The following is a 114,159-nucleotide window of genomic DNA, read 5'->3' as shown; positions in this document are numbered from 1 at the left end:
ATCTTTATATAAAAACATTACTTTGTGCCTAATCGTAAACTTGTTATTTCAAATTATATAGATAAATTAGTATTTGATGTTATTGATAATCCTCTCACCAGGCAATTTTTTCGTATGGATCTGTCTTGTTAGGAATAATGCATTGAGATGCTGCCAGAAAGTTTAGTGCCGATGCAAACAGCTGTGGAGCAGCCCCCGTTGTAGTAAAAACATGATGATCCACTAGAAAGCATTAATTATGATTTATTTTAGAAAGAAAGAATGTTTATTTGACACACACAACAATACACAAAAGACACTTAAAAAAGTAATTAAAATAAAGTAACGAAAATGAATGATGCGTGTGGTACCAAAATGTTTATCACGCTAGCTAGTACAATTTTGTTTTTTTTTTTACCCGACTGCAAGAAGGGTTATGTTTTTCGCGCGTATCTTGTATGTATGTATATATGTAATATTCTTTATTACCTCATATCTTCCAAACCGCTGTACGGATTTACGTAATTAAGATATCGTTAGATTTGCCTTAATAACCCAAGGGTTCTTAGATAGGTAACTATAAGCCAGTACTTATAGTTATATTTTATATCTTTGCTTAAGTCAAATATAGATATAATATAAGATATGGTCTCGCTCATACACACTGGATATATATATATATATATATATATATATATATATATATATATATATACTTAATTTTATTTATATTTATTAATTTTAATACACTGGCTTACCTTGACATTATAGCGCTATATCAGCTGCACCAAGATATAGAGAAACATCTTGAAAATAATCCCCTTTTATACCAGTTATCAGTGATCTATATTGACTTTCTTAATATTAAAAAAAATATTTAAATAATGCATTTTTATCACTGAACAAACACAAAATCTACTTCGACGGTGGAATAACAAAAGCTAACAAGCAACCGAAATCTTTAAGTATGTTAATTTTATATATTAGAAAAAAATAGTATATATATTGTTTTAGATAGAGGATGATATATATGGATATGTTTGTTTACATCGAATCGCCTATGAAACTTCTTAACCGATTTAAAAAATTCTTTCACAGTGTAAGTAAGGTTCCGCAGATTAAGTTGGCATATTATGTATTATAGCTTAAGGCTTAAAAAATGCACAAAAATATCGATAACGAAACGTGGTGTATCGTTATCGGTATTTTTGTACCATGGGATAGAATTTTAAAAAATCCTCACTTTCATGTATGGAAGGAACCATAAAACCTATTTATTTTTTATTTTATTTGTACCACTTTATAGACGTAACTAGCGGACGCCCGCGTCTTCGTCCGCATTAAAGTCGATATAAACTTTCAACTACCCCTACCCTAGCCCCACCCTACCCTACCCTACCCCTATCCTAGCCCTACTCTACCCCTAATTTTCTTTGCTATAAACCTCCCGGAGCCCGAGACCTTTCCAACGAATGCAAAACCGTGGAAATCGGTTTGTGCGTTCTGGAGTTACACGTGATATTTAATTTCTTAAAATGCACACAACTGAAAAATTAGAGGTGCATGCCCCGGACCGGATTCAAACCGGAATCGGAGGCAGAGGTCATATCCACTGGGCTATCACGGCTCGGCCCTAAATCGAAAAATATAACACCTCATAACTTTCAATGATTTATCTATCAAACGATACCCCACACTATAAAATGAACGAGTCAAAAAATTATCCCCACTTTACATGTAGGGTAAGACCTACCCTAAAAAAATATTTATTAAGATTTTATATTACGACTTACGACTGTCTAAAATTTGTAGTATACATAGTTATGCTAATTTATAGCTTTCTAGTAAATTAGCCTTAGCGCTAAACCGCGGACGACATGGCGAAATTAAGCCTCAATAGCTCAACGGTAAGAGCGATTGGACTCATCACCGAGGGGTGGTGGTTCAATCGTCACCCCGTTGGTCTATTATCGTACCCACTCCTAGCACAGTCTTTGCCGACTAGTTAGAGGGAAATAGGAATATTGGTCATATTATAAAAAATATGGCAAATATTCTTTTAAAAAAAATACAAGTACGACGTGATGTTACTGGATAGCAATAGGGTGAATGACAATGTTTAGGGTTCCGTACTCAAAGGGTAAAACGGTACCGGGTTCAGTAAAATTAATATTTAAGGGGTGTACCCCATTTACATTGTTACATATTATACATTTCTACTGTTGTATTTATACAATAAATGTTTTTCCGTTTTATACATAACTAGCTGACGCCGCGCGGTTTCACCCGCGTGGTTCCAGTTCCCGTAGCAATACGGGGATAATATATATCCTTTAGCCTTCCTCGGTAAATGGCCTATCTAACACTGAAAGAATTTTTCAAATCGGACCAGTAGTTCCTGAGATAAGCGCGTTCAATGAAACGAACAAACAAACAAACAAACTTTTCAGCTTTATAATATTAGTATAGATGGTGGTGCCGAACTCTTCGTGCGCGAGTCCGTCTCCTTCTTGGCTGGTTGTTTTTTATTGTACTCGTAATACAAATAAATGCAAATAAATTAAATGCCATCATAAATGTGAATGTGCTCGTTATCTTTACTTTTATGAAGATCACCTCTCAGATAATACTTACTGACAGTAGTAGGTATGTGACCAATCTTACTTAGTTACTGATTACAGAACACACACATCACGTTATAACCACTATACTAACTTATTACGCCTATGTTAAGCGCTTAGTACGCTTAATAGTAGATTTTATCAAATATATAATACTAGCGGACGCCTGCGACTTCGTCCGCGTAAAATTCGATGTCAACTTTACTACTACCCCTACCCTACCCTTCCCTACCCCTATCCTACCACTACCCCAACCCTACCACTACCCCAACCCTACCCCTACCCTACCCAACTCTTACCTCTACCCTAATTATAGGATTAAAGTTTAGTAGTATAAATAATGACGTAAACCTAAGTATATAAAATTAATAATTTTTGAAACACAAAAGGTATCTGCTAATATATAGAAGATAGATATATAGTGTCGCGGACTTTTTTGTAGAACTTTTAAAGATACATAAAGTCTCTATACATTAACTTAAATTTTACACAATAGTTAAGGCAGCGCATGCGAAAAAGTCTGTTTAAGAGGATTTTCAGTCCTACCTGTATGACAAAAACTGTGATAACTCGGCTAATATATATGATACCTTTATAAAATATAGCACTCCCCGATAATGTAGCATTCTACTGGTAAAAGAATTTTTGAAATCGGACCAGTAGTCCCGAAGATTACCCCAATTAAAGAATGTTACAAACTTACAAACTTTACCTCTTTATAATATTAGTAAAGATTATATTTTATACATAAATATATAATATTATATAGTTAGGAAATCTTTGTAAATCTCTATATTATACACTACATTTACATTCTTATATAATGTATAAATAAACATATACATTAGAAAACACCTATCCATGCTCATCACACAAATATTTTCCAGTAGTGAAATCGAACCCACAATCGTGGATGCAGAAAGGAGGGTCACACACTACCCACTGCGCCAAGTGGCTTTCAAAATACGTGCTTATAAAGGTAAAATAAGTTTATATTTTCATGTACACTAGTACACTAACATTAATTTAACAAAACGGTATTTTCTAAAGCATTGAATGAAGTCATGATAAAATTCTATTTACATTTCAAAAACACAAGTCACAAGGTTTCATGTCAAATATGAACAAGAAATTCACAAAGATCTTTTGTTCTCTTTCATGTTATAACATAAACAAATTTCTTTTGTTAAATCTGGATGCAACGTTTATCAGATGGGGATGAAAAAATACGGCAATCTGTATAAGTCTTCTCAGAATGCGTAACCTACTTTCGTGATATAACCGCGATATTTGTGAGATTTGTTGACCTTTTATTCTGTTAAAATGTAACTTCCTTCTTGTTTAGGAATTTAGATGGAAAGCAATGATTATTCCATACTATAGATATGTTAGGTGCCCACAAAATCACTACAAAAAGTGATCGGGATTTAGCAACTCCACTGAGCACATGCACAAGTCTAAATTTACATTAAAAATGTATTGAGCCGATTTCTCTATTTATATTTTTTTTTTATATTTTTTAACTAGTTATAAGTTTTAATATAGCTCTGAATATGGGTTTACGTTGCCTGTTTTGGTGGCACTTGGAACTGGGTACTAGCTGAAAATCAGCACTGTATGTTCTTTGTTTATGGGGAGCATATAGCAATATGCTGAGCTGGGACCTTTTTCTAGGTTATGCCACATATCGCAGGGTATTACTCTTAAATAATTGTGATGTGTGGCATAATGTAGTAATAAATATATTTTCTTTCATTCTTTCAACTTTGTGCATGTATGCGCTAATGCATGTGCGTACAGTAGTGTATTTTACTTTTAATATCCAAAAAAAAAAATGGCGTTTATTGCCCACATTTATTAGCAGTAAGCACCCTTAATTTGTTTTGCGGTTCCCAGTAAAACGTTTTACGATGGGCAACGCGATTACGACGTGAGGTTAACGATACGTTCGGGATCGGAAAGTGATACGCGGTCCGGCTTTTGTTTATCTCTCACCCACTGGCATGAAAGCGTGCCAGTTTTGTAAACCTAATATGGCCGAGATTCGTTTTTATGAAGACTAAAATAAAAAAAATATCTCCTCCATATTTTCCTCCATACCTTCCTCCATACTTACCTTCATCCATTTTAGCCTTATGCTGCTTTATTATTATCCTATAGGCCTTTGTGATATTAGAGTTATCCTACGTTAGTAATTATGTCTTTCTGGTGTTTCTAGGGTGAACCCTGTAATTGGAGTCAAATAATACATAAAGTAAGCGAGCTCAGAAACAGCTCCGATTTTGACTATTATTTTTAAATCATGTTTTTTTATGTTATTTAAAATCAGAAATGTTTTGGTGCGGGGACGAAATTATTTATATTGTTAAAAAATATCTATGCTATTTATATAAAAAATAATTAAAAATACTACCCACTGCAAAAATACAAATGTATGCAGAAAGTAAATATTATAATATTTTCTATCTATTGATCACTTGCGCCACTATGCCAGTCCGTATTCAGGATCAGACTACGAGGCCTATCCAGTTGTAGCGAGGAGTGCGTCAGGGAGATGTGATCTCTCCGAAGCTATTTACCGCCGCATTGGAAGACTAAGCTTCTGGACTGGGGCGGACTTGGCATCAACGTCTATGGCGAGTACATCACTCAACTGCGGTTCGCGGACGATGTAGTCATCATGGCACAGACTCTGGATGACCTTAGTACCATGCTCAATGACCTCAGTAGCATTTCGGAGACAGTGCTAGATCGATTAGCGTTATGGCTTAAGATACAGTCCATTGAGGCAAACCAGCACTGTTTCGTTGATAGTTTTCTTAATTTATTATTTACTCGTACCTCACTACTTACTGAGAAACTCGGATACAAATTTTAACAGCCCCTCATAAGATAAGGACAATTTCTCCTGATATTATGATTACTAAGATTAATAAAAAAATCCATTTTCATGTATGCTTAGTAAGTATCAACACTATAGAAGGATGTTCAGATGCCTAACTTCTAAAGTGATGCATTCAAATATGCATCCATCTAATAATGGACACTCTAATTTTGTTTTTAAATTAAGCCTGTATTTTCATTTACAGTTCAATAAATTCAAATAACACACAAATCATTTCGTACTACCGATTTTATTTATCACGGTATTATTATTAAGTAAATAAAATTAACAAAAAATAACAATTTTATATGTAATCGTTCTTAATCATATCAGCGCCCATTTCTCCAACCATGATGGTAGGTGCCATAGTGTTACCACTAGTCTGAGTTGGCATTATACTAGCATCTATAACACGTAAATATTTAATGCCATGAACTTGTAAGTAGTTATTTACCACTGAATTTCTTGGATTTGGACCCATTTTCGCTGTTCCTAAAGGATGAAAAACAGTGTGTGTCATATGTATTGAATAACATTCCCAGTACCGATAGCTTGGGAATTTGTATTTATTGCATGGTGGCACATTTATTCTGGGGATAAAAGCATTAATTGATTTAAAATATGGAGTATCCAATAATTTTGTAATTATTTTTATACCGTCGACTGATGCTCGAACGTCTCTGTAGTCGCCCAAATAATTGGGTTCAATAATTGGATGATCGTGTGGATCTGATGATCGTAAATAAATCGAGCCGCTGGACTCTGGATGTAATAGATGCAGCGGTATAATATACATTGTTTTATTTTCATGATATCGTGTCATAGAATCTACTACACTATCTTTGAAAATGTTAAGATACGCTCGAGCTGTATTCACAGAAGATTTTTTTGGAAAAATTATAAGGTGGCTTTGGTATTCAGGGTAAGACATATATTGATATCGAGAATAGAAAGCAACCATATTCGCTAAATTTCCCTGGGCCAACAATCCCTTTTTATTGTAAAGATATTTCAGTACCTCAAAAGTTCGGTCGTTTTCGTCTGGCCCTGGTTCATCACCGTAAATAATAACAGGAACGTACGGATGGTCTATCAAATTTTGACCAACAGGCAAATCAGCTTTACATATTATATTTTTAGACCTCAAGTGCCTTTTAGGGCCAATTCCAGACAACATTAATAGTTGAGGAGTATTCACAGCTCCAGCACTAACGATTACTTCATTGTTTGCGAATAGTGTTTTTTTTGTACCATTTATTTCAACCTCGACACCATAGGCTTGTGCGTAATCATCAATTAATATTTTGGTCACATAAGCATTTGTAACAATTTTCAAATTACTTCTGTCAGTAGCTGTAGTCAAATAAGCTTTATAAGTACTTTGTCTTTGTCCATTTGCCGCAATCGCTCTGGATACGGCACATAAACCACGTCCATGATACTTGACAGCATTATTATCGAGTACTTTTTTAACTCCAATGTGATTCCAAGAATCTAATACGTTTTGTACAGTTTTTGAGTATGATGAATTAAAGGTATTAACTACAAGCGGTCCATTATGACCATATGTTGAGCAAACTGAGGGATCTTCGTTGAGTTTCATATCTTGCAAGTTTTCTGCTTTCCTAAAATAATAGTTAACATTTTCCGGTGTCCAGCTTGGATTTCCTTGTTTACTCCAAGTATCAAATTCATAATCGTTTCCTCTTACGTAATACATCGCATTTATGGAACTACATCCACCAAGCATTTTTCCTCGAGGCCACCGTACTTGGTCATTTCGCAATCCTTGATGTCTTTTACTGTCTTTTTTTGTTACGTATTGCCAGTCATATTTACTTAAATAAAGCGTACTATGTAGGTATGGAATCTGTAAACAAATTCTTAATGTAATTATTATTTTCATTCTAACTTCAAGACGAATGCAATTTTATCTTTTTCATATGATAATAAAATATACATTAGTGTTTGGTACTTCTTTATAACTAGCGTGTTAAGTTTTGATATTGAACGTAATGTCTTAAAGCTCCTTGTGATGTTGTTTTAGATTTTTCAGTCTAGAACGTTTAATAAAAAAATACTATCAAATTTATTTATTTTATTTAGTACATACATCAGATTCAATAGGTGGCTCGGGTCCAGCTTCAAGAAGCAACACATTCCAGTCATTTATTTCGCTCAGTCGATTTGCTACAACACTACCAGCCGTACCTCCTCCCACAATAATGAAATCAAAAGTGTTTTGATCTAAAAATTTACATAATGTTAAGGTAACGTTAGTTAAAAAATAGATTTATATATGGTACATTTTTGGGTCTTTTTTGTAAGTAAGCCAAATTAAAATACATAACAAAAAACATATCGTTTTAACCATACACAAACTGGCATAAAAGTTGTGAGAAAGAGGTTTCTGAAGATACGAGTAGGTTCATTTCAGATATTAAATTGATTTCTAAAAAGGATCTTAAATCATATCCTTTGATATGAAGACAAAAACAAAGCCTAAGTAATCTAAAACTTGAAGAAGGTAAATAAAAAATACGAAGTAATGCAATTCAATGAAAAAGATACGGCATATAAACCACAATGTTTATATAGATCAAAAATTTTTCATATAGCTAAATTAATTTATATTAAAATATTTACCTTTACCTTTATTTGTACCTTTAAAAATTATTTATTGTATATTTATGTATTAAAGCATTTTTTGTGATCTTAGAATGCAAAGAGATATAGTCAACCTCTCCTCACCTGGTAAAGTGTTATATTGACTCTGCATGTCAGGCACGATGCATTGTGCTGCAGTCAGGATGTTCAGTGCTGAGGCAAAGAGTTCTGATGCTGTACCGGTGGAGGCAAAGCATGTTGCTTGGCTGGAAATGTACTTTTGGTAAATAATTAGCTCAATTGCTCTAGTTTTAAAGATTATAATATAAAAAGGTATCTATGACCAGCTGGCATATTAATTTTGGTCTTTATTATCAACCTATATAACATGATATGACGTCGCTCGATCTCGTGTTGGCTCGTGCCGACGCTAGGTGGCGCGACTTATTTCCGTAAAGAATAGGGATTTAGAGAGGTGTAGCAATCGGTTGGCGGGAATGACTTGCGTTAGAAGGCACTCGTCGTACGGTCGGCTTTAGAATGCTCGTAGTTTTCGAGCCGTCTACGTTTCTTGTTGTGTAATTCTTTAAGGGTTACTCGGGATAAGCGGGAAAAATGACTTGAGTGGATTGTTTTTAACTGTCAATGACGTCTTAAACCCTACACACAGCGTGGACAAGTGCGTGACTCCACTCAAGGTCATTCTCTTCCATTCTTGGTTTTCTTATTTTTTAAATCCACTTATGAAGCTTCTGCTAAAATCACAAGCGGGATAAGGATCTCATTACCCACATGAAAGTGAACAATTACCAAAATGAAATAGTTTTTACAGAAATCACATAGAATTGTTAGTTGAAGTCGAATTGACCGAGCACTAATTATTGATGGAGTCAAGTTCAACGTCTTGCCACTTTACTCTAATGGGCTTACGAGTCAATTTCAACTTCTTACCATTGACTCTAGGGGTTTGCAAGTCAAGTTCAACATCTTACCACTGACTCTAGGAGTTTGCGAGTCAAGTTCAACGACTTACCACTGACTCTAGCGGCTTAAGAGTTAAGTTCAACGTCTTACCACTGACTCTAGGGGCTAAAGAGTTAAGTTCAACGTCTTACCACTGATTCGAGGGGGATGCCTGTGACTCAGGAGTTATGCAAGTTATTTTACAGGTCACTGCTTGATTAGGAGAAACAGAGAAATCAGGGGAGTCCAAGGAAGTCCTCGTACTCGTATGAGGAGAGGCCGTGTAGGAAATAGTACTCTGAGACGGATATGACGTCATTTGATCTCGTGTTGGTTTGTGCCGACGCTAGGTGGCGCGACTTGTTTCCGTAAATAGTAGGGATTTAGAGTGATCGGAATGACTTGCGATATGAGGCGGTCGTCGTACGGTCGGCTTTAGTATGGTCGAGCTGTCCACACTTCTTGTTGTGTTATTATTTATGGGTTACTTGGGATAGGCGGGGTGATTTGAGTGGAAAAGGGGAGTGTTTATTAACTATCAAAGACATCTTTAATACACAGCGTTCACAAGTGTGAGAAGTTTTTACTGAAGAAAAAACCTTTTTTAGGCTGATAATATGAAAGAACGAGACACACCGCATCCCGTCGAGCATCCTTGTCAGGTCGGATTTACCTCTCTTTAAATTCCAAAGGAAATTAGATTTAATAGACTTATTAATAGAGTTTAATTTCTATTCACACATTTTTCCAGTACGCTATACAGTTTGTTGATAAAATCCTTTGTATAAATATATTATAAAACTTTTAGAACATAGATAATAATACATGTATTTAATGTTAAAAGAATAATAATTGCAAGAGTAAAGGTGCAACTTTATAGGTGTGAGCAGGACGAGACTTAAGTGTTTTGTCTCCATTGGCATATGGGTTTTTTTTCTGCTCCCAATGATATTGGTGTCAGACAATTATTTCTTGTTTCCAGTTTTTCTTGAGAAAAATTAAAGTTTTGAGAGTTTTGCTCTACAACGTTACAGTTTCAAACAATATTATTTAGTTAAAAAAAACAGTGGAGTCACGTTGAAATTTTGAGAGTAATGGAAAACTGTATTATGAAACAGTCGTTTTTCTGATAAAGTTTATATTAATAAAATATAATTATTTATAACCTATTCGGACTTCTGAGGTGGTGAGATAACTCTGAACGTATTAATCAAATAATTAAATAAATACATAAGCTATCTACATAAAGTAACGTGATAAGTAAACGTGATAAGTACTTCTTAGTTCATTTTACTTTCAGATTGCAATCAGATTTTTTGTTTTTTATAAAAATATATATATTTTTTACTTTAACTATATATTATAATCTTACACCTCACATGGATGGATGTACAGTGTGTACTGCTTACCGGCGTGTTATAAATACGTATGCATTTAGTTTTTACGCGCTATCATTTCATACCTAATCGCTAAATCATTAAGTACATCTTAGTAGTGTGGCGATATAGCCTGCTCAATAAAATATATTTGAAAATTTGTGGCTATATCATCATTAAATCATGAGTGGAAAAAATATAGAAGAACACAACATAAGAAAAGAGCATTCCTCATGCATGCTCCTTGCAGTACTCCAAAAAAAAAAGAACAGTAAAATTTTAAAAAGTTGTACTTACCCCGCCATTTCTTCTTACGGTTTGGCCGTTGCAATGAGGTCATCTCAACTTCACTCCTATTTATATAGTTATGCAAATTATGTATATTTTTCAAAAACAAAAAGATATGTGTTTACTGAGCGACTGCTTTGTTATAATGTTTTTTTGTATTACACTGAACCACGTTTTAGGTAGGTAATGTGTGTTACTATGTTGTTTTAATAATGAAACAGTTTATGAGGCACCTTATTTATTTATTTATTTATTCATTTATTCATTTAAGTTACATTTCCATTATAATATTTAACACATGTCATAGATAAAATGTCATAATTATTACAAATGGAACCCTGTGAGGGTGTTGTAACTACAAAGTAAAACTTAACTTAACTTAACATAACATAACATAAGATAAGATAAGTAGAGAGGCGGATTTATTGTTTTCGGTCAAAATACCATTTATTTTATAATGTACTTTTTCAAGTAAAAAGCTTTTTAATGTTAATAAAAACTCATTAAATGTTTTCCTTTTCCTTAATGTTTCTTATTTTATACCTAATTGACATGTCGCGGGTTCCATTCAGTGATCACCATCACTATCAGGCGATGGAAGTCCACTGCTGGACTTAGACTCTGCTCTCCCTTTGAACATACGGCAAACAAAGTCACTGGACATTTTTAAAAATGCCGTAAAGAGTCACTATCTGGTGCAGTAAGGACGATCTGTATAAATTTTTTCTCTTCAATATGATTTTATAATGTATTTATTACTATATCATGATATGTATTTCATTTATATATTGTAGGTATTTGTGTAATTTTGTTTATGTATTAGTTTGTATATTATTTGTATGTATGTATATTACTAATACTATGGTTATTTTTGTTTTACGTCACCTGCTGTTGTCCTTAAGTTTTCCTAAATCGAAGGTTGCCTGGAAGAAATCGCTACTTAGCGATAAGGCCGCCTTTTGTATGCTGATCACTTCTTAATATGTTTTTATTTTATTTGCGGTGTGCAAATAAAGAATATCTATCTATCTATGTATAGACTACTTTTACGGATTACCAAACACCATGGTTTTGAGGTCGAGTCGCTAGAAACAAGCGGCTCCTTGTAACTTAGTGGGGGGCTGATCAACACTACGCTTTTTAGTGCGAGGTCGCCGTCGTCCATCGGACTACTTGCCTTGCTCTTTACTACTTCATCCACGAGACTCTATGAGATATGACGGTGATTTTGATTCTACTGCGGCTCTCCTATATTCTGATTCATTCACACGGAGATATTCTAAGTGAGCTTTGTCGCCCGCTGAGTTTCCCGTCTTAGTAATAATTCAAATTCAAAATTCATTTATTTCAAGTAGGCTTAGTTTGCATCCTCCAACTTTTCAGTTGTGTGCATTTTAAGAAATTAAATATCACGTGTCTCAATCGGTGAAGGGAAACATCGTGAGGAAACCTGCATACCAGAGAATGTTCTTAATTGTCTGCGTGTGTGAAGTCTGCCAATTCGCATTGGGCCAGCGTGGTGGACTATTGGCCTAACCCCTCTCATTCTGAGAGGAGACTCGAGCTGAGCAGTGAGCCGAATATGGGTCGATGACGTAAGGCTTAGTTTACAAGCACTTTTGAAACGTCAAGTTTGAATATTTGTACCTAAAGACTCTACCATCAGTTCGGAAGGCAGGTTCTGCTAAGAAGAGCCGGCAAGAAACACAACAGTTGCTTTTTTGAAAAATAAATCATACAACATTTGAATAATTTAATATCATTAAAATTTATTTTAGTTTTACTTCCTGTGTGGAGGTAGAAGCTGATCCAATGGCCTCCAAGCATCTTTATCATTAAAAAACTCATAAATTGTGTAGTAACCTCGACAAAGTTTCTAACACATTGCTTAAGCTTATGCATTAGCAGGACTGTCTTGGGATCTTGTTATAGAAGAGTACACCCAAACCTACGAAAGATTTTTTAGTTTTTGAAGACGATCAGCGAATATAATTTACTTATGCCCGTGTCTAGAAAAACGGGGGTTTAGATCTAGTTTTTGTTTGTACATATTGTTGTTTTTCTTACAAGGAAAATATTGTTATATATTTATTGACAGGCTACTAAGTACACCTATTTCTTTAAACTTTTCACCAAGGAATTCTAGTGATTTTAGTTTATATATTGCTCGGATTACTCTTTTCTGAACTATAAAAATAGAATTTATATCAACAACTTTGCCCCACAATAGTATACCGTAAGACATCACACTGTGAAAGTAGGCAAAATAAACGAGCCTAGCTGTATCCTCATCAGTAAACTCTTAATTCACTACAGTCAATTAACTACAGTCTTAATTTTCTCACTGCAAAAGCTGCTGTGCTAAATTTACCCGACAGTTTCTCGAAATGAGTACCCCACTGAAGTTTACAATCCAAGATCACTCCTAGGAAAACTGGATTTCTCTATTTTCAGTGTTTTATCATTGATTATTATGGACTTATGTAATTTTATAACATATAGTATTCATTACTATTATGTTTACTCTACACAATTAGTTTTTTGCATTTAAAAGTAAGTTGTTTGCAGTGAACCAATGTGACATGCGATATGGCACGGTTTGCATCATCGGTGTTATCTGTCAGTCTTGAAAATTAAGGATGTCAATATTTTCAGCAGAAGTTCAAAAGTTCCCGCCAACCGATCGCTACCCCTCTCTAACACCCAACTTTTTACGGAAACAAGTTGCGCCACCTAGCGTCGACACGAGCCAACACGTGATCGAGCGACATCACATTCGTCTCAGATTGCTATTTACTTCAATTTTATATTACCTCACCACTTATCTTACGAAGACACTCGGATACAAATTTTAATAGCTCCTGACCCCAATTGTTTTTGCTGTACGTTTATAAATATATTTGCCAATGAACCCATGGCCTTTAAGATAATAAATGACAGAAATAATCATTAGGATCCTAAGTAAGTCTATACTAAATTTGGGAGGTCCAATTTCAAGAAAATTTTGGCGGCCTCCGTGGCGCACTGATATGCGCGGTGTATTTACAAAACGGAGGTCCTGGGTTCGATCCCCGGCTGGGCAGATTGAGATTTTCTTAATTAGTCCAGGTCTGGCTGGTAGGAGGTTTCGGCCGTGGGTAGTTACCACCCTACTGGCAAAGACGTATCGCCAAGCGATTTAGCGTTCCGGTACAATGACGTGTTGAAACCGAAAGGGGTGTGGATTTTCATTCTCCTCCTAACAAGTTAGCCCGCTTCCATCTTAGACTGCATCACTTACCATCAGGTGAAATTGTAGTCAAGGGCTAACTTGTAAAGAATAAAAAAAGGGTCTCTCTGGATTATACAGGAAATGAAAGCGTTCTTCTTAGTTCGCTGTATCACATCTTAGACTGCATAATTTAAGAGGATAAGTGACGATCTCATGATCTCACCTGATGATATGATTTCGTAGTCTAGGATTAATGTATTTATAATAACATCTATCACGCGTACTTACTCATAATAAGTATCAATATTCTCAGAGGATGGTCAGAGTATGTATAATTATGGTGGTGATATATATGTTTATAATGATAGAAGTTAAGCATTTCTTACATAATGCTTCCTTCGAATAATGCACACTAATTTTCTTATTAATTATCGCCGGTTTTCGTTCATTTTAATTTCTATTTATTTAAATAAAACTCAAATTTTTTGTAATGTAGATTTTATTTATCCTGGAATTTTTAAATAAGTTAGATTCATAAGTAATATCAGTTATCTACTGCACAAAATAGTCGTTCTTGACCATGTCAGCGCCCATTTCTCCAACCATGATGGTAGGTGCCATAGTGTTACCACTAGTCTGAGTCGGCATTATACTAGCATCTATAACACGTAAAAAGTCAATGCCATGAACTTGTAAGTAGTTATTTACGACTGAATCTCTTGGATTTGGACCCATTTTTGCTGTTCTTAAAGGATGGAAGACAGTGTGTGTCATATGTCTTGAATAACATTCCCAGTACTGATCACTTGGGTATTCGTATTTACTACATGGTGGCACATTAATTCTAGGAATAAAAGCGTTAATTGATTTAAAATATGGAGTATCTAATAATTTTGTAATGATTTTTATACCGTCGACTGATGCTCGAACGTCTCTGTAATCGCCCAAATAATTGGGTTCAATAATTGGATGATCGTGTGGATCTGATGATCGTAAATATATGGAGCCACTGGACTCTGGATGTAATACATGCATGGTGCAAATGTACATTGTTTTATTTTCATGATATCGTGTCATAGAATCTACTACACTGTCTTTGAAAACATTAAGATACGCGCGAGCGGCATCCACAGAAGATTTTTGTGGAAATATTATAAGGTGGCTTTGGAACTCAGGGTAACTCAGACTTTCATTTCTAGAGTAAAAAGCACCCATATTTGCTATATTTCCCTGTGCTAACAATCCGGTTTTATCATATAGGTATTTCATTGCCTCGTACGTTCGGTCAAATTTGTCTGGCCCTGGTTTATCACCGTAAAATATAACAGGAATGTATGAGTGGTCTATCAAATTCTTACCAACAGGCAAATCAGCTTTACAGAATATATTTTTCGATAACAGGTGATTTTTAGGGCCAACTCCCGACAACATTAATAGTTGGGGAGTATTTACAGCTCCACAACTAACAATAACTTCCTTACCAGCATAAACCGTTTCTTGTTTACCATTTTTTTCAAACTCGACACCGTAGGCTTGCCCGTTATCATCAATTAATATTTTGGTTACAAAAGCATTTGTAACAATTTTCAGATTACTTCTGTCGGTAGCTGTAGACAAGTAAGCTTTATAAGTGCTTTGTCTTACTCCATTCGCAGCAATTGCTCTAGCTACGGCACATAAACCACGTCCCTGATATTTGGCAGCATTAATATCAAGTACTTTTTTAACTCCAATGTGATTCCATGAATCTAATACGTTTTGTACAGTTTCTGAATACGATGAATTAAAGGTATTAACCACAAGCGGTCCATCATGACCATATGCTGAGCAAACCGAGGGATCTTCGTTAAGTTTCATATCTTGTAAGTTTTCAGCTTTTCTAAAATAGTAGTTTGCATTTTCCGACGTCCAGCTTGGATTTCCTTGTTTACCCCAAGTATCAAATTCATAATCGTTTCCTCTTACGTAAAACATCGCATTTATGGAACTGCACCCACCAAGCATTTTTCCTCGAGGCCATCGTACTTGATTATTTCGTAATCCTTGAAGTCTTTTACTGTCCTTTTTTGTTACGTATTGCCAGTCATATTTACTTAAATAAAGCGCACCCTCTAGGTTTGGTATCTACAACAATAGACATATTATCAATATAAGATCCTCCTCATTTCAAGACGAAAGCATAATTTGAGTTATATACCCCAATTAATTAATAATAAATATGCTTTTTATTATTAACTAATTTTTTATATTATAAACTAAACTCAAAATTGTCGTTTCTTTTTAATGTCCAATTTTTTCTGTGCTTTAAAATTCAGAGAACAGTTTAATAACAAAAGTGTTTTTATTATCTAATAGTACATTATGATTTAAATGCGGTAAGTTGGAAATTACAGCAGAGGCGATGTTGCAAGCTCGAACCTTGGCGAGAGCTATAGTAAGCAGAGGCTGTAATTATCAAAGCGCACGTATGTCATACGACGTTTTATAACACGTTTGCGAGGAAACACACTTTTTGAACACACTTTCTAAAAATAAATTTGCATCTTTGCCAGTTTTCCATAAGATGACATTTTGATGTCATTGGAAAACATGACATTGTAACTTTTGCACAGATAGTAACTTTTTTTACGACGGAACTTTTTTTTTAGAGGACGGAACGGCTCTCTAAGGGCGTCTCCTATGAGACTCGGACCTCGGCTTAGAAGGCCATTCTGGAGGAGGTAACCGTGACCTGAGTGAATCAGTCCGGACGCCCCCAAGATCGTGAGTTAGAAAACCCACGTCCGGGTGACGTTAGATATCGGGGACCTCGTCTTCGCCGGCGAAGACGCTGTGTAGCTTGTGATTGTGTTACCTGGGAAGCATTGTCGGTTGTTATGTCATCGTCTGGATCGTAAAGGACGTTCTTGGGACGCCTCTGCTTGCAGTTAGCGTTTAGGTTGGGAGTGTAATTGCAGGCCTCAACCACTAGTTGGTTGGGATGGATGGCAGCTCTGTCAAAATAGTTTTGAGAGAGCTGTTTCATGTACTTAGCTATTGTCGGTAATTCTAGATCTCTATGGAGGTCATTATTGCGTAAAAACCACGGCGCGCCCGTGATTTGACGCAGAAAACGATTCTGTAGGGTTTGAAGCGGCCTAAGGGTCGCTTTGGGACGGTGGGCAAACACTACACTAGCGTAGGTTAAGATCGGACGGATCGTAGTTTTATAAAGCGTTAGCTTTGAGCGGAGGGAGAATTTACTTTTCTTATTTATCATAGCGTAAAGGCGGTGCATTACGTATGCGGCCTTTTTTCTCGCTTTGTTAACGTGCATGGAGAAGCTCATGCGGTTATCGAACGTAACGCCTAGGTACTTGGCAGTACGTTGCCAGGGGATGGAGATAGTAACGTGCGTGCGTTTTTTTTCGGCAAATGCACCAAAAAAAAAAGCCAGTATTACAAATAAAGTAAATTAATATTTTGTGTTTCTGTTACAGATTTATTGTTGTAATTTTTTGTCAAAATTATTAAAATTAAAGAAATAAATGTTTATTTATTATATTTTATCTCACAAAGTTAATTTTATTCATAAAATGTTGAGCACTTTTTCTGACATAAAAACTCTTTGGTAAGATTTAAAAAAGTACTGTTCGTTTTTAGACGGATGACAAAGGTTTAATATTACATTACGGCACATGTGCATAATGTAATATTAAACATTACGATATTGAAATTGGTGAAATAAGCGATATTTCACGAGCAAATGTGTTTTAAAATTATTTAATTTATGTTATTTAATACGTACACCAGATTCAATAGGTGGCTCGGGTCCAGCTTCAAGCACCAACACATTCCAGTCATTTACTTCGCTCAGTCGACTTGCTACAACACTACCAGCCGTACCTCCTCCCACAATGATGAAGTCGTATGTGTCTTGATCTGCAAAGTTAAACATCGGTAAAAATTTGTTAAAAGAAGAATATTAATATTATTAGGCTTATATTTTTGAGTCTTTTCTGAAAGTTGCGGCAAACACTTAATGATACGTATCGTTCAAACCAGGCATTTGGGGCAATCATCACTATGGATTTACTTCTAAGTTTTACTTTTTTTTTTTCAACTAGTCGGAAAAGACTGTATTAGGAGTGGGTACGACAATAGACCAACGAGGCGGGGATCGAACCACCACCCTTCGGCGGTGAGTCCGCCCGCTCTTGCCGTTGAGCTATTGAGGCTTTACTTACATGTAAAATAATCAGAATAATTTGTTACTTAAATATTGTAAGTTTCTATCCATTTTTGAATATTTTCCATAATATTAAATGAAATCTTGGAATGAACAGAGTAGTGGTCAATTTTTCACCTGGTAAAGCGTTATATTGACTCTGCATGTCAGGCACGATGCATTGTGCTGCAGTCAGGATGTTCAGTGCTGAGGCAAAGAGTTCTGCTGCTGTGCCGGTGGAGGCAAAGCATGTTCCTTGGCTGGAAAGATTATTTTTCTTAAATTCACACTTTATTAAAAAAAAAAACTATGTATTTGAACTCGGACGAATTAGATAGTGACCTGGCTCGCTAGACGTCACCCTTTGCTCTTTGTCAAAGTATAAGATCAACGATCTAACGCGTTTATAAAAATCTATCCACTATTATAGTATAGATGTTTCATAGTTGTTATCGTTTTCGTCTTTTAAAGAGCTCCCTAAAATGCTGGTTTGTGTAGTTCAATGGTAATCTCTAATTTACTAAAAGATGGAGTCAAGTTTAATTTATTTGTATTTTCTGACTTATTTATATTAAATTTCTATTAAAAACAATCGATTCATCAGCCAGAACTGCAAAAAAGCGTTCAAGTAATACACTGTAACGAGACTAAACGATGTGTTTGTTGAAGTTGTTTTAGTGTGTCTAAAAATTACACGTGTGTATATTCAAATTTATAGGTGTGTGTAGTATAAGGACACAAAATATATTTAATGGTGTTAAATTTTTACGAGTTTATCTCCTCTTAAAATGACAGATATTTTTTTTTGGTGAATTTGGATGCGATGCAACTTCATAGTTAATTACTCTATGTGATTGAATAATATGTCTCACTTGTGAGGATTAATAAGGATAGGAAGAAGCAAGGGAGATATGCAAAGATCGTAGTAAAAGGAAGGACGTGGTCTCTGCTTTCCGATATAGGAATCAGGCGTGATGATAATACTAGCTTTTTACGCGTTATTATACCGAAACTCTAAATCGCTTGTTACATCTTAGCCGCTAAGGTGGTACTACTTACGTACCAGACTAGGTAGATAGGTACTCTCGTTAGAAAATAGATGATTCTTAAATTATTTCTCAATTAAAAAAAATCTAAATTAACTTGATCTGGGAATTACAAGTAAAGCTGCGTTCATTTGGTAAGAAAACAAAGATTTTTCAAAATATTTTCTCTTTTAGAGTTTGGCTAATGAAATAAAGACTGAAATCGACCTGCAAATTTAAAAAAAAATCGAAGGGCCTTCATAAAATTATAGTACATATATTGGAATTAATGTTTTCAAAAAGTAAAGTAAAGTGAAAGACGGAGGAAAAATAACAAAGAGGTTGAAATGAAACAGGGCAGGACACATAACAAGAAAATCAAATGACAATAGGAGTAATTATAACAACATCGTGGTGCCCAAGGGGTGAAAAAAGAAAAAGAGACGATCTGATTGCCTTTGAAGGAACATACTGGACCCGATCAGCTATGGAAAGGACACAATGGAAGAGGAAGGGCGAGGCCTTTGCCCAGCAGTGGGATGAAATTTTACTATAAATCATGTAATAAATATTATGTAATTTAGATTGTGAAGGCTTTTTTTTTTTTTTTTTTTTTTTTTTTTTTATTCTTTACAAGATAGCCCTTGACTACAATCTCACCGGATGGTAAGTGATGATGCAGTCTAAGATGGAAGCGGGCTAACTTGTTAGGAGGAGGATGAAAATCCACACCCCTTTCGGTTTCTACACGGCATCGTACCGGAACGCTAAATCGCTTGGCGGTACGTCTTTGCCGGTAGGGTGGTAACTAGCCACGGCCAAAGCCTCCCACCAGCCAGACCTGGACAAATTAAGAAAATCTCAATCTGCCTAGCCGGGGATCGAACCCAGGACCTCCGTCTTGTAAGTCCACCGCGCATACCACTGCGCCACGGAGGCCGTCAAAATTCCAATAAATAAATGAATAAAATAATTAATGTTTTCACACAATAGACTATGCGTTTTTAACAAACATAAGCAGATTTTTTTTACAGGGCGATTTCAGCTGCTATTTGCAGTTGCTAAACTACACAGTTCTTTAAAATTTTTGGATTTTTTTTAATTAAATACATTTGAATTTTTTTGGATAAATCATTATCAGTATTTCTTGAGTGGAGAAGAAACCTCATTTTTTAAAAGAAATTAATAATAGTAAATAAATTAGATAAGGCGTGCTCCTTGTAGTAGGTACACCAATAACAAAATAAAAGTAAAATTTTCAAAAGTTGTACTTACCTCGCCATTTCTACTTACGATTTGGCCGTTGCAATGAGGACATCTTAATTTTACTCCTATTTATATCGTTATGCTAATTATGTATATTTTTCAAAAACAAAAAGATATGTGTTTGCCGAACGACTGCATTGTTTAATTTTTTTCTATTATATTTAAACACGTTTTTCTTCTTTGACGCCTCCGTGGCGCAGTGGTATGCGCGGTGGATTTACAAAACGGAGGTCCTGGGTTCGATCCCCGGCTGGGCAGATTGAGATTTTCTTAATTTGTCCAGGTTTGGCTGGTGGGAGGCTTCGGCCGCGGCTAGTTACCACCCTACTAGCAAAGACGTACCGCCAAGCGATTTAGCGTTCCGGTACGTTGCCGTGTAGAAACCGAAAGAGGTGTGGATTTTCATCCTCCTCCTAACAAGTTAGCCCGCTTCCATCTTAGACTGCATCATCACTTACCATTAGGTGAGATTGTAGTCAAGGGCTAATTTGTAAAGAATAAAAAAAAAACGTTTTTCTCTCGGTGTGTTACTATATTGATGATATGGGACAGTTAATGGGGCGCCTTGTTTAAGAATTAATAGGTATGTCCAGGGTTCACTGCAGTCATCATCAATATCAGTCAATGGACGTTTAAAGATGGACATCAGCCTCTTTTATGGACCTCCAAATACTACGGTTTCAAGCCGTCAGAATAAAGCAGCTCCCTGCAAGATGTCATCAGTTCACCTAGTCCAGATCGATCAACACTGCGCTTTTCAATATATAGATATGTCGGAGGATTAGATAGTAGCGCCATCTTACATTTATTAGGTGGCGATATCTGTTAGAAACATCAAGGAGTACGTTCCAGGCCTGGAAAGGAGTACGTGTCGTTTATCTGTTAGTTGTTTGCCTGTGGACATCTGTTAGTTTACGATCTCTGAGAGAGCTCGCGGTAGATTTCAAGTGTATTCAGTTGAACGCTTTAGCTGGATCTAGTCAGTTCAGTAAGAAGGAATTGGGTGAGTCAGTTATCCGTATAGTGAGGCCATTATAATAATGACATTCCATTGTTAGTTACTTAGCTGAAAGGCAACACGAGCAAGGAAGGAGAGCATTAACCGGTTATAAAAGACGTCTTTAATCCTGCTACTAGCAGTTGCCAGTCCGTAATCTCGCTCGTGCTTGACTATCTGTCCTATGATAGTTAATCCGGCTATACATCTGATATATATTGACTTCAACCTCACTAGATGGTATGATGCATGATGCATGATGGAAGTGGGCTAACTTGTTAGGAGTAGAAAGAAAATCCATACCCCTTTCGGTTTCTACACGACATCATACCGGAACGCTAAATCACTTGGAGGTACGTTTTTTCCAGTAGAGTAATAACTAGTCACGGCCACAGCCTCCCACCAGCTAGACCTGGACCAATTAAGAAAACCTGGCCTTTTTTGGTTGTATGTTTGTTTCAATGAAAATATCAAAATGAAAATTCGAATAAAACTCTTTAAAAATGTAAAGGCCAAAATTGTATAAAGCTCAGGCCAGGGGTGTAACCATGTGGCACGTCGGCTTGCAATGGAAATGGAATGAAATGAGATGTTGGTGGTGTTACTCCCGTGCTTCGGAGAGCATGTTAATCTCCCCTACAAGGAGGGAGATTTATAGAGGCCGTAAAAATAGGCTGATATTAATGATAATGGTTCTGAGGAATCAACCTTAACTGCTGGATTGATTTGATAAAGGTTAATTTTTTTACTGGAAAACCTTTTCAGTTCGCTCGTATCTATATTAATCTATACTAATATTATAAAGCTGAAGAGTTTGTTTTTTTGTTTGTTTGATTGAACGCGCTAATCTCAGGAACTACTAGTCCGATATAAATAATTCTTTACTGTATTAGATAGCCCATTTATCGAGGAAGGCTATAGGCTATATATTATCTCCATAGTTTTACTAGAACGGGAACCACGCGGGTGAAACCGCGTGGCGTCTGCTAGTGTGTTATATAAAGAATAAAAAAGTTACAAGTTATGAAATAATTAAATTGTCTTTAGTTTTTCAATTAAATTTATTGACTTATACATAATTATGTTTGTACAGCTGTAGGTATACTATTAACAATACCATGACTCGATCTCTTATATTTGTTGAGTTGTGCTCGGTTTCACACAAGTAAAATTATCAAGTGTGTAGCCTAATCTTACTAATGTTATAAACTCGAAAGTTTGTATGGATGTTTGGATGTATGTTTGTTTGGATGTTTGTTACTATTTAACGCAAAAAATACAGAACCGATTTGGCTGAAATTTGGAATGGAAATAGATTTAACTCTGGATTAACACAAAGACTACTTTTTATCCCGAAAAAATCCATAGTTTCCCGAGATTGCAAAAACTGATGATTTTGATGATATGAATGTTTGTTACTCTTTCACGCCTTGACTACTGAACCGAATTAGCTGAAATTTGGTACTGAGATATATTATAGCATAGATTAATCCCGAAAACATTCATGGATGGATCCCGAGGGATTTGTGAAAAATTTAATTTTACGCGGACGAAGTCACGGGCGTCCGCTATTGTAGTCTATCAACGCCATCATCACTATCAGCTAGACATAGGCCTCTTGCATGGACCTCCAAACAAACTCGAGCCGCCAGCATCCTGTGGGTTCCTGCAACCCTCTTGCTGTCCACGGTCCTCTTAACGGGGGTCTATCGACACTGCGCTGTACGTATATAAATATAACATCATTACCCTACCATTGACAAGAGGGAGGGAGAGGGATTAGACCAATAGTCCACCAGTTCCACCACGCTGACCCAATGCAGATTGGCAGACTTCACACACAAAGAATTAAGAAAATTTTCAGGTATGCAAGTTTCCTCACTATGTTTTCCTTCACCATTTGAGACACGTGATATTTTAATTTCTTAAAATGCACATAACTGAAAAGCTGGAAGTGCATGACCAGGACCGGATTTGAACCCACACCCTCCGAATCGAAGGCAGAGGTCATGACAACTCTACCCTATAGTTTTCCTCAATCATTAAACAAAACACTTATGTCAACGCTTTTTCCAATCTTCAAAGCACTTCTCAAATGTTCTTTTGGCCTTGCTTTGAGCTCCTCTGGCGATGCAGTTTTTTTTGGGTCGTGGCTCTCCTGGGTGCGTCCATTGGGATGATTGGGCTTTTGTTTTGTCATTTGACGTCGTTCGAGTTCGAGTTCGAGTTGACGTCATAGTCATATGACGTCATACCTACACATAACACGTCACCAGTTATGACCCTTTTGAATAAAGGAAGATCATCACTGATGTCTTTTAAGAGCTCTTGAATGACATCAGTGATGATCGAAGTTTTGGAACAAACTTTGCTGTCACACGTCTCATGCCCAAAAAATCCGAAAAAATTGCATGACATGAACCGATTGACATGCCAACATCTTCAGCGACTTCCCTTAAGGTAATTCGACGATTTTCAAAAACAATTTTCTTCACAACTTCGACGATATCTTTTGTTGTTGATGTGCTAGGTGCGTCCAGAGGGAGGTTCGTCGTTGGTAGTTTCTTGGCCATTTTGGAAACAACATTTAACATTTGTTTTACATAAAGCAGACTTACCATATGCCATTGTCAACATTTAAAAAGTTTTAGAGTACTTGATTCCATTTTTCGTATATAAATATGATTGAAATTCTTTGCTCCACTTTTTCACTATAATAGAAAATCGCCGAGCACAACAGAATACCGCTTACCTTTTTATCTGTCAAAAACAAACTAAGTATGCTATATATTTGAAACTCTGAACATAAGTTTGGGAGATGTGTAGCAACACAACAACAACAGAAAATCGATAATCGAATGTACGTTGCCCGTGAAAATTGAAAACTCATCTTACTTTTTGAACACCCCTAGTTTAAACTGTAGGTATATTTTGAGAGCCGAGATAGCCTAGTTGATATGACCTCTGCTTCCGATTCCGGAGATTATGGGTTCGAATCCGGTCCGGGGTATACACATTCAACTTTTCAGTTGTGTGCATTTTAAGAAATTAAATATTACGTGTTTCAAACGGCGGAAAAACATCGTGAGGAATCCTGCATGCCAGAGAAATTTATTAATTCTCTACGTGTGTGAATTCTGGCAATCCGCTGGTGGACTATGCCTAACCCCTCTCATTCTGAGAGTAGACTCGAGCTCAGCAGTAAGCCGAATATGGGTTGATAATGATGACTGTATATTTTACTTAAAAAACTTCTACTTTCAAACGCATCAGCATAGGTCTATTCATTAATCATCATAGACCTATTGCTTGGCAACTTCGTTTGTAACACTTCCGATGGTCCGCGCGGGCCGGGGGACTTGTAGCAGTCTTTCCCCCGTCGCCCGCATATCATGGGAGTTTCATCAACGAACTTGCCAGGCTATACATACACACACGCACACACAGATACACTGACTTAACTGACAACACCCCTATTTTGGCGTCGGGTAACACAATGGCTAATTTTCTTCTTTTTAAAAATACCTACGATGCTATAAGACAACGCTGCACATACATTGTTCTCAAATAAAATAAATCAATGATTGACTGATTTTGAACTCTTTGTATAAAAGATATAAAGCTGCATTTTACAATATTAATAGCAATTGCAGCTGTTAATACTTCTCAGTATCGGCTGATTAAATTGGCAAATATTAAAACTGTAACTCACTATTTAAATATGACTTCCGAAACGTGATCCGATGGCACGTTGCTTATTGCACGTGTACTTGTTACTATGGCAGTTTTCGTTTCATGTAAGACTAGCTGACACCGCGCGGTTTCACCCGCGTGGTTCCCGTTCCCGTAAGAATATGGCGATTATATGTAGCCTAGAGCCTTCCTCGATAAATGGGCTATCTAACACTGAAAGAGATTTTCAAATTGGACCAGTAGTTCCTGATTTATTGATCCTGATCCTGATCTTGATCCTGATTAGCGCGTTCAATCAAACAAACAAACAAACTCAAAGCTTTATAATATTAGAATAGATGGTGAGGGTGACAGTTCGTTTCACTCTTGAAAGTATGCAGCGATTCACGATAAAAGTTCGTATTATTAACATCATACAGGCGATTGTCACCTTACCCATGATATCTGAAAAACACTTTAAGTACATATTTTATAATATTTTTCATTGTTTCTCTCATTACCAAAGCAGGTAGAAAAAGAGAAATTGATACATTTTTTTAAATTTTTGTTTTATACCTTTTATTATAGTGTATTCGGCGTTTATTACAACAAGCCTATAGAAATCGTAAAATCATTTCTCGTGAATATAATCATCAGTTGGTATGGTATTACCACATTATTGTGTAGGGTTTTTTTTTTCCTATCCCTTTTTGAAGGCGTTATATTTTTTTTATTACTTTTTTTAGGGCAGATATTAATTTATTCTTTGCAGAAAGTTGCACTGTCCCTGTTGAAGTATTAGTCCAATTAAAAAATACTCATAAGCCAACATAGACCATCCGAGAGTTTTATGCCTGCGTAGATATACGCGAACAAAGTCAAAAGTCAGATTCAAAGTTAAAATAATAATATTTAGAAGCCGTACAACAAAAAGTAGTGCAATTCTGGAATTGTAACCTACATACGGGTCGATAATCTACATATTTTAAGAAGTCGGTTAATGAAGTCAGTTAAAAACCCATTATAATTTGATAGCTATTTAATCCGTTGTCAAGGTCACTTTAGTTAGATAGACATCTAATAATCTCCTTTTTGATGCTGACGTCGTATTCCTGTTATTTGAGTTTTTTGGATAGAAACAGAGTGTAAGCGAATACTCCTACCAGGGGCGCAGCCTATATCAGAAATGATACGGGGCCCCCGGAATATACGGGCCCCTTACGTGTAAAAGCAAAAATTAGTAAAATATCCACAAGTGCGCCCAAAAGTTAGAAACACATAGGTTAAGATTGTCATATTTACATTGTCATATTTATTGAGCATTTTGTTTTTTCTGTGAGAAATCTTTACCCTTAATTAATTGGGCCTCCCAACTAGTTTTGATAAGAGGCAACTCATAGGCACGCTACGCCACTGACTACTACCCTGGTTTTTATAATAACTACCAGCTATGTCCCGATTTAATCGTTTAATGGTTTTTTTTTTTTTTTTAATGAAATATAGGCTAGCGCGCTACTACAATAAAGCCTGATGGGAAGTATTAATGCGGTCTAAGTTGGAGCGCGCTTACCTAAAAGATGAGTATTCAATCTTGCTTTGAAGGTGTATAAATTTTAAGTGTCTGGACAACACACAAACACAAACGCCGGAAGGGCATTCCAAATTTATATTATTTATTTCTATTTATTATTTATTGTAAATCAGCTAGTTTATAATGTTAGAAAACTCATAATATACTAAATTATTAATCCACTATTGTTAGAATCTCTTCACAGAAAAAAAATGAAGTACTACTCGTGTGTGAAGTCTGCCAATCCTCATTGGGCCAGCGTGGTGGACTATTGGCCTAACTCCTCTCATTCTGAGTGGAGACTCGAGCTCAGCAGTGAGCCGAATGTGGGTAGATAACGACCTCGTATTTCCCCACAGAAAATATATATTACAGTAAATTTAATATACCTACTTATTACTTATCTATTTACTACATGATGTAGAGCTTTTATTTTATTCAGATCTTCAAAATTAGGTAGAGAAATTACCCCAACCCTATCTACTATACAATTCAGACCAAACATTTCGACTCTAACGACATGAGAGTTTTCGATTGGCAAAAAATACTGAACTTCAAAGAGGCGGATTCGACTGAAGTAATTTGGTGAGAGCGAAATGAATACATGATGAAACGATATGTGCCTTTCGCTTTATTTGAATATAAAAGCTCTCCTTTGTAACGTGACCTGCTACTCGTTTATTGGTTTACTAGCTTTTTTATTTTAATGAGCTTTATCAAGGAATCTAAAGGATGTTTGACTGTTGACTTCGTCCGCCCTCAGACCTCCTTCATCCGGTCCTTTCACAAAATCCGTTCTTAGTGGACAAATAGTCAATTAAAAATTAATCTATTACCTAATGAACTACCTCCCTGCTAAATTTAAACTTAACGTCAAGCGGTTTTCGAGATATCGTCGTGACATAAATATTAAGAACTAGCGGACGCCCGCGACTTTGTCCGCGTGAAAGTCGATGTAAATTTTCAACTTCCCCTATCCTACCCCTACCTTACCCTACCCCTACCCCTACCCAACTCCTACCCTACCCAATAAGGCTGCACACGCGATGGAGCCTTAAAAAATGGAGTAACTTCTCCCGTTTACCCAACATTTCTCTTCACTGTTCTGCTCCTATTAAACGTAGCCTGATGAAAACTATACTATAACCTGCCCAGGAGTATAAAGAACAATTGTACCAAGTTTCGGTAAAATCCGTCGAGTAGTTTTTGTTTCTATAACGAACATACAGACAGACAGACAAACAAAAATTTTACTGATTGCATTTTTGGCATCAGTATCGATCACTAATCACTGAATTCAATCATCATCATCATTTGGAAATATATTTCATGTACAGAATTGACCTCTCTACAGATTTTTATTTCGGACTCTTATTCCATGTACTTACTACACGAAATTAATATTATTTGATATGAGTCAACTATCTAATTTATTAGTTTTGGTGAGAAAGTATAACAAACATACAAACTAACACCTCTATGCTTAATAATATTGCGTTAAGTAGGTAAAGTTAACAAAACTGTGAAATATTTCAAACGCAAACGCCATATTTTGCAGCAGGTGTACCAAACCTTTTATTTCTTTAACAAAGTTGTGAGTAAAACCAACACCTCTAATGTTGAGTTACCTACTTCTGAATTTTTGATCACTAATCACCCCCTGATAGTTATTTTGGAATTATATTTCATGTACATATTTTTATTTAGGGCTCTTATTCCATATACCTACTACACGAAATTGATATTATTTGATATGAATCAACTATCTAATTTATTAGTTTTGGTGTGAAAGTCTAACAAACATACAAACTAACACCTCTATGCTTAATAATATTGCGTTAAGTAGGTAAAGTTAACAAAACTGCAAAATATATCGCAAACGCCTTTTTCAGCAGGTGTACCAAACCTTTTATTTCTTTAAACAAAGTTGTGAGTAAAACCAACACCTCTAATGTTGAGTTACCTACTTCTGAATTTTTGCTACAATTTTTTACTTGACTTTGCGCGGGAACTCGTTAACACTAATGACAACGCCGCGTTTGAAGTGTTAGTGCAATGGAGACTTTAAATGAACACATAAATTGGTTCCTCTTACTAAAGCGCGCTTCAAAAAAGTTCTAATTTTATTTTCCAACAATATCGAATAAAAACTTGCAGCAGTTTACAAAGTTTAAAATCAAACTGCTCCGTTAATTATTTTGCTTGGGTCCATGTTCGGGTTGGATGAAATAAAAACAGCAAATACCAATTAAACAAGTACAATGAAACCTCGGTATTCCGGCATGTCTTACTCAACATGTTGGATTGTTGATTTGAAATCAGTGGTTCATATTATAATTTTATTCATAGTTTCTGATTATATTTATAATTTTATATCAAAGTTCTTGATTGTATTTTTTTTTAGGATGGTTCCGTACGTCGTATTGACGGCCTCCGTGGCGCAGTGGTATGCACGGTGGATTTACAAAACGGAGGTCCTGGGTTCGATCCCCGGCTGAATCGATTGAGGCATTTTAATTTGGTCCAGGTCTGGCTAGAGAGAGGTTTCGACGTGGCTAGTTAGGTACCACCCTATCGACAAAGACGTACCGATAAGCGATTTAGCGTTCCGGTATGATGTCGTATAGAAACCGAAAAGGGGTGTGGATTTTCATCCTCCTCCTAACAAGTTAGCCCGCTTCCATCTTAAACTGCATCATCACTTACATATAAATAGTCCAGGAATTTCGCAGTTCTTGCAGAGTTTATCCCAAATTTCTGACCCCTGTTTTTTTTTTTAATTCAACTACAAATGTATTGTTTTGAGATTGTTTCTTGTACTTGAGTATATTTAACCTTATGCCATTGATATAAAGTAACATTTACAGTTATTTATCAGTTGTGTAACGATTATTTTTAGATGAATACCCGCCAATGTTTCGAGCACATTAAAGTAAATTTGTATGGCTTCAAAGTATGGCATCTAAGTGAATTTTGATTGCCTCAGTTTAATTTCGACTTGTATTGCCTATTACGTTGTTTTGTTGGTTTTTGTGTGCGTTAATGGTATCGTTGGCTTGAACTGGAAATATCATGTTGATTTACAGTACAAAGTCAAAGTCAAAGTCAAAATTAATTTATTTCAATTAGGCTTACTTTACAAGCACTTTTGAAAGGTCAAGATTACGTCATTATTTAATTTAATTTAATGGTGGTAATAATAGTCGAAAACTTAAAACTAACGTTACGAGGGTTCCAAACGCGCTTTGGTCCGAGAAGAGCCCACAACAAACTCAGCCAAGGTTTTTTTTTTGTTTACCACCATTTTACAAACTTATTTAAAACAAAGCACACAGTCGTATATTACAGTTTAACGCCTAGCTTTTTTATCATTAATATAATCATTAACACTATAATAACCTTTCCCAAAAGCTTGCAATATGTGTATACCACGATAAAAAGACGAGATTTTTAATGTCGATATTTCGACCCAGTTACATGGATCGTGGTCACGACGGGAGTCCCGGGAGCAGTCCCGTCGTGACCACGATCCATGCTACTGGGTCGAAATATCGACATTAAAAATCTCGTCTTTTTATCGTGGTATGTACCCGTTTAAATAACATTCATAATGAACAACCACGAAATAAGTTTAAAATATGTGTGCTTCGGGCAGCGCATTGTAAGAAAATTTCAATCGCTCCAACCAGGATCGCACACAGGACCTCCGTCTTGTAAATTAACCGCGCATACTACTAAGTCACGGAGGCTTAAAAGTTCTTAGCGAACGTCTACCTACTAACTTTGTAAATTTTCTACTTTGTGTGTCAAGGTTTTCGAGATTTCATGATGATCTTTCGCTTTTATAAACGTACGTACTAGCCCGCGCTTAGTCCACCCTTAGACCTCTTTAATCCGGCCCTATCGCAAAATCCGTTCTTAGTGGATACCTACTAACTATAAACTTCGATGAAAGATTTCGTGATTTCGACCTTTCGCATTTATATAATTTACTAGCGGACGCCCGCGATTTCGTCCGCGTGGAATTTAGTTTTTCACAAATCCCTCGGAAACCATGGATTTTTCGGGATAAAAAGTAGCCTATATGTTAATCCAGGCTGTAATATAATTATCTCAATACCAAATTTCAGCTAATTCGGTTCAGTAGTCGAGGCGTGAAAGAGTAACAAACATTCTTATCATAAAATCATCAGTTTTTGCAAATCTCGGGAAACCATGGATTCTTTCGGGATAAAAAATCTAAGCCAAATCGCTTCAGTAGTAGCGGCGTTAAAGAGTAATACACATCCAAACAAACATACATACAAACATCCATACAAACTTTCGCGTTTATAATATTAGTAGGATTAAGATGAGAAGATACGTAGTATGATTTTAAATGAGCAGATGTATTTATGTGCTAGATTTCTTTAAATACTTCCAAGAGGCTGTTATTTGGCTCGTGTTAATATGAGTCAAGGTCTTAACACAAATAGTTTCCGGTCAGAGGCTCCATTATCCAGTCCTGGCAGAACGCCGAGTTACGTCTATATGATCATGCGATGTCCATTTATCTTGTGTCGATAGTTCATGCCTCATAAAACCTTAACTTTAGGGTGCTGTATCAGATAGATCTCATGATGCGAGTGTAATATTTTTAGTTTTTATGTATTATGGTAATAAAATATAATTAACAAATATTATGTTTAGATACTTCGTTTTTTACGTGGGATAATTTTATTTATTTATACTTTACATTTACATTTTTTTGACGGCCTCCGTGGCGCAGTGGTATGCGCGGTGGATTTACAAAACGTAGGTCCTGGGTTCGATCCCCGGCTGGGCAGATTGAGATTTTCTTAATTGGTCCAGGTCTGGCTGGTGGGAGGCTTCGGCCGTGGCTAGTTACCACCCTACCGGCAAAGACGTACCGCCAAGCGATTTAGCGTTCCGGTACGATGCCGTGTAGAAACCGAAAGGGGTGTGGATTTTCATCCTCCTCCTTACGAGTTAGCCCGCTTCCATCTAAGACTACATCATCGCTTACCATCAGGTGAGATTGTAGTCAAGGGCTAACTTGTAAACAATAAAAAAAAAAAAAAAAAAAACATCGATAAATAAAAAATTATAAAGATATATTTCATAATAAACTAATATATACTACAGTATACTATGATAGTAAATATATATTTATACTTTAAAAGTTATTGAGAATGACAATAACTTTTAAAGTATTATGTTTGTAATATGACAACTTTTTTTTAATATATCCAGTGATTTAGATTATTGAATAATTCGGGCGCAGGTCCTTTTACAATAGTTGGTGGTTGGTACGCTGGATTATTGTCGTAACCACTCAGAACAGAGTATTTTTAATTAACAACATGCTTCTAAAAATAATCATGCACCGATTGCAAAGATTGCTCAAAATTCATTATGTAATTACATAAAGACGTTTCAATTTTATTTACAAAAACGTGCTGTACTGTGGACTTAAAGCAAGCGATAGCCTATACCTACCTCATTTTATTAAGTTTACGTTTAGAGCGGTTTCAGACTAGCGTTTTATACGCGGGTATGAGCTCGTTTTTGGAAGCGCATGTAGGTGCATATAGGCGCCCTTTTAGCACACGATCAACTCGTACGAGCTTTGACGCGCTTCTAAGCTCGTATATGTTATATTGCCCATCGGAAAAAATATACGCAAAAAATACGCTAGTCTGAAATAACTCATAATAAGCAGCTTAAATTTTTTTTGCTAATTATAATGCTAATGTATTTTTTTATTTTATTAGAATATTTATCTTATGACATAATGATATATTATATTTATTAGTTTATTTTATGTTGTTTATAATTATTATATAATTTGTGTAACATGGTTTATGTGTTAGTTTGTAGTTATTTGTATGTATGTGTAATGTATATTATTATTACGTACACACCACCTACAGTTGTCCTAATAAGTTCCTAAGCCTAAGGTTGCCTGGAAGAGATCGCTATTATGCGATAGGCCGCCTTTGGTATTCTACTTCTTCTTATGTTTCTGTTTTGCTTGTTTTTTTTAATTATTGTGGTGTACAAATAAAGAGTATTAAATAAATAAATGCTAATAAGAAAGAAAGAAAAACGTTTATTCTAAAATTATGCCACACACTAAGTACAATGCCTATTCACTATTGTAGCGTCCGATGCCTCGACCACCTGAGCAAGTTTTGATAACTTAACAGTAAGTTTTTGCCGCTGCGTGACTGAAGGAGTACATCCGTGGTGTCACCTGGAACAGGGTGTTGAAGCATTACTCTGTGTTTTTTCATTGCTCTGTGATACATACGTTAAAAGAAAAACTTTATGTCAATGTAACTTCAACTTCAATAACTAACTTCCTAACTTCACTATGTAATGCTATTAGAAATTAATCGCAAATATAAATGTAGTATACGATAAATTCTGGTCTTTGTCCTCAAAGGCCACGGCCGGAACTTAGGGTAACAGCTGAAAATCAGCGCTGTATCAGCATTTTAGTCAATGCAGCACAATGCAGCGCTGAGCTGGTACCTATTTCAAGGTTGTTCCAATCATGACAATGTGAGAATTCCAGCCGAGGCGATATTGCAAGATCGGGCCTTGGCGAGAGCTATAGTAAGGAAGCAGATGCTGTAATTATCAAACCGCAAGTATGTCATATGACGTCTTATATTACATTTGCGAGGACACACACTTTGAAAATGAATTTGCATCTTTGTCTGTTTTCCTTATGATCACACTTTGATACGCTTGTCATATTTACACAGATAACGAAGTGCGCACACCAGCGTTTGTTTTTTTTTTGACAAATGCACCAAAAACATCCAGTATTACTAATAAAGTAAATTAATATTTTTGTATTTCTGATACAGATAATGGTTGACATTTATTGTCAAAATTATTAAAATTAAACAATGAAATGTTTTTGGAGTTTTGGAGTTTACTCCTTAAGAATCGATTTTTTATATATAAGGCGCCCGGTATGAGAAAAATCCGAGGGGTAAAACCAACTGAACTAACGAAAAAGTGTCACGTTTTTGGTGCGCACCTTTAGTGCGCAACTTTCTAATTTAGCTGTGAGTGTATTGAGACGGACATAGGGTATGCTGTATAGGCGACTATACCTATATACTATATGTTATTGGGCTTGTTTGTTTAATGATTATATCATTGTAAGAGTAAAATATATAATGTGAAGTATATTATAAAGTCTATTAGTTATTTTACAATTCTATACATTTAGTCTTCTTTAACATAAGTATTACTAAAGCCCTACTCGATGTGCACTGTTTACCAACAAAAAAAAGTGTGTATGTTAAAAAAAACAAAAAGTTAGCTCGAAGCACGTCTAAATACTCGCGCCTTATAAGTGAAAGGTGCGCAACCGAGGTGCAGCAGGCCGCGGTGTGCGCACCCGCCTACAGCGTGCACATGGGTGCGATGTGCAAGTTGTTGGCGGCACAGCGCACGGTGAAAGGTGCGCAGAATACGTTGCGCACAAAAAACGTAACGCATGTCATTTCATAACTTATTGGAGTTTACTCCTTAACAATCGATTTTTCATTTATACCCCTCGGTACGTTTTTTGTGCGCAACCTATTCTGCGCACCTTTCACCGTACGTAGCCGCCATAGCGTGCACATGCCTAGCGCGTCCGCACGCACGTGCACGCTGTTGGCGGGCGCGCACGCAGCGCTGCACCTCGGTTGCGCACCTTTCACTTTTCAGGCGTTGCTATTGAAAAGAGTAAACTCCATTCGTGCGTCGGAGCTGACACACTTTTTTTTATTATATTTTATCTCACAAAGTTAATTTTATTTAGAAAATGTTGAGCACTTTTCTGATTATTTGCCAAGATTTAAAAAAGTATTGTTCGTTATTATACGGATGATAAAGGTTTTATAGAGAAACATTACTATATTGAAATTGGTGAAATAAGCGATACTTTACGAGCAAATGTGTTATAAAGGTTATTTTTCTTTCTAAATTTGTCAAAGTATGCTTCTTCTTTAGATATGTACCCAATTATGGAGTTTGAACCGTGCTGGCCTTGGAAGGTAGGTTTCAAGGTTCTGGCTTTGGAAGGTAGGTTTCAAGACCTTCAACCGTCCAGACATAAAGCGATTTCTTTTTATGAGATGAGTATGTCTGGCTATGCAGTCTCTCGTTCTACTGGTTTATAATTATATTACATTTTTTTTAGCTTAACAAGCAAAAACTTGAGGAAGTACTAAGAAATAATTTTAATAGCATCCAGTGGCGAATCTTTTCTTAAATTAAATATTATAATATACCATGTTCTTAATATTTTAGAAAGATTACTAATAAAATAAAATAAATAAAAAATAAAACGCAGAACCTTTTTATTTATTTATTTGCATTTTATTTATATCTTAGACAGGTACTCAGTTTTAATCATATCGGATCCCATTTCTCCAATCATTATAGCGGGTGCATTAGTATTGCCACTTGTTTGTAATGGCATTATGCTGGCGTCTATTACACGTAGTTTTTCAACACCATGCACCTTTAGGAAATTGTTTACAACTGAATCTCTAGCATCTGGACCCATTTTTGCTGTACCTATTGGGTGGAACACTGTCTGAGTCATATGTGTCGCGCAACATTCCCAATAAAGATTACTTAAGAATTCATATTCATTACATTGTGGCAAATTCAATCGAGGAATAAAAGCGTTAATAGATTTAAAAAAGGGAGTGTTCACTAAACTACTTAATATCTTAATTCCATCAACTGATATCTTAAGATCTCTGTAGTCGCCATAATAATTGGCATCTATGATTGGATGATCGTATGGATCTGACGTATTTAAATATATTACGCCTCTCGATAAAGGATGTAACAAATGAAATGCAAAGATGTAGAGTGCTTTGTCCGAATGATATCGTATTAAAGAGTTTACTATATCATCCTTAAAAATAGATAAATATTGTTTCGCAGTAGATGAATTTGCCCTGAATATTAAAAGGTGGCTTTGAAATTCAGGATAACTCATGTCTTCGTGTCGAGAAAAAAAGGCGCTTAAATTTATTACACTGGAATGAGCTAAGTATCCAGTTTTATTATTTAAGTATTTCAAAACATCGAACATTTGGTTTGGTATGTATTCTGGACCTGGTTTATCACCAAAAATCGGAATAGGAACAAAAAGGTGATCTTGTAAGTTATGGCCAACATACGGCAAATTTACTTTACAGGGGATATTCTTGGATAATAAGTGATCTGCAGGGCCAATTCCAGATAACATTAGTAGTTGGGGAGTATTTATAGATCCAGCACTAAGAATTACTTCAATATTAGCAATAAACGCTTTTCGTTGTCCATTTACGTCAACTTCTACACCGTAGGCTTGTGCGACATCATCAACTAAAATTTTTGTAACAAAAGCGTTTGTTAAAACTTTTAGATTATGTCGGTTGGTTGCAGGTTTTAAATAAGCTCTGTAAGTACTTTGTCTTTGTCCGTTAGCTGCAGTTGCCCTTGATATTGAACAAAATCCATAACCTTGATACTTGGCTGCGTTTATATCAGGTACTTTCGTAATACCAATATCATCCCACGAGTTTAAAATATTTTCAGCTAGTTCTGCATACGATGTATTAAATGTATTTATTACCTGTGGCCCATCATGCCCATAGGTATTATATATATTAAAATCTTGGTTAAGTTCCATGTCTTGAAAACCTTCCGCTTTTCTAAAAAAATTATTCACGTTTTCCGGTGACCAGCTTGGGTTTCCTTCATCAACCCAAGCCTGAAAGTCATGATCGTTTCCTCTAACGTAGAACATTGCATTTATAGAACTACAACCACCGAGCATTTTGCCTCTAGGCCACTTGACTGCACCACCTTTTAAGCCCTGATGTCTGATACCATCACATTTTGTTACATACTGCCAGTCGTACTTGCTTTCGTACAATGCACCGTCCATATGTGGAATCTGCAATCAATATTATATAATATCGATTGTAGAATATTGTTTTTATTCTATAATCTAAGTTTAACTAATTATATATGATCAATATTGAACGTGGTATTTCCGTGTATTATACTTTTCATTTTGTTACAATTTTCATACTGCCGATATTATTAAAAGTAGACAAAAAATTTATATTTATTTATACATACATCTGATTCCATGGGTGGCTCGGGTCCGGCTTCAAGAAGTAATACATTCCAATGACTTATTTCACTGAGTCTGTTTGCCACAACACTGCCAGCAGAGCCTCCTCCGATAATTATGAAATCAAATGAATCTAGACCTAGAATGAAAAAGTTACAAAATATAATGTAAATAATAATTGAACGCTTTACGTTATATAGATAAAGCAGTTTCAGTATTTTGTTAAAAAATAGATGCACTGGTCTTCTAGGGGCCGTTCGAATTGGGCCGATTAATTATGACTATAACAAATTGCAACATTTTAAGTCCTCTTACTTGATGCTGCTTCGTTTGGATAATTTGAGTCTGGCACATAACACTGTGTTGCTGCCAGGAAGTTTAAAGCTGTCGTGAAGAGTTGAGGCGCTGCTCCCGTTGTAGTGATACAAACATTATGATTCCTGCAATTATAGTTATCTTATTTATCTGTCAATGTTTGTTTGATGAAATGATCAATAGATCATAAAGGTAAAGATTAATCGGGTTAAAACCGCTATCTCAGTAGGTAAAACATAATAATATGATGTTATTTTTCACTTTTTAGTTTAGTCGGTAACTTTTATGTTTTTTAAGTCGATTGAATTTTTTATATATTTATTTAATAGTCATTTACTTAAATTTCTACTATCACTAATCAATTACGACATATACAGTCATAAACATTTAATTTTCAAATTCAAATTCACTGAAAATATATGAATAAAATTGAAAATCAAAACCATCTAACACTGTAAGATCAATCAAGTAAAACATTTTTTTAAATATGTTATCAAACATTTAAATCTACTATCACTAATCATTTGCGTAACACATATATATTTCAAATTTAAATTCACTCAAAATATTTAAATAAACTTTTCACTTCACTCACCAGTCCATTTTAGATTTTCTAACACGACGGTTTCACGTGTACCGAACGACTGAATCTTAGTTTCTTAGTACATACAACGATTTATGATATTCTGAGACGATTATAAACTTTGAAATAGGAAAAACAAAACTTGGTTTTATTATGCTAATGTCTTTCAAGATGTAATTATATTTAAATTAACAAAATTTTGGAATTTGACTGACTGAAGTCACTGTCTACATGTTTATGTATAGCAAAAAGAAATTTACTTATTTCTAAAAACAACAAATTGCGGGTTTTTTTTTAACACACGAAGGGAAGTTCTTGTAATTTGGTTTTAAAAAAGGAATATATCTTATTCGAAAGTAGTATGTTGTATACATCCGACTCCTACGGCTTATAAACTAAACAAGATATGAAATAATGTTATATAAGTTACGCCAGGGACATTTTTGATAACCTTTTAATGCAAGATCCCGATCTACAATGACCTTCTCTTATCGATTTTTTTAATGAATCTCATAATCACAGTTTATAGTATTTAAAAATAAACAAACTGCATGAGGGTTTTGAGGGGTAAGAGCAGTGATAGCCTAGTGGATATGACCTCTGCCTCCGATTCCGGAGGGTGTGGGTTCGAATCCGGTCCCGGGCATGCACCTCCAACTTTTTCAGTTGTGTGCATTTTAAGAAATTAAATATCACGTGTCTCAATCGGTGAAGGAAAACATCGTGAGGAAACCTGCATACCAGAGAATTATCTTCATTCTCTGCGTGTGTGAAGTCTGCCAATCCGCATTGGGCCAGCGTGGTGGACTATTGGCCTAACCCCTCTCATTCTGAGAGGAGACTCGAGCTCAGCAGTGAGCCGAATATGGGTTGATGACGACGATGAGGGTTTCCGCTGTACCTATAGGATGCGAAATCAAGTGTGCCCAAATGCTGATCGGGTAAGTTCGGGTAACATCGGCCAATAATAATTTCTTCTATGTAATATTAGAGAGCCGTGATAGCCCAGTGGATATGACCTCTGCCTCAGATTCCGGAGGGTGTCGGTTCAAATCCGGTCCGGGGCACCTAAATATCGTCCACAATGTCGAGTTGTATGTTCAAGAAGTGTAAAAACTATATATACATAAATATACAATGGAATTATTCTGATCACTTTTAGCGGTGATTTTGTAGGGCCGTAACCGATCTATAGCATAAAAATATCATTGCTCGTAACATACTTGTAACTTACAAATTTTGCAACAAAGTAATACTAAGTTAATAGTTATTTAGTTTAACAAAAAGTTAAATACTTTACAAAATGTTAAAAACAAACCACAAAAATAAAAAAAAACACAATCATCGTGAGTGGTAAAAAATAATACACAAATATTTTAAGTTATTCATTTTATTTTCATAACTTAAAAATTAATTTCTAAACTCTTTGCTCAATTTTATTTTTGTTGAATCCAACCCATTATCACATTTCTTTTAATTTTCAACCGACGAAAACCAAAGAGATGGTTAACAATTCGACGTAATATTTTTTATGTATGAAAACGTGTAACTTTTTACTGAGTCCGATTTAGTTTTTTTTTTAATTTTATAGGGTGTATTTCGAATTAGGTCCCATATTAATATGAAATAAAAAATTCAAACTTTAGGGTAGGGAAACGGGAGATGATTCATTCATCATCATCCATCATTATCATCAACACCATCATCATATTAAAACATATTATTAGTTTATGTTTAAGTTTAATAGTTTATTTTAACAAGTAAAAAGTTGGAACTTCACGCCTTAAAATGTTTTTCTTGTATTGAAAATTCAGCACCTCCCATACATATTTACCAGCAACATTGTAACTACAAAGAGTAGACACAAGTTCTATACTAATTTATAAACCTCGATAAGTGTACAAGTTTTGGAAATGATGGTATACTTCAGCTCTGTACATTTTTTTACAGGACAATTTTTTTTAATCGGGTCATCTTAATGAAAGAAAAATAATAATTACTTTCGAAGCTTTTGTACAAAACAAATACAAAAGTAGTATTATTGTACATTGGAAATTTAATCCGTAATGTTTTAAAAAAAATCAGATCTTTAAAATCCTAATTCCAGCAGCTACAGCATTGAAAAAACTGATTCAAGATAGAAAACTTTGAAAGATCCGAATAAAATTTATATTGATGGTCACCCTTTGGACACCCTAGGGATTATTATTGGAAAACTATTCAAATTAGTTTTAGATAAATAGGTGGTGTATCTACCATTTGCGTTTTATCCATTAATTACGGGACATTCGGTATATTTAAACATACCTATTTATGGGTATACGTTGAATTAATAGATCACTGGCTTGACACCTTCAAAGTGACAAGTAAAAGTAGGTAGAAAATATTGTAACGTTATTTTTCTCTTTTTAGTTTTGTGGGTACGTTAATGTTTTGAAGTTGGTTGAATTTTTTTTAAATAATTATTTTATGTCATCTTGTGATTTAGAGGTATCTCTAAAATTTATTAAGCACCATAACTTTATCATACTTCACATGATACCTACCTTATCCTTTCTTACCTTACGGCTTATAGCAAAGCGATGGTAGGATCAAAAATTGAATAGTCTTTATACAAATTATACAAAATAAGAATAACAAATTAAAACTCTTAAATAAAATATTATAAGTGTATTTTTTTTATTACTTAGAAAAGTACTCAGTCTTAATCATATCGGATCCCATTTCTCCAATCATTATAGCGGGTGCATTAGTATTGCCACTTGTTTGTAATGGCATTATGCTGGCGTCTATTACACGTAGTTTTTCAACACCATGCACCTTTAGAAAATTATTTACAACAGAGTCTTTAGGATCTGGACCCATTTTGGCTGTGCTTATTGGATGGAACACTGTGTGAGTCATATGTGTTGCGTAACATTCCCAATAAAGATCACTCAAGAATTCAGAATCATTGCATTGTGACAAATTTACTCTAGGAATAAAAGCGTTAATAGATTTGAAAAAGGGAGTGTTCACTAAACTACTTAACATCTTAATTCCATCAACTGATCTTTTAAGATCTCTGTAGTCACCATAATAATTGGCATCTATGATTGGATGATCGTAAGGATCTGAAGTATTTAAATATATTATGCCTCTTGATAAGGGATGTAACAAATGAAATGCAAAAATGTAAAGTGCTTTGTCCGAATGATATCGTATTAAAGAATTTAGTACATAGTCTTTAAAAATAGATAGATATGGTTTCGCAGTAGATGAATTTGCGCTAAATATTAAAAGATGACTTTGAAATTCAGGATAACTCAAATCTTCGTGTCCAGAAAAAAAGGCACTTAAATTTATTACACTGGAATGAGCTAAATATCCAGTTTTATTATGTAAGTAATTCAAAACGTCGAACATTTGCTTCTGTATGTCTTCCGGGCCTGGTTCATCACCGTAAATTAGAATAGGAACATATGGGTGATCCTGTAAGTTATGTCCGACATATGGTAAATTAACCTTACAAGAAATATTCTTGGATAATAGATGATCAGCAGGGCCGATTCCTGATAACATTAATAGTTGGGGAGTATTTATAGATCCAGCACTAAGGATTACTTCAATAGTAGCAATAAACGATTTTCGTTTTCCATTTACGTCAACCTCTACACCGTAGGCTTGTGCATCATCATCAATTAAAATCCTTGTAACAAAAGCGTTCGTTAAAACTTTCAGATTATGTCGGTTGGTTGCAGTTTTTAAATAAGCTCTGTAAGTACTTTGTCTTTGTCCATTAGCCGCAGTTGCCCTTGATATTGAACAAAATCCATAACCTTGATATTTGGCTGCGTTTATATCAGGTACTTTTGTAACGCCAATATCATTCCATGAGTCTAAAATGTTTTCAGCTAGTTCTGTATACGATGTATTAAATGTATTTATTACCAGTGGTCCATCATGTCCATAAGTGTTATATATATCAAAATCTTGGCTAAGTTCCATATCTTGAAAATTTTCAGCTTTTCTGAAATATGAATTCACATTTTCCGGTGACCAGCTAGGGTTTCCTTCATCAACCCAAGCCTGAAAATCATGATCGTTTCCTCTAACGTAGAACATTGCATTTATAGAACTACAACCACCGAGCATTTTGCCTCTAGGCCATTTGACTGCACCACCTTTTAAGCCCTGATGTCTGATACCATCACATTTTGTTACATACTGCCAGTCGTACTTGCTTTCGTACAATGCACCGTCCATGTGTGGAATCTGCAATCAATTATTTTAATTTTCTACCAATATTTTGATTCTTATGTTAATCTCGAGGATAAGTTACTTTATATAATAAATTATATATCGTACGTGTTGTCTAAGTATTAATTATTATTAACATATTTACAATTTTCATACTGCAGATAATAGATAAAATATGGCAAATTATGACTATATCATACATCAGATTCCAAGGGTGGCTCGGGTCCAGCTTCAAGAAGCAATACATTCCAATGACTTATTTCACTGAGTCTGTTTGCCACAACACTACCAGCGGAGCCTCCTCCTATAACTATGAAATCAAATGAATCTAGACCTGGAATAATAAAGTTAAAAAATTATGTAAATAATAATTATGTTAAGCATTTCTTTTCATTTTCTGATTTCTGATTATTTAAATATAAAAGTGATAAATGTAAAGTCAAAACCTGTTAAATATCTCGCGGGGACAAGGATAAGGCCCGTGGCTGTACAGCTTAATCTGTTATTTGCGGTAAAAAGTAGGTCCTGGCCTTCTGATAATAATCATGTTGATAACCATAATATAAATTCATCATCATCATTATTATTAACAGCTGATGGACGTTCACTGCTGGACATTAACCTCTTGCATGGACTTCCAAACGAAATCGCCTCGAGCCGCCAGCATCCAGCGGCTTCCTGTAACCTGCTTGATATCCTCAGGCCAAATAGTGGGGGGCGATCAACACTAGGCTTTCCTAGGCTAGGCTAATGTACTATGTGCCCTGCCCACTTCAGCTTCACAACTCCCCGAGGTATGTCAGTGACTTTGGTTATTCTGCGGATGTCTTCATTTCTGATTCGATCAGGCAGAGAAACATAAGTCGCTCCATCGCCCGCTTAGTGACTTTAAGCCTTTTTATGAGGGCTACAGCTAGCGACAATAACTGGGTGGAGTGGTACATGAGCGTTACACATGATCTTTGTCTTACCCATGTTCATTTTAAGGTCTACCTATTGAGACACTCTGCTGAGGCAATATAAATTAAATTAAAATGTCTTTTCTTACTTGATTCTACTTCGTTTGGATAGTTTGAGTCTGGCACATAGCACTGTGTTGCTGCCAGGAAGTTCAAAGCTGTCGTAAAAAGTTGAGGCGCTGCTCCCGTTGTAGTGGTACAATCATTATGATTCCTGCAATTATAGTTACCTAATTGACCTGTCAATGTGTTTTTCATGATAATAGTAACATGATCAAATGCAATATTAATAATACTGTTAGTCCCAGCTAAACTTTTGTTTTACTTTTTGCTTTGTGGCATTATTATGGCATTACTTAAAATATTGCCGGCTTACATGTGCAGTAGTAACATGAAGCACCTAAGCTGGGTATTAAATTATAGATTTTGTAATATCGCTCTGTTTGATTTAACTACACTTTAGTTAAAAAACCTGTTTTAATTAAAAAAACTTCAAGACCTTTTTGTTTTAAATCTCATATTAAAATTCGTTGTACACCACTAACGTTGTTGTTATTAAACATTGGGTTACTGTTGTATTAAAAATGTGTCAAATAATAAGTATGACCAGAAAAATTACAATTTTGGGAGTTTACTCCTTAAGAATTGATTTTTCCTATATAGCTCCCGTTGTGAAAAAAATATGGACAGTAAACTCCATTCGTGCGTCGGAGCTGACACACACTTTTTTTTTACTGCGACGAATCCAAAGGAAAGGGAATACGTTTCTTCTTTGATTCAAAAACATCTAACACTGTAAGATCAATAACGTTTGACGCGTGACGATGGTAAGAGACCAGACGGCATGTCTTTGATGCCATGGAAGATGGGTAGGCCTTTGGTGTGGGACGCGACTTGCGGTGACAACCTTGCGCCTTTACATCTTCCTGGCACGATGGGATGTGCGGGCGCTGCTGCTGCATCAGCAGAGACCCTCAAGCGGCGCAAATATAGCAATCTCGTCGGAGATTACATATTTGAGCCGTTTGCGGTCGAAACACTAGGACCGTGGGGTCCGAGTACACGCTTTCTTTACAAAGAAATTGCAAAGCGTTTAATCGACACCTCCCGTGACCAGAAGGCTGGCCTGTATTTAGGCCAAAGAATTAGTATTGCCATACAACGTGACAATACTGCCAGCCTTCTGGGCACTTTACCAATGATCGTCGATTTGGACGAATTCTACGACGCCTGAGCTTTTAGATATAATTTAAATTTAGTATATTTCATTTTTAATTTTTATAATATGTAGTTATAGATATGTAGGTACGTAATTTAATATTATTGTAATACTTTATAATATTTAATAAATGGCTTAGTTTTGATTTACCTTAAGCGAAACTAAAAAAAATATTTGTCACTCAATAACATAAAAGATTTTTTTAAATATGTAATCAGTCATTTAAATCGCTATCACTAATCATTTGCGTAACACATATATATTTCAAATTTAAATTCACTCAAAATATATGAATAAACTGTTCACTTCACTCACCAGTCCATTTTAAATTTTCTAACAAGACGGTTTCACGTGTACCTAACGACTGAATCTTAGTTTTTTATTACAACAACGATATGATAAAGACTATTATAAATTTTAAAAGAGGAAAAATATAACTTGGTTTTTATGCTAATGCTGATGTGTTTCAATAGACGTATTATGGTTTTAAAGTTAACTTAAACAATGAAATTTGACTGTAATCACTGTTAACATAATAAGTGTGTAACAAAAAATTGAGAAATTATTTTGATATAAAAAAAAACCAAAGCAAGATTTATGTAGGTAAATTTAGTTTGATACACACGAGGAAGAGTTATTTTAATTTGATTTTCAAAAGGGAGCTATTTTCAAGTAAGTTAAATTTAATTAATTAATGAATACGTTTATATTCCGTACTTAATTAATAAAAGCAACTAAAAATTAAAAAAAAAACAGTATGTTGTGTATATCCATCTGGTACGAGTACAACATAAATACTGAAGAAGTTATATAAATTTAAATGAATATTTTGATAACGTTTTAAAGCATGATCCCGATTTACAATGACCTCCTCTAATCGATTTTTAATGAATATTTCGTAATTACTGATAGATTATCTATACTAATCTACACTAATATATAAAGCTGATCAAACAAACAAACAAACTGTATGTTTCATTGAACGCGCTAATCTCAGGAACTACTGGTCCGAATTGAAAAATTCTTTCAGTGTTAGATAGCCCATTTATCGAGGAAGGCTTATCGAGGAATGTATATTATCCCCGTATTCCTACGGGCACGAGAACCACACGGGTGAAACCGCGCGGCATCAGCTAGTTTAAAATAAATCAACTGCATTAAGGTTGCCACTGTGTAGAATGCTAAGTCGCCTGTACCCAAATACTGTGGATACTGTGGCTACAATTATTACGATAGAGTCTGGCAACATCTGCTCGATAGGCCAGTGGTTCACCGAAGGGGCCGAAACTTCAGTTCAAAGGCTTTTGGACATAGGAGATTATGCATGTGTTGGTTACGGAAATAAATTTATTTTACATCTTATCAGACATTAATTTCAACTAAGTTCTACATAGTCATATGGACTTGTAGTGTACCATGGTACGGTATTATAATCCTGAGTTCGATCCCGGGTAATATATTAGAAACATTATATGTCTTTTTTTTCTCAATTGTTTTCTTCAATTATTTTAATAGTAAATGTTTTAGTTAAACCTCGATGATAAAAAAAAATTAAACAAAAACCTCCATTTATGCTGCTATGTCCTGCTATGTCCAACGTTTTCTCGTATGTAGATTCACTTCTTCTCCTTGGAGTATATATTCTTTGGGTTCAGCTATGTGACTTAGGATCACGAGGTCCTAGGCCATGGTATACCTACTGAGCTTTATTTTCGTCTAAGAAATTTTCAGTAAAATTATTAGCTCGGAGTCGGGAAGTTGGTGGTGTAATACCATCGTGCCTACGGAATTATGACTTATTTGAAATAGTTATAGATACTGTAACTGTTTCAAAAATGTTTCATATAAATATAAGTGCATAAAACATACATTTTATCAAGTGTTGATCTTCCAAAGGTTAAAATATTTTAATTGGCATGTGATGGTCTATTGATTAGAACCCGTTAATCAACCTTATGTCCATAATAACACAAAATATACTTTTAAAGTGTCGGAGGTAACAGTTCTCGTATTACGGATTCCCTAATATGTAATTGATACACGAACTCTTCGTGGTTTATCAATTAATCCACGAACTCTGAGTATGTTGATAATGTCGCTTAAATAGTTACGCCTTCGTGAATCATATAAGTCCACATTGACAGCGAGTGGCAACACAACATTCAGGTTTACCCTGCACGTCAGTATTACTCCTCATTGCTGTTTCTGTAGTTCTAACAAACTCACAGAAGGTAATAGTGCTTTGGGTAATCGAGTGAGACTGGGTGAGCGAGTGAGATTAGGTGTTTTGGGTACATAAGTGTGTATGGGTGAGTTCCACACAGTAGAACTAATTGTCAGACAACAAGTAGAGTAAAGCACATGCCTAGCTTCCAATATCATCTTTATGTCAAGCAGAACAAGGCATCACTGTAATATAGGCCTAGCCTCTTGCTGGCAGTCTTAACTTTCAGAGTATCCTTTACTCTCAAGAGAGTGTAATGCGTTCGAAAGAAATCTAAAAGATTTCATACCATCGGCCGCTCGGCCCTGTGTTAGATTTATATGTCATCAGAACTCAATGACTATGTAAAGGTTCACATATAATATGCTCCTAAGCATGAAGGAGTTCCCACTTTCAGAATATTTATTACTCTCAAGAGAGTGTAATGCATACGAAAGAAATCTAACAGATTTCACACCATAGGCCGCTCGGCTCCGTGTATATTTAATATGCCATCAGAACTCAATAACTATGTAAAGGTTCACATATATGCTCTTAAGCATCAAGGAGTTCCCTCATGAGAAGACACTTCTGGCTGCATCATCATTTTGCTTTGTAAGTCAATAATTTTCGCCCAAACGACCGACTTCGTACTATGCTTCCATCATACGATGGAAAAGCACGGGTAGAATACATCAAGCATTCAGTCAGCTGCTCGAGCTACCGCATGCTCCCAGTAAAGTAGTAAACATGCTCGCGACGTCATCTGCTAAGAAAATTTAATATTTCCAAATAATATTTTTCCAGTGAATCTCATGTACTGAGCTTATTTTGATAAATATCTTTTTATCTGTTTTACTAAGCACCTTTTAGATTATTATTTAACAGTTTACGGCAGCTACCTTGTGTTTGAGTTTGATTAATTCGTATTGCTGAGAATCTTAATGATAATTCTCCTAATGAATATTAATTTAAGAATTTGTATTATACCTATATAGTATTTATTTAAGACTTAGAGTCATCACAATACTCGTATTTAAAATCTTAATATATAAATGCGAAAGGTTATTCATCACGAAATCTCGAAAGCCGCTTGATGACAAAGCTGAAATTTGGCAGGGAGGTAGTTTATAGTTAGTAGGTATCCACTAAGAATGAATTTTGGGGTAGGGCTTGATGAAAAAGGTCTAAGGGCGGATAAAGTCGCGGGCGTCCGCTAGTACAAGTATAAAATACAAAATCCGTATTTTATATTGCGCACGTAACCTTTTTAACCGACTTCAAAAAAAGGAGGAGGTTATCAATTCGTCGGATTTTTTTATGTATGTTCACCAATTACTCGAAGACGCCTAATTTTTTCATTGAGTATTTTAAAGCACTACAATTCAATCAAGGTCTGGTGTCAATCTGATGATAGAGACGAAGCGCAGGCGAGGAAACTCCTCATCGATTTACAGCAGTTACCTTGTGTTTGGACTTAATTCATTTATATCAATGAGAACTTTACATCTAGGTAAGTTGTGACTGTCATTAGGGGTGATGGAGACGAGTCACATCGGTCCAGGCGTCTTCGAGTAATCAGATAGCATACAGACAAAAGAAACATAGATTCGAATTGAGAACCTCCTTCTTTTTTTGAAGTCGGTTAAAAACCGCAATAATAGGAAAACTTGCAGTCTCAACTATGCACACAATAAAAAAAAAATATTCGATGAATAGGTAGCCTTAAGTAAGAAAAATAATACACAAATACTTTTTAAATATTCATTTTATTTTCTTATCTTAAATGAACAATCTTCGCTTGGTTTTATTTTTGATGAATTCATTAGCGCATTGCTTGGAATTTTGTTGCGCCATCTTTAAGTTAGAGGTATCACTAATATCAATGAAACACATTATTAACCCTACCAAACCTTAACATGATACTTAAGAGTAACGTGATTGTATAGCGATGAGTCAAAATTTTAAAATATTTTTCTATAAATTAATTTTATTAAAAAATCTATTCAATAAAATTTGATTATTGTATTTTTTATTTCTTAGATAGGTACTCAGTCTTAATCATATCAGATCCCATTTCTCCAATCATAATAGTGGGTGCATTAGTATTGCCACTTGTTTGTAATGGCATTATGCTGGCATCTATTACACGTAGTTTTTCAACACCATGCACCTTTAGGAAATTGTTTACAACTGAATCTCTAGCATCTGGACCCATTTTTGCTGTACTTATGGGATGGAACACTGTGTGAGTCATATGTGTCACATAACATTCCCAATAAAGGTCACTCAAGAATTCAGAATCATTGCATTGTGGCAAGTTTACTCTAGGAATAAAAGCGTTAATAGATTTAAAATAGGTGGTGTTCACTAAACTGCTTAATATTTTAATTCCATCAACGGATCTTTTAAGATCTCTGTAGTCGCCATAATAATTGGCATCAATAATTGGATGATCGTATGGATCTGACGTATTTAAATATATTACGCCTCTTGATAAAGGATGTAGCAAGTGGAACGAAAAAATGTATAATGCTTTGTCCGAATGATATCGTGTTAAGGAATTTACTACATCATCTTTAAAAATTGAGAGATATGGTCGCGCTGTTGATGAGTTTGCCCTAAATATTAAAGCAAAACTTTGAAACTCAGGATAATTCATGTCTTTATTCCGAGAAAAAAAAGCACTTAAATTTAATACTCTAGAATTAGCTAAATATCCAGTTTTATTGTGTAAGTATTTCAAAACATCGAACATTTGCTTTGGTATGTTTTCTGGACCTGGTTCATCACCATAAATCGGAATAGGAACATAAGTGTGATCTTGCAAGTTATGTCCAACATACGGCAAATTAACTTTACAAGGGATATTCTTGGATAATAAGTGATCTGCAGGGCCAATTCCTGATAACATTAATAATTGGGGAGTATTTATAGATCCAGCACTAAGTATTACTTCAATATTAGCAATAAACGATTTTCGTTTTCCGTTTACGTTAACCTCTACCCCGTAGGCTTGTGCATCATCATCAATTAAAATTTTGGTAACAAAAGCGTTCGTTAAAATTTTAAGATTATGTCTGTTTGTTGCAGGTTTTAAATAAGTTTTGTAAGTACTTTGTCTTTGTCCGTTAGCCGCAGTAGCCCTTGATGTTGAACATAATCCATAACCTTGATACTTTGCTGCGTGAATATCAGGTACTTTCGTAATACCAATATCATCCCATGAGTCTAAAATGTTTTCAGGTAGTTCTCCATACGATGTATTAAATGTATTTATTACCTGTGGCCCATCGTGTCCATATGTATTATATATATCGAAATCTTGGTTACTTTCCATATCTTGAAAACTTTCAGCTTTTCTGAAATATGAGTTCACATTTTGCGGTGACCAGCTTGGATTTCCTTCATCAACCCATGCCTGAAAGTCATGATCGTTTCCTCTAACGTATATCATTGCATTTATAGAACTACAGCCCCCAAGCATCTTGCCCCTAGGCCATTGGACTGCACCATCTTTTAAACCCTGATGTCTGATACCGTCACCTTTTGTTACATATAGCCAATCATATTGGCTTTGGTACAATTCGCCGTCCATGTATGGTATCTGTAATAAATTATATAATTGTTTTTTTCATTTTATAATATTTTACCACAACTGATATATTTAATTCTATCTTTGTTATTTAAACTACTCAATCTCTATCTAAACTAAAAAAAATCTCTATTGAACGACGCCTCTTCACAATTATTGTCATGTCACAATAATTGTCTCAATTGGATCTCAATACTTATAAAATATCGCTCATGGATACTTACATCAGATTCCATGGGTGGCTCGGGTCCGGCTTCAAGAAGCAATACATTCCAATGACTTATTTCACTGAGTCTGTTTGCCACAACACTACCAGCGGAGCCTCCTCCGATAATTATGAAATCAAATGAATCTAGACCTGGAATGATAAAGTTGATATTTTTTAGTGTGTGCTGTAGTAAGCGGACTGGTTTGTATTAGTGCAGTAGTATTAGTATACAATACTACTGAATTAATACAGAACATCCTTGCAAAGCAGCCATTTTTCATCTGATAGTGAAGTAATAGTTAAAGAGTATAGTAATAGTCTCTGCGCTATGCCGCAGACAGACGGCCGGACATGGCGAAACTATAAGGGATATCCTTGTGGACTACGGAACCATAAAAAGGTAGCTATTAAAAATAGGCTGATAATGATGATGATTAAAGTATAAACTAATAAATTTTTAACTTAATTATATCTTACTTTAATTAATAATAACAGGCATCACTGACGGGAAAAGACCGAGGGACCACTCACCAACACGATGGGCTGACCAGCTGAAGGAGGATAAAGGGACGAAGTTCTACACTATAGCAGCGATGGCCACCAACAGAAGCCGATGGAAGGCGTGGACCCGCAGGAGGCTGGGATCTTACCAGGACCACGATCTTCAGTAATGAAGCAACGACTATAGAGAGAGATATCTTACTTGATGCTGCTTCGTTTGAATAGTTTGAGTCTGGCACATAGCACTGTGTTGCTGCCAGGAAGTTTAAAGCCGTCGTGAAGAGTTGAGGCGCTGCTCCCGTTGTAGTGGTACAAACATTATGATTCCTGCAATTATAGTTACCTAATTTATCTGTCAATGTTGATTTGATGATATGCTGACACGAAAACGATTGATGGCCCCAATTAAATCATCTTATTTTGTTGGTTCCTTTTGTGTTATACATCAAATAAAGTTATCAAAGTAAGTATATTTCGATAAAAATTGATGCTGTTTTATGCTAATCAGTTGCGTAACAAAAATTAATACACAGTACCGTTCTTCGTTTCAACTCGGTTAATAATATTATAATTATTTAAAATCACCCAAAAATATATAAATAAACTTTAATGTACTCACCAGTCCATTATGGGCTTGTTTTAATAAAACTGTATAACTAAAAAAATATAACTTCGTTACTAAACTAATGTTAATGTCTTACAAAAAAAAACGTAATGATATTTAAATTATCAAAAACAATGGAATTGGACAGACTGCTATCACTGTCAACATAATTACTAAGTATGTTTTACTTAAATTGAAATCGAATAGCAATTTTTATGTAACACACACAAAAGAAAGTTATTTTGATTTTTTGAGAAGGGAGAACTTAACAAATTCGTAAAAGTAGTATGTTGTTTAAATCAGTCAGGCAGTACTTATAAACTGAAGAAGTTAAGAAGTAATGTCGAAGTTCAAAAGTAATGTCTTATTATGAGTTACGTTAGGGATATTTTTGATAACCTTTTGATGTAAGATCCCGATCTACAATGACCTTCTCTTTTGGCGATTTTTGTGAATATTTCATAATTATAGTATATTAATGTAAAATAAACAAACTTCGGAAGTATTGCCGCTGCACAAGTCAAGTAATCTTCATTTGAATTTGGGGGGTAGTTACATGTTACACTTGGACGGTGCACCTTTGTAATATCGGCCAATAGTTATAATTTATTTATCCTATGAGAAAAGTGTAATATCACATAGTTTAAGTGCTTTATGTTCTGTGGTTCCAATTCATCATCATCATCATCATAATATCAACCGATGGACGTCCACTGCAGGACAGTCTTTTTGTAGGGACACCGAAGCGGAGCGAGGCAGCGGAGCCGAGAAACGGAGAATTATTAACCAATAGGATTGCACAAACTCTCCGCTCCTCTTAAGTGGACCGGGACTTGTGAGCTAGTTTAAAAATTCATATAAAACCGGTAAGCGGAGCGGGGAATCACGTCTGCAACTCGGTTCCGCATTAGTCCGTTTCTCCACTACGCTTGCTCCGCTTTGGTGGAGTGGTAGCTAAATGTAATCTCTCTGATAATACAGACGCCCTCTATGCCCAGCTTTGCGAAATAGTTACTCTCATAATAAAGCTAATGGTGATAAAAAATATATGAGCTTGGACCATACGCAAATCATTATGATTCTATTATTTCGTGAGATTTCGAGAGAAGGTTCAATGAAAATGTAATTTTGACATTTTCCGTAATTAGATGTGACCTTAGCTGTGGTTGCATCTTATTACTTACTCATTAGGCAGATAGTTGTTAAGAGATAATCTTTTAACAAACCATGAACCGGTAAGAACCAGACTTATCTAATTTTATGGCTAGCGGGCGTCCGCGACTTCGTCCGCGTGGAATTCAGTTTTTCACAAATCCCGCAGTAACCATGGATTTTTTCGGGATGAAAAGTAGCCTATGATGTGTTAATCCAGAGTAAAATCTATTTTAATTCCAAATTTCAGCCAAATCGCCGCAATATCTACAAAGTTTCATACAAACTTTCATCCCCTATTTTATCCCCTGGGGGATAAGACTGATCAAAATCCTTTCTTAGCGGACGCCTACGTCATAACAGCTACCTGCATGCCAAATTTCAGCCCGATCCATTTAGTGGTTTGGGCTGTGCGTTGATAGATCATTTTGTCAGTCAGTCATCTCTTTGAGTTATATATATTTAGAAGGAAGTGCATCAGCCTATGCTCAGTAGAGGATTTACCTTTCTCCGCTCTAGGCCTGGGCCGATTTTTCATAAAATTTTAATATAAAAAAAGAAGGACAAACAAATAAATGAGCAACGAGAACATTTAGATTATTTTTATTTATTTTTATTGATGATTCAATGAAATAACTCATTTTATGGTGAGTCATTGAGTTGGACCAGTAATATAAGGAATATATCACAATGCATTTTGTGTATTCATCAGATGCGTCTGTGTTGAGCCTTATATGCCTGTAATTATAATAATCTTTAGACAATGCTGATTGGCGGCAGAAATAACATAGCGTCAGTACTTCTGTAATTCCTGGATGAGATATCACAAAAAGCTCTTAAAAAAATTAATTATTTTTAGGATTAGGAAAGATATTCTTCCTTAATCATATCGGAGCCCATTTCTCCGATCATAACAACTGGTGCATGAGTATTGCCACTAATTTCAGATGGCATTATACTGGCATCTATAACACGTAACTTTTTAACACCATGCACTTTTAAGAAATTATTTACTACTGAATTTCTTGGATCTAGACCCATTTTTGCTGTACCTACTGGATGAAAGATCGTTTGGGTCATATGTATTGCGTAGCATTCCCAATAAGTATCGCTCATAAATTCATAATCATCACATTGTGGCAAATTGATTCTGGGAATAAATGCGTTCATAGATTTAAAAATTGGAGTGTCCAATAGTTTACTTAATACCTTCACCCCATATACTGACGATACAAGATCTCTGTAGTCGCCATAATAGTTGGCATCAATAATTGGATGATGATATGGGTTTGACGTATTTAAATATATTGCACCTGTTGAAAATGGATGTAACACGTGAAACGAGTTTATATTTAATGCTTTTCTTGAATTATATCGTATAATGGAATCCCTTACATCGTCTTTAAAAGTAGAAAGATATATTTTTGCTGTGGTTGTATTGGGCCTAAATACTACACTTTGGCTTTGAAATTCCGGATAATTTATGTCTTTATATTGAGAATAGAAAATGCCTATATTTAATACACTCGAATGTGCTAAGTATCCAGTTTTATTGTATAGGTATTTTATAACATCAAACATTCGTTCTGATGTATTTTCTGGCCCTGGTTCGTCCGTATAAATTGGAATAAGTATATAAGAATGATCTTGTAGGTTTTGTCCGACGTATGGTAAATTAACTTTACAAGGGATATTCTTTGACAACAAATGTTCTTCAGGGCCTATTCCTGATAACATTAATAGTTGGGGAGTGTTTACAGTTCCAGTACATATTATTACTTCAAGATTTGCAAAATATATTTTCTGTTTCCCATTTACATCAACTTCGACGCCATAAGCTTGCGCATTATCGTTTATTAGTATTTTTGTAACGAAAGCTTTCGTTAAAACTTTTAGATTACTTCTACGAATTGCTGGTTTTAAATAAGCTTTGTAAGTACTTTGTCTTATACCATTTGCAGCATTCGCTCTTGATATGGCACATAATCCATAACCTTCGAATTCGGCTGCGTTTATATCAGGTACTCTTTTCATTCCGAGATGCTCCCATGAATCTAAAAGTCTTTCAGCTAGTTCTGCATCTGTTGAATTAAAAGTATTTATTATCAGTGGACCCTCATGTCCATAGGTTTTATATATGTCATATTTTTTGTTGAGTTTCATGTCTTGAAAATTTTCTGCCTTCCTGAAATATGTCTTTACGTTCTCCGGTGACCAGCTCGGATTTCCTTCATCATACCAAGTTTGGTAGTCCTGATCGTTTCCTCTTACATAAAACATGGAATTAATAGAGCTACATCCACCGAGCATTTTTCCTCTAGTCCATTGCACTACACCATCCTTTAATCCTTGATGTCTAAAACCGTCATTTATTGTGACATACTGCCAGTCGTATTTGGTTCTATGCATAGCAAACTCCATATCTGGTATCTAAAAAAAAGTGATTTTTATTCAATTTTACTGGAATCTAATTATAATTTAACGTTTTTTTAATGTAGAACTTAATATAGGTTCACATACATCAGATTCAATCGGTGGCTCAAGTCCAGCTTCAAGAACCAATACATTCCAACCTCGTATTTCGCTGAGTCTGTTTGCTACTACACAGCCAGCAGTACCTCCACCAACAATTATAAAGTCAAATGTGTCCCGATCTGGAAATAATTAATATTGAATTTTAAGCCTGAAGACTACGACTATATTCATAGTGTTTATTTTTTGGGATCAATAAAATAAACAAAATAAGAATTTATAACAAAGTATCGATAACACATTAAATCCTTAACCAGCATCTTTATCTTTTGTTCTTGTATAAGGTAAGTAAGGGCTAATTTAAGTTTATGTTAGATTAATTAAATTATTTTCTACCTACTCGTAAAGATCTAAAATGATCATTATCATCATTAATGGCCGATGGGTGTACATAGCTGGATTTAGGTCTCTTGCATGGGTTTCCAAACACAGGTTTTGAGCCAACAAAATCCAGCGGCTCCCTCCCTCTTAACCAGGTAGGAGCGCTTTCCGGTGAAAGATCGTCATTTCAGTACCTTGGGACCCCAACGTCCATCAACTTGTCGAAGTTTATGCCCTGCCCATTCCCACATCAGTTTCACGACTTGCTGAGTTATATGAGACTTTAGTTCTTCTGGGGATCTCCTCATTTCTGATTCGATCACGCAGAGCAACTTCAAGCATAGCTCGCTCCATCGTCCGCTGAGTGACTTTAAGTCTTCTTATTATACCTAATCTAAATATCCTAATACTGGTAAATAGTCTTCAGTATCAAATAGTCAATCAGATGTTTGTTCATGAAAAATGAATCTTACTTGATGAACCTTTGTTTTTATTATAGTTAGTATCTCCGACAAAACACTGTGTCGCTGCGAAAAAGTTCAAAGCTGTTGAAAAGAGTTGCGGCGCAGCTCCCGTTGTAGTACTGCATGCACTATGATTCCTAGAATTATGATTAAAAATTGTTGATATGTTATTAATTCGTTTTAGCAGACTCAGAAGTGATTACAAAAATAAGAAAACTAATGTCGAACAAAGGTTATGATTTACAACTTTTGTCAGGACAACTTAATTAACAAAGCTAACTGTAACGAACAATGTGAACGTTGTGTGTAGGGTTAAAGGTACCTTTGACTATTAACAGACATTCCCCTTTTCCACTCAAGTCACTCTCCCCGCCTATCCGAAGTAACCTATAAGAATTACACAACAAGAGATGTGGACGGCTCGAACGCCACGAGCACATTGAAGCCGTCCGTACCGCAAGTCGTTGCAACGCGGCAATAACATTTGCTAGCCAGGCTTTGCTCGTGTTAAACAATTATTTGGTTCATCACCATTTAAACGTCCACTGTAGAAAATAGTCACATCCTAAGACGTGCTTGATGTTGGCAGTCCATCTAGTTGATAGTCGACCAAAACTGCGTTGTTCCAGTCCTTGGAACCCTATTAGCTGTCGACTTTTATTTGTGCTCCGCATAATGCTGCTTCGGTTACATTTAGTTTAGTATTTTACGGATCTGCTCATTTATGATCGATCACGTAATACTCCATAAGATATTCCAAGCATTGGTTTAAACTTTTAAAATCCTTCATTATAGCTAGCTTAGTATTTAAATTTTCATCAAAGTCATTATCATCATCATTGATTGTAATCATACAGATTGAAACTTGATTACCATAGCTCCAATCAGCATTGAACCTACGCGTTGGATTTCTTCCTATACAAAAAAGACCATTTTAATGGTCTAACATGATGATATTTAAGTTTATAGTCAAAACCAGAATGATAAACGTTATAAAACACCGTGAGGAAACCTGCATACCAGAGAGTTTTTCCAATTCTCTGCGTGTGTGAAGTCTGCCAATCCGCATTGGGTAGCGTGGTGGACTATTGGCCTAACCCCTCTCATTCTAAGAGGACACTCAAGCTCCGCAGTGAGCCGAATATGGGTAAAAAATTATAATTTATTTTTCACTTACCAAACCATTTTGAATTGTCTGGCAGCACGCTAAGACTGAAACGCTCTGCTTACATAGAAACGATAAATAAATAATTTATACACTAATAAGGTTAGATTATACCTGAACAGTGAACAAATGTAAATATTTTGAGCTACCGACCTTCAATAATGAACTAGATATGTTACACTCAATAACACTAAATTAACAAAAACGTCAAATTATCACTAATAAATATTAAATTCATCAACATAATTTACAAGGTACATTTACTACTATACAGAGCTAATGTAAATATGTCGTTAGGGTTCCGTAGTCCACAAAGAACCCTTATAGTTTCGACAGGTCTGGCTGTCTATTCACGGTATAGTGCAGATAGTATACTATTACTAAGTCGTAAAATATATGTAAAATATATGTAATATATAAAATGGGAATATTGGTCATATTATAAAAAGATATGACAAATATTCTTTTTAAAAAAAAGAAGAAGATTTCTATATAAAGAGTTCTAGGCGACCAACTTAAAAAATGTGATTGGTAGTCAAAAATTGGAAACTAATTCCGTTGTTAATTAAATAGCAAAAAGTATTTAGTAAGATAACTTCTAGTCTGTTAAAACTAGAAAGTTGATATTTGGCATGGATATATAAATAAATCAAGTCTTCAAAATAGTAAAAAGAAAACTTGGAAAAATAATGGGGTTCCTTCCATACATGTAAAGTGAGGCGATTTTTTTCTTATCTATCTCTTAGTGCGTGTATGGTAATACTGTGTATCGTTATCAGTATTTTTGCAATTTCAGGGTTTAAAATGTTCATTTAATCTATGGCTTAGAATACATTGTCTACGAAACCATACACTGTACGTGGCCCGACACGCACTTGGCCGGTTACTCAGCTGTTGTCCTAGGTATATATGGTAGGTACTCGTCTACAATGACGATGATGATGATGATAATGATGATGATGATGATGATGATGATGATGATGTTGATGATGATGATGAGATGATGATGATGAAAAAGATGTTGATGATGATGATGATGATGATGATGATGTTGATGATGATGATGATGATGATGATGATGATGATGATGATGATGGTGATGATGATGATGATGATGATGATGATGATGATGATGATGATGATGATGATGATGATGATGATGATGATGATGATAATGAGGATGAGGATGACAAAACCCGGGCAAGCTAATCCACGGCCGCAGGAAAGTAAAAGGCGCGGCCATGTATTTAGGTACACTAGCGGATACAAGCGGTACTGTTTTCAAATTAAGTTTTTAAATAGCATTATTTGTTAACGTGACAAATCTAAACTTCGTTCAGTAGCTTGAACTGCTGACTAGAATAGACTCTGCAGCATCTTGCCGTGCGTGAGACAGATTATTACCTGTTTTCGGCTGTATGTTCAACCCTCTGGGATTTCTAAAATATTGGTCCAAAATTTTGAGCTTTTTGTTACAGAATTTTGTCTTCTTTTTTAAAACCTCCCTCCCCAAACCAAAATCCTGGATCTGCCACGGTTTAGGTATATGCCCAACCAAAACCACAGCTGGAAGCCTGAACCCAAGTCACGCGCACGGCTGGAGACTGCGCGTATGTACTTAGATAAAGTAGCCGGCCGAAGCCCGGGCACGTGAATACACGGCCGGGGGACCGATAAGAACACGGCCGGAGGCCGCGCGTCTTATATCTTTAGGTGAAATGCCCGGCTGAAGCCCAGATCAGAGACCAGACCATTAAACCGAGCCATTTTCAACAACAGTGATTCTGACGACATGTGTAGTAGTATTCATGAACTTTGAATACTTACCTATTTATCGCACTATATTTGCCGTCGGCAAATTTAGAAAAACGGATTGTATTTATGTAGACCTGAATATATAAAATCTTTATTTTTTATGATTTTCTCGCAATTTACGTACCTTTAGCAAACTCCTCAAGGAAACATTAACAAGGTATGGTATAAGTAACGCTAGGTTAAGGGTAGGCAAAGAAATTTTGAATTTAAGTTAACAAAATGCAGACACTGTCAAATTAAAGAAGATTTATTTCATTTTTACTTAAGATAATAATTTAACCATTTTGAGTTATGTTACTTAGCTGATAAATGGAAAACTATTGCCTATGCTTCTAAACAGCAACACTTTGCATGGCGTGCAATGAATACAATATACAACGTGCCGCTGTTTGTCTATCAATTAAAGGTTTTTATGCCTCAATTGTCTGTAATTACAACAGCAACCCCTATCTTCAGATTGAAACAGAGCTTTGTGGAAGAAATAAACATGACAGTAGTGCTGTAGTTTCTGGATGAGCTATCACAAAAAACTCAAGTAATATTTCATTACAATTAGGAAAGATATTCTGCCTTAATCATATCGGAGCCCATTTCTCCGACCATAACAACTGGTCCATTAGTATTGCCACTAGTTTCGTATGGCATTATACTGGCATCTATAACGCGTAACTTTTTAACACCATGCACTTTTAAGAAATTATTTACAACTGAATTTCTTGGATCTAGACCCATTTTTGCTGTACCTACTGGATGAAACACCGTTTGGGTCATTTGTATTGCGTAACATTCCCAATAAGCGTCGCTCAAAAAATCATAATTATCACATTGTGGCAAATAAATTCTGGGAATAAAGGCGTTCATAGATTTAAAAATTGGAGTGTTTACTAATTTACTTATTACCTTTACTCCATATACTGATGATACGAGATCTCTGTAATCACCATAATAGTTTGCATCAATAATTGGATGATCGTATGGATTTGACGTATTTAAAAATATTACACCTCTTGAAAACGGGTGTAACACGTATAACGAGATCATATATAATGCTTTTTTCGAATTATATCGTAAAATAGAATCCCTTACATCGTCTTTAAAAGTAGAAAGATACGTTTTCGCGGTAGTTGTATTTGGCCTAAATACTATAGTTTGGCTTTGAAACTCAGGATAATTAATGTCTCTATACCGAGAAAAGAATGCACCTAAGTTTAATACACTCGAATGTGCTAAATATCCGGTTTTATTATATAGGTATTTTATAACATCAAACATGCGTTCGGATTTATTTTCTGGCCCTGGTTTATCCGCATAAATTGGAATTAGTATCGCAAGGTGATCTTGCAGGTTATGTCCAACATGGGGTAAATTGATTTTACAAGGGATATTCTTTGACAACAAATGTTCTTCAGGACCTATTCCTGATAACATTAATAGTTGGGGAGTGTTTACAGTTCCAGTGCTTATAATTACTTCGATTGTTGATAAAAATATTTTCCGTTTCCCATTTACGTCAACTTCGACACCCTAGGCTTGTGTATTATCGTTTATTAGAATTTTTGTGACGAAAGCGTTCGTCAAAACTTTTAGATTACGTCTATGGATTGCTGGTTTTAAATAAGCTTTGTAAGTACTCTGTCTTGTTCCATTTGCAGCATTCGCTCTTGATATGGCACATAGTCCATAACCTTTGAATTCGGCCGCGTTTATATCAGGTACTCTTTTCATTCCGAGATGCTCCCATGAATCTAAAACTCTTTCAGTTAGTTTTGCATCTGTTGAATTAAAAGTATTTATTATCAGTGGACCGTCATGTCCATAGGTTTCGTATATATGAGATTTTTTATTGAGTCTCATGTCTTGAAAATTTTCTGCCTTCCTGAAATATGCATTTACGTTTTCCGGTGACCAGCTTGGATTTCGTTCATCATACCAAGTTTGGTAGTCCTGATCCTTTCCTCTGTAATAAAACATGGAATTAATAGAGCTTCCTCCACCGAGCATTTTTCCTCTAGTCCATTGCACTACACCATCTTGTAATCCTTGATGTCTGATACCGTCATTTATTGTAACATACTGCCAGTCGTATTTAGTTTTATACATATTAAACTCCATTTCTGGAATCTACAAAAAAGAGCTCATTTCTTGATTTATTAAAACACAAAAGGTACATTTTAACTGTTATAATAGGCATAAATTAAAATAAATTGACGAGAACAATAACATTTAAATAATTAATTTTGTAACAAAAAAATATTGTGTTACAAAATATATCTATTTCATCATCATCATCATCATCTTTTCACCACAACACCACACAATTTCACCGAAATGTAATTGTAGTTATACGTTTTTTTAATATAGAACTATATACAATCCATACATCAAGTACATACATACAATACATACATCAGATTCAATGGGTGGCTCGAGTCCAGCTTCAAGAACCAGTACATTCCAATGCCGTATTTCGCTGAGTCTGTTTGCTACTACACAGCCAGCAGTACCTCCACCAACAATTATAAAGTCAAATGTTTCCTGATCTGGAAATAAATAATGTTTTGAATTCTTAGCCTTGAGTTGATCTCCTAAGACTACGACCCTATTTATTATTTTATAAAGAATAAGAATTAATATCAAAAATATCAATTACTAAATCATTAACCAGCACCGTTAATTCTTTGTTCTCGTACTCGTATAATTCGTTTTCCAAACTAGATCGACTTAAGTCCTTATTATAAGAAGAATAACTACAGTTTTAGGGAACCAAATAAATAGTATAGGCATATTTTTGTTTGGCTATACAGAGAACAAGGAATAACCAAAAAAATAACCATTTTGTGTGGTTTCAGCCAGTGGTACTTTAGTTTTAAAAATCGCGTTAGAATAATTAAACTGTTTGCTTGCCAAATATCTGAATACTGATATAATTATAGTTTGTTCATAATGTCTAATTTCAATATGTATTTTGTAGAATTATAAATAAACAAATAATCAAGTATAATTAGATTTTTGTCCGTCTAAAATTATCTTACTTGATGCAGCTTTGCTTTTGTAGGTCGAATCTCCTACAAAACACTGTGTCGCTGCGAAAAAGTTCAAAGCTGTTGAAAAGAGTTGTGGCGCAGCTCCCGTTGTAGTACTACATGCACTATGATTCCTATAGAAATATAATTAATAAATATAATAATTAAAAGAAATAAAAAACCCAACTATTAAAATATAATACTGAAAAAAAATTATAAATATAATATTTCACTTACCAAACCATTTTAAATTGGCTGACAGCACGCTAAGACTGAAACGCTCTTTTTACATAGAAACGATTAATTAATTATTTATATACTAATAAGATTAGATTAGACCAAAACAGAGAATAAATGTAAATTATTTCAGCCGTACGTAAGCCGTTCAGCCTTCAATAATGAATTAGGTACGTTAAACTAAATTACTAAATTAACTAAATTGTCAAATTATCACTATTAACCTTTGCTATTAATTATCAAATGCATTGACACAATTACTAGGTATACGAGTAACTCGTGTTTATCACAGAGCTATTGTAATAATGGCGTTTTAGATACATTTATTAAAGCAATAAAAACTAATTTTTATTTACAAAAATGGTTTACAATCCAAAAAAGTCGTTAGCCTGTGTTTCACCTGGACCTGTATCGCGAAGACCAGGTATGATTTCTAATTGACTAGTATGGTTTCTTTAATTTAAAAATAGTATGATAAAGAAAGGTAATATTAAGCTATGGATAAAGTCTTAATTGAATATATCATTTCATTTCCTCATTTATTTTCCTCATTTGTCCCATTCACGTCATTTCATTCAAAACGTGGTTAAAACTTTATAAAAAAAATTAACCCTATCGCTGTGGGACCGGGGTGCCCAAGCAACCGATGGCCAGGGTTCCAGGGTGAGGAAGCTCCTCTCCTCACAACACGCGCTATCTCAAGAATCACTGCCTTCTGTATCCGATCCTAAATCCAAGCTTCAAGCTTCTTAGGGTGTCGGTCGAAGCTTTTCGCTATAAAACCATTGACTAAAACGGCTATTGGAACAATAATATACAATTGTGTGTGTAGTGTGTGTGAGTTCGTAAATAAGTAGATGTACTTTATATATTTTGTGTACTAAACATATAGTTATCAGAGGTATGTCATCTCGTCTACAATTTTGGGCTCGAGACTGTGGTGCTTGGAAGTACACAAAGGAATACTAGGGACCCAAATGTTCTGCCCCTTTGTTCATCAATCAGATGCGTAGATGTTATGCCTCATGTGCCTCTGATTACAATACTCTACAAACAATGCTGATTGGTGGCAGAAATAAGCATGACGGTAATACTGCTGTAGTTTTTGGATGATCTATCACAAAAAAACTGAAGTCATGTTTCATTACAATTACTAAAGATATTCTGCCTTAATCATATCGGAAGCCATTTCTCCGATCATGATAACTGGTGCATGAGTATTGCCACTAGTTTCGTATGGCATTATACTGGCATCTATAACACGTAACTTTTTAACACCATGCACTTTTAAGAAATTATTTACAACTGAATTTCTAGGATCTAGACCCATTTTTGCTGTACCTACTGGATGATACAACGTTTGAGTCAAATGTATTGCGTAGCATTCCCAAAAAGTATCGCTCAAAAATTCATAATCATTACATTGTGGCAAATAAATTCTGGGAATAAAAGCATTCAGCGATTTAAAAATTGGAGTGTTTACTAATTTACTTATTTCCTTTACTCCATATACTGACGATACGAGATCTCTGTAGTCACCATAATAGTTGGCATCAATAATTGGATGATCGTATGGATTTGATGTATTTAAATATATTACACCTCTTGAAAATGGATGTAATACGTGAAATGAGATCATATATAATGCTTTTTTCGAATTATATCGTAAAATAGAATTTTTTACATTGTCTTTGATAGTGGAAAGATATGTTTGCGCGGTAGTTGTATTTGGTCTAAATACTATAGCTGCGCTTTGAAATTCAGGATAATTCATGTCTTTATGCTGAGAATAGAAAATGCCTAAGTTCAATACTTTCGAATGTGCTAAATATCCGGTTTTATTATAAAGGTATTTTATAACATCGAACATTCGTTCTGATGATTTTTCTGGCCCTGGTTCATCCGTATAAATCGGAATAAGTATATAAGAATGATCTTGTAGGTTTTGTCCGACGTATGGTAAATTAACTTTACAAGGGATATTCTTTGACAACAAATGTTCTTCAGGGCCAATTCCTGATAACATTAATAGTTGAGGCGTGTTTATGGTTCCAGTGCTTATAATAACTTCAAGATTTGCGAAAAATATTTTCTGTTTTCCATTTACATCAACCTCGACACCATAGGCTTGTGCGTTATCGTTTATTAGAATTTTTGTGACGAAAGCGTTCGTTAAAACTTTAACATTTCGTCTACGGAGTGCTGGTTTTAAATAGGTTTTGTAAGTACTTTGTCTTGAACCATTTGCAGCATTCGCTCTTGATATGGCACATAATCCATAACCTTTGAATTCGGCTACGTTTATATCAGGCACTCTTTTCATTCCAAGATGCTCCCATGAATCTAAAACTCTTTCAGCTAGTTCTGCATCTGTTGAATTAAAAGTATTTATAATCAGTGGACCGTCATGTCCGTAGGTTTCATGTATGTCGAATTTTCTGTTGAGTTTCATGTCTTGAAAGTTTTCTGCCTTTCTGAAATATGCATTTACGTTCTCCGGTGTCCAGCTTGGATTACCTTCATCATACCAAGTTTGAAAGTCCTGATCTTGTCCTCTAACATAAAACATGTTATTAATGGAGCTACATCCACCGAGCATTTTTCCTCTAGTCCACTGCACTACACCATCTTTTAACCCTTGATGTTTGATACCGTCATTTTTTGTAACATACTGCCAATCGTATTTAGTTTTATACATGTCGTTTTCCATGGATGGAATCTACAAAAAAATTAATATGTTTTTTACACGCTTTATATTAGCTTCACTTGTAACTATGAATATGTAAGAAAATCTTAGAATCTTAATTTGACCCACTTTGATTAGGATGAAATTTTGCACACGCTTCGAGTTCTGATGACAATACATGATTAGCTAAGAAACGTTACTACAAATCCAATATGGCGGCCTTCCCAATTACTTTAACTATGTAGGAAAGACAAATCTTGGAATCTTAATTTGCCCCACTTTCCGATCTTCGTATAGGATGAAATTTTGCACACGCTCTGAGCTCTGATGACGTCATTACAAATCCAATATGGCGACCTCCCCAAGCTTGTAAATATGTATATAAGAAAATGTTTGAGTCTCAATTTGACCCGCTTTCCGGTCTTTGTGTAGGATTAAATTTTGCACACGCTCTGAGTTCTGATGACAATGTATGACTAGATAAGAAACTTTATTACAAATCCAATATGACAGCTTACCCAAGATGGCGGTCTGGCTGTTTAAAATCCACCCCCATCATATGGATATCAAATGAAAGGGTTTGCCGTTAGAAATACGAAAAAATAGTCACTTGACTTAAATCTAATATTTGTAATTTTAGTGCAAGTTTGCGTGTTTTTATATTCTTTCCAGATATATTTTTATTTACATTTTCAAGTTAAACAGGTTTGAAGATATGTAATTTAATCTATTTTATACTAACATCAGATTCAATAGGTGGCTCAAGGCCAGCTTCTAAAACCAATACGTTCCAACGCATTATTTCGCTCAGTCTGTTTGCTACCACACAGCCAGCAGTGCCTCCGCCGACAATTATAAAGTCAAATGTATCGCGATCTGCAAATAAATAATGTTTTACATGTTTAGCCTTGCATTGCATTCACTTATTTCTATTATATTTGATTTTTTTTTAAATTGTAATTAATGAACATAAACAGAATAAGAATGAATAACAAATATTGTAACGATTAGTAAATATTGATTTTCTAAGAAGATCGACTTAAACAAAGATTATTTTTATTAAAATTTGTCCTAATTAAAAAACAAATAACCTGTCTATTTCGCTAAAATTAAAAAGAAATGCTTTAATTTAAATATATTTTGATTTAGTTTGCAGCCGTATACAGATAATAAGAAAAAACTACAAATGAATTGCCTACTGATTTTGTATGATCATTATTATTATCTATAGAGTTAGCTACTTCTTTTAAGTATTCTAAAATATTGTAGTATTAAGTTTGTAAATTCTTTGTTTACTAAAGGTCCTAATATTAATAATATACCCAGTCTTTTGTAGATTTTTGTTCATGAAAATTATCTTACTTGATGCGTCTTTGTTTTTATAGTTCGAATCTTCCACAAAACACTGTGTCGCTGCGAAAAAGTTCAAAGCTGTTGAAAAGAGTTGCGGTGCGGCTCTCGTCGTCGTACTATATGCACTATGATTGCTAGAATTAAAAATAATATTATCACTATCAGCCTAGTTTATCACTATCAGCCTAGTTGAACGGCCCATTAAGTACATGCCAGGCGTCGCTCTTCATAGGAGAGAGGATATGGAGAGTACACCCATCACGTTGCTCGAATGCAATCAATCACTATCAGATGTTAATGATAATGACCAGTACCGACGGCTTAACGACTAAGACACGGGGGTGGAACACCACAACACCACCGGACTGAAAATTATTACTGAATTTTTTTTTTAGCATTAAGAAGAACTTAATTGATTATGAAACACGGCTAAAACTCACATTATCACAAATAAACTTGGAACAAGATAGTGATAGTTCAGTTTGCTTACATGAAGACCTAACCTGAAAAATTAGTCTAATGAAGATGACAATAATGAACCGTCGGAGAGTGTAACGGAACCTTCACTCCCCACCACTCAACCCCTCTCCCAGCGCGCGATGCGAGCGGCAGCGCGCTGCGCCGCCGCTTCGCAGTTTGGATCATGCCGCGTTGCAAGAACCAGCTCATGACTAAGGGCCCCATATGAGTTCGAAACTAGTCGGGTATACTCCGACGTTATATCATGTGAGTTTTAGCCGTGTATATAATCAATTAATATGAATAACACTCACGATGGTTTAAATTCTAAAAAAGAACTCAGTGTTTCCTATAGCCTAGGATTTGAATCCACTATCTCGAGACCCGAAACCACTTAGACTAACAATTATATCAACGCCGCAAAACCACTCAACGAAAATGTATGTACATATGTATTTATTATAATAATATATAAAAACAATTATTTCGAATATTGCGATATGGGTGTAAAATTTTAGAGCTTATCAAAAGGATTTCAATACTATATTATGGCCATATTAAAAAAAACCTACAGTTAGAAAAACGTTATTTTATTTATTAATCGCTATACAAAATACGCGAGGCGGATGATTATGTGCGAACAGGATAGGCAGTTCGGTTTTTTTATTTTTTTAATTATCACCTCGTTGAATATGACCAATATTTCCGATCCGAAAACGTTACAATAGTCAAGCAAGCGAGAATAAAAGCCATGGTGTTAAATCACAGCACTAGGTGTTAAATCAGACCCATTTAAGTGAAGAGATTTTGAGACTTCAATCTATACTCTATATCTATACTAATATATAAAGCTGAAGAGTTTGTTTGATTGAACGCGCTAAACTCTGGAACTACTGGTCCGATTTGAAAAATTCTTTCAGTGTTAGATAGCTTATTTGTCGAGGAAAGCTATAGGCTATATATTATCCCCGTATTACTACAGGAACGAGAACAACGCGGGTAAAACCGCGCGGCGTCAGCTAGTGAAATATAAATATTGTGAAATAACAATTATTTAACTTACCAAACCATTTTAAATTGCCTGGCAGCACGAATACGGTAAGACTGAAGCGTTCTTTTTACATAAAAACGATTAATTAATTATAATTACTTAATATCATTTTATTTATCATGTTTGTCTCTCTCTGTCTTTCTGTTTGTTCGGGCTACTCTTTAGAATTGATGGACCGATTTTAACGGGACTTTAACTGGCTGTTAGTTTAAAAGACAACGCTTATATTACGCTTTATAAAGAACGCTTTTTTAATTATTGTCTGTATGTCATTCTATTTGTTTTGGTTTATCTTCCGAACGGCAGAACTGATTTAAATGGAGCTTTCATCGTTAAATAGAGGAGGTTATTGAATATGGTGTACTTTTCATGCCAAAAGATTTGTGTAAAACTGATTTTTACACAGACGAAGTCGCGGGCATCCAATATATGAAAAGGCTTCTCGAGACTTAAATAGATTTTTTTCTAAGCGAGTTTGTGGTATCAATTTAAATTACATAACTCCCAACGTCGGGTCCCTCAGGCGCAGCGTGAATAAACATCACAACTTGTGTACGCCCTGTCTAGGGAAATAATGGCTTAACACAAACGCGGAAGATGTTTTCCTACTTATATAACTATACAACTCCCCTCGGTTTCACCCATGTCGTGGCAATTGTTGTGAAAATATGGGTAAAAATATAGCTTATCTACATCGCAGATAATGTAGCTCATTTGAGTTTGTTGTGGGCTATTCTCGGACCAAGGCGCGTTAGGAACCCTCGTAACTTTAATTTTAAGTTTTCGACTATTATAACCACCGTTAGAATTAAATAAAAATTATGTCATAATCCTGACCTTTCAAAAGTGCTTGTAAACTAAGCCTAATTGAAATAAATGAATTTTGAATTTGAATTTAAAATCGGTTTAAGCCGTATACGACGACATTATATTGTACCTACAGGTGTATTTTGCAGTATAAATTTAATTACCTACATAACTCGCAACTTCGGGTCCCTGAAACCCAGCATGAATATACTTTGAATAAACATCACAACTTCTATACGCCATGTCTTTAAAAATAATGACTACACACAAACGCAGAAGATGTATTCCTACATATACAATAATACATGAAAATATGGGGATATAAATAGATTAAGTTATTCGAAGTTCATTTAGCTTTCTATTAATGACTTTTTTTTTAATCGCTTTAGTAGTGTAGGCGTAGGGGCATATCGTAGTATATATTTTAATTACAGAATATCCAACGTCGGGTCCCTGAGGCCCAGCGTGAATAAACATAACAACTCGTGTACAACTTCTGTAGGCTGTCTAGGGAAATAATGGCACACACACGCGGAAATAATACTAGCTGTCGAGAAACTCTGTAGAGTTCATTGCAATGATTATGGTACTAAGGTCATCCAGAGTCTCTGCCATGATGACTACATCATCCGCGAACCGTAGTTCAGTGATATCCTCGCCATTGATATTGATGCCAAGTCCGTCCAAGTCCAGAAGCTTAAAGATGTCTTCCAATGCGGCGGTAAATAGCTTCGGAGAGATCAAATCACCCTGTCGCACTCCTCGCTGCAATTGGACTGACATAGTGGCGCTTTCGTATAAATACTTCAACACTTGGATTTACCTGTAGTCAATTCGGCATCTCTGCTTCTTCATGTTTAGTCAAAATTGAGTTTTTTTTTAGTTTTGATTGAAATTTCGAATAGATAAAACAGTACATTTAAAGGTCTGTAGCCCTCATTAGTGAATGCTAATAATTGGTTCAGTATAATATTCAAGTGAGTGATTCTATGAGAAAATATTTTAATTCCAACGAACTATTAAAACTAGCAGGTTATCAAGACACCATACTTATTATGCAATTAAAATATAACCAGATAAACTTAATTAATATTTAAATACAAGTAATTTATGCATTACAGTCACATTGACCTACAAATTATGTGGTATGATATCCCGGTTGTGAGGACTTGGAACTTATCTCACCACGCTTCTTCGAAGCGGGTTAACGGTTAATGGTAATAATTTTTGATTCTGTAACGTTCATTATTGGATGTTATCCATCCCCTACACTCTGCATTAGAGACGTGTACTGACTGTGTGACTTTCCGCAGTAGCGCACTGTGTGGACAGACAGGGCAACATCGCGGCTAAATCGTGGCACCATCGTGGCAATATCGTGGCAACGTCGTGGCAACATCGTGGCGACAGCGCGGCAGCGCGAGCGCGAGGAACAGTATATGACTGCGGCCTTATCTGATAATGACTGCGACTATAGACTTATTTTATAAAATATACACTTATTAATTGTTCTTTATAGGCATAAAGAAGTAACACCCCCTATTCTCCATCTCCGGACTGTTATTGAGAATTGTAGAAAATAAGAAAATTCAAAGTTACTGACATAGCTCAGCGAGTCGCGAAGGTGATGTGGTAATGGGCAGGCCTCATAGTTTGAATACGTTGGGGTCCCAAGGTGCTTTAATGGATACCCCGCAACGGAAAGCGCAGTATTGGTCGACCCCCTGATCTAGGTGGACCGAGGATATCGAGCGGGTTGCAGGGAGCCGTGTAAGAGGCCTATTTCCAGCAGCGGACATAGAAAATTCAATATTTCGTAACTCGACCCCGATTCGAGTTCTGACTCAAACTCAGATTCTCAAGATCCGGAGCCGCATTGGCTCATCACTGGATCAAAAAGATATTCAAGATATTATAAAATATTGAAAATATTTGAGCACATTTTACTGGTGCTTATATTACATTGTGGAAACGGTCTAAAAAGCCAACAAAGTATTTTAACGACTAAAGTTGCGGCAACTTTATCGCGGATGTTAGCACATTCAAGTCCCTTGCTACCAATTATAGAAAATTGTGCCAACCAGGCGTCTACTGCAAATTATGAGAGAAAATAGTGTCATTTCTGCAGCGTATTTCAATATTCTTATATTTAATTTTACTAAAACTGGTTTTGCTGTAGAAGGTGTTTGTTTTTCAAGAATATAATTGTATTTTTCGACCTAAATCTAATCAAAATGCTTTCGTTTCAAGTAGGCTTAGTTTACAAGCATTTTTGAAATGTCAAGGTTGACTGAACGTCAAGGTTGAGGTGAAGACTCAACTCAGAAAGTTGCTCTTTTAAGAAACCATACACCTTCCTATAGTATAAACACCGTTGAACCATTGCTTAACCTTGAAACACTAGGACGGTTTCGAATATTAGGTTGAGCTATAAAATATGGAGTCTTTACTCTTTAGTAAGCGTCGTTCTCCTCAAAAATACTGGTATATATTAAATTTTAAGGATCATATGCGAAGTGAACTGCCATTTTACAAAAAGTGGCAGCGATTTCTTGTTTCTACGATCTGGCATGATTATTACAACGAAATCACGTCAATATCGGTTTTTTGTTATTGCGACAAACGAAATTGCGAGTTAATGTACTAGCAACGCCATCTATACTTAACCAGGCTGAATCACAACGTCAATGTTGATTCCACGTAGATATACTGTTTTTATTAAGTAACTGATAAAAATAATTTGTTCTGCTTACTTGACACTCTGAATAAAGACCCAAAATTGGGACATGTCCTTCCCGTAATTTTCATAGTAAGCACTGAGTTTTCGCATCTATGAAATACACAGTAAGGAGCACGGAGAGACAAACTTAGCTTTTATAAAATTACGAATATTTGGTCATTACAGTCTTTCATATCGCTTTAAAGCTGTGTACTTTCACTTTGATAGTAAATTTTCTCAAATGACCCTTCGTCCTACAAAGAAAAAAATATGTTTTATTTTTTCGTAATGCCTCTTAAGTGGTTCGTTGTGGCTTTGAACATGTATTTTTATCTTATTTCGTAAAAGATACATCGTGTACGTGGATCATGTGTATTAATAATTCTACTTAATTTAAACGCCAAAGAAACATCTATTTAATGTATTCATTCATAACAAAGCAGTACTAAAATTAAATCTTTGAATAGGTATCGTACCTATTAACACTGACTGATCCACTACAAATTAAATTAGTAATATTTGTTTAAATTATATTTTTTTAGAAGGAAAGAAAAGCGTTTTTTTAGCACTTTGCAATACCAACATACGAGTACCAGTTCATTTAATATGTAATGTCTGGTGTTTTGACTACATGTATTTTTAAAGTCCAAAAAAAAAAAAAGCTACAACCTTGATCAACCTTACCAGTGTATACTGCAGTTCAGCTTTACGCTATATGCATAACCAAGGTTATCTTTTATCTTTATCTTGACTTTAAGGAAAGATAATATCAAACGAGTTAACAAGTGTAGAATTTAGATATTACAAAAAAGTGGTTCTTCTTTGCTTTGAATTTAATTTTTGTTTTACATGGTTGGCAGTTAAGGGTAATAATTTTTGATTCTGTAACGGTCATTTTTGAATGTTATCCGCCACACACTGCACTAGTGGCGTGGGAAGTAGCAAAGGAAGTAAACGGAGATGTCGTGTGGCGTTACTCGTTTTTCCGCATATTATGCTACTCGTCCTGCCCACCGTTCCCTATTTTATTACCGAGAGCGTGTTGGTGTAAAATAATATCAGTAAAACAGTTACCTATTATTAGTTATAACTCAATATGTACCTACGCAAACAAGTATATATTGTAACTCTTTGATATGGATTCAATCAGCTAAATTTTCACTTGTCTCAGTAATGTGACAAACGAGAATCAAAAAGGATTCATGTGATTGACAGAAACAGGCTTTCACGGTCGTTGCCTTTCACTTTGATGGCAAATGTTATCAAATGGATCGTTTATTGCTTGCAGAGAAAAATGTAAAGGAATAAACAGAGCGTACAGACTTACTGTACGCTCTATTTTTTCTGGAACCATAGATATAGGTTGACACTAGAAACGCCTAAATTACGACCAATCTTAAACTGCCAATGCTCTAATTTTTTAACCGACTTCAAAAAAGGAGGAGGTTATCAATTCGTCGAAATCTTTTTTTTATGTATGTTCACCGATTACTCGAAGACGCCTGAACCGATTCCAAACATTTTTTTTTGTTTGAAAGGGTATGCTTTCCAATTGGTCCCATTGTAATAATGTCAGGATCTGATGGAATCCTGGAGAAATCGAGAGGAACTTTCGAATATTATAGGGGCAACTATAGTATGCGCATTATCATCTGAGTCGTCCGGTCATAAAAGTCAAAAAAGATAGGAATGTGCAGCGCGCCTACCTGCGCACCCTAATTATCGATAAACGGCTACCTGCGCACGTGCTAATGATGAGTCAATAATGATTTGGACGATTCTGATTGGTCGGTTTCTAATGTAATTGCATTGCGTATTTTTTTTGCTATAAATGTGTTTACTGCAATTAAATAAATACATTCATGTGTTACTCGTTGCGCACTATGGATACTAATATATAATAAATTTGGCAGAAGACGAAGATTCTGATGATGAAGACTCAGATGAAGATTAATTTTATTTAGTTAATAATTATATAATATGAAATATGTATTATATTAAATCAAATATTGTTAATTTTTTTAATTTTGTGAACAAGATACGATAATAAACTTTACTTATCGATAATATGTCTTTCATTGTTACACCCATCACTAGACGGCTCCATAAGACCCATAAGTGCAAGCGAGATAGATATAGAGAAATGATTTATGGCCCTAAGACTCAGTTGTTAATGCTATTAGTATAGTACGTTTGGTAATGTTTTCATTGAGTATTTTAAAACCTTACAATTCAATGAAGCTTTGGTGTCAATATGATGATTTATTAGTTATTCAACAAACTATATATTGAAAATTTGGCCAAACCATAGTGTAACATAAACCACAGTTGGATTTCCTGTTCACTGATATATTAAATAAAATATAAACTACTAAACAAGTAACAATAAAATAAAACAAATATGTTAGGTAGGTTAAGGTTCCGATAGACGAACTATTCTTTGTTTTTCGGTTACCACAATAATTTGCAATTATCGTCTTCATCAAAGAATCTAGCAGTTTACCACCCTGATGGTAAATATAAACAGATTCTATTTAATACTCCATCCAACAAAGTCTACAGCTACACACTGAAGATACCTTGTATCTCGTTTAGGCTAAAAGTAAGCTTGAAACTGTTATATACTTCGGTCTTTTATGCAGGTAATGCACGAAATACGCCTTACCGAGTGCTACACTATGAGTATTGAGTAACTCGCGTAGTTTAAAACCGCATAAAATGCCGTTATTGCATCGGCAACCATTCTTTTCAGACTGGAACACGGCAATACTGCTTGGCGAAACCAATAAGAATGATGTTAGTACTGAGTTGGACGAGCAAAACATTTCTACTATTTATCATTATCAACACATTTATGGCTTACTGCTGAGCTCGAGTCTCCTCTCGGAATGAGAGGGGTTTGGCCAGTAGTCCTCCAAGCTAGTCCAATGCAGATTGGCAGACTTCACATACGCAGAGAATTAAGAAAATTATCTGGTATGCAGAATTTCTAACGATGTTTTCCTTCACCGTCTGAGACACGTGATATTTAATTTCTTGAAATGCACATAACTGAAAAGTTGGACGTGCACGCCCCGGACCGGATTCGAACCCTTCGGTCATATTCACTAGGCTGTAAAAATGTAAATAATGTTGTAGAATACTATTAGGGCATCATTGTTGCATCTAGTAATATTTTCTATATCGATGTTTGCAGCTCTTAAATTGTAAAGGGTATAGCACTTGTGAGGCTAATTCAAAACCCGTAATACCAGCATTCAAAGGCTGACCTTATTTTAAATCCGAACGTTTTTTCCACGAAGCTTTCGAAATATTACGGTTTTGTGAGATGTACGACACAAAAGAGTTTCGGTTTATATAAATTAAAATTGCATTTTTATTTCGGTATGCAATGAATTTAAAATACAATGGTTTACGTGGAAACCATTAGGTTATTGATGGCGGCAATACATTGTTCCGATGGGTTTTTTTATGAGCAAAAAACAATAAAAATATTTTAGCTTAGATAGTGATTTTTGTAAATGGACTAAGTTATATTTTGTCATAATGTTCGAATACAAATATATTTATTGAACAAAACTTATCCTAACTTACTGACTGACTAAAAGTCATACTACTAACTTATAGTCTTATATCCAAATTAGGTTTCATTAACAACACATAAGAATAAGCCGTGATAGCCCAGTGGATATGACCTCTGTCTCTGATTTCGGAGGGCGTAAGTTCGAATCCGGGCATGCACCTTTAACATTTCAGTTGTGTGCATTTTAAGAAATTAAATATCACGTGTCTCAAACGGTGAAGGAAAACATCGTGAGGAAACCTGCACACCAGAGAATTTTCTTAATTCTCTGCGTCTCTGAAGTCTGGCAATCCGCATTGGGCCAGCGTGGTGGACTATTGGCCTAACCCCTCTCATTCTGAGAGGAGACTCGAGCTCAACGGTGAGGCGAATATGGGTTGATAATTATAAAGATGACATGAAAATAATCATTAAAATCACTGTAAAATTGTTGTACTACCTACCTAAATCAATGCTAAGTAGTTAAACCGTGGATGGAGTATTTCGACAAAATATATTAAAATAAACTCCATTAAGACATAATATTGTTTAAAAATATTCATTATTTTTGTTGCAAACAATCTTATATACTAATTAATGTATGTGCCAAAGTTTATCACGATTCGGTACTTGTGGAGTAATTAAATTTTAATTTTAATGATAATTTAGTTGTTTTGCATACATGTAAGATAAGTCTTTTTGATGAGCCAATTTTTAATTAACGTCAATATGAAACTTTCGGAGGACTTTGATTTTGACTCAAGTTCCATGTGATAGCGCTTAAAGTATTCGATTAGTGTTGTACCCATTTGAAATACAAGCTTCTGTCCTATTTGAAGAAGAAAATGAAAAAAAAATGAAATTTTGTACCTCTAACAATATTAGACATTAAAAAAAACGTGTGCGTCTCAGGACACTCGACAAAAGTGATAACATAAACCGTGTTGAATAATTAGTAAAGTCGCAAACTTAAAATTAACGCTTTAAAAAGGTTCTAAACGCGCCTAAGTTTGAGAAGAGCCAACAATAAACTCAGTCAGGTATTCCTTAAATATTACTATCTTAAATAACTGTTACTCAGAATTACGCACCTAGGTAATTAGGTCTGAAACTTTTATCGCTTGATATTGTAGTAGGATTTTTCTATGCTTGTAAATGATAAAACTTTTGGATTTATTGAGAGTAAAGTTTTATGACAGAAAGTTAGGGTATTATATAACTAATTATTAGAAAACTAGCGGACGCTCGTGACTTCGTCCACGTGGAATTTAGTGGATTTTCCGGGATTAAAAGCACCTATGTGTTAATCCATGCTATAATATCTCAATACCAAATTTCAGCTAATTCGGCTCAATAATGAAAGAAACGAAACTCAAAAACGTGTGAAAGAGTAACAAACATTCATACCATCAAAATCATCAGTTTTTGCAAATCTCGAGAAACCATGGATTTTTTCGGGATAAAAAGTAGCCTATGTGTTAGTCGAGGGTAAAACCTGTTTCCATTTCAAATTTCAGCCAAATCGCTTCAGTAGTAGCGGCTTTAAAGAGTACCTAACAAACATCCATACAAACTTTCGCGTTTATAATATTAGTAGGATTGCATAATAAATATCGTATTTATGTACTAATTCATCAATTTAATGAAATAATGCCCTTAGCTTAATTTGATATACCTAACTGTGGAAGCGGTATTAAAATTAGTATTGTTTTAAAACGAAATTTGAAATAATAGTTAATAAGAAAATTAGTACATTAAATTTATCTTCTTCTACACTCTTCAATGTTGCCCTTTCAGTTTTTGCTAAATGCTATAAACATTATTGTATTTTTATTAGTTATTTTCTTTTTATTTAATTGTACTCTTTTATTATAATGTTATAGATGTCTATGAAAAGGTAAGGAAGGTAAAAACAACGCATTATTCATGAAACTACGGAAGGGGATGATTCCTTAGGAGTCATAAGAGACCCTTGTTCCTATATAAAATCCTAATAAAACCCTCTTCTCCTCAGCTTTATAGCTATTTACAGAAAGTGCACATTCCACGGTCAATTCCACTTATGTATATTTAGCGAATGGGTGCGAGCTTGCAACATTCCAGGAATTGCTGGAATGGTTTCGCTGCAGCTGTTATTAACTGGTTTATTTGCGGTTGACGGTATTGTTTTCTTTTCATTCCTGGAATACACTGCATGTGTGAATAGTTTGATGTTAATGTTAAAGTCCACAGCATCTACATTAAGCTTAGAAAATTCACATGAATTCATATTATTCATAGATTGTGAGCTAATGTTTTTTTTATTATTTCAATGACAAATTAGCCCTTGAAAGCGATCTGACCCAACGTTAATTAGTGATGATGCAGTCTTAGATGCAAGACCATACCTCAGACGGTTTTTACATACGGTTATGGTACGCTAAATCGCTTGGCAGTACATCTTTACCGGTTTTGATAATTAGCCACGGCAAAAGTCTACCACCAGAGATCTAAGCCAATTTAGAAAATATAAAATCGTAAACTGCTCCTGATGCCTACTGCGCCAAAGACGTCGTCAAAAAATTTTTTTACTGATTTTAGAAAAGCTGAAAGGCATCGACTAACGATCTGGCATATTCGACCCGTCGACATTTTGATTATTTTTGTAACGCAACGCAGGGTGAGATAATACATATACGAAAGGACATCGACAAGAGGTCTGGCATATTCGACTCTTCGACATTTTGATTATTTTTGTAACGCGACGCACGATGAAATAATACATAATTATACGGAAGGACATCGACAACAGGGCTGGCATATTCGACTCGTCGACATTTTGATTATTTTTTTAATCGCGACGCACGATGAGAGAATACATATACGAAAGGACATCGACAACAGGTCTGGCATAATCGACCCGTCGACATTTTGATTATTTTTGTAACGCGACGCACGATGAGATAATACATATACGACAGGACATCGACAAGAGGTCTGGCGTATTCGACCTGTCGACATTTTGATTATTTTTTTAACGCGATGCACGATGAGAAAATACATATACGAAAGGACATCGACAAGAGGTCTGGCATATTCGACCCCTCGAAATTTTGATTATTTTTGTAACGCGACGCACGATGAGATAATACATATTCGAAAGGACATCGACAAGAGGTCTGGCATATTCGACCTGTCGACATTTCGATTATTTTTTGAATCGCGGCGCTCGATGAGAGAATACACAACTATACGGAAGGACATCGTCAACAGGTCTAGCATAACGACCCCTCGACATTTTGATTATTTTTGTAACGCGATGCACGATGAGATAATACATATACGAAAGGACATCGACAAGAGGTCTGGCATAATCGACCCCTCGACATTTTGATTATTTTTGTAACGCGACGCACGATGAGAAAATACATATACGAAAGGACATCGACAACAGGGCTGGCATATTCGACTTGTCGACATTTTGATTAATTTTCAAATCGAACGCATATACGAACATAAAAGTCACGTAACTTGGAACATACTTGTAGCAAATATATATGGTGGTAGAAAAGGAATTGGGAAGGGTATTCCGAATCTTATCTGGGCGCATTAGAAATAAGGAAACGTAAAGCGTATCTAAGCAAAGGAAATCCTCACGAGACCTCGGCATTTGATGCTATGGAAATGTGGCGGAGGAAGTAAATTGGTTGAATAGTTCCAGAGCACGATGTCTGACAACGAACGCTTTAATTACGTTTGAGAAATATTGTTAGGTATATAGATTATATACCTAGAAATATTGTTAGGTATATAGATTATATACCTAACAATATTAGCCATGATAGCCCAGAGGATACGACCTCTGCCTCCGATTTCGGAGGGTGTGGGTTCGAATCCGGTCCGGGGCATGCACCTCCAACTTTTCAGTTGTGTGTATTTTAAAAAATTAAAATATCACGTATCTCAAACGGTGAAGGAAAACATCGTGAGGGAACTTGCACACCAGAGAGTTTTCTTAATTCTCTGCGTGTGTGAAGTCTGCCAATCCGCATTGGGCCAGCGTGGTGGACTATTGACCTAAGAGAGGAGGAGACTTGCGCTCAGCAGTGAGGGGTATATGGGTATATGGGTTGGTTTTGGTATGTAATAGTTTAGAGATTAAGTAGATTTATTTATTAAGTGGTTTTTGTACGCGTTATGAAATTGTTGCAATTAACTTTTATTATATTTTTTAAAATTATTTTGCTAAGCTATTGTGAATATGTTCGTTTTAATACGCTCTGTTATAACCACTTGACTTAGACTTGTATCTAGTTCGATTATACCTGTGCAGTGCATGTCTGTATAGATATCCCTGTTTTTCATTAGACAGATTAATAGAAATGGGATAGAAAATTCTGCCATTGACAGACAAACAAAATTCAATACCAATAGAAAGTCGCGTTATTTGTGTGTGTCATAGGCTATATTTTAACCCAATAATCTCACGGGTACGTGAACTTCGCGGGTGAAACTGCGAGGCGTCGGCTAGTGATTGATAAAGTGGGAAACCTTACAATACAACGTAACAGAGAAAGCACCTATCCTTTTAAAAATGCTGTATATGCAAAAATCAGCATACAAAGGCGGCGTAGGGTGAAATCATTAATCTCGATTATTAGGCGTAAACTGATTTCTTCATAATAACAGGAACTCCATTTCTCATTCCATAAAAATGAGCCACAATCATAAAAGGTCCCATTTGTTGTCAAAAAAGGACGGATCGGGGCGCAAAAGGAAAGGGTTCGAAGGATAAACGACGGGATATGTACGTCTATATTGTTCAACAAAAAAATAGTGATATGTAAATAAAAATGCCCCGTTTATTTTGACTGGGAATTGGGTTATTTGTGTTGTCTCGGTATTTTGTAAGGCGTGTTCTGGGCTAACTTTTATTTTTCTACTTTCGATGTATGAATAAAAGTATTTGGGTAAATCTACGAATTTTAATTATTACCATCCATATATTAGCAGCGTATTTGTAAGGCTTATTCTTGTAGGAGAGGGGATATGAAGGTACATTGCGAGTTAACGGGCTTGAGGTGATTTGATTGAGTTATTGACCGAACGACTCATAGTAGGCGCCCACTGATCCGCTTCGTACGGATGGATGCAATGCATCACACGGATTTTTAAATTTGCGGTAAAATCCAAACGTGATAGCCCATTGGATATGACCTCTGATTCCGATTCCGGAGGGTATGGGCACGAATCCGGTCCGGGGCATACACCTCCAATTTTTCAGTTATGTGCATTTTAAGAAATTAAATATCACGTGTCTCAAACGGTGAAGGAAAAACATCGAGAATTATCTTAATTCTCTGCGTGTGTGTGTGTGTGTGTGTGTGTGAGTGTGTGTGTGTCCCGGCCCGCGCGGACCATAGGGGGTGTAAAGATCGAATTTGCTAAGCTATACTGAAGAGATTTGGCTGAAATTAAAAACTAAAATGATAATACCCTGGATTAACACTAAGGCTACTTTTTTTGAAAAATTCCATGGTTTTTCACGAGATTTGCGAAAAATTGATGGTTACGATGGTATGAATGTTTGTTCCTCTTTCACGCCGCGACTACTGAACCGAATTCCCTGAAATTTGGAATTGAGATAGATTACGGACACGATTTATCGAAAACTTAATTATACGCGGACAAAGTCGCAAGTATCAGCTAATAGGCTAATATAGACAACATCGGACCATATAACGAAGCAATTATATTATTTTTTTCTGCATTTTTCATTGATACTCCCCTCTTAACAGGCGTAGTGACTGTCGTAGGCTATATTTCATTCCCAACCGGGAACTACGCGGGAAACGTCGCTAGGCGTTGGCTTGTACATAATAATATCATTATTCAAACTTTCACATGTATTATAGTAGGATTTCAAGATGTCACGTACGTGACCCCGTCTCATAGAGATGTGACGCGCGTCTGTGACGACTGACGAGACACGAATTAAGGTCCGTTTATATCTACAGACATTTAGCGTGCCGGACACGTACCGTGGCAAACAAAATAATATTCTTCTATACAATGTTTATTAACGTATTTATATCAATCAATCAATATTCTTTTATTTCAAATAGGCTTAGTTTACAAGCTCTTTCGAAATATCAGGTAATAACATTACCTATACTTAAGATAATGGTAATAATAATTAGTCGAAAACTTAAAATTAAAGTTACGAGGGTTCCAAAAGGCGCCTTGGTCCGAGAAGAGCCCACAACAAACTCAGGTTTTCCTTATCTATCGTAACGCGGCCGCGCAGACGTTGACAGACTGTATATATAAATACGGTAATTAACACTGTACAGAAGAATATTACTTTGTCTGCCACGGCACGTGTCTGGCACGCTAAATGTCTGTAGATATAAACGGACCTTTATATTAAAGCTGCGCCGCTAACCCCCCACCCGCCCGCTCCATTTGCGTTCGCATTATATGGACGGCTCATAAAAAATTAAGCAAACAAACCACAGAGGCGCAGAGCTAGCAGTATTCTGGTGGTACAAACGTATTATAATAAAAAAACAATTATCTTGGCATCAATCCAACCGACCATGACTAGTGCTTATGTTTATACAATACCTACTAGCGGACTGACTTTGTACGTATGTAAGTCTATTTATTTTTTTCCTCAATTAAATAAGTTATACGTTTCAAATTACCTGTAAAAATCGCATAAAAATCATCTGAGTAATTGTAGTTTTGAATCTGGTCCTGGGCTTGCACCTCCAACTTTTCAGTTGTGTGCATTTTATAAGAAAATAAACGTGTCTCTAACGGTAAAGGAAAAACATCGTGAGGAAACCTGCATAAAAGATAATTTTCTTAATTATCTGCTTGTGTGAAGTCTGCCAATCCGCATTGGGCCAGCGTTGTGGACTATTGGCCTAACTTCTGTCATTCTGAGAGGAGACTCGAGAGCTCAGCAGTGAGCCGAATATGGTTAGATATGATATATATAAGCAAATGAAAGAAAATGACGTAATTTTGCCGACGCTACTATTAACGGCCGGCATTCATTAATCCGCATCATGGGCGTAGTTAGCCCTTGATTACTATCCCACCTGATGGTAAGTGATGATGCAATCTAAGATGGAAGCGGGCTAACTTGTCACTATTTTAGGTTTCTACACGATATCGTACCGGAACTCTAAATTGCTTGGCGGTACGTCTTTGCCGGTAGGGTGGTAGCCACGGCTGAGCCTCCCACCAAGAAAACCTCGATCGGCCCAGTTGCAGATCGAACCCAGGACCTCCGTCTTGTAAATTGCGCTTCCATCTTATATTGCATCATCACTTAGCATCAGGTGACATTGTAGCAAAGGGTTAACTTGTAAAGAATAAAAAAAAAGGTAGGATCTGATATGAAATCGTATGCGGCCTTATTCAGATGAACGTGAAAAATGGGGCAATTCGTTAACGTCCCCGCAGAATGCGTGCCCCACTTACAAGTTTTATCATTAGGGCACATTGGAAATAAACAATGGGTTATGTACGTGTAATAGCGAGCTATTTGTGCAACTAGCGGATCCGATAAACATTATACTACCTACTACAATATAACTGAACTTATGACTCTATAATTTTTAAAAGTATTGGAAGCTGGTGGGGTAGTAAAATTTGGTTACATAATTAAATAAAAAATGTAAGCCGTCATGGAATGCCTGACAGATGTGAAACATCGACATTATTTTGTAAAAGTTAAACAGCACTACCCATATAATATAGAGATACTTCGAGCATAGCCCGTTCTATCGCTGTGTGAGCCTTCTTGTGACGCCCATTGGCCATAGTTAGCGACATTTGACTCTTAGCGATCATTATCAGATGTTAAATATAATGTCCGGGAACGACGGCTTGCTTGTGTCTAAGGCATGGGGTGTAACACCACAACCTTTTCAATTTTGAGCTGAGAATTCCTCGATAAAAATAGAACTTTCATAGCCCCAAATCTCGAATTTAGGACGTTTTTTCGTGATCCAAAGTGATCCAGAGTTTTCAAATTTGAGTTTGTATACTCAAACGGTGACGGAAAAAACATCGTGAGGAAACATGCATACCAGAAAAATTTCTTCATTTTCTGCGTGTGAGAAATCTGCCAATCCGCATTGGGCCAGCGTGGTGGACTATTGGCCTAAGTTCCTCTCATTCCGAGAGGAGACTCAAACTCAGCAGTGAGCCGAATATGGGTTGATGACGCATCGCCACAGCATGCGTCGCCACGCCATAAATCAAAAAGTTTGAAAAAGAAAATAAAAACTAGAATGATATAGCAATTACATTTCCTCGGTATATTTACAGGCACATTAGGCTTAACTGGCTTAACTTAACATGACGGAGGTCCTGGGTTCGATCCGCAACTGGACCGCTCGAGGTTTTCTTGGTGGGAGGCTCAGCTGTGGCTACCACCCTACCGGCAAAGACGTACCGCCAAGCAATTTAGTGTTCGGGTACGATATCGTATAGAAACCGAAAATAGTGACCAGTTAGCTCGCTTCCGTCTTAGATTACAGCTCCACTTACCATCAGGTGAGGTTGTAGTCAAGGGACTAACATGTAAATAAAATAAAATCAAAATTACCACAATTCTAAAGTAGGTAACAAAGAAGTAAGAGTAAAAGCATATTACGGTCGAATTTCGAACCTCTATACCGGTATCTGGTATGATTAATTTCGTTCATAAGCCGTAGGTATTTACCGGAGTCCAGAGTACCCGTTATCTCGGTAAGGTAGGGTAATTAACAGTGAAATAGGGAACTGGACTGAATTTACAACTTCCTTACGAGCGAACAACAACGGAATTTTCTAATATACTATAAGTACTAGTTATTAACTAGTACTAAATCTACTACTAGTTAATTAGTATTAGTAGAGCCGTGATAGCACAGTGGATGTGACCTCTGCCTCCGATTCCGGAGGGAGTGGGTTCGAATCCGGTCCAGGACATGAATCTCCAACTTTTCAGTTGTGTGCATTTTAAGAAATTAAATATCACGGGTCTCAAACGTTGAAGGAAAAACATCGTGAGGAAACCTACATACCAGAGAATTTTCTTAATACTCTGTGTTCGCGTTCGGCTTTGCTAAGGAAGGGAAAAAATAGAACAGGACTTACTGACACTGCTTTTCTTTCTTTTTCTTCTCTTCACTTTTCACCATAAAAACACATAATTTAAGCGAACAGGCGAAATGTCGCGGTGCGCGCGCGCATACGTAAGTTGGTGGTTTAATTGCGACTATTAATTTTGACAAGTGTTCAGCGGCGTGGACGAAGATAACGGGAGTTTATGCGGGACAGAGAGGTAAATGGAGGATGCGTTGGAGTAGGAGAGGGAAGCGTGAGCTTGGCGCGAACATACTGCCCAGCTTTGAAAGCTTTGAAAAGCTTTCAAAAGAGGAAGCGAATATAGCGAAGTATATAACAATAATAATAAAAAAGAAATATTAAAACAAAAAAATAAACTAGACTTAAATATTAAACTAAATTAAAATTAGTACTGAATAGGAAGTGGGCATAAACGCATTACAGGACGTTTGAATGTACCATTCTTTGTTTTAACTAAAGCGACGCGTGAGCGACCATCTATACCTGGATATAGTTTCTCTATTATGCCTAAAGGCCAGTGTAGTGGCGGTGCGTTATCCTGCATTATTAGTACGACCGTGTTAATCTGAATTGGGCGTGATTCGGTATTCCATTTTTCTCGAACTTGTAAAGTGTGTAGGTATTCGTCGCGCCAACGTTTCCAATATGATTGAACTAGTTTATCTAAGAGCGAGAACCTAGATAGTAAACTGGATTTCTCGCTAAGAACGTCGGCAGCGGGTAATAATTTGAGAGGGGTTGTATTTAAAAAATGCGCGGGCGTAATAGGACTTGGTTCTGCGGGATCTTCGCTAAGCAATCCCAGCGGGCGAGAGTTCAGAACAGCCTCAATTTGACACAATACTGTTAATAATTCCTCGTAAGTTAAGATTTGATTGCCTATCACTCTTAGCAAGTGAGTTTTAAAAGATTTAACGGCGGACTCCCAGCTGCCTCCAAAATGGGGAGCATTAGGTGGGTTCATAACCCAGGAAATTCGACTATTTGCAAGTTCTTTTTTAAATGTCTCATCGTACTCTGAATTTAAAAACTCGTATAATTCACTGAGGTATGCCTTAGCACCTTTAAAATTGGATCCCTGGTCGGTTCGAACTGAATTCACATGCCCTCGCCTGCTTACGAACCTTTTCCAAGCGTTTAAAAAGGAGTGTGTAGTTAAGTCTGGGGCTACTTCTACGTGTACTGCCCGTGTGGTTAGACAAATAAATATGCAGACGTAAGCCTTTTGACTTTTTATGCCACGCCCTCTTGCGAGCGTCGTGTAAAAGGGCCCACAATAGTCGATTCCTGTATTAGAAAAGGTTTTAGATATATCTAATCTACAAGTGGGTAAATCTGCCATTAATGGCGTTTGGCATGGTTTAGGACGGGTTTTAAAACACGGAATACAAGCATGAATGCGTGCACGTACTACTGTCCGAGCGGATAAAATCCAATACTTCTTTCGTAATAATGACAAAGTTAGTTGTGGACCGGCGTGACAACTCATACTATGAACATGGTCTATTATTAAGTTAACAATGTGATCTTTGCGAGGTAGTAATACTGGGTGCTTATGGTCAAAGGAGATCTCTGAGCTTGCAGATATACGTCCGCCAACACGTAGGATTCCGTTTATAAGTATGGGTCTAAGTTTATTAAGCAGGCGTGGTATTGCGTGGTTATTTTTTATTGCGTTTATGTATTCAGAAAAATAGGTTTGTTGCAGTACGCGAACAATAAACAATTCGGATGTATTTAAATCGTCTGCGGTTATCGTTCCGCTTGTATTTATGCGTTTAGAAAAACGTAGTAGATACGTAAATATGCGTAATAATTTGTTCCAATTAGACGTGCGTTGTGCGATAGTATTTATAAGTGGCTGTTTTTCAGTGACAGCGGGTAGTGCGATTAATTTAACTTCCGGTAAGTTATCTAGCGTAGGAGCGAATGGTTTAATAGGCCATTCGTTACAATCTGATTGCAACCAAGATGGGCCGCTAAACCATAAAGGATGAGATATTAATTGTGCTGGTGTCAGTCCTCGAGACAAACAGTCACTTGGATTTTCTTTACCAGCGATGTGAAAAAAGTTTTCCGGTTTTACATTGGTTTGAATTTTTGAAACTCTATTAGCTACGAATGTTTTAAGTTTATGTGGGCTAGTGTTTATCCAATTTAGTGTTACAGTAGAATCGGAAAAGGCATAAATGCGTTTCACCGTTATACGTGAACAATAACTTGATAATACGACGCTAACTAATTTGGACAGTAAATAAGCAGCACAAAGTTCTAATTTTGCAAGCGTGATTATTTTAACCGGTGCTACTTTCGATTTGGCGCAAAGTAGTTTAACCGTAGTCGTGGTTGGAGTCTTAGTGTGAATATATAAGACTGTACCATAAGCTTTCTCACTTGCGTCAGCAAAGGCCACTAGACTTATTTCACAGCTGTCTGTAATACCTATGTGTCGTGGTATCGAAAGTTGGGATAAGCATGATAACTCCGATTGAAATCTCGACCAAGACTGCGTGATTTGATGAGGTGGGTCATCATCCCAATCTATTTTTTGCAACCAAAGCTCTTTAATTAATAGCTTAGCGTATAAAATGACAGGTGCGATCAAACCCAATACGTCAAATAATTGTGCTATAATTGACAACATATTCCTTTTAGTACATTTGAGTTCGTTAGGTGTGAAGTTGAAGGTAAATGTATCGTGCGCAGGTTCCCATTCAATACCTAATACCTTTTGACCCGCGGCGGTACTGAAATTAATTGTTTTTGGGTCCAAAATCGATGGATGCAATATTTCTTTAGGATAATTTTGTAAAAATAGTGAAGAGTTACTCGACCATTTTAAAAGTTTAAATCCACCTAGTGATAACATGCTGGATAATTGATCTGCTAAATTAATGGCTTCGCCTGCTGTATGCGTTGTATATAGGACATCATCCATATAATATTGCCCTTCATCTATTATTTTTTTTGCTAAAGGATAGTTTCTACCTTCATCTTCTGCCAGTTTCTTAAGCGTTCTAAGTGCTAAAAACGGACTACAACTTAGACCGAAGCAAACACGGTTAAATTCAAATAATTGCAAGGGTTCAGTTTTAGCGAAGCGATAGAAAATGCGTTGAAACTTCCAGAATTCTGGATGAACTTTTAATTGCAAATACATTTGCTTTATGTCGGCAGATATTGCGATTTTAAATAATCTAAAATTTAAAAGTACTATAAATAAATCTGATTATAGATTAGGGCCCTTATGTAACAACTGATTTAGGCTGATATTATTTTCTACACTCTTACTAGAAGCGTCAAGGACCAGTCTTATTTTCGAAGAGACCTTATCCTCCCGTCTTACACATAAGTGCGGAATAACGTATTGAATATCCGATTTATGTTTGATTGGAGCTAAGTAGTTTTGTTCAATATATTCTTGAAAAATACTATTATATTCGGTGCGTAAATTAGGGGACAACTCCAATTTGCGTTCTAAAATTCTAAATCTAGTTAGTGCATGCTGTGATGCGTCACCTAACATATTAGGATCCGACTTAAAAGGCAAAGCTACTATATACCTACCCTGCGAATCGCGTTGCGTTGTATTTTTATAAATTTCTTCGCACTCTTGCTCTTCGGGGCTAAGAAATTTATTTTTTGGTTTTGGTATTTCTTCTACTTCAAAAAACTTGCGTAAAGAACTATCCAGTCTCTCGTTAGTAATAGCACAAAAGATTTGAATCTGCGAGTTATATGAACTTTGTGATATCGGCGCTTCACCCATCAGAACAAATCCTATAGTATGCGCATTATCATCTGAGTCGTCCGGTCATAAAAGTCAAAAAAGATAGGAATGTGCAGCGCGCCTACCTGCGCACCCTAATTATCGATAAACGGCTACCTGCGCACGTGCTAATGATGAGTCAATAATGATTTGGACGATTCTGATTGGTCGGTTTCTAATGTAATTGCATTGCGTATTTTTTTTGCTATAAATGTGTTTACTGCAATTAAATAAATACATTCATGTGTTACTCGTTGCGCACTATGGATACTAATATATAATAAATTTGGCAGAAGACGAAGATTCTGATGATGAAGACTCAGATGAAGATTAATTTTATTTAGTTAATAATTATATAATATGAAATATGTATTATATTAAATCAAATATTGTTAATTTTTTTAATTTTGTGAACAAGATACGATAATAAACTTTACTTATCGATAATATGTCTTTCATTGTTACACCCTTCACTAGACGGCTCCATAAGACCCATAAGTGCAAGCGAGATAGATATAGAGAAATGATTTATGGCCCTAAGACTCAGTTGTTAATGCTATTAGTATAGTGTTGTTTCGAAGGCTTGTGGCGCCCCTGGCGGCGAGTATATGCGACCCGTCCGAATTATTTGCGTGAACATCTGTGCGCCTAATATCATATCTATTCGGCCAGGTAGGTAATAAGTCTCGTCCGCTAGCGGCACGCCTGTCAAATGAGTGATCGACGATTTATCTATGTGCGATGTCGGTAATTGATGTGTTATCTTGTCTACTATCAACGAGTTAAATGTATACGAGTTGTTACTGTTAAATTTCGAAAAAATGGTTAAATGTGTAACACCCTTTATTTTACTAGAATTACCTCCAAACCCATCGACCGACATCGGGTATGTCGGCTGGTTTATATCTAAATTAAGACGGGTAGCACATTCGTTCGTTATAAAATTATGTTGCGAAGCGTTATCAATTAAGCATCTAAGCGTAAATTCAATTCCCGATTTATTTAAAGTGCGTACACAAGCAGTAGCGAGCAAAACAGACGTGCGAGTCGTTTGCCTCGTTTTTTCTATTGAGCATAAAGATACAGCGGCTGCCGTATGGTTTTGCGTATCAACAATATCCCGCGCCGAGGTAGCTTTATTCTTATCTATTTTATAGGTAGATGCATTATCGGTCCCAGGTTTGTGTGAAAAACATAGCAGAGAATGATGAACCTGAGAATTGCAAAAGTTGCAACTTTTTAAGCTGTTACAAGAAACCTTTGTGTGATAAACAGACAAACATGCAGTGCATGCGTTATTCGCTTTTATTGCAGCATATCTGTCTCGCGGCGTTAACTTTAAAAATTCCGAACATTGATAAAAATGATTATGATGCTTATTGTTACACAGAGGGCATTCATATGTATCTGACGTCACGAAAGACTTCGTCCTAGGTGGCATTTCTTTAGGTACAGGAATCCTACGCATTCGTGGCCGATTATCTGTGACGTTAGTATATGAACTAGACGGAATGCGCTCATTAATTTTCGCTTGCTCTTTAATAAATGTAATAAAATTTTCAAATGAAGGTAGTTTTTCGGACCGAATTGACGATTCGTATAAGCGAGCGGTTTCTTGATCTATTTTCTTTAATGACAGATACAGGTAAATAAAATCGGTTTTGTCTTTAATTTTTAACTTTTCAAATGCGGCAATAGAAGTGGCGCATGTGTCTAAAAATGAATTTAGGTTCTGCGAATTTATTAGCGGTTTGAAATTATAAATTTGATCTAAATAAAAACATCCTAAATTTCGTACGTCTTGATATTTGTCTTCAAGAGTTGAATAAATTAACTGATAATTGTCACCCGTGGGTTCGATACCCGCGATGGCCGTCTGAGCGGTGCCTGAAATTTGCCCTAATAGGTATTGTAGCTTCTCGGTGTTTGACAAATCTTTGTTATAATGAATGATGTTATTATAACATTCATAGAAAGCCGTCCAATCCCTGGCGTTTCCATCAAATTTTTGCAGATTTATAGCAGGGAGCTTAATTCGTGACTTAGATTGTACCGGGGTTTGAATTTTAGCTGGGCTTCTCGGACTATTAGATGACGAAGGTGAAAGTTCATTCATTCTATATTGAACTGCCGAGAACAATTCTTCAAAGGCGATTAAAGATTGAAAGTTTGGTTCGTAATTCGTATCTTCCTGTAAACGAGCTATATTGAGCTGTTTAACTAAGCTTAAATACTCCGTACGTAAGGTATTTATATTAGCTGCCTTGCTTAAAAAGCCCTCTGGGTTTTCGCCTGTATTTGTAGAAGCGTTATATATAGCTTGCATATTAGCAAAATAAGCGCGAACCTGAGCCTCTAAAATTAAAACTTCCTGGCCTACCTCAGGTAATGATTCAGGCGTACGACGTGGCATTTTGAAATAATATTTAATATGCGTATAAGCGTAAAATATTCAAATAAAAGTCAAGCGTAAGTAATAGGCCACCAAATATTTTTCAATCTAGTACTATTTGCCACATCAGCTGGTGGTCGAGACAAAGAAAAAAGATGTCGACTTACGAGTTGCACCGACAACTATTTTATTGCATCAGCTTTAAAATAATAGCGAATTTAAGCGTAAATCTTGTAATAATAAGTTGATAATAGCGTATATATTCTAAAAATGCGTTTGAAATAGGTATAATACCTAAACGTAACTATGAATTAATGGTACATTCAATTCACCGTAACACGTCAGCGAAGAAAAAGTGCGTAATGTAAGAAATATATGGAAATAATATGAATAGGAATATAGCGTATACTCGAAGGACCTTGCGAAATAATAAAATAAGCGTTGAAATAATGAAATTAGCGTTTATATAAAGAGAAAAAAGGGGGTTCAATCCGTGGCTCGAAGTGACCAAAAATATGTTCGCGTTCGGCTTTGCTAAGGAAGGGAAAAAATAGAACAGGACTTACTGACACTGCTTTTCTTTCTTTTTCTTCTCTTCACTTTTCACCATAAAAACACATAATTTAAGCGAACAGGCGAATTGTCGCGGTGCGCGCGCGCATACGTAAGTTGGTGGTTTAATTGCGACTATTAATTTTGACAAGTGTTCAGCGGCGTGGACGAAGATAACGGGAGTTTATGCGGGACAGAGAGGTAAATGGAGGATGCGTTGGAGTAGGAGAGGGAAGCGTGAGCTTGGCGCGAACACTCTGTTTGTGTGAAGTCTGCCAATCCGCATTGGGCCAGCGTGGTGGACTATTGGCCATATATATTATTAATAACATTGACCTTATTTATCCGAATGTATCATAAAAATCAATATATTCAAACCTAGTCATCATCCCCATTGAATAATATTTGTATTATGTTTGTTTGGTTGTGTTTGGTAACTAAGTGTCACGTTAATGAGCACGAGTTATACCTACTAATTTGTCATAGATAATCAACACATTTCAATAAAATTTTCACAAACAAGTTTTCTTAACGGCTGGACTGAACTTCATGTATGTAATTAAGTATAGTCTGTTTGTAGGTATTATTATTATGTATTATTGCATATTATTTATATATTTAAATTAACTTTGTCTTAGTTTTTGTGTGCGTTTACCCGAATCGGTGCTTACGTTTTTTTTCTCTTCCACAGTGTTTGTCTGGAAGAGAACGCTCTTTAGCGATAAGACCGCCATTTGTACATTAGTTTTTAAGTGTTAGTATAAGTTATTGTTTATTTTTGTTTTAATGTACAATAAAGTATATTTCTTCTTCTTCTTCTTCTTCTTCTTTTTCTGACTTTTACTGGAAGATATAAGAGGTTAACGAAACGGAAAAAATATATGATCGCCGCGTCATTCGTGAAATACTGAATTTCACGCGTACGAACTGGCGTCCGTTACTGTAGAATTAAGTTATACAAATTAAATGTTTACAGACTAAAACCTAGTTATATAATAAGGCCAAGGTTGCACATGTGATAATGCCTAGGCCACGCTATCAATAATTATGACGGCAGCAATGGGAAAATGGAAAAGGTACTAAAAATAGGAGGATTTTGTAAGTTTGACTACGTTTTCCCGCCTCTTCTACAAAAAAAAAACTACAACTTTTCGTTACATGGAAAACTTTGACTTTGAGTTTAAAGTCAAGGTTAATATCATAACGTCCTACGAGGAAACCCATTCTCACAGTATTTTATTAATGTTATAATTTAACTTTTGGATAACCATAGCCCTTGTTATCTAAGCCCGGTATATTAAGAGAGTTTCAGTACTTAGCTGGCTACAAATAAAAGGGTATTCTGACTAGGGTTGGCACTTTTATGTCGAAGATAAGTAATATTAAGGGTTTAAGGGTAAAGAAGCATATTTTATTGTTAAAGTTAATTTAATTTACGTTTTATTTATGATTCGCTTTTATTTAGGATTATGTTAATAAGAAAATATATAATCTATTTACGTTAGGCATATTATGGCATATTATGCTATATCTGTACTACACTAACAATTATTATCCTCTAAAGAGATTCCTACGCGGATGAAACCTCAGGGCGTCTTGGTTAATTGCATTTTTGCTTTTTACCAGACTGCAAGAAGGATTATGTTTTTTGCGCGTATCTTGTACGTATATATGTAAGTATATATGTATGTATGTAATATTCTTTATTACCTCATATCTTCCAAACCGCAGGACGGATTTTCGTAATTAAGACATTGTTAGATTTGTCTTAATAACCCAAGTGTGCTTACAGGTAAAATTAAATAAACCAACAAGATGACTGTGAGACCCTATAGACTCGAATTAAATTTATTTTGTATATAGCAACATGGGTGTCAAATTCAAGGGCTTTTTGTGAGGATTTAAAAATGGTATATCATAGCCATGTTAAAAAAACTACAATTAGATAAACGTTATTTATTAATTGTCTATACAAAATACGCGAAGCAGATGACTACTTATAAGGTGCGAGGTCTAAGAAGTGAAGTTATAATTTAAAGGCCTCCGTGGCGCATTGGTATGCGCGGTGGATTTACAAAACGGAGGTCCTGGGCTCGATCCCCTGCTGGGCAGATTGAGATTTTCTTAATTAGGTGTAAATAAAAAAAATAAAAAAAGAACTCCGCTGACAACCCTAGCTCCAACCGGAACGGAGTTAGCTACAAAGGCCTAAGTTCTTTGTTTGGGAAGAACAAAAGGAAAAATATTTTTAAATTTTTCATACTCGCCGCTATCATAAATCACTGGGCGGGCGTCATTTTGATATATTGCTCTAAGCTCAGCCCAAATTGAAACTAAGCGCTTTACTACAATCGCGAACACCTCTGTTGAAAAACTGTTTACATTTCCCTTTTTATTCTTGCTTCTGATATAATCTTGTTTATAAGCCTGCTTCATTCCCATGATACCGAGCAAAGCGAAGTTACAAAAGTCTGTACAATATAATGTATATATATTTTTTTTATTTCAAATAATATTATAGTAGGTATAGTAAGTACCTAATAAGGCCGCTGTAAGGTTCCTTGTCCTTACTGTAATAGCAGTAAATCACCGTCTCACCACTACACTATAATAGCCAGCAGTACACGTCCGACTCCTCTCGATGCCACAGACAGACTGCCCCGCTCCCACTACCACTGTATATATACACAAACACTACAGCCGCCTTTGCATGCCAAGTTAAAATCATTAATTTTTTAATGTTTATCTGTTTATTATTGTATTTTTTTGTGTGTGGTATTGTATGTACAATAATATTTAATAAATATTTCTTCTTCTTATTTTTTGTTTGTTTAAAAAGTTCATGCAGATTTACTTACAAGGGTAATTCTATCGCTTAATTCTAATCTGCACCACTCATAAGTCACAATAACATGCAACAATTTTCTGCAATACCTGCAGGCTAGCTCACTAACTTTGACGTATACGAAAGTTGACATATACGAAGTTGAGATTGTATGTCACAAATGTCATCCGATGGATTTTCGTCCTCCTACTAACATCCGATTTCATCTTAGGTTGCACCATCACTTACCTTCAGGTGAGATTGTAGTCAAGGGTAAACTTGTAAAGAATAAAAAAAAATCAAACCACAAAGAAATATTTGAATACAGAACTATTTCAGTTTTAATGAATATAACAGAAATAGGTTACAGGAAATATTTGAATATAAATTATAAATGAACTAGGTCAAATGGTCAATTTCACGTTATAGCAATCGGCCCTTCCGCCCACAAACCGAAATATTGGAAGAGTACAATCTCTAACTTTTCAATGCGGCCCAATAAACGTTCTATAACACGACTGTATGCCGGGGTTTTAAGGGCAGGTAAATTTTCCAACCCTTCGGAGCAGTACAGCCGGCGGTAAAGTTGTATCCTATTTTAAATAAATACACTGTATGCCGGCTCCACATTAGTGCCGTGAAGCTCCATGAACATGAGGCTATTCTGTAACGATATTTTTATCACTTCGACAGTGTGAGTTTCGAAGTCGCATCTTTTGCTCTCTGTCTAAAGTATCACGTTAAACAGAGAGAAATAGAGGTAAATTCGAAACTCGCGCTTGCGAGTTATACAATACATCATTACAGAATAATAGGCCCAACGTTGTGTGTAGGGTTAAGGGGTCCCTTGACAAATAATCATCACTCCCATTTTCCACTCAAGTCACTTACCCCGCCTATCCTAAGTAACCCATAAAGAATTACACAACAATAAATGTGGACGGCTCGAACTCCACGAGTATATTGAAGCCGACCACACGACGACCCCTCTCTAACTCCCCATTCTTTACGGAAACAAGTCGTGCCACCTATCGTCATATCCGTCTCAGACTAATATTTCCTACACTGTTATTTAAAAAAAAACATGACGTTTACACACTTGGGTTGCAGGCTGTACCAATAAACATCATTAAATTGCGCTCGCCGGTTGACCAGCCGCCCGCAATACGGCGACACGCGGTACCTGCCGAACAACACGGGTACGCCACGCGCGACCGGTAAATAAGGTAGGGCCCTTGGGAAAATATTGATAATACATTGCGTGTATTCGATTTACTTATACAACAAAATGTCTTCTATTTGTAATTTTAAGTTTTCGACTTTGATTACCACCACATCATGACATAACATGACGTTTCAAAGTGCTTGTAAACTAAGCCTCATCATCATTACTGCTGGACATAGGGCTCTTGCATTGACTTCCAAGCACAACGTCTCGAGTCGTCTGTCTGCATCCAGCGGCTCCCTGCAACGGCTCCTTGCAACCCGCTGATATCCTCGGTTCACCTGGTGGGGGGTCGACCAATACTGCGGTTGCCCGTGCAACAATTTTCTGTCCGGAAATAAGTGGTGTCACTCCCCTGTGTCATGGAGAGTACGGAGCGAATAGAATACGAAGAATTTACTTTGAGAAAATAGGCTACTTGAATGAGCTAAGGAGCATGCAGGTTACTAATTACTACGGGTGGAGCGTACGTAAAATAGATGCCATTTACTTTGTAATTGTGCAGCTTACTGTGTCATTTACGTACTCAAAGAAACAGGTACCCGCAATTGTACAATGCTGTCGCATCCGTACTCGATGGAGGAGTATTTTTTATCAAAAGATGACTCGCAAAGGTAGTCATGACCCTCAGTCATGAAGGACCGACTGGAGATACAGACTGTGACGTTTAGAAGACATAAGGAGCTTGTATACAACATGGTTCCGGCGACAAACGTAATAGTTGCTACGTATTTTAAATAGCGGTTCAGGGACATTTCCTCAGTGTATTAGGAGTGTAGGAGTAAAACATTAAGCTTCCTTTATTGATACCTACTCACCATGGAGATGCGAGCAGGTTATGTCAGATTCTGAAGATACTATAGTGCTGTGGTTTTCAACAGGTTTTTGTGGTACTGGTGGTACTGTCATTCTGTAGGAAAAGACGTACTGCCAAGTGATTTGCTGTTGCGGTACGATATCGAGTAGTTTCTCTTCCATGTAAGTTCGCTTCTATGTAACAGTGGTATTCATAGACGTTGTAGGGGCACCCCCAGGGGATCATTCGCCCGCTGAGTGTGTAATTCTCAAACAAATAGAGGTTAAATTCGTCACTCAGTGGTTGAATGATTCCCTGGGGGCGCCCCTACAACATCTATGAATTCCACTGTTAGACTGTATAAGCACTTAACATCTGCAGGTTTATTCACTATCTTTGACATATCTTTGTGTCAATTTTTTTGATGTTCATTTTATTAGGTTAATAAAGATCAAAACAGTGAATAAATCAGCAGGTGAGATCTCGGTCAAGTTGCAATTGAATAAAAATCATTCAAAGTTTTGACATAATATAGAGGTACTTAGCATTGAGGAATAATTTATCTTATCCTCCAATTCAATGCAAAATTTTCGAGTATCGAGATTCAGCATTCTTTAAAACGAAATCGTTTAGGATTTTATTCCTTTCTTTTCTGAATTGATTTCAATTTATCTGATACAAAGCTCTTTTTAAATGATTATTTCCTTTGATATAACGTTTTGGAGATAAATCGATTTTTTTGTATTCTTTTCTGATCAGGAAATAAAAATAATGTTTGTAAGTTAAAGCATTTACATTGTTATTTATTAAACTCTAGGTATTATAATGACTTTATGTTGATGAGATCTAATTTGTTTTCAGTCCTTTCGTATATGCCTGTCAGATGACAATCATACATTTTTTTGAAAGAAAGAAAAAGAATGCAAATGGTAGTATTGTTATTAGTTTAATAAGTGAACAGTACATTTTATGAAATATAATGTAGGTATGTAGCTGAAGTATAACTGTCCTAGTATGGAACGATACTAGCATTGATAATTAGATCCGTGTCGTATCAAGATACAGATTCAAGACCGGGAGACGCATCAGAAAAAGCTGAATCCGTTAAGTGGTATAATGTGAAGTAACGGGTAGCAGCGACAATGATTGTACCATAATTTTGTGGTAGAGGAAACACCTCTAGCAGGTCCCAGGACTTGTGACCTTGAGAATGGGTTTAACACTCATCTTCCCTGCCCGACATGTTCGTCATGCCCAAACTAAACAATTTACGATAAACAATAATTACAATACAAAACATTATTGCACAAAATCACAAACGTGATTGGCAGCGTGACGGTGTTTACGCTGTTTAACAAACAACTGAGCTCATGTCATCAAAATCTTATTTATACCAACACTGATACCTCCCCTTTACAAAACCATAATTAATGTTAATACCACCTGCAATGGTGGAACTTGTAACAATAAGTTTGCTTGTCTGACCGAGAGGTAGGTAGTTAAATATTATTTTGTTCCTTTTGCCGTGGAGTCGCAATATGATTTATTTTCCGAATTATGTCGCCGCGGCTATTTGGCCTCGATTGGTGACAAAAAGGATGCAATAAAATAACTATTATGGTAGTAAAATCACTACATATATACTATGTAGTATTTTAGGTACTACCGGTACGAACTTGACGTTTCAAAAGATTACAATAAGGCCTATTTAAATATATATAACTATATATAGTATAACAATTGTATAGTTCAATATGCCCATATTTTGCCCAAACTTTCTAGTAAGTATTTCAGAACTATCAAATTGAAGTTGCTTTGTAACGGTCTACAATCTAAATGCTACGATAGAGAATCTTGCATAACTTAAAGTTTCAAAAGTTTGCAATATAATCTAATCTTGGTTAAGTTATCTAATAATTGGGCAATATTCAGCTTGGGAATTCCACTTGAAATCCTTGTATTAAATAGAAACAGACAAGACTTTGCAACTAAACATTATCCAGCTAAGATCTGCTGAAAATGATCGATGTAATTAATGTACATTAAGAATATTTTCGTTTTGGACAGACATTAAGAGTTATGTGTAAATAGTACAATCTAATTCGATAGTTAGTATCAATGATAAACCGTCTTTGAATAATAGAAATGTTTCTAATAGAAAATCAACCATTTTTTCAGCACTAAAGGCTTGTTCGGACTACTTTAGCAGATCGGTCAAGTAGCGTAAAATAGATTGTTCAAAATTGCATGGAGCCCAGGAGCAGTCATTGTACCCTGGCGAAAATAAAAGAAAATATATTTTTTAACTATTTTCGGTTATACAAATCTACGAATTTACTTTAATTTTTTTGAAATAATATTCATTCTCTCCCAAAAAATGCAACACTAATATGGGTAACAATGACGAATTGATGACATTTTCAACGCAATAGTCGTTTTGTTGTCAAATGTCATGTCATAGTTGCTTTAAGGGCACCATCTTGATACAACTTGGGTTTTAATTTTATTTATTTGTTTTTATTTAGTCCCTGTTGCCGACACAGCACCTGTAACATAATAAATTATAATATGTAATAAATTAGCTTAGGATAAAATAAATAAGTATAAAAATAGTTAACATAAATAAAATAATAATGTACTTACCACTATGTTGTACTCGTATGTATATGTTTTTATGCATTAAACGGAACACATTTTAAGGCGACGCCAGCGCCGTGCAGCGACTTTTTTGTATCGCCCAGTTCGTCTCTCAACGTAACGCCGGCTGTTGTCTTACTGTGTAATTCCAAAGTTCAAACAAGTATTTTCCTTTTACCAAACCTTCAAACCACACGCTAAGGCACCCCTAGGCTTGCTCCATCACCAACAGTCCCTGTATTTTTTAAATATTAATTATACGGGGTACAAGAGTGGACCTGAAATGGACCATCTCCTTTACCTGCTTAACATGTCGGAACACCAAAAATTTAGTCGAGTCAATCCATTTTACTCTATTTTAACGGTCAAGTAGCGCCTTCCACCACGCTTCTACGCTCACTGGTTCTGTGGTTCACCGGCTAAACAAGTCAGAACCTGTCGTATTAGTTTGACATAAAATGACGTTACGCTGGAGAAACGAAACAACTATGAAATTTCTCTTCTAGTATACCTTAAAGTTTATTTTTAATAATCATACAAATTTCCTCATCCACTTTTTCTTTATAGCCATTGTGATTAGCTTCACCAGTTTATTTACTTTTTGCGTTGTAAGTCTTCTTGCAAACCACTACTCACTTGTGAACTGTACTCAAACAAAATGCGAACGATTTTTGGGCGGTAGCAAGTAGTTTAGTACGCTACTTGACTATAATGGTAAAGTAGTCCGAACATGGCTTAAATACTGCTAACATTCAGTAAAAAAGTAAGGGTGCCAAAAATCCGGGCTAGATTAAGGCAAGAATCTAGGTTAACATGGAAAAACACCATATAGATAAAAATAACTAATAAGTATATAGTCTAATCGCTTCATCGAAAGCATATATTTAAAAAAAAAATGCATACTTGGTCATGCCACTCTTTCTGTAGGCATACAAATAAATCGTTTACTTACGACTTAACAAAAAGGCGATTCGGTACGTGCAAGACAACAGTCATACGATACACTTGTGACTTTTTGTCCTGTCGCATGATGTGCTTTTAGGGGCCTCATACACTAGGCGTCCACGACCATGATTAGATGTTGGTCGCAAAAGCTACAGATTGGCTGCACTCGGCTGTACTCGAGCACGACTGGTCAAATTTTTGGGCAATTGCAATTTTTATTTTGCCCACAATACGTCACATGTTTTGATGGAAGATTGAGATGTGCCGCCAAAGTCCAAGAATAAATATTCAGTTTTCGTTTGACTGATTCGTAGGCCAACACTTTCCAATTTCTCCTGTCATTTTCCCAGTCTGCTCTGTACCTCAGATGCGTTTTCTCCAAAAAGTACAATATCATCGGCGAACAGCATTCACCAAGGTGCTTCTTCCTGTATGTCAGATGTCAGAGCATCCATTACTAGGAGAAACAAATAGGTGTTTTAAAGCCGTAATCACTATTTATCAAATGCTATTAGTTTTGAGATTATAGCTAAAAAATGTTATACGGTGTCTACTGACAACCCTTTGTGGATATGAAAGAGTAGGTAGAATGACATTTCCCAGTTGACATTGTAATTTTTGTTAACAATGGGCTATAGGGGATACAAAAAATGCGGTGGTTATTTGATTTGATGATTATTTTGATATTATGTTATCAATAGAGACCAAATTAGTAAATATGCCAGCTGGTAGTTGTGATCGCGAAGTGCGAGATGCCTTAGGACGCTAAAACAATTCTGGTAGATGACCTCACTTATTTCTGTTAATTTGTACGGATATTTAATTAAATATATATAAAAATATAATTGTTTATATTTGGACTATTTAATTTTATTTGTAACGATATTTTTGTGTGTCTTGAATTCATCTCTATCACTCTTTGTCTAACACTATACTAAAGATAAAGAAAGAAACTTTACAGATTAGTTCTACTGATGACAGTTGAGTTCAAAAGAGCTAGAATTCAGAGCCAATAAGCCATTAAAAAAAATAACACCACCTGTCAGGCTGTTAAACGGTTTTAAACACTCCATTCTAAGTATACTTTTTATACTAATTGCATACATTGATCATGACTGTGTTTCTGTAGCGATCTAAATAAATCTTTCCTTCACTTAACAACAAGAAGACGATTTGGCGCGTACAAGACACCAGTCATGCGATACGCTCGTGTCTTTTTGTCATGTCGCGCGAGGTGTCAAGATTTTATTTATAATGTATGGTGACACATACGTTAGCCAATTTACTCATCTTAAGCCACTTCACACGTTACAATTTAAGTTGTAATGTTTATGATGTGGCAATTAAGGATTTTATTTCCAGATTTTAAGTAACTATTTCTATTCGCTATGTCGTAATATTAGCCAGTTAATATATTTTTATTTCAAAACTATAGACGGACGCCCGTGACTCCATTTTGAAAATTCAAGTTTTTCTCAAATTCCGCGGGAACCATGGATTATCCGCGATAAAAAGTATGTGAATCCAGGGTATATTTAGGCACTCACTAACTTTTACCAATAATATTGTGATTTAGTTTTTATCTCCTTATTTATATACATATATTAATATATAAGGGTACATAAGTTAGACTGAGAATAAAAAGAATAATACAATCTAAATTTTAAATAAATATTTATTTAAATTTAATTTATGTGAAAATTGCAATATGTATTTTGTAGAATATAAAGTAAATCTTTGAATAGGGTTAAAAGGTTTGCCTTTTCGTGTATAAATAACTAAAATTGAATATTACAGTACCGACAGGAAATATCTTAACCCGGTCTTACTGCCCCGTCCAAACTAATACCGTTGTCCGCAAACACAATAACAGCCCTGCAGTTAGATGTCGCCTAGAATACTGTCGTTAAATATTAAACCTAAATATACACAGCAAAATAAACTCTACGTTTATTATAATAAGATTTCTTTTCAGGTGACAAAATGTGTCGATAATTAAAACAAATTTTATTAACGACCTCAAAATGTGTTTGTTTGCACCAGATAACGGTTTCCATATGCGATAGGATATGTTTGTACAACATCAATAACTTTGGGGTTGCCGAAATTTTAATTGAGTTTTCTGTTTGGATTTCATACTTTACTGTGTAACAAGTTTTATTTCACCAAACGTTTATTTACTTTGTGTTTAACGGTTAGCCCATTTTGTAATAGTTTTGTTTTTATATAATAACAATCGAATCTGCTTGCCAGTGGCGTACCAAAGTTGGGGTAAGTGTCGTCGCACACAGGCCACGCGACAGCCACAAACGGCGCATTATGAAGCAAAAAGAGGCCACAAAAGTAGCTGAAGCGCGCGACAGCCACTTGTGGTCGGCTGGGTAGATTGAGATTTTCTAAAGTGGTCCAGGTCTGGCTGGTGGGAGGCTTTGATTTGAACAAAGGTTTTGATTCACCATATTTGTCAGGACAACTTAGATAACAAATCAAACTGTAACCAAAACAAACCCTAGAGGGGAAGAGAATACCTTGAGCAGTCCCTTGAGGCTTGTGACTTCGGATGCAGGCTTAAGAGATCCCTTCCGACTAACCAACGCTCACCATTTATTGCTCATGTTACTCTCGTCGCCTATCCCAAGTAACCCATGAAGTAACACAACAAAAGTTGTGAAAGGGTTGAACGCCACGAGACCACTAAAGATGACTGTACGGCGAGCACCTTATATCACAAGCCGTTCCCGCCCGGTCGCTACCCTTCTCTATGTCCCTACTCTTTACGGAAACAAGTCGCGCCTCCTTACGTCGGCACGAGCCAACACGAGATCGAGCGACGTCATATCTGTCTCAGACTACTATTTCCTACACTATGAGCCGTGATAACGCAGTGGATATGACCCCTGTCTCTGATTCCGGAGGGCGTAAGTTCGAATCCGGTCTGGGGCATGAACCTCCAACATTTCAGTTGTGTGCATTTTAAGAAATTAAATATCACGTGTCTCAAACGGTGAAGGAAAACATCGTGAGGAAACCTGCACATCAGAGAATTTTCTTAATTTTCTGCGTGTGTAAATTCTGCCTACCCGCATTGGACTACTGGCCTAATCCCTCTCATTCTGAGAGGAGACTCGATCTCAGCAGTGAGCTGACAATAGATAGGCATGGGGCCCTGTCGTGGGCAGTTAAAACAGGCTCATAATGATCAATATAGGAGTCAATAAATGATATTATATAATTTAATACAAAAACAACGAATACAGTAACATAATATTAAAATAAATAATTTATTATGATAGCAGATAAGTTATTATTACAACATAAAATGTTTATTATTCACTTCACAAGCATGCGATCGGTCCGAAGCAATTACACCTCATTAACATAAAACTGTCCATTTGGGACTCCATTTCAGTCAGTTATGACGCCTCTTTAGCAGATGAAAAAGATACGAGGCAGAATGACGTCATTACGAGGGTCGAGGTAATGGTGAAAATTATTTTCTTTTCAAAACCTGTACCCATTATTATTATAGGCTCATTATTTAGCGTTAACGGCTATAAACTTGGCTTTATCCGCGATATATTTTCTTAACTTGGGTGTTGCTTTTATGAATAATATCGCAGTATAGTGGTTGTACAGTGGGGAAAAAAAATATTTTGTTTCGGTGGAATTATGTTCCTAACTTTTTTAGCCAACTGTATTAAACATGAGTATCTGTTTTCGACTTTATGTCCGAATGATATGTATGTGTAGTTATAATTGTGGACAATACAATTCTGATCTAGATGAGGTGTTCGTGATTCATATGTAGACTATATTTTTACAAGGAAGTATAAATACTAGTTCTTATAAAGCCAGTTTGTCAAGAGGAGCGATTGTAACTTGCGAATGAGATACCCCAATAGACTTGTAGGCAAATATCACCGACTAAAAAAAGCGTCGAAGACAGTAACAGGGATGGGTCCAGAAGTTTTCAATAGGATTCCACAAAATATAAAAAATATAACAAATATTTATACTTTTAAAAATAAATTGAAAGCTTGGCTTGTCGAGAAGACTTTTTATAGCTACAACGAATTTCTAGAAAATAAACTTTTGTGACATTTATTTTGTTATATATTGTTAGTAAGTACTGTAATGTATAATGATTTTAAAAATATTTTTATAATTTATTGATATAAACAATTTATAATTAAGTATAATAACAATGATTTTGTGACGAGTAATATGTATAATTATGAATAAAATATGACTATGACTATAATATATTCTTATATAATACTTACTGGATTATTAAGTCACTTGATGGTGCGTGTTTGCTGATAGGCCTGTCATCAGACAGACAAAGCCAATTAAAAATGTTGAATTGGTTCTATTTGGGAATTTAATAAACTAATATATAGTTATATATGGCACATTATTAAACTTAAACTAAAAAAGAAATGTAAACTTTAATAAATTTAAAAATACATAGTGGATCTGTTTTCATTTTCAGTTTTTATTCTCTGTTGTAAGTCTGAGTAGTTAATATAGTTAATAGTTTTAAAAATACATCGTCCATAACTATTAACTAATTGATGAAGACTGCATTTACGCTAAATGTACAGCTGTTGAGTCTGGCGTGATATAAAAACGCGATGTAGCGTGATTGCTCACCACAATCAAAGCAGTTATCCGACTGCTCAGATGCAATAAGATTAGGCTTTGGGTTACAATCCAACGGTGGTGATTACTAAACTGTGATGTTAGTCTACGTAAAGTTGCAATTAAAAGGAAGCACATGTTGTAGTAGTTATCGTTACACTCATAGCAGTATGTAAACTTTTAATGATGCAGAAGTTAACTGAACTTTGTAAGACTTTTCTTTACATTTAGTGTTGCACTGTTACAAGGTTTAATAGGTCAAAAGCTTTTTTATATAAAATAACACGAATCATGAGTTCATCTGGTGGTAAGTGTTGAAGATGAAGATAGATAAGATGAAGAAGATGGGTATTTGGTTTAAAAGGAGATTAGAAGTTGTGTTACATGTTCCTCAATTACAGGTGTTATTAACATTCATTATTTATGTTATTGCAGAGGGGAGGTATCAGTGTTGGTATAAATAAGAAGGTATTTGATGACTTGAGCTCTGTTGTTTGTTAGGCAGCGTGGACACCGTCACGCTGCCTAACAAACTTACTTACAACAAACTTAGTGATTTTGTACTTAGTTGTTTTGTGTTGAAATTATTGTTCATCATAAATTGTTTAGTGTGACTCTAAATTAATTTAAAATAATTCTTAATTATTAATCTGTTACAATGTAAATGTCAAGTCACTCAGCGGGCGATGGAGTGACCAATGCTGTGATCGAATCAGAAATTAGGAGATTTGCAGAAGAACCAAAGTCACTGACACAGCTCGAGGAGGGCACATAGTTTGAGGAGCTGATGGACGTTGGGCTCCCAAGGTGCTGGAATGGCGACCCCGCACCGGAAAGCGCAGTGTTGGTCGACCGTTGGTTGAAACCGTTTTGTTTGGAAGTGCATGCAAGAGGCCTATCTATATCCAGCTGTGGACGTCCTTCGGCTGTTAATGATTATGATGATGATCTGTTAAATCCAAACAAAAATAGAATCCAGAGTTGTAATTACCATGTTTTCCTGAATTATTAAAAACATTTTTAGGTTTATTATTATTAATATTAGTATAAATTTTATTGTAAGTAATTTAATAGTAAAATACGAGTACTGAGCATTAACCACTATTTAATATTAGAAACGATATTTTCAGTTGGTCATTTCATAAGGAAGTTGTAAATTTCCCTCCTGCAGCCCATTTTCCCCTTAATTACGTTGCATTTCTGATATATAGGTCTCTGAAGGCCATTTTAAGGCTATTATTTCAACTCCTGTACCGATTCAAAGGAACTGGCTACAATGCTTTATTTTCACCCGTTTGTTAATGTTCTTAGAAAACTGTTGGCTTTGAAAATATAATTATTATTGATTTAATATTGCCCACGAAGAAATCAGCTTAACTCATCTCCGATTTTGGAATTAGAAGTTGTTTATTTCTTGAAATTTAAGTAAAGTAATTAACTTTATTAATATAAAAAAAATGTATATAGTCCATATATTTGTTTGTCATACTTCATATTACTTCGGAATATGAGTTGAAATATTATAGCCAAATTGAAAACCATCGCATTTGAACAGAGTACCTAAAGTACTCGTAAGTTGATACCCGCGGTTTCGCATAGTTCCCGTTTCCATGTGGATAAGGGAATAAAAGAGAGCTTATGGTACTTGCTAATAATGTTTCTTCCCAGTGGTCAAAGAATTTTCAAAATCGGTTCAGTAATTTAGCCGTGAAAGCGTAACAAACAAACACACTTTCGTATTCATAGGTAATATAAGTATGGGAGTAAAGAACAGAGACAGAATAAGAAACGTTGATATAAGGAAAAGGACCAGAGTTACCGACATTTTAACCAGGATGGATCAGCTTAAGTGGAGATGGACAGGTCACATGCTTCGGGATCCTCAAGAAAAGTGGAGTACCCTTGTCACATAATGGTGCCCTCGCAATGGGAGACGGAAAAAGGGACGGCAGCATAGACGGTGGGAAGACGAGCTGAAGCTTACAGCTGGCTCATTCTGGAGAAGAGTAGCTCTGAACAGGAAACACTGGCGGGAGCTGGAGGAGGCCTTTGCCATGAGGAACAATGAGATTAGGGACATCTTTTAATTGTACAAAATAAAGTCTTCATTAATAAAGGCTATTTTATTTTATTTTATAAGTATGGATGTAACAGTTAGTATGGATAAATAAAGAAATTATTAATATAATTCAAGAGCAAAACATAAGTTGTTCTAATTCAGTTTAGTTTTTCATAATCCATGGCCACTTTCTTTTGATTAATGCTTCTTTGTGGCAATAACTTAAGCTAACTATGATCAAGACATCTATATAAAAATCGCAGATAGGTAGGTACTCGTATAATCAACTTTTTTAATTTAGAAGTGTCCAAATGCTCGCGTTTTATGTTGAATTTCTAGTAAGTAGGTATTTTAATAACAAATTTATTATCATTTTCCCTTCTTTTAAATAAGATTTCAATTCTTGTCGGGTATTCGGGAAAAATAAATTTCCAATAGCTCAATACGACAAAAGCAATTTGTTATTTGTCACAGTTCTACATCTTTTCAAATCGGCCTCTTACGTAGGGATGAAGATCTCATCTGTAAGCGAAATTACTTTGTTGGTTTACTAAAGAAAATTCTGTTTAATGTTTAGAAGTGTGTAGATATAAAAAAAACCGAATAGGTATATCTACATGTATACTTAATTTTAATACAATATATTTAATACAGTTTAATGTAAGCGAGTAAAAAATGTGTTTGACGCCGATAGCTTTCTTGCGATTGGTTGGTTGCGTAAGTAAAAAAGCTTGACTAGTTATAATATAGGCTCGCTCAAGGCTGCCAGTCCACCGAAATAGAGCGAGGCAGCGGAGCCGAGAAACGGAGAAATATTAACAAAAAGGATCGCACAAAATAGTGGTTCTTAGTGGTAGCGTTATATGTGACAGAGTTCGTCCAAGAAAGTACCTATCGCTTTAATGTCTTCGCCAACTTCGGACAGTTGCAACAATTAGGAACAGCTTGCTTGGCAGGGACCAAGATGGCGTTAATCTTTAACCGATATTGTAAGAACTTCGAGCAAAGGCGTTTAGAATACCTCGACGCAAAGCTCTATTAAAGAAAGTCCATACCGAAGCCTTATCTCATGCCTACCTCTCCAACAGAAGTGGACAGTTTTGCTATAATATGGTGTAGTAACCGGACTTATAATATGGCATATCCGTAACAGCTGGGCATACCTAATCCAGACGATGGTAGAAGCGAAAATGTCGTCATTAAAAAATAAAACAAGCCTTTATTTCTGTAAATATTTTGTAAATAAACTATAAACTAATCTTATTTACTATTAATTGCACTGTAATATTCAGAACCAGTTTTAATAATACAGCTTGTGTTTCGACATAACCACCGTCTAATGTTTTCCATGTAAAAAGCCGTGATAGCCCAGTGGATATGACCTCTGCCACCGACTAAAAAATTGGAGGTCCAACTTTGCAGTTGTGTGCATTTTAAAAAATTAGATATCACGTGTCTCAAACGGTGAAGGAAAACATCGTAAAGAAACCTGCTTACCAGAGAATTTTCTTAATTCTCTGCATGTGTAAAGTCTGCCAATGCGTGTTGGAACAGGTGGACTACTGGCCAAACCCCTCTCATTCTGAGAGGATACTCGAGCTCAGGACTCGGAAGGAGGACATTATTATTACAGCAAAAATCTCCACTTGAGTTAATAAATTAAAAGTGTAGCAAGCGCACGGCGTTGCGGCCTCGAATACTTTCCCGCTCGCACACTAACTATCTGTTTCACTCGCACCGTCCCCGCTACGCGTCATAAAGGAAACAATGGGACGACATCCTATATAAGCGGGCGCACTGAGCCGCGGAAGGCAGGACTTGCACTACGCGCGCGAATGCTTTTAGTTAAACCTATCTAGTTAAACCAAAAATCATTCACGCTCACGCACGGACTGAACGTGCCCGACTCGTATGTCCGGCGAGTTTAATTTTTAAACCCGACCCGACATCGCCCGCAGGCAAAGTCCAGCCGGACTGAGCCTGCGGCGGCGACACCCGCGTCGCGAGCCGCGACCAATAGAAGCCCCGGCCTGGATTCGCACGATCCAGGCTGCGAACAGTCGCGACAGTGCAAGTTCCCCGGTCGGTGTTGGTGTCTCCGTGACGCCGACCCACCATCACCATGGAACCACCCCGCGGTCCGAAACCGCAAAAGGACGCCGAGCGAGCCTCAGCGAGCCTAAGAAGCAGACGACGCTCGACTTCTGGAGCATCCCGGGACCGCTCGGGACGCGCCGAAGGAGAGAGGAGCACGCACGGTGTAAGCGAGACGGGTGCCCCCCGCAACCCTCGCAGATCCCCCGCGCCTCCCCGCCGCGCCTCACACCCGCGGCCACCCGCGCAGAGCCTGTCTCGCTCGCGCAGCGGCCGGGAAAGCGAGATGGTGAGACATCTCATTCAACCGCCGCACCCCCCAACCAACGAGAGGTACTAGCTGGAGCACAGCAATACCATAAAGAGAGCCTATACGAGCCGCGTACACCTGCTGCACGGCCAGCGCTAAGCGATGCCCCTCCATCGCGAGCGCAGGTAAGCGAGCAAGCTGACGCGACTCACGCCCAGCCCATGGCGCTTGTCGCCGCCGCACCGCCAGCAAAGAACCAACAACCGAAGACTGCAGCGGCCAGACCTGCCCTGAACTTGTCCCCGAAGTCCGACTTGGAAGGCGACTACGTACTCCTGTACCGACTTAACGAGTCGAATCTAGGATCCGATAAATTCAGGAGAGACATGGCCGCACTTCTACAAGACCGTCTACAGGAAATGGAGAACGCAGGTGTGCAGACTCCTACCGAAGAGGAAATGGTGGAGGTGCGCACGCACGCCGCGGAAACTCCAATCCCGGCGGTCCAACCCACCAACATCCCAACGACGTTGAAAAGGCAGCGCACGGAGACGGACTTAAACCCGGACCCAAAGCTGCAACGTACTTCCGGTAGAGACGCTCTACCGCAACGCGATCCGCGCCTCCGCAATCGTCCGACTCGTGTTATCGAGATGGACACCGAGGAGAGCTCTACACCATCGCGGCCAACAACGCCGCAGCCCTCAACATCGACCACGCCTGCTCCCACTCGACCAACGAGTTTTGCAGACGCAGCGCGCCAAGACAAAGACCCACAATCATCCAACCCGACCAACGGCGGAGCCTCTCAACCTCCGCCCCAGCAGCCTTCGGCAAAGCGGCCGCGCTACCCGCCGCTAGTCGTAGAGTCGCTGCCAAACTGGGCTCACCACTTCAGGCAGCTGAAGGTTCGCCTCAATAGAGCGCCAAACGCCCGTCCCTTCGGGAAGGGCATTAAATTCTCGCCTACGGACGAAGAGGAGTACCGCATAGTGCAGCGCTACCTAGTAGAGTTAGAGAAAACTGAGACGCTGTCTTGGTTCTCTTACTCTCTACCACAAGATAGAAGCCTCAAGGTGGCGATTAGAGGAGTACCAGTAAATACCGAAGAGGTAGAGCTGGAAGAGGAACTTCGCTCACTGGGTTTCCAGCCGGAGCTGGTTCGACGCATCAAGGCCCGCAAAGGACGGCCCGGCTGCATCTTCCTCGCCATTATAAAGCGCACTCCAGATTTCCAAAAGATATATGACATCAAAGAGCTGCTCTACATGCCGGGAGTTCGGATTGATGCATGGCGCGGGAAGAAGGGGCCCGCCCAATGCCACCGCTGCCAGCTTTTTAGACACAGCTCGCACAATTGCCACCGCAAGCAGGCCTGCGTACGCTGCGGTGGCGAGCATAGAGCCTTTGAATGCCCCCGGCCCTCAGACCAACCGGCCACGTGTGCCAACTGCGGTGGCCCACACCCGGCGAACCATGTTTCCTGCCCGACGTACAAGAGGGAGGCAAGAAACAAGAGAGCTGGCACGGTAGCGGCCAGCTCTACCCATCGCTCTACCCATCGCGATGTCCACCCACCTCGTCCCCAAACGGATGAGGACAGCGCACCCACCGCCACCGGGGGTTCAACCATCAGAACCCCGGCTAACGAACCCACACCGCGAGGTGCCCCGGTTCCAAAAACCAACAAAAAGAAGAAGAAAAAGAAGAAGAAGAACTCCGGGAACGCCCCGGAAGCGCCTCCAGCCCCTTCTACCGGAGCCGCGGCGCAGAGCAAACCATCGCGCCCAGCCACGGGAACTACAACTGGCTCTACCCTCAATGTAGAGTCAGTGATGAAACTTTTGTACGACATCTTGCAAGCCATTCAAAAGGGCGAAGACCCGGCGAAGGCAGTCCTAAGAGGTATAGCAAACATCTGCAACCTCGATGGACAGTAAGCCTTTAAGAATGATCTACTGGAACGCCAACGGCATCAGGAGCCGAACCACTCTTTTTCGAGCGCTACTTCGGGAGCAGGACGTAGATGTAGCGCTGATCAACGAGACGCTCCTGGACTCTAAGCGCCGTACGAATTTTCCGGGGTACTTCACCTACAGGGAAGACGACCCAGATCCCGATGACAATAAGATCGCCAAGAGGGGACTTCTAATACTGGTTCGCCGAAGGCTGACGCATCAGCTACTCCCGACGCCACAACTCAGCAGCCTACTAGTGATGGGGATAGAGCTGCTCATAGCGAACTGCCCACACCGACTGTACGCAGCATACAGGCCGCCCACTTATAGAAGCAATAGCCTAAACCTAAATGAGGTGAAAGGCATCCTCGACTCGTCCATCCCCACAATAATAGCAGGGGACTGGAATGCTAAGCATACCGCCTGGCATTCCAGCAGGATCTGCCCTGTAGGGAGAGCTCTTTTTGAAGACGCGGAGCGACAGGGGTACGATGTGTTTGGTCCGGAGGAGCCGACCTACTACCCCTACACCGACTCATACACGCCAGACGTACTAGACATTGTTGTGGCGCAAGGTCTAGTAAATCGCCCACCGCTGGAGGTCCTTCATGAACACATGGGCTCAGACCACCTCCCAATATTGGTCACCCTGGATAACCAATGCAGAACATCCATCCCAAGTAAACCCAGGCGCAGAGTAGACTGGCAGAAGTACCAAGATCACATCTCGAATACTATTCCTTCCAGACCAGCGTCCACGCCGGAGGAGGTAGAGTCCCTTGCGGTGGACATAACACAGTCCATACAAGGAGCTCTACATGAAGCGACCACTGAGCTACCACCACCTACAAACGCAAAGCCGCCTCTACCATCTAAAATAAAAATGCTGCTGGACAGGAAGAGGAAGCTGAGGCGAGAGTGGCAGTTCACGAGATGCCCATCCCAAAAGAGGGAATTGAATGAATTGGCAGAACAAGCGGCCATTCTGCTGTCTGACAGAGCTGCCGATGACTGGGCGGACTATATAGAGTCGGCAAGCGACGATCAAACGGCTCTACACAGGATATGTAGACAAGTCACAAGAGCTCCCGAACCCAAAAGACCTCTGCTGCACGAGGATGGTAACCTCCGATACCGTGCAGCAGATAGACCCGAGATCTTCGCTTCTCATTTAGAGACGCAGTTTAGCCCGTTCCCAGTTGTCGACCCCTCACATTCTGAGGAAGTCGAAAGAGGAAACCGCCTCCACTTCGAAGCCGCTGCTCAAGAAGAAGAGGACCCAGTCACTGCTCTCTATTTTTCCCCGGGCTCGGTCAGCAAAATCATTAAGAAGACCAAGCTAAAGAAAGCCCCTGGACACGACGGGATTCCCAATATCGCCCTTCGCCACTTACCAAGGAAAGCAGTGGTAGCGCTGACCCGGCTTTACAACGGGATTCTACGCGCCGGCCACTTCCCAAACCTATGGAAAGTCGGCCAAATTATTATGTTATTGAAGCCCGGGAAGAACTCGCACAAGGCAGAGAGCTACCGCCCAATTACTCTACTTCCGACTCTATCAAAGGTATTCGAGGTGCGACTCTTGCAAGAACTGGCGCCGCACCTGACTCCCAGAGAAGAGCAGTTCGGGTTCCGATCCGAACACAGCACAACGCTCCAGTTAGCGAGAGTCCTGCATCTCGTGATAAGCAGCCTAAATAAAAAGGAGAAAGCGGTGGCGGCTTTCCTCGACATGGAGAAGGCCTTCGACCGAGTATGGCACGAGGGCCTAATCCACAAACTGAGACACACCTCAACACCTCCGAAGATCGTCCGAACAATAAAATCCTTCTTGAGCAACAGACGGTTCAAGGTCAAGGTGCAAGAAGAGCTCTCACAAGAACACCCAGCCACGGCAGGAGTACCGCAGGGAAGCTGTCTCTCACCGGTGCTCTACTCGCTGTTCACGGACGATATCCCATCCCTCCCCGGGGTCACACTGGCGCTCTACGCTGACGACGCGGCCTACATAGCTACGTCCTTGAACACAGAGCACGCCATCAAGAAACTTCAACGCCAGCTAGACGCTCTCCCCGACTGGCTCCAGAAATGGAGACTGTCCGTGAACGTGAAAAAGACTCAGGCGATCTCCTTCGGCCGCTCCCTGCCACCCGAGACCAAGCTCAGACTTCAAGGCGAGGATATACCGTGGCAACCCACGATTACGTACCTTGGCCTTACCATTGACCGCCAACTTACAATGAAGCATCACATAAAGAAAGTCCAAGGTAGAGCAAAATCTGCTCTATTCTTACTCCGCCCGGTGCTCTCCTCACGCCTACCACTGCGGGTGAAGACTGGGGTGTACAAAACCTATGTACGCCCCATCCTCACCTACGCCACGCCCGCATGGTACGCGCTCGCACGGGAGAGCAACCGACGAACCCTGCGTGCAAGACAGTCGGCAGCTCTACGGACCCTAACGAACGCCCCTCGATTCGTCAGGAACCGCACTATAGCGCGGGACCTACGAATCGAGGAACTAGATGCAGTAATCGCGGAGCAGGCGGCGCGACTCTACATCCGAGCAGACCACGCGATTGCTCCCCATATAAGGGACATCGCACCATACCACACTCGTCCTCCGGATAGATGGCCCTTCCCGAGGGACATCCTTAAGGAACGAAGTTTAATATAATAGAAGATGAATGAAAAACCAAGAAGATAAATAAATCCAAGACGGATATGAACAAACACTCCCACCAGGGAGTATCCAAGGACCGTAGCGTCGCTACGCTACGAGCAGATAGCCTCGCGCAGGAAGCTCAGCTTCGGACGCGATTCCCCCCGGGCTCTTACGGGCCTGAGAGATGAAGCAACATGGCGGAAGGCAGTAGCCAGTTAGCGGCCGTACTGGTAGATAGCTCTCTGCAGTCGCCAGTATAGTCGAAGTAAAGGCAACAGAGTACGATAGCCGCTGCAGTCTGCTCTCGCGCCTACAACTAGGAACATAGGCTTTAGCTAGATTTCGTCACTCACTATAAGCTAGGAGATAGATAGCCACTGCAGTCGTCTCCGATGCTTCAGTAGGGACGTAGGAAAGTGATTTGTTACCTTGTACTTTATGTAACTGTGTATCTGTGCATACTGAACAATATACTCTGTTATCACGGATTGGCGTTTTCTTATATCCACCCTACAATTTGGCGCCCAACTGAATAATCCACAACCGAAACGAGTATGTCAGAAGACGAGAAGGGAGAAATGAAGAAGACTACTTCACCCGTGTATTTAACAGAAGAGCAGTTCAACGAATTATTGAATCGGATTCCAACATCTACGATGAATAAAAACTTTACGAGATGTATGTTGCGCTTCAACGGCGAACGAGACCATCTCAAAGTAGAAGAATTTGTCACGGCTGTAGAAATCTACAAAAAAGTTGAAAAAATCACCGACGAGGATGCATTGATTGGATTCCCTCTATTATTAAAAGACACCGCAAGCACTTGGTGGACGGGAATTCAAGCGGGGATTAAAACTTGGCCAAAAGCTATTTCTGCGCTTAGGTCAGCTTTTGCCCCAAAACGTCAACCATACGAAATATATGTGGAACTCTTTGCTGATATACAAGGCTACAAGGAGCCCATAGATACTTTCCTGTGCCGGAAAAGGGCCCTTTTAGGAATGTTACCGACTAAGCGGCACAGAGAAGAAGAACAATTGGATCTCATTTACGGTCTATTAAAAGTAGAATTAAAAAAAGAGATTGCACGCTCCGACATCACCACGTTCGCAGAGTTATTGGAGAAGGCTCGTCACTTGGAATCTCTGGAGAATGTTACATCAAAAAACCCTTCAGTGTTCAACGAGAAGCCTGCTACCAATAGATGCCTATTTTGCGGTAGAAGGGGACATAAAATTGAAGTATGTCGGAAACGGTCAGCCCAAATGACCGAACATAAGCAATCAAGTGCTACAATATTAAAGCCCAGCAACCCAGTCACCGAAAAGCAAGAGCCAATAAAAAGTGCTATTAATTGTTATGGCTGTGGAACACCCGGGGTTTTTAGAAGCAATTGTGAAAAATGCAAATTGAAAGAATCGCCACCAAAACCGGTATCGTTCTTCACGATAGAAACAAATCTAGAAGATCACGTTAAGATACCCACAATAGAAATAAATATTTATGGACAACATGGTTATGCATTTATAGACACCGCTGCAAGAACTAGCATCGCGAGTAACTACTTGTACCAATTAATGTTGGAGAATGGTGCTAAATTTCGTGAGCAAGTAATCAATATTTCGCTAGCGGATG

The 114,159-nt window shown here is 36.8% G+C and overlaps 6 protein-coding genes across 6 annotated transcripts in view; 1 reads left to right on the top strand and 5 right to left on the bottom strand.

The window, feature by feature from the left end:
* Positions 1-14,449: 14,449 nt before the first annotated feature.
* On the bottom strand, positions 14,450-16,031 carry LOC112052832 (ecdysone oxidase-like). Its single transcript, XM_024092056.2, has one exon. It carries the CDS (start codon positions 15,931-15,933, stop codon positions 14,482-14,484), a length of 1,452 nt encoding a protein of 483 aa, XP_023947824.2. The 5' UTR covers positions 15,934-16,031; the 3' UTR covers positions 14,450-14,481.
* Positions 16,032-35,057: 19,026 nt separating this feature from the next.
* On the bottom strand, positions 35,058-37,955 carry LOC112052829 (ecdysone oxidase-like). Its single transcript, XM_024092052.2, has 4 exons — positions 37,727-37,955; positions 37,132-37,256; positions 36,822-36,955; positions 35,058-36,633 (listed from the first exon to the last, which is right to left on the bottom strand). The coding sequence occupies exons 1-4, from the start codon at positions 37,732-37,734 to the stop codon at positions 35,059-35,061; spliced, it is 1,842 nt and encodes a 613-aa protein (XP_023947820.2). The 5' UTR covers positions 37,735-37,955; the 3' UTR covers position 35,058.
* Positions 37,956-39,458: 1,503 nt separating this feature from the next.
* Positions 39,459-56,896, bottom strand: LOC112052823 (glucose dehydrogenase [FAD, quinone]-like). The gene is made up of 11 exons (XM_052884424.1): positions 56,889-56,896; positions 55,721-55,848; positions 54,915-55,048; positions 54,692-54,824; positions 54,335-54,475; positions 50,154-50,287; positions 49,881-49,941; positions 48,386-48,578; positions 43,002-43,126; positions 42,154-42,287; positions 39,459-41,968 (listed from the first exon to the last, which is right to left on the bottom strand). The coding sequence occupies exons 1-11, from the start codon at positions 56,894-56,896 to the stop codon at positions 40,397-40,399; spliced, it is 2,763 nt and encodes a 920-aa protein (XP_052740384.1). The 3' UTR covers positions 39,459-40,396.
* LOC112052819 (ecdysone oxidase-like) lies at positions 56,536-61,959 on the bottom strand. The gene is made up of 4 exons (XM_052884423.1): positions 61,952-61,959; positions 61,098-61,290; positions 60,585-60,812; positions 56,536-60,215 (listed from the first exon to the last, which is right to left on the bottom strand). Exons 1-4 carry the CDS (start codon positions 61,957-61,959, stop codon positions 59,244-59,246), a joined length of 1,401 nt encoding a protein of 466 aa, XP_052740383.1. The 3' UTR covers positions 56,536-59,243.
* On the bottom strand, positions 61,767-64,795 carry LOC128198504 (ecdysone oxidase-like). The gene has a single exon (XM_052884332.1). It carries the CDS (start codon positions 64,659-64,661, stop codon positions 63,105-63,107), a length of 1,557 nt encoding a protein of 518 aa, XP_052740292.1. The 5' UTR covers positions 64,662-64,795; the 3' UTR covers positions 61,767-63,104.
* A 47,933-nt stretch (positions 64,796-112,728) lies between these two features.
* LOC112054640 (uncharacterized) overlaps positions 112,729-114,159 on the top strand; it is a 4,405-nt gene continuing 2,974 nt past the window's right edge. The window contains exon 1 of the mRNA XM_052884276.1: positions 112,729-114,159. This exon is cut by the window's right edge and continues 2,974 nt beyond it. Within this exon, the coding sequence (XP_052740236.1) occupies positions 113,079-114,159 (1,081 nt within the window). The 5' untranslated portion in view covers positions 112,729-113,078.

The sequence above is a fragment of the Bicyclus anynana genome, chromosome 11 (assembly GCF_947172395.1).
Source record: "Bicyclus anynana chromosome 11, ilBicAnyn1.1, whole genome shotgun sequence".
Classification (NCBI taxonomy): Eukaryota; Metazoa; Arthropoda; class Insecta; order Lepidoptera; family Nymphalidae; genus Bicyclus; species Bicyclus anynana.
The sequence above is the reverse complement of the archived record's forward strand: the minus strand, read 5'-3'. Positions and strand labels throughout refer to the sequence as shown.

Excerpts from the sequence above, each read along its gene's own strand:
- LOC112052829 (XM_024092052.2), bottom strand. Across the intron at positions 36,956-37,131 it reads TCCAAACGAAGCAGCATCAA|GTCTAGATTCATTTGATTTC; the intron begins GTAAGAGGACTT and ends TTTTCATTCTAG. Across the intron at positions 36,634-36,821 it reads AGCCACCCATGGAATCAGAT|ATTCCACATATGGACGGTGC; the intron begins GTATGTATAAAT and ends TATTGATTGCAG.
- LOC112052823 (XM_052884424.1), bottom strand. Across the intron at positions 55,049-55,720 it reads TAAAAACAAAGGTTCATCAA|ATCGGGACACATTTGACTTT; the intron begins GTAAGATTCATT and ends AATTATTTCCAG. Across the intron at positions 43,127-48,385 it reads TCTGATATGATTAAGACTGA|GAATCATAATGATTGTACCA; the intron begins GTACCTATCTAA and ends CTATAATTGCAG.
- LOC112052832 (XM_024092056.2), bottom strand. The coding sequence starts at position 15,933 with ATGCTTGGTGGGTGCAGTTCCATAAATGCGATGTTTTACGTAAGAGGA.
- LOC112052819 (XM_052884423.1), bottom strand. Across the intron at positions 60,813-61,097 it reads AGCCACCCATTGAATCTGAT|ATTCCAGAAATGGAGTTTAA; the intron begins GTATGTATTGTA and ends TCTTTTTTGTAG. Across the intron at positions 60,216-60,584 it reads CAAGCTGGTCACCGGAAAAC|GGTGTCGAAGTTGACGTAAA; the intron begins GTAAATGCATAT and ends ACACAAGCCTAG.
- LOC128198504 (XM_052884332.1), bottom strand. The coding sequence starts at position 64,661 with ATGGAAAACGACATGTATAAAACTAAATACGATTGGCAGTATGTTACA.